Consider the following 144,179-nt stretch of genomic DNA (forward strand, 5'->3'; position numbering starts at 1 on the left):
GCCATCCTGCCGGGCTGTCCTCAGCAGGAGGTTACCTTCTCTGTGTCATCTGTGTCGTTTTGTGGGTTCTGTCCCATGGGATTTTCTTAGCAAAGATATTGGAGTGTTTTGCCATTTCTATCTCTAATATATTAAGGCAAATTGAGGTTAAGTGACTTGTCCAGGGTCACATAGTTAGAAAGTATTTGAGGCTGGATTTGAACTCAGGTCTTCCTGACTCCAGGCCAGTACTCTCTCCACTGAGTCATCTAGCTGCCTCCTCTTTGATGCTGATGCAGTCATTATACTTCCCTTACAACCCATTTTACAGCATTACATTTTCCAGGATATCTTTCCTTGTTACTGCTTCAAACCATCTTCCCCAACTCTGTTCTATCCTTACAATACAATGTTAGCCTTATATTTTCCAGGACATTTTCTCTTGTTACTACTCCCCATACCTTCCTCATCCATGTTCTATCCTTGTAGTAGAAACTGGTAAACTCCTTGAAGGCATGGACTGTTTGGTTTTTGTTCTAGTGTGTTCAGGATCTAGTATACTGTCTTATATGTGTAAGTCCTTAGTAGGTGTTTGTTGAACTGAATTGATCACTCCCTTCTTTGAATGCCAACAACACACTTACTTTTAAATATACAAAGTTATAATGTTTGTACTATGCAATTCAATTCAATTCAACTTTTCTTCTTTCATTATAGCCAAATTGCTAGAAAACCTGGTTTAAACTCATTGGCTCCATTTCTTCATCTCCTGCTACTCACTTCTCAATGTCTTACAATCTGTTTCTGTCCCCAATACTCAAATGAAAATTCTTATCCCAAAGTTGTCAGCTGTCAGTTAATTGCTAAATCAATTAATCAATCAATAGACAAGCATTAATTAAGCAGCTAGTATAGGCCAGGCACTGTACTAAGAAACTCAAAGAAATAGTCTTTTCTTGGGTCTCATTTATGTTTTTATAGTTTTAAACCACTGTAGACTTCTCTCCTGGACACTCTTTTTCTTTCCTGACTTCCACGACAATGCTCTTTTTTGGTTCTCTTCTTAACTTCTTTGATCATTCTCCTTTGCCTCTATACTCTTTCTCTTAGCAATCAGATCAGCTATTATAAGGTGACTTCCAAATCTATTTAATTTAGCCTTAATCTCTTTACTGAATTGCTTGGTGATAAACAGCTTCACTTGGATATTCTGTACACATCCCAAACTAAATATGTATAAAAGGGAACTCCTATTTTTCCTAAACCTTCTTTTCTAAACTACCATTTTTCTATTGATGGCATCATTATATTTCTTATCACCTATATTCACCACCTTGTGAGTCATCTTCTATTCTTCCCTCTCCCTCAACAACTTATGGTTCTGCCTGCCCATTCTCAATATATGTCTCCACTTGCATGGCTTTCCCTTTACTTATAATTCTCATTTTCTCAACTGGACTACTGCAATAGCATCCTAATTTGTCTTTGTCTTTAATTTCTCTCCTCTACAATCCATTATCCACACGGTGGTCAAATTTATATTCTTTCAAACTGTCTTCCCTATGTGTCTGTGCCTGATACATTGTAAGTGCTTTGATACATAAGTTGCCTTGTCTCAACTAAAAATGTTTAATAGTTCCCCTTTTCCTCTAGCATAAAATACTCCTTTGTCATTTAAAGCCCTCCACATGCTGCCTCCAACATAGCTGTCTAGTTTTATTTCATATTGCTCTTTCATGCATTCTCCACTCCAGTCAAACTAGCCTGTTAGATACTTTCCTGTACAAAACATTCTATTTACCATGTTTATGCCTTGGTAAACAAGGTCCTTTATGCCTCAAATGTAGCCCCTTTTCAACTGTGCCTTAGAATTTCTAGCTTACTTCAAAGCACAGCTCGGGTACCATCTCCCCCAAGAGGTCTTTCTTGATCCCTTCAAGTTGTTAACATTCTTTTCCTCTTGAAATTATTTTGCATTTACTTACATGGGTACATGTTGAATTCTCAAAAAGAATTTAAGCTTTTTGAGGTCAAGGACTGTTCCACCCTGCCCCCCAAGTTTTCTCAGAACATAACTTAGTGTAGATACTTAAAAAATATTGGATGAATTGAATCTTCTCACTAGCCTTTGATGTGAACTTAAGTCCCTTTGAAGAGGGTACCCATAAAGAGGGTTAGGGTTGCTCTGGAGACCCCAAAATACCAGTCCTGTCGAATGAATTCCACTCAAGTCTTCTTTCTAAGCCAAAGAAAAGTAAAGTTTATTAAAAGTTCGCTTGTGTTAGAATAAGTCTGTGCTAGGTCATTCTATGGTGCTCTCACAAACTTGAAGACAGAATGGGGTCTTATATACAGAAGGTTGTGGGAGGAATCTAGGGGTGGGTCTACGGGGAGGAGTTTGGGAAGCATCTTCAGGAGGAGTTAATGAGGTCAATGAGTGATTAAGGGCGGGAAGTCGCTGGAGGCCACTTGGAGACCACAAACAATGGTGGGCTAGGCCAGTTCAAGGGTGGATCAACACTTTGATAGGTTCCAGGGTGGGAAGTCTAGTAACAGAGGGTGGAAAGTCTAGTAACAGAGCTTGGGCTCTGCTGCCATGTAAGGCTTATGGTCTCATGCAAATACCTCATCAAATGAGATGATTTAATCAGAGTTCAAGAGGGGTTCCCAGAGCCTGTACCTCAAAGACTCAAGGAGAGCTCGAAGGGGCTCCCAGAGCCCATACCCCATCACCTTGACACCTGCCTTTCAGTTTTTCCAGGGTAGAGTGGTTGCAACGACTCCTGTTTCCTTTTAACCTCTGTGGAGTACTGTGAGAAACTAATATGTCTTCTAAGGTCCATGGAGCATCTTTAAAGTCATGAAAATACAGACTCTTACCTCACCCCTTTGCAGAGGGGAAAGATCCTCTAGTGTACATTGCACAAATTCTCACACTTTTGCGATGTACTGATCAGAAATGCTAATTTATTTCTCTTCTTTTTCTCTCTGGGTGGGTGAAGGATACTAAGAGAAGCTATAGTGATGTAAAAAAAAACTAACAACTTCGAAATACATAAAAACTTACTTTTCAACAAAAAGAAATATTTATATCAATACAGTACAAGGTATTTATGTCTTATGCCAAAGTTAACAAGAATTAGGAAAAGAAAACAAGTGTTTGGGACATTCATGTGTGTTAATGAAATCTCTGTGATTTTCTTTTCTCTGCACAACTATTTTGACAGATTACTCTTGGAATTCTGTTTTGTTTTGTGTTTTGGAATATTGTTAACAGTAGATTCAACTTCTGGTCTTCGTGGAAACTTTTGGTAAAGCCTCCCAGATAGAAGGGAGTAAAGAGAAGAGGAATTTAATAAGGAAGAAAGGATGACTTGCGTACACATTTCTCTAAGCCAGAGGGAGAAGCAATAACTTATCCGGAACCAAGAAACATTAAAACAAGCCCCAAATCATTCATTCCGGGGAATCGGTTCTCTGCTGTTGCTTGCTAATTTATAGTCAAGCCCACAGTGACAGCCGAACTACATATCCCAGCATGTACTGCGGGGAGCCGGCGTTCTCAAGAAGACCTCAGGTGTCAATGGAGTGGCCCCCTCCTTATTGGAAAAAAAACATTAACGACGAATTTACACCAGAGGTCGATATCTGGGCTGTGCCCCAGGCCTCCGTGGTAGCTGCGGGAGTTTCGTAGGGAGGCGGGCTGCAGAAATTCTGTGCAGGCACCGCCATAGCCTTCCCCTCTCTCTCCTGGGCCCTCCGTGCGCCGGGAGAACCCGGGTAGTTGGCCTCCAAGATGGCTTCGTTGTTGGCGGTAAATTCGGGTAAGAGTCGCCGGGGGCCCCTCATTGATTCCTCGACCACGGGGAAGCGTGCCTGGGGCGCCGGCTCCCTAGGCCCCTGGGTGCGGGGAGGGTGGGGGCGAGGCTCGGGAAGCACTCCCCGGGCCCCCGGCCCGGTTTGGGTTCCCCGGCCTTGGGGCCGGCCTCGCGTCACGCCCCTCGGCGGGATTTGAAAGCTGCGGCCGCTGCCCGGGCTTCCCCGCGAACTTCCGAGCCGGTGTGGCGGGGCGGGGCGGCCGGAGCTGCTCCCCGTCTGCTCCGTCGCCTTTGGTCCTCCTTGGTGCCCCTCGCTGGGCCGCTGGGCCGCAGGCCCCGGGCTAGGCTCGGGGCGCGGGGAGGTGGCCTCGCAGATGTTATCTCTTGTGGATCCTCAGTCACCCGGGGAGGAACGGGATAGGGTTGCTTCCATCCTACAGATGGGGAAACTGAGGCAGGCAGATGTTCAGTGAATTTACCCTGGGTCACACAATCGTGGGAGGTGGGGCTACTATTACCACCCCCATTTTACAGATGAGAGAACAGAACCCAGTAGAGGTAAATGACCAGCCCAGGGTCACACAGCTAGTAATCCTAGGAATTAGGTGCTGTTAGTATTCCTATACTACGGATGTGGAAACTGAGGCAGAGGTTAAATGACTTGCCCAGGATCACACAACCTTGGGAGGTAGAGGTTAGATTATAATCTCCATTTTACATATTCGGTTGCTGAGGCCAAACAGAGGTTGAATGACCTGCCCAGGGTCACTCAGCCAGGGAAATGTCTGAGGCTAGATTTGAACTGAGGGTTTCCCGTTCAGCATTCCCTCCACTGGGCCACCACCCAATCTGCTTCTGGACCCCATTTGTTTAGTGTCTGAGGTGCAGGGTGCTGAAGGCTGGGATCCGAGAAGTGTGAACATGGCTCAAAAACAAATTGTGATTTCTGCTCTGGAAGAATTTACATTTCATGGTAGACACAGTGTATGGGGGAGAGGAATGAGTCGGTTGTATCCTTGTTTGAGATCTGATTGTTTCATGGACCTAATAAGTCTTGTCCCTACAGCAAACAAGCTTGTTACCTGTAGGTGTGCAGGATGGTGTGGTGGGGAAAGAGCACCGCTCTTGGAGGTTTTAGAATGATTGATCCCAGAGGCCACCTAGGCCACCTCCCTCATTTTGCAGGCAAGGTACCTGCCCAAATTCACATAGGTAGCAGATTAAGTTAACAAGCTTTTATTAAGCACTCATTATATGCCCACCCTGTGCTAAGGGTTGATGATATAAAGAAAGCTAAAAATATCCCTGCCTTCGAGGAGCTCCCATTGTAATGGGTAGACAATATCTGAACAGTTTTACTTGAATGATACTTGCATTCAAGTAGTTCCCATTCTAATGCGGAGACAATATCCCAACAGTTTTACATGCATAGCACATGCAGTGTAGATGAAAGGTTATCTCAGAGGGAAGGTATGGGAGGGACAAGCTTTTGCAGAAGGTGGGATTTGAGCTGACACTCATTGAAGGAAGCTGGGAGACTGAGAAGAGGAGAGATAGTTTTTCTTCTGTGGAGGACAGATAAGTGAAAATACCCAGATTCAGGAGACTCTAGAAGAAGTAAACAGCCTATTGGAACCACATTTCACTTTAAGTAAAGTTATGTAAATACTGATTTTTGGGCCCCTGTGGAGAAACTCCCTTTCTGTGACTAAGAAAAATCCTAGACTGGGCGTGAGGCACATAGAAGATAATGGACTCATCCAGAATCACAGCCAGTAAGTATCAGAAGAGGGATTTGAACCCCCAGTTTTATGATTCTTAATTCAGTCCTCCATGAATTAATTTAATTTCTTAGGCATATGCTCTGTACTTGGTGCTGAGGCTTCAAGGAAAAAATGTTATTTGAAACAGCCCCTATCTTTGAGGAGCTTGTAGCCTCTAAGTAAGCTAAATTCATGAATATTCAGATTTAGAGAAAAAACAAATTAGTACAAAAAAGTAATTTTGGTTACTGCAAGTTTCATATAAAAGCTTTCATTGACCCACAGCATTTCAGGAACAAATTCCATCTCCTGGAAAAAGTGATGTAGATCTGTGCTGTCCACTCAGCCATTGAGCACTCCTGAAAAGTCCCTTGGAAGAAGACTCAGAGCTGGGGCACCTTGTGAAATACAAAGCAAGGAGCTCTCATTCCACAGAACTGTCTTCCTTTGCCACCATGGATTAGTCAGTCAGAAGCATTTATTAAATATCTGTTGTTTGCTAGACACTGGAAGTAACATTTGAGTGGGCCTTTGAAGGAAACTAGGGATTCTAAGAGAAGAGATAGGAGGACCATTCCAGGCATGGGGGAAGGCTTGTGAGAAGGCATGAGAAAAAGAGAATCTCATTGTGAGAGATAAAGCAGGAAGGTCAGTTTGGATGTACTATTACAGTTCATTCATAGATGGTAATCAGATTGGGAAGGATTTCAGTGCCAGAGGAGTTTGTGTTTGTTCCTAGAGGTAATAGGAATCACTGGAGTTGGTTGAGCAGGAGAGTAATGTGATCATAGGCATGCTTTAGGAATATCACTTTAGCAGCTCTTCTTCCTCTGATTTCCTTCCCTTCTCTTATTTCTTCCTTTGCCCTGCTTCCTTCTCTTCAGGTCAGAGATTAGGGATTAGGTTTGGCTTTTTCTTGCAGATGTCAGCCCTGGCCCGCCTCGCTTGATGGAAACTTTTTGAAAGCTTCTGCTCCTACATTGAAGGGATACAGTGAGGACACCCCTAAAACCCAAATTGGGTGCATCTAAGCAGAGAGTTGAACCTCTGGAGGTTCCATTGGCCTTGGGCTCTGGAAGATAGGGAATCATGTCAGTAGTATGAGTTTTCTAAGGTAAAAAAAAATTTCAAGGGGTGGCTAAGTGGGGCAGTGAGTAGAGCACTACCCCTGGAGTCAGGAGGACCTGAGTTTAAATCTGGCCTCAGACACTTAACACTTACTAGCTATGTGACCTTGGGCAACACCAATTGCCCTGCCTCCACCTCCCCTCCAAAAAAAAAAAGCAAAAAAAAAATTCAAGTATTATTTTTCAAGAGGAAAAAAGTAGGCAATTGTATTGTCATTTTGACAGGCTAGAGCATTGTATTCGGTCTGATAAGATGAAGTTTAATAAGAATTAAGAATGAAGTTTGCTTTATACTTGTTCAGAAATCAGCTTCACAAATATAAAATGGTAACTAGTTAGGAAGCAGGTTTTCAGAAAAAATATGAGGATTTTGTTGGACTATAAACTCAGTATGTGGCAGTCAGAAAAGCTAATGTGCTCTTAGGTTGAATTAAGAGAGCCATCTCTTCCAGGAATAAGGAAATGATAGTCCTACCACTGTGCTCTGTCCTGGTCAGACCTCATCTGGAATATTACTGTGTTTGGTTCTGGATGCCACAGTTTAAGAAAGACATTGAGAAGCTAAGCTGCTATAGAGAATCCAGAGAAAGCCATCCACAGTGGTGAAGGGCTTGGAATCCCTACCATTTGAGGTTAAGTTGAAGGAACTGGGGATTTTTACCTTGGAAAAGAGAAGACGTAGGGGCCATAAGAGCTACCTTCAAGTATTTAGATGACCTGTCTAGTAGATAATGGACTACACTTTTTTTTTTGGCCTTTAGGGGGCAGAACCAGAAGCAGTAAGTAGAAATTGTAGAGGCAGATTTAAACTTGAATTTAAAAAATTTCCTGTTTAAATGTACAGTGGACTCTATGTAGTGGTGGTAGATTCTCCCCTGCTCTCAGGTCTTCCAGCAGAGATCGGATGTCTACTTGTTGGATATGATGTAGGGGAGAAGGAGGCTTATAACCAGATGACTCTGGAGGTCTGTGATTCTGAGTTAAATTTTGTGATTCTTGACTTTCTCAGATTCTTGAGTGAACCAGACTGAATAGACTTTTTCCTTCATATTTGCTGTTGAGTATGGTGTTTAGTGGGCTTTTTTTTACTATCTCAAAACTTAGGATCAGAATCTTAGATCTTGAAGGGATTTTAAGGGTCACCTAGTTCAACCTCCTGCCCAGTGTAGAAATCTCTGTAAAATGTCATTCCCTCTTTCCATTTAAATGGATTAAAAAGTACCTTTATCGTTAGTACTAATATTAGGGCTGTGTTACCAATATTAGTTTCTTCAGAAGTTCTTTACCTTTCATTATTCTACTTGCTACCCCCACTCTTCCCTTTGCAAAGTTATTTTGTTTTTATGTCCTTTACTTTTGTGCCCAGAAAATGCCTTAGTCAAGCCACATCTGTAATACAGTAGGAATACTATTTGCATTAGTTTTTTTAATGGGCACATCATATTTTTTCATCTTTTGAGTTTGAAGGCAAGTATAACCTAGATTTTTTTAAAATATGAAGCCATAAGCTAGGCCTCCCTGAATCTGTATTTGTGAAGTTGATTAAAAAAAATCAAATTATAGAGAGCATTATGAAATTCAAAATGGATAATTTTGATTATATTAAATTTTTTTTTGCAAGAGCAAAGCCAATGCAACCAAGGTTAGAAGGGGAAAAGATAGCAGGGAAACAATTTTCACAGGCAATGTCTATGATAAAGGCCTGATTTCTAAAATATTTAGAGAACTGAGTCAAATTTATAAGACTACAAGTCATTCCCCAATTGATAGATCAAAAGATATGAACTGATAGTTTTCAGATAAAGTAATTAAAGCTATCTATTGTCATATGAAAAAATGCTCTAAATCACTATTGACTAGAAAAATGCAAACCAAAACAACTCCAAGGTACCATATCATACTTACCAGATTGGCTAACATGACAAAACAGGAAAATGATAAATGTTGGAGAAGATGTGGGAAAGTTGGAACTCTAATGCATTGTTGGCGGAGTTGTGAACTGATCCAACCATTCTGGAGAGTGGTTTGGAACTATACCCAAAGGGCTATAAAACTCTTTGACCCAGCAATACCACTTCTAGGTCTGTATCTCGAAGATATCATAAATATGGGAAAAGGACCCACGTATACAAAAATGCTTACAAGAACTTTTTGTGGTGGCCAAGAATTGGAAATTGAGGGGATGCCCATCAGTTGGGGAATGGCTGAGCAAGTTGTGGTATATCAAATGTATTGGAATACTATTATTCTGTAAGAAATGATTGAGCAGGCAAACTTCAGAATAACCTGGGAATACTTCCATGAACTGATACTGAGTAAAGTAAGCAGAACCAGGAGAACTTTGTACATAATAGCAGCAACATTATGCAGTGATCAGCTTTGACGGACTTGGCTCTTCTCAGAAATGCAAGTTTCTAAGACAATTCCAAAAGATTCATTATGGAAAATGCTATCCACATCTAGAGAATGAACTGATAGAGTCTGAATGAAGATCAAAGCATTCTGTTTTCTTTTTCTTTTTTTTTTTGGTTCTTTCTCATCTTTTCTTCTCTTTGGTTCTAATTCTTCTTTATAACTCGACTTATGTGGAAATATGTTTAATATTAATGAATACATATAGGCTATATCAGATTACTTGCTGTTTTGGGGAGGGGGGAAGGGAGAGAAGGGAGAAAATTTAGAACTCAAAATCCTATAGGAGTGAATGTTGAGAACTAAAATAAATGACATTTTAAAAAAGAAAAAATCGAATTGTAAGCTTTTACATGTATCTGTTATATTTAATTTTGGCACATTGTGTGTTAATCTTTTTTTAATTTGTTACGGAAAATCTTCGTTACCTCTCTCAGCTTTGTATCATTTCTGTTTCAGTAAGAATGCTTTCTGTTCCTTTATCAGTTCTGCTAGCACAAATTTTGGACAAGACAGGGCCATGAAAAGAGACTCTTACAGTCCTTCTGTTAATCCTCCAGTCCATTGGTGTTTTGACTTTGCTTCTTAAAGACCAGCCTTAACTCCAAATCACTCTGGCTCTCATTGATTGGCCAGCATTAGTTTCCAGCCTAGGTTTAAAAAAATTTTTTTTTTTTTTGGGGGGAAGGTAGGGCAGTTGGGGTTAAGTGACTTGCCCAAGGTCACACGGCTAGTTTTTTTGTGTTAAGTGTCTGAGGCCTCATTTGAACTCAGATCCTCCTGACTCCAGGGTGGGTGCTCAATTCACTGCACCACCTAGCCTCCCCTATGCCACCTAGCCGCCCCTCCAGCCCAGTTCTTATTTGGTTGGTGTTGGGGTTCTGATGGCTCAGAGTGAGTATAAATAGCAGTTGTTTCTGTTTGGCCAGAATCCCTGAGGGTCTTCCTCTCCCAGATGAATTTTTTTTGGCTAGGTAAAAGAGGCCATTCTTTGCCTCATTTCTTGCCAAGCCTTAATTACTGAATAGGCATTGCCTCAGACAAACTGAGACCTGGAAAAGAATTTAGCTTAAAAAGACCAAGGCCTCCTACTGTCATCCTGATCTATATCTGGACCTGTATGGCTCCTGAGGAGACAGTGAGACTGTGACTTTGTACAACCCTGCCTCACTTAAATCCAGTTTATTTGCAAGTCATGACATCACCTTCCTAATGTCATGGTCCTTTTCAAAAACAAAAGGCAAACAACAATTAAAGTCAAATAGAAATGTATCTCTGTGGCAGCATATTAACTTAGAAAACCACAAATGAACATTTATCTATTTTGTAGTATATTTTTATTTATTTTCTTAAACATTTCCCAATAACATTTTAATCTGGTTAAATGATTTGCTTAGGCTTCCATAGGTAGTAAATAGTGGAGTCAGGGTTTCAGTCCAAGTCTCTGACTCCAAACCAGTGCCCTACACCTATACCACATTACCCAAGGTGTAGAGTACCTGTTTAAGAACAACTGAGTTTCTTCTGGTTGACTAAAACAGAAATTTTCAGAGGATTACCTGTAGTACTTAGAAATTGACTGGTTTTTAAATTTTTCGCTAGTGTCTGGAATCCAACTCTTTGTGGGGTAGGACTTACATAACCTGTGTTCCTTCTCTTATGTTATTATTTCTGTGATATTTTGCTTGCAAATTTTTCCTGACTTAGCTTTAAGTTATTTTGACTCTTCTTCGTTTTGTTTCTAGTCAGTCACCAAGTCCTGCTGATTCTTTGCAATCTTTCTGGTGTCTGTCCCTTTCTGTTTTCAGGGTCAATTTTAGTCTGTGTGCTCAAACCTAGATTATTATAACCTCCTACCTGGCCTTTGTGCCTTTAGTGTCTCTCTGGTCCATTTTATATAGTGCTGCTAGATTAAACTTTCAAAAACACTAATTTCAGCAAATATTCCCTGGCCCCCAAATCCAGCAGGGGTTCTCCATTGCTTCAAGCATAAAATCTAGACTCCTTAGCTTGGCCATTCAAGGCAATACAGTTGCTTCCTCTGTCTGTCCTTCCACTTTCTCTGCCATATCAGTTTTTGTACTGTCTTCATTATATGGATCTGTGATCTATTTGATGAGATGTTCTAGTCAATAGGGCAGATTGCATCGCATCTGCACAGTTCCAGTCTTTGTGACTTGTATATCCCTCTATAAATCATTTAAGAAAGTCCACCTAACCTCTAATGTCTACATGAAATTAAATAAAAATCTGTACCACTCTCAAATATCTTTCCAGAAAATGTCATCTTTTCTTTCTTCCAGACTCCTAAACTGACTTGTTCTCTGAAACTTTATAAAACCATCCCTGCTTTTCATAAGCTGTGTATATTGTATTTCATTGTTGTTCTTTGCAATTTATAAGATATTGGACTAGTATAGTGAATAGAAAACATGAAGCCAGGAATACCTGGATTCAAGTTCTGCATGGGGTGGGGGTGAGGGGGCAGGATAATCCATACCTAAAGATTCCTATGGGTGGCATATTGATTTAATTTTAGACTATAATGTAATCTATGTTTTATTTTTTATGTATTTTGTTAAGTAGTTTCCCAATTGCATTTTAATCTGGTTTGGCCTTCATTTGAAGTGTGAGACTCTTTAAATTGCAGGGAAAGTGCATTGATGGGGGGGAGTTTCCTATAAAAATGAAATCAAAGGTCTAGTTTCTGTCCCAACTATGTAGAGATAAAGTATCATGTATATTTGTTCCTAAGAACATCACAATTTCTAAATTTATACTTCTAAGTTTATATGTAATTTGTATAGATAGCTTCCTGTATTTAGAAGTAGAATCATTTATCTTTTGCAAAATAATTGTCTTCATCTAATTGTGAAACTGAAAAATTGTAGATTTATAAGATTGCATTCCAAATGTAGGTTTTAATTTGTTAATTTTTCTTTAAGCTGCTAGCCTTTGGGGTCCATACAAAGACATCTGGCAAACAGTGGGAAACGCCATTTGGAGAAGACAACCTGAAGCTGTCCACCTTGTTGACCTTATTTTAAAGAAACACAAACCTGATTTCATCTCACTATTCAAGAATCCAGTAAGGCATTTTCTTTTGGGAATTATATAAGGAGAAAGGGAGTATTAAGTAGAAGGGGGATAAGGAACTAAATTGTGGCCATGTGAGTTGATAAAAAAGAGTGCATAGAAGAGATATAATAGAGGTACAATTGATAAGGCAAGATAATTGTTTTGGATGTATGGGGTGAGGGTTAGGGAGGAGCCGAGGATGACCCAGAGGTTATGAGTGGGAGAGACTGGGAGTATAGTTGTGACTTCAGTGGCAATCAGAAAGTTTGGAGGGGGAGTAGGTTTAGGGAGAGGACCATAAGTTCTTTTTTAGATATGTTGAATGTGAGTTGCTTATAGGATGTCCAGGTGGAGATATCAAGTGTTTGGTGATGTTGGACTAGAGCTTAGAATACAGGTTAGAGCTGGGTAAAAGATAATTTTGGGAATTTTCTCTATAAATATTGTATTTGAACCCATGGAAGCTGAGGAAGTGGTTAGACTGAAAGGAGGGGAACTAGAGTAATATTATTTAAAATTGTTACCTTAGGGCTATCCATTTCTTTTCAGATTATTTAAGAAAAAATGTTTCTGCTTGTATTTATGTCAAGTCTAGGTTATTGATATGGTCCTTTTAGAGGTGACATGAAGCCACTTGTTGACCATACATTCAATTTATCTTCATTTTTGCTTTTCAGGCCAAAAATGTTCAGCAGCATGAGAAGGTTCAGAAGGCAAGTACAGAAGGAGTTGCTATCCAGGGTCAGCAAGGAACCCGACTTCTTCCTGAGCAGCTCATTAGAGAAGCCTTCATCCTGAGTGACCTCTTTGACATTGGTGAACTAGCTGCTGTTGAACTTCTTTTGGCTGGTAGGTTGAAATTAAACCAAAGCTCTGACAAATGCATGGGGTGGTGGAAAAGAAAGCACCTTGAAGATGTTAGACAATTTTATATAAACGTGGATATTGTGATCTGGTAGTGCTGATGATTGTAATTATCAGTGCATATTTAGAAAATGGTAAATGATCTAGAATCCACAGCTATCCATTTTTAAAATAAAGAAGCAAATTCACTTGAAATGTATTGCTCAGGGTATGTCTTTTTTCTTTGTTGAAATTTTAATTTAACCAGTTTTAATATAATTTTGAAATGGTAAATTAAGAGATTCCCAAGTTATGTTATGACGTAGAAAATTGTGTGTGTGTGTGTGTGTGTGTATACACAGACGTTTGTGTATTTCGTTGTATGTTTATTATTTTCTAAGGCATCTTCTCTAGAGATTGAATATCTTTTTATTTTACACATGGGGAAATTGAGGTTTTAAGAAGTCTATAAGTTACCTAGTGCTACATGAGAGACTAAAGATGGGACTAGCAATGGAATTAAACTTTCCCCTTCATCAACTTCAAAAAATGTCATAAAGCCAAGCACAAGCAGCTTGAGAGGACCGCTGCTGTGAGCAACTTTAAGGTTCTGATTATGTAGTATATCTATATCTATATCTATATCTATATCTATATCTATATCTATATATCTATATATATACATCTATTTATTCAGCAGTAAATTAAAGCAAAACATTCACAGAAACCAAAGTACAGCATTCACATTATCACACAGCAACTTATCACTAAAGTGGCCACATAGTTTTAAGCAAAAGATATCATTCAGTAAGTCCTTAACTCAGTCATCCTTAAGGAGCAAGCCTCTTTAAGGGACACAAAGTACAGTCATTCAGTAAGTCCTTAATTCAGTCATCCTTAAGGAACAAGCCTCCTTAAGGGACACAAAGTACAAAGGTCAAAGTTCTCCACCCCTAGGTCACACTGTCTTAATCTCTCAGTCAAAAAGTCTTCCTTCTTGATTGGAGATTAGTTTCCAATCATCCTTAACTCATTCATCCTTAAGAGGTACAAGGTACAAGAGTACAAAGTTCTCCTACCTCTAGGCCACAGTAAATCATGATCTTCTCAGTCAGCATTAAGTACCCAAGGAAAGGTCTTTTCATCTTGACTGGAGGCTGGCTCTCAGATTCCATGGTTCCAACTTTTGCCTGAATTTACCCAACTGTCACCTGGATTCAAAGGTAGGCAGCTCTCAGCTCCTCATCCAGCTCCTTGTCCAGTTCCACATTGAAGCTCACAGTGTCCAGTCCACTTCAAGTCCTTTGAAGTTTCTGTTTCTGGGAAGACAAAGCTTAACAGAGCCACAATAACATTCATGCACCATCATCAATTCACTATCTGCCTGTGAAATCACCACAGACCCACCAACAAGGTCTGAGAACTCAACACACATCATCAGTACAGTCCCAGGATCTCTGAAACCCTCCTCCAGGACTTCTGTAAACAGACAACAAGAAAATCCTTTTTCAGGGCTTCCAGTAAGGTCCCAGGGCTTCTGTGCAAAGTATCACAAACAAAAATCAACACAGACAGAACAGAGAGCTGGCCTCCACAACCATTTCCCTTCTCAGTTCTGCTCTCTCCCAGCTTGGGCTTCTCTTTATATATGGTCATTAACTCCTCCCTGTTCCACCCTTTCCTTTTGCACCAGCAAGTTCCTCCTACTGTGGGTTTCAGAAGTTCTGTTATTTAAAGCCTTGATATAATCATGGGCGAGGCTTAAAAGAAATTTGAACTGAAACAAGGTGCTAAATACTTAAGTAGCTGAAAACAAAGTGCTAAGTACTTCTTTGCTTGCCATTACAAATGTTTATCAGAATCTGACATGTGCAGAACACTTGGCAGGATGTTAGAATAGATCCACAGAATAAATGGGAACTAGTTCACTGTCCTCACAGAAAACATCCTCTAGAAGGGAATTATAATACCTACATAAATAGCAAGAGTACAAGATGGTATGAAATGAAAACGTAGGAGAGATAAAAAGTTTACAAGGTCTTGGAAGGCCAGGATTGCTGTTGTCTGTGAAGAATCAGGAAAGGCTTAATGGTGGAGGTAGCATTGGAATTGGGTCTTAATTGTCAGGTAGGATAAATATAGGCAGAGATTGAGGGAAGTGGGGTTGAGTGGGGCATGTGGGTATAGGAAATAGCATGAGCAAAGACTCAGAGACTTGACAGAGTGGGAAATAGGGAAGGTGGAAAGGGAAGCAGATTTTTTGGGGAGGATAATGAACCTGATTTTGAACATGCTGGGTTTGAGGTGCTGAAGGGACAGCTAGGAGCATATGTCCAGGAAGTATTTTTGAATTTTGAGGTTTGAAATTGAAAGATATATGAGGGTTAGGGTCCTAGTATACTATATGGTACATTATTTAGTCTGTTGTATCATTTTGCCTTCCTTTTATGGAGACATGTTCTTTGGAAAACCGTGAAAATTATAAAACAACTTGTTTTATATAAAACATGACTACAAGCTATTATTATCATTACACTGTTTTTTTAAGCTATTTACTATGTGTGCACACAGACACACACACACACACACACACACACAAGAAATCCATGCTGGAGATGATACCATTTCAAAATTACTAAAGTACTGATTTTCAGAATATCTGAAAGAGGAAGAAATACTGAAAGATTGGGAAAAAATCACAATAACTAAAAGGAGATTGATAGGACATCAGTACTACAAATCCATGTCTATTTTCTTGTCTTTATAAAATTTTTGTAAAGGAGTCCAAAAGGTGTCTGTCACACACATTAAGATCACACCAGATAACCTGAACCAGAGAGATAACTTTGTCCAGCAATCCTCTTATTATCAATATGAACAGAGCCATCAGACAAGGAGATGTACAGTTACTAAAAGTGGTCATGTCGTGGAGGGTGTTCTGCCTAGAGACCAAATGCAAGAAAGTTTCCTTTTACATGCTTAGTTTTTCTAGACACTCATGTTTGTAAATGTCTTTGTACTGAATACAAGTATCCCCAAAATACTGAAGTGCCTTCTTGAGAACCATGACCGCTGAAAAAGACTCAGACTGAGAAACCATAGAAGTGTGCCAAATGGATGAAGAATGTTTATTTCTTCCAACATGAAGTTAAATGGGCCGTCCGTTCACTTAGTCCATCAACACCATAGGTTTCAGATAGACTCTGCAGATGCTAGATGTACTGGTACTTGTGGAATGTTAAAGTCCTGAAGGGAGACCTCTGGATGATTTATGGGAAGATATGGGTAGGAATCACTCAGGAAAAAATATGGTTAGGATATGCTCTACTTAATGGAATTACCTACACAGGTGAGATCAGGAATTCATAGAAATTTGGAAGTACCAGAGACAGTGTCAGGCTCTTCTCCTTTAGTATGTTTTCTCTCTGCATTTTTTTTCATATTGATGCTTTGAACTTGTTAAAAGTCAGTGAAGATTATTCATCCAGTGCTTTTAGCTTATATAGAAGTTATTTCAACTAAAAGAGTCTTTTAGTGGAAGATTAAAAAAAAACTTAAATAGCTATCCTTTTTTCTTAAATGTAGTTTCGTGGTGGGGAAAGAGGTTAAGTGGAAGCAAACAAATCAGTTGCTTTAAATTTTCCACCCACTGTTTTGTTATTGCCATGGATTTTGACTTGCCATATTGATGCTGAGAATTGTTGCAAACATATGCACTGAAACCTTAGGAGATATTTTGCTATTGAATTAATATTCATCTACAATACATTGTGTTGTTGTACAACATAAATTTGATATAAGAAAGGATATTTTAAAACAAATGTTTAACTGAACTCTATAAGGGCAGAGTTCATATCTTATGTTTTTGTATTCTTTCAGGTAGTAGAAGCTTAATAAAAACATGACTTTATGATTACATATCTGTATAATAACTTGACTTTTAAAGCAAAAGTAAAGCTAGTGATTGTTTTAAACAAATGTATTATAAAATAAGCAGATATGACCTAAATACATTGTTATATTATGTTAATCTTTGTTATGTTGATCTTTCCTTTATTTTTCGTATGTGTTAATGTTTTCTTTTTTATTCTTTTCCTTTACTGCCTTCTCACTTATAGGAGAACACCAGCAGCCTCATTTTCCTGGCCTTACAAGAGGATTAGTAGCGGTTCTTTTGTACTGGGATGGAAAGCGATGCATTGCAAATTCCCTCAAAGCCTTAGTACAGTCACGGCGAGGCAAGACATGGACACTAGAACTTAGGTCTGCTATTTCTTTGGATTTCACTTGGTTTTACATATTTTAAAAAATTTAACTTGGGAGTTAAATGGAAAATCCTAACTTTAGAAGTGATATGCAGACTTAAACGAAATATTTACAATAATCTGAAGTGACTTTTATGTACTGCCTGAGAACTATGTGCATTTTAAATGTGCATTATATTGATTCTACATGAAAAATAATGCGAATGTACATGGTTAGAAGCCTGTTGAGATTTCAAAACTTAAGAATCATTTAAGGGATAATTTTTAGTACATCTTAGTTGTTTTAAAATACAGTTTTAAATTAAAAAAAAAAACCCAAATCCACAAAAACCTTAGATTATAAATGAACTGTTTTGGCTGTACTATATGTGCACCTGATACTGGCAGAATGAGGATTTATGGTATCTCCTGTGCTGAATTAGGTATAAGCATAATGTTTCATTCTAACTATTTATTTCTTATCATTATAGTCCTGAGCTGGTGTCCATGACAACACGGTTTACAGATGAACTAATGGAACAGGGATTGACTCATAAAATCCTAACTCTGGTGTCACAAATTGATGTGAACAATGAGTTTGAGAAACTACAGCGAGAGAGAGGCTTGGGCAGTGAAAAACATCGCAAAGAGGCAAGGGTTCATTTGAGTGACTTCTTTAGATGTCTCTGAAAAATGTAAAATGTAGTCATATCAGGTTATTTAAAATATACATCTAATCCAGCCCAAGGAAATGAGTGCTATGACCCCTTATGATAACTAGGGCAGCTAGTTGTAGGTTATTGCCTGGCAGTTGTATTTTCTGTATCTTGTTACTTTACCTGTAAGTCTGAGGTGAATTCTTTGTGAAGGTCACTGTTGTTCCATATGGTGATTTGGCACTTAACATGGTTGAACAGCAGGGGTTGGCTAGAGTTTTAAAAGTAGTTTAAAAATGACTTGGGGATTCAAATATATTTCAATTAATTAGGCCATATTAGCTTCTTGCTTCACTGTAGTTGATTCATAATGAGTGCTTTATATTTGACTTCTAGGTTTCAGATCTCATCAAGGAATGCCGTCAGTCTTTGGCAGAAAGCCTGTTTTCCTGGACCTGCCAGTCACCTTTAAGCAAAGATGATACTCTGCTCCTTATTGGCCATCTAGAAAGAGTCACAGTTGAAGCTTCTGGCTCGTTGGATAGTGTGAACTTGGCTCTTGTCATGGCTCTCCTTTACTGCTTTGATATCAGTTTTATAGAGCAGGGTGCAGAGGACCGAGAAGGTACTGGAGAGTGCAGGGGTAAAGGGAGGGAAAGAAGGAGGGGAAGAGAGAGAGTATGTTTGTGCATGAGTATATATATATATATATATATATATATGCATGTGTGTTACTGTATATGTGTGTGCATGCATGTGGGTGTATGCACATACATAAATGTTTTTCGTCTACATCTATGACTTCATTGCAGTGGGGAGCTCCTGATATGGAAATACCCTTTACCAATGACCATGGACAATCAGTTGCTCTATAGCTTCATTGTCTTAAAGAGTTGTTTAGGGCACCAAGAAGTTCATTGACTTGCCCAAAGTCACATAGCATGTATGTACCTGACAGAAATGTAACTTGAGTCCAATTCTGAAACTGTATTATGTGTAAAGATAGGCATTTTAAAAAAGTTTTTGAAATTTTGGGATTAATGCTTAAATTTGGCTGTTTACAAAATTCAACTAAAATGAGAAATGTTATAAGCTTGTTTCCAAGTAAGAGTCATTTCATTACCAATATTTTACTATTCACATGTAAAATAACATTTTAAAGTATGTACATTTTTGTATTGAGTGGCTCATATATGTAATACATTTTCATTTATGCTTTTGACCTTGGAGTCAAAAAAGAATTGTTATAAACAAATTCTGTATGCCCAGTACTTAATTTTAATTGCTTATTTTTTATTTAAAGTTCCTAAGCTTTTCAAAAATATTTATTTTAAAGGAGGATCTTGAGACCAAAGTTTTAGAAAGAAGTCATTTTTTGAGTTGCATATTCCTGTAAAATGGTTAAAATTTTATGTTGTTTTTCAGTCATATCCAATTCTTTGTGCCTCCATTTGGAGTTTCTTTGGCAAAGATACTGGGGTGGTTTGCGATTTCCTTATCCAGCTTATTTAACAAATGAGGAAACGGAGGCAAACAGGGATAAGTGACATTACCAGGATCTCACAACTAGGGATTATCTGAGACCAGATTTGAACTCAGGAAGATGAGTCTTCCTGACTCTAGGCATGGCACTCTATCCACTCTGCCACCTCACTGCCCCAAATTTCACTTTAGTAATTTTAAAACAGTTTTTCCTTAGAACTGAGAAAATGTAAAAGAAATAGTAATCTCAATTTTTATTCCCTACAAAATTGTAATCATAATTATTTGCATATATAATGCTCCTAGTTTTGTTTTTTGAACCACACCTGATTTCGTTGTATAAGGAACTAACTCCTTATGACAAAACTTTCTCTCTTTTTTTTTTTGCTTTTTGGAGGGCAGTTGCAGTTAAGTGACTTGCCCAAGGACACATGGCTAGTTTTTTGCGTTAAGTGTCTGAGGCCGGATTTGAAATCAGGTCCTCCTGACTCCAGGGCTGGTGCTCTATTCACTGTGCCACCTAGCCGCCCCTGACAAAACTCTTGACCAGTGCCAATTGGCATTTGTTCTCCAACTTACGATTTCCTTGGGGCATTGTGAGATTAAACGACTTAATACGTTCATATAACCAATTTGTGTCAGATATGGGACTTGAATTTCCTCTCTGCCAAACTGCCTTTTAGTTATCCTATAGTTAAATTCTTCTTTATCTCACTAATCACCTGTGGATTTTTTCTCCTTGTCTCTCCTCTTTTACTCCCTCTGTGGCAAGTAGGATAAATAAGCTAGACAAGTTTTCTAGCTCTTTTCTAGATCCCATGATGTGTCAGGTCTGTACAGTTTGTTTTCAGACAAATGAAGTTTCATTAAATAAAATAAATTCAGATGTTTTTAATTCCCTGAATGTCAAAGATGATTGTCTTTAAATGTTTACTTTTGGTGGTTCATGTTTTTGAATGCTAATTTACCCTATAGTTTTGGTATCTGTCTGGTGTACTTTAATGCTTTTGGCTAGTAAATTTAAAGTCCCTGTATAGGCTAAGTGACTTCTTGACTAATTCAGTAAATGTAATTAGAATAAACACGATTTGTTCCTCCATTTCAAATGTTTTAGTAGAGTTTTAACTTATGCAGAGACTTCTGAGTTCTTGCTGCTTGTAATTTATTTACTAAAATTGTGTCTTTTATGATACATAGGTAATACTAAGTTGTTTTCAAATTCCTTTGGTGAGGGAGTGATGTTCTTGATTAGTTTAGGTGTACTATCTTTCAGTAGTAGTATACTATCTTACTATATACTATATATATAATACTATACTACTAATAGTAGGTAGTGCTCGTTTATACATTTTTTTCATTTTGTGTACATTGTCTATTTATAAATTTCCTATATAAATTTGACTCAGTAATTAACTGATGAAGAAAAATTGAATATCTTTTAGCCATTCTTTTCTTTATTCAAGAAGTGATGTTATTATTTTGCAGTTTTTGGTATAATCACCTACTTTACAATTACAGATATAATTCAGCAACTACCACTGTTAACGGAGAGACAATATATTTCATCAATTCACTCACGTCTTCAAGACTCGCAGCCTTGGAAACTACCTGGCCTGCAAGCCACTGTTAGACTTGCCTGGGCATTGGCATTGCGGGGGATATCTCAACTCTCTGATGTGCCAGGTAAATTGATTAGAGAAAGTATTGTCGTTTCTGAAGTCTTTAAAAAAACCTGTGATTTATTTTACTCTGTGCAATTTCAATAGAGATGGAATCTGCTTGTTGAGATAGAAAAAACTCATAAGATAGGAAGCTATTTAGAATTATATCAGGTGTAAATTTTTATAGTATGTCAAGTTAACTTTCTTGTATTAAAAAAAATTCTAAGATAAATTGTTATACTTTAATTTCTGATGACAATAATATTTTAAAAAGAACAAATAGAATCCAATTGAAATATATATTAAATGTTTTCTTTGAGTAAATTCCTAAACAGAATTAATTGGAAAAAGATGCGCAAGATACTATGCATGTTATGGAGAGATTATATATGTAATTGTAGTAGAAAAATATTTGATGAGTTGAATCTGTTTGAGGGACTAATGTTTTTTGACCCTTTACTCTATTAGGTTATAGATGACCTATTCTTTTTTTTTTCATTTTTCAAATGTTTTATTAACTTCCGATTTACATCATTCATTTCCGCCAGATTTTGAGTTCAAATTTTCTCCCCGTTTTTCCCCTACCCATTGCCCCAAAATAGCAATCCCATAGGATATCCCCTCCTCCAACCTTCTCTCTCCCATGTTTTCTCCCATACCACTTTCGATTTTTCCAGTGGATCTCTATGCCCCAGTGCCTGTATATCTTATTTCCCAATTACATGTAAAACAGTATTAATAGTAGTGTGTGTGTATATATATATATTTGAGTATTTGATTTTAAAACTTTGAATTCCAGATTAATTTCCTTCCTCCCTTGTCACCCACCCTCACTGGGAAGATAAGCAGTTCAGTATAGGTTGTACATGTGTGGCTAATGCAAAACAATAACATAGTAGATATATTGTAAAAGACTGACTATGTTTCCCTCCCTCCTATCCCACCTCCCACTTGTTCTATTCTCTACTTTGATCTCATACTTTTCAAAAGTGGGTGCTCCCAACTTCCCTCCCCCCCAGCCTGCCCTACCTTCCATCATCCCCCCTCTCATACCCTTCCCCCCCTACTCTCCTGGAAGGTGAGATACCCTTTTTAGTGTGTATTTCATTCCCTCCTCAAGCCAAATTCAATGGGAATAAGGTTGACCCATTCCCTTTTGCCTTCCTATTCTTCCCCTCCATTTTAACCATTTTCCCTTGCCTCTTCTAATTGAGATAGTTTACCCCATTCTGTCTTTCCCCATCTCCTCTCATTATATTCCTCTCTCATCTCTTAATTTCACCGTTAAAGTATCATCCCTTCCTGTTACATTGGTCCTGTGCCCTCTATCTATGTATACCTGTAAACATATATATACACACATTCACATATGTCTTCATATGCCCATATACCCTCATATATTAGACATATATATATTTCTATTCCCTTCAACTATTTTCATACTGAGAAAAGTTTCATCAGTTACAATTATTGTTTTTCCATGTAGGAATGTTAATAGTTCAACTTTGATAAGTTCCTTATGATTTCTTTTCCCTGTTTACTTTCTCATGCTTCTCTTGTTTCTTGTATCTGAATGTCAGATTTTCTATTCAACTCTGGTTTTTTCATCAAGAATGCTTGAAAGTCCTGAATTTCACTGAATGTGGTCATTTCACTGAATGACCATATTTTCCCCTGAAACATGATACTCAGTTTTGCTGGGTAGGTAATTCTTGGTTTTAATCCCAGCTCCTTTGACTTCCAGAATATCACATTCCAAGCCCTGGGCTTTTTGCCACAGTAGGACTCTGCTGTCAGACAGGGGAGCTTCGTCCCAAATGCTGGGGTTTTCTCAGCTCCCGTATTAGTTGGGTGCCCTCTCTGAGGTCTCCACATGCTCTGGCAAGCTGGACACACCCCAGGACCTCTACCCTAGATTGCAATCCAGATCCAAGCAGGTTAAAGCAGGTTAAAGGAAGTCAGGAGCACCCACTTTTGAAAAGTACGAGATCAAAGTAGAGAATAGAACAAGTGGGAGGTGAGATAGGAGGGATGGAAATATAGTCAGTCTTTTACAATATATCTACTATGTTATTGTTTTGCATTAGCTACCTCAGACTGGTGGCTTGGTCTCCCTACACTCTGCAGGCCAGGAGCTGAAGCTGCCACGTGGGGGCGGCTGCACAGCCACAGCTCCTCAGCGGCTTCTCTCCCCGGGAGTAAAAGCCGAGGCACTCCCAACTCCTGGGTCCCATAGTCTGCACTGCACTGACCTCTCACTTTGTTCTCCGCATGTATGTGTTCATAATTCTTTAGATGGCCACAGCTGCTGGTGATCTGGAGTCCCTCCGGCCTGGGCTTGGTCAGGCCCGCTCTGGGGCTAAAACTTCAAGGGCCTGGGCTTGGCTCCCAGAGCACTGCGCTGGCCAATTCCTGCTGGCCTGCCTGGCTGTCCTCAGTGGGAGGTTAGCTGCTCTGTGTCATTTTGTGGGTTCTGTAGCTCCAAAGTTTGTTCAGAGTCTCCTTTTACATGAATTGGGGAGGTGGAAGCTGGAGTCGTGTGGAGGTCCTGCTTCTACTACACCATCTTGACTCTGCCCCACTAGATGACCTATTCTTATTCTTGAACTTTGATGCTGTAGGGAGTGCTTTTTTCCCCACATGTCTGCTAATGTACTTATGCAAATGTTAATAAAGACTTGACTCTTCTCTGGTTTGAGACCCTTCTGTCCTGCCTATGCAATTTCTTGAACTTAAAAGTCTGTGAAAATATCTGTGTAGGAACTAGTGGGAATAGGGGAAGAGAGCTTGCGTGCCATCTGGTCCTCATCACTGTGAAACTGATGGCCCAGCAGTCCTTTGCAAAGGCAAAATTAAAAAAAACACACCCCAATAACTTTGAATTTTTTGAGGAAAGGTGGTCTAAATTTATGGATTTGAAACTCAAGTCAATTTATTTATGTGTTTTAATATCTATTATTTTTTATTAGACTGTGCCAGATTTTGTGAGGTCATTACTTATATGCTTCTTTAGGCAAATTTAAGGCTGTTCCTGCAGAATCCTTAGTACCATATTAATGTGGTAAAACTAGAATAATGGTAGCACAGAAGTTATATTTGGTTATATCAGATACACCTCCTGGAGTAGTTATTTGCCCTTAATCCTTCTGTCATCCTATGGAGATAGCTTTTTTCCCCTTATGTTTTGAATGCCACTCTATCTACACACATACACACACATATATGTATGTATATGCACACACACATCCGTGTAGTCCAGTGTTTGCATGTTAGCAAACACCATTTTGACAACTTTTCTAGCGTCCAGCAAAGTATGCATTAGCAGGGGAAACTGAGTTTTATACAAGTAAGGTATATTGATTTGTTATCTCCTCAATGAATAAATTTACCATTATTTTGTTATTTTTTCCTAATTTAAGCTCTTGCTGAATTTACGGAAGCAGATGAAGCAATGGCAGAGCTTGCAATTGCAGACAATATCTTCCTTTTCCTAACTGAGTCTGTTGTGGGGTCAGAAAACTTCTACCAGGAAGAATTTTATATTCGCAGAATTCATAACCTCATCACGGACTTCCTTGCACTTATGCCAATGAAGGTGAGTTACAGAAACACAGAATTGGGACATAATTACAACAAATCTAAGATTTGCTTTGGTAAATTAGCTTTGTTTTGGAAACAAACCAAACTTCAAGATGGGCAGATCTTTGAATGCGTTCACTAAACTTTGACTTACTGTGAAAATATGGAGGTTCATGTATATGTTGTGTTGTAATTTGGTTTCTGAATCATGAAAATTGATGGTATATATATTGTGCTAATTGAGTTGAACTAATAAGAAAGAATTTTTATCATGGATAGAGAATTGGCTTCGAGAAAGGAAGTAGCATATAAATGGATGATTCTGTGGACAGAAACAGAACAGTGTAGTCCCTAGGGAACAGTACTGGAATTGATTTTATTTCATATTTTTACAAATGAAAGGGAAAAAGAGAATACCTAATGAAAAATCTAGGCTTATAGGTGACACCAAATCCTCCTTGGTACCAGGTAATCCAGATGACCTTCTGTCAGCACCTATAAATTAGCAAATTTAGGGGAAAATACAAACTTTGCTTACATTGTGATTTGACTTTAAACTTCCAAGATGCAGATCTCAGAGTCCTTGTAGGCTGTTCTTTGAAGATTTCAACTTATCATGGTGTGGTGGCCCAAGAAACCAACAAAGTGCTTGAGGTCATCAAGGAGCACATTAAAAAGAAAACATCACATCACTTAACCTCTCCGAATCTTAGTTTTCTCATCTGTAAAATGAGGGCATTGGACTAGATGACCTCGAAGGTTCCTCAAATATGTGATCCTATTAATCTTTGAATAAACTTACCACTGTAAAGGGTATGGTATCCATGCCTGATATATATTTGTGCAGATTTGATAGCTGTACTTCCAAAAAGAAAAAGCTGTTGAATCAGAAATGAAAAAAAGAGTATTTCCAAATGTTGTTTCATTTGGGAATGAGATATATTTTATTGCTTTAAGGAAAACAATCGTTACATAGTGTCCAAAGGTCGAGTTTTGCTGACTGGTTTGCTTCCTTTTGGGTTTTCATTAAGCTGCAAGCATATTTGATTAACAGCTACAAATTAATAAAGATACCTCCCATTCTTAAGTATTGAGCAAGTAGGAGCACTCAAAAATTTGATTTTATGTATATATTTCTTTGAAGATTTTGGCTTTCAGCTTTCCTTCTAAGACAAATTGGGCATGGAAAGACCCAGGAAGGGTAGAACTCAGTGACACCATTCTATTGTTTGTAGTGTTTTTAATGTGGAAATGGTATTCTATTTTTATCCTTTTGGAATATGTTGTAGACTTGGTAAAAGTAACTAACATGTACCATTAAAATATTGTTATACATCATAGTTGATAAAATCCAGCTGTAAATTTCTTTACTTCTTGAAAATAGTGCAACTAGGTTACAAGAAAGATATTCCTTTATACCTAATTTCTTTGGTTTGGCTGCCTGTTTTTAAAATTTCATTGCCTTTAATAAATGTCTTTAAAATATGTGTAATGAATGTAATAGGTGAAACAGTTGAGAAACAGAGCAGATGAAGATGCTCGAATGATTCACATGAGTTTGCATATGGGTAATGACCTTCCTATTTCGCTTCGGAGAGATCTGGAACACCTTATGCTTTTGGTAAGCCATGTTGTTATATACAATTTAACTTTTTTTTTGTCCCTATGAACTCTTGAGCTGTTTTACCTTAACTCATTCATGGAGAGAGAATGTCTGTATGGATATGAACTATCATTGTTTCTTTTGTTATCATGAATATTTTAGGTATTCTTTACATTGATTTTTTTTTCCAACTTATTTATTTATTTTTAGTTTTCAACATTCATTTCCACAAGATTTTGAGTTAAAATGTTTCTCTCAGTCTTTCCCCTACCCCCCACCCCCAAATAGTGGGGGGTAGGGGAATGATTGAATTCCTACTGAATACCCCTTCCCCCAATCTGTTCTCTTTTATATCCTCCACCATCCTGCCCCTAATTTTCTAGTAGGCTCAGATGGATTTCTACACCCCAGTGCCTGTATATCTTATTTCCCTGCTGCTTTTACATTGATTTTATTGTCACTAAATCTCATAGGGAAGAGTTAGGGTGCAATGTGGATTATTGAAAGAAGAACAAAATGCATCCTTTTATGTCTAGAATCAACTTCCTGGCAATAATACTTAGCTTTCCTCTAGTACCTAAAGTTTTTAGTGTTTCTTCTTAACTTCTTTTTTTCTGAATCTGATATTCATTAGTTCAAGGAACTCCCAGTGAAGAAATTCCCTTTACTAAATCACAGAGCCATCTTTGTAGCATCTTATAGTGTCTTATAGAGTGGCCTGGGGGTATCTACAAATTAAATAACTTACCTGGAGCCACACAGCTGGCATTTATCAGAGGTGGATCTTGAATACAGATTTTGGCTAACTTGCTGATAGATGGCACAGTTTCTCTATCATTTAGAAAAGCTAACTGTAGGATGGATTGGATAGGAGAGAAAGGGAGAATTCAAGTCATTAATTCTTCATCAGACATCTGATTATTTCATAATTTGTAATTATAGCTAGTAATTTAATAAATATTTAACCTCTTTAATACTAGGGTTGTAACTTTAAATTTTTAAGTGTTTTGTTAAGGAAAAAATTGCCATTTTCCCTCAAAAATCTTTGTTCATGACTTGCAGATTGCTGAGCTGTATAAAAAAAACCCTTTTAATTTGGAACTTGCTTTGGAATATTGGTGTCCTTCGGAACCTCTTCAGACTTCCACTATCATGGGATCTTACCTAGGGGTAGCTCATCAGAGACCCCCTCAACGCCAGGTTAGTTGTAGCTTTCATTCTTTTGCTTAGTTAGATTTAATTTAACTATATTTCAGTGTTTCTAGTTATTTCCTTGCAAGAGATCTGCATGTGGGTCATTAACAATCTATTTCCTTTTTTCTTTCTGCTTCTAAATCTTTCAAGGTCAGTGTTTTAAAATAATTGTAGCCTTTAATTTTATGTCACTTTAATTTTATGTCAAAATAGTGGAGCTGGACTTAAGGTCTATCTATGGGCTTTCCAAAAAACCCCTCTTTCATTTTTTTCAGGTTATATGAATGTCTAACTTAACCCAGCTCAGAGAGTTTTTGTTGTTTTTCTTAACATTCTCCAGGAGTTAAAACTTTCCTTGGTAGCCCAATTGAAGTATAGTATTATAATGATTAAAGAGTGCCCAGAATTCAAGAATTTTGGAGTTCAGTGGAAACTTAGCAATCATTTATTTTAACTGCTGCACATTGTAGATGCTTTGTTCTTTATGGCTTTCCAGAATCTCTTCTAATTGAATTCATGCTCTTCCTACTGTTTTCTTTGGACAAAAAGACCAAGTGGTCAGCATCCCCCTTATAAAATTGGAAAGGTTAGGCAAGAATACAGAAGAAAAAAAACTAGAGGTCATGGTTACTATAAATATATTCCAGATCAGCAGTGCTGTGGTGTCAAGAGCCAGCATGATGCTGGCATGTATTTTAATTTTATTTTTTATTTTTAAATTTTTTTGCTTTTTGGAGGGCAGTTGGGTTTAAGTAACTGTAATGGGAATGTAAATTTTTAAGATCTTCCCTGCCCCTAGGCTAAAGTGCACCTGGAGCCTGGTGTGGGAGGCTTGTTTTTCAGTAGATACTTCTTGATTGGCCAGTGAGTCAATAAGGTTGTTACATTCTCTGAGCCAGGAGAAGGCTATATAAGTCCTGATGTGAGGCTTTGTTTTGGGGCTCACTTTGACAAGTGTTCTGTGATTTGATCAGATGAAACTCTGGGAAGCCATTGTTGAGAGCCCCCGGCTTTGAAAAACCCAGATGTTGATTTGGTATGGATGTAATGGTTGGACAGTTTGGGAATCTGTCTACTTGATCTGTTTCTCTGTCTTGATAATTCTGCCTGTATACTCTGAAGTTTGGGGTGCTGACCTTTTCCCCCTGAACGAGGTAAATGATATATGTTTGACTGATTAAAGTAAGCTTGTTAACCCATTTTGAGTTGCTTTCCTTTAACAAAGCAGATCTAAGAAACTGTGTTGGCAGCGACCCTGGGGAAGCTTGGGGTATTTGCTGCTACAATAACTTGCCCAAGGTCACATGGCCAGGTTTTTTGTTTGTGTGTATTAAGTATCTGAGGCTGGGTTGGAACTTAGGTCCTCCTGATTCCAGGGCCAGCACTCTACTTACTGCGCCACCTAGCCACCCCTGGCATGTATTTTTAAAAAGCCTGACATATAAAGATCAAGAAATTGTTAAACTGGGATTTGTATGACATGAAAAAAACCTGGCATTGTCATCTCACCTTTGTGTAATTTGAAATTCTTTTTCTTTTTTTAAAGCAATTGGGTTTAAGTAACTTGCTCAAGGTTACACAGCCAGTTATTTCTGGGTGTGGTGCTAAGTATCTGAGCCCAGGATTCGATCCCCAGGTCATCCCGACACTGGGGCTGATGCTCTTACTTGCCGAGCCACCTGGTCGTCCCTAAGCAATTGGGGTTAAGTAACTTGCTCAGGGTTACATGGCCAGGTGTTTCTGGGTGGGTGTTAAGTGTCTGAGCCCGGGATTCGATCCCCCAGGTCATCCCGACACTGGGGCCAGTGCTCTTACATGCTGTGCTACCTGGCTGCCCCGTGTAATTTGAAATTCTAAAAGTTATTGCATAGTCATAAATATTTTATTTGTCTTATACTCTGACTTGTAATTAATAATCTTTAGAGAGATAGCATGCTATATGAGGCAGTTAAGTGACACAGTAGATAGAGTGCTAGAACTGAAGTCAGAAAAATCTGAGTTCAAATAGGACCTCTGACGTTTCTTAGCTGTGTGATTCTGGGCAATTCACTTAATTTTTGTCTGCCTCAGTTTCATCATCTATAAAATGGGTGTGATAATAGTACCTACTTCAGAGGGTGGTTATGAGGATAAAATGAGATAATATTTGTAAAGCACTTTGCAAACTTTAAAGGTCTTTATAAATGCTATAGCTACAGCTATAGGGGAAGTTACACTATATTTGGAGTCAGAGGATTTGGGTTTGAATTCTGAATCCTGCTGCTTACTGTGTGACCTTGAGAAGTTGCTCTCTGGCTAGCTTCCTCATCTGTCAAATTAGGAAGTTGGACTGGTTCACTTCTAGCCCTAAATCTGTGAATCTGTGAATGTTTCTAAACTTGACATCTGCCTAAATTAGTGTGGGAATATATGTGGGATTCCACTACACGTAGGCCAAGGCAAAGATGAAGAAGAAAAGAGAAGCAAAATAGCAAGGGCCCAAATGTGAGAAAAAGAATAGGGAAAAATAATGGTGTTGGGAGGTTAGATGTGCCCTGCAGGTAAAATACTAGCTCCTTTGTGTTAAATTTCCTGTTCCATATAATACCTGTTCCTAGTTTAGCTGATGAATTTTACTTGGAGTGAACATTTTTGTGTTTTAATCCCAAAATATACCTATGGATTTTCTGTATGTGTCTTAGTTAAGTCAGTCTCTAGAGTTTTCTTTTATATATTTAAGATGTAAGTTGCCTAGAAACATTCTTAGAGCCTTCTTCATGGGGTTATTATCATTGTTTTAAATAAATGGCATTTCAGGTCCATAAAACAATTCCTCCCAGTTTAAGCTAATTTTATTTACATTTGGAACGGAATTTGGGACCAATAAGCATTTGAAAATTAGCCTTATTAGTCAGTAAACATTTATCAGGTGCCAGGTACTGTGCTAAGTACTGAGGAGACCAAGAATGACAAAAGACAGAGTGTAATCTCAAGGAGCTCATACCTTAATAGGGGATATGGCCTGCAAATGACAAGAGTACAAACTCTATGTATGTGTGTGTGTATCCATAGCTCTATATTTACATCTATATATATAATATGCACACAAGATAAATTATAGATAATCGGCAGAGTGAAGGTACTAAGGTTAGAGAAGACTGGGAAAAGCTTCTTATAGAAGGTGCTTTGGCTGGGACTTGAAGGAAGCCAGGAAAGACAGGAGGCATAGATGAGAAGAGAAAATTCAAGCAGTAGGGGACAGCCAGTGAAAATAGCTGGAATCTGAAGATAGAATATCTTATGAAAGGAATTGCAAGGAGGCTATTGTCACTAGAATGAAATGAACATGGAAATGAATAAGGTTTAAGCATTCTAGATAGTTTGGGGCAAGGGATGCAGGTTATAAAGGGCTTTGAATGCCAGACAGAGGATTTTATATTTGATCATGGAGATGGTAGGAAGCTACTGAAGTTTAGTGAATAGAGAGGTAATATGGTCAGCCCTGTACTTTAGGAAGATTACTTAGACAGCTGAGGAGAGAATGGACTGGAGTGAAGAGAGACTTGTGGCAGGGAGAGACCAATCACACTAGTCTAGGTTGGAGGTAATGCACCAGAGTGGTGGCAGTGTAAGAGGAGAGAAGAGAACTTATATGAGAGAGGTCATCAAGGTAGAAATTATAAGATTTGGCAGCTGATGGGACATTGGGCATGAGAAAGAATGAGTTAAAAATGTTACCTAGGTTGGGAACCTCCTGTTAAACTGGAACTGTTATTGATTTTAAACTCACCTAGCTCTAATGCTATCTTAATATTGAGGAAAGATGTATTTGATATAAACTACAGACTCTTTTTTATCTTTCAGGTTGTCTTGTCAAAGTTTGTTAGGCAAATGGGAGACCTACTTCCTCCTACTATTTATATTCCGTATCTGAAAATGCTCCAGGGATTGGCCAGCGGGCCACAGTGTGCTCATTACTGTTTCAGTTTGTTAAAAGTCAATGGCAGTAGTCATGGTAAGAACAATTTAGAAATTTTCCAAACCAACCTTAGGCAGAGTATCTCTGTATCTCTATAACTGCTGATGAAATTTTACAAGGCAATGTATATTCTTTTCCATGTACATTAAATTCTTTTTCAATGTATATTGTCAATATTAAACAAAACAAGAAGTGACAAGATTAGACTGCTCTATAATGATGAAAACAGGAAAGAAGCATATGACCAGTAGACACGGTAGGAGCTTGGGCTATTGGGAAAATCTGACTTGTGTATTGGTTTTTTTTTTTTTTTGCTTTTTGGAGGGCAATTGGGGTTAAGTGACTTGCTCAAGATCACATGGCTAGTTTTTGTGTTATGTGTCTGAGGCCGGATTTGAACTCAGGTCTTCCTCCGGTGCTCTATTCACTGTGCCACCTAGCCGCCCCTAACATATATTGTTAACACTGGTATTTGGGAAGCTTTGTTTTGTTCCATTTTAAAATATGATTTAGTATGCCATATTTTAGTTTTTACTCACCTTTTGACGATCACATCTATTGTCTAAAACAAAGTATATCTGCTGTACAATTCTTATACCTAGTCTTCTTTCAGAGGCATGATTTTACAATATTTTACTGTTTGATTGTTTTTCTTTAGACCTTCTCAAACTTTTACACTTAATTTGGGGTATAAACTGGACATAAACAGATCAGTACTGATCATAGCAAAGCAAACATTTCCTGGTCTTAATGTTATCCTGATACTTCAAAAACTTGGGAAACTCTAGATCTGTGTTCATCTTTCTGGGTACTCCCTCTAGTGGTACAGGTTGCATCCATTTATGCCTTTTTATTCTGTGGCACTTTTTTGTCTATATACTCCCATAAATTCTCCATGGGGGCTACACTCATTGTGTTAAGGACTGTCCTCTTAAGATCTCTTGACATCAGATGATTTCCAAAGGAGCACACAATATGTCTGTCAGTTATCCTTCATGGTATGCATAATAACATTTGATTTGAAAATATCACTTCACAATGTTATACATTGCATTACGGAATTTTGTGCTCATTGTGGGAGGAAGCAGTCCTTTTTGTAACTACATGATGACATGGTAGGCTTTTCTTGTTGTCAAAGGGGAAACTTTGGGTGACTGGCCCATAAATGGTTAATCATCAGCTGATTTAAGTAATACATTGGCATGATCTCATGTTAGACAATGTATGAAAATTAATCTGAAGGTCCTGAAAGGGTGGCATATAGCTTGCAATTTTAGATTTTACAATATAGTAGCCAACAAACTTACAAAAAGGCATTTTATTCACAAATAAAGGAGAAAGAAATTCAGCATTTTAAAGTTGTTTTTCCACCTTCATTTCAAAGCAGTTAAGAAATTGTGTATTGTGTTTTAACAGCTGAAAACATTCAAGGAGCAGGTGGCAGCCCTGTTTCCTGGGAACATTTCTTTCACTCTTTGATGTTGTATCATGAACATTTGAGGAAAGATCTGCCAAGTGCAGATAGCGTCCAGTACCGTCACCTGCCTTTACGAGGCATCACCCAGAAGGAGCAGGATGGATTGATTGCTTTTTTGCAGCTCACAACTACAATCATTACATGGGTAGGTAATCAGTCCCCCTACAGTATTAGGGTTCTATCTATGTGCTTTCAAAAGAAGACCTCTTTAATAGGTGTAGTAGATTTCTCTAATCAAAACTTTAGGATGATAAATATGACATGCACCTAACATGCTACATTGATCTCTCTATCTTTATAACCATCAGAGGGAAGGATACTCAGGCTTATTAGGATCAGATGAACACTAGAAACATTGTCAGAAAAAAGAAAACAATTTAGTATAAATAAGGACTTTATTACAAACTCAAAATACAATCCGTGATTTTGGAACTGTACTCTTGCTGATGAATGAAACTCATGAGAAACTTATGTTACTTCAGCAGTGGCATTTACACTGATGAAAATTTTTCTATGTTAATAGTAAGAATTCTCCAAGAGAGCTCAACTCCCAAACCTCATAATATTGTTGAAGTGGCCCCATGTTCTTCATAAGGGCTATGCCAGCAGAGCATAAGGCTTGACAGGTCAGGTCCTGCCAAGTGCATTTCCAAGATTAGGCTAGTGTAAAGGATTGGAGGGTAATTTTCCGAGGACCAGCCTAGCTAAGTTTGGAAAAACTCATTGCCAGCTGGCCAAAGGGCTTATGACTTTTTTGGCCAAAGCACCTCTCAAAGATCATCTGCTAAGGGTAGGGAAGTTGCAGTCTGTATTACAGTAAAATCCCAGATGCCTGATTCAGAGTTAATGACTTGGTTTCTTTATTTTCCTTTCCAGTCAGTTCTGCAAGCTGGTATTAGAGGTATTTTTCTTTCCTTTCTTTTTTTTGGCAAGGCAATTGAGGTTAAGTGATTTGCCAAAAGTCACACAGCCAGTAAATGTCTGAAGTTGAGTTTGAACTCAAGTTCTCCAGAATCTAGGGCTTCTGCTCTATCCACTGTGCCACCTAGCTGTCCCTAGATGTGTTTTTCTAAAACTACTGTTTTAAAGAGATAAGAATAAGTTTAGTTTCCTTAGCCTAGCATTTTAGGTTCCTTATCCAGTGGACCCAGCTTACCCACCTATTTGGTCCTATTTCTTTCTAATATGGTGCTATAAATTAAGTCAAGCTACTGTCCCACATACTCTCTAAGCACATTTTTGCTTTTGCCCCTTTGTTCATGTATTTGTTTTTTGGTATGCAATAGAGATTATATATTTTCTTCAAAGCCCCATGTCACCTTTTCCTTTCTTCATGTTACCTTTCTTAATTAAGCCCTCTCAGTAGTGATTTTCCTTTACTTTTAATGTCCTCAGCACTTAGCTTTAAACCTTCATTATTATATTATTTCCTACTTGTTTAGAATTGTTCTTTGGTCTTATATCACTAGTAATAATGACTGATACTTGTATACTGCTTTAAGTTTTACCAAGTACTGCTGTGTGTTAGTTGATGGTTTCATGAGTCTCTGTGGACAAAAATATGTCTTATGTGGTGATAAAACTTTAGGTGATGATCATTAACCTAGTTTTCAGACAGTAGAAATAGTCTCTTGCAAGGCTCATACTCAAAACCTTCCCATCTTGGTATAGGGCCTAATAGACCATGTGCTCTTCCTTAGACCTTTAGACCCAGAGTAGCCTGCTTACCACAATGAAGAGGGCTTTAGTGTCAGAAGAGCTGGGTGGGGTCATAAGAAAGATAGCCTTCAGCTATCCCCATACTTGTCCACATAGGGCAGTACGTGGCAGTCTGGCAGCAGTTCTGTTTTGTGTTGTAATAACCAAGTGGAAAATAATTTATACAAATCTCACTCTCACCAGCTGTTCTTCCTGCTAATAGAGTTCTGAATACTACTTTCATAACACAAATAAAGTAATTGAGTTTTAGGTTAAAGTATTTGTTTGTGGCCTCCCAGTTAGCTGGTGTCAATGGTGGGATTTGAATCCAGGTCTTTTTTTTACTCCTAGTCATAGAGTACTGGACCAAGAAGACCTGAATTAAAATCCTTAGATGCTTACTAGCTGTGTGATCTTTGGCAAGTCACTTAATCTGTGTTTGCCTCATTTTCCTAAATTGTAAAATGGGGATAAAAATAGCACTTAACTCCAATCACTGATCAGATTATGTCCAGTTTATACACCAAATTAAGTGTGGATCAAATGAAATAATATTTATAAAGCACAGTGTCCAGCATGTTATAGATGATTAATTAATACTTGTCCCCTTCCTCTTTCTAGCACTTTCTAGCATTCTTCATTGCACCATCAGACTTTTTAAGGGCAGAGACCTTTTTTTAAAAATCTTTTTTTTTTTTTTTTACTACTTTTGTGTTCCTTGTAGTGTATAGCATAGTCCTAAGTGCATAGTAGTAAACACTTAAGTTCTGTTTTGAATTGTATTAACTTTGTTTTTGCACCGGAAAGGGTAAAGGCAGTTAAGCAAAGGTCCTCCTAGCGATTTTGGCATTTTCTACTTCTTTCACTGATGTGTGTAACCATGAGAAGATTAGGTCATTTTGAATTTTTGTTTATTTAATAATTATTTGGATTCAGCAATATACTAGAAGTGATGCTATTGCTTTATTCTTTGAAATGTGAAATTGACTGAAGTATAGTGGTCTGAAATGAAGTATAGCTGTCCTTAGTAATACTATGACATGTTGCCCTTTATGCTAGATTAATGAATAATCATTTGGGTTAGCAAACTACCCATTGTCTCTTACTGATACTTTCTTTAACTAGCCAGCGATAGTTGAACTAAGGACCTAGAAATTGAATTTTTGCCTTTTTTAAAAAATATGTTTAATTCTGTTTAATTCTTCAGAGTGAGAATGCTCGTTTGGCTCTCTGTGAGCATCCTCAGTGGACCCCTGTGGTTGTCATCCTGGGACTCCTTCAGTGTAGTATCCCTCCTATTTTAAAAGCTGAGCTATTGAAGACACTTACAGCTTTTGGAAAATCTCCTGAAATTGCTGCTTCCCTCTGGCAATCTTTGGAATATACACAGGTAAAATAAATCTCAGCTCTTATATATTTTTCTAACTGTACTTTGCAAAGTAATGCTTGGTAACAATTTTAACAAAGACAGGAACCAGAAGCATTGTAGTATATCAGTTGTATGGCCCATTTGAAGCACTCTTTATCAGTCATAGTACAGGACTGGAAATGTGTAGGCTTTGGTTCTGTTGCTGATTCTTACTGAAAGCTTCCCTAGATTACTAAGGGCAGATAAAGATTTTTTTCCCCATTACCTATTAAATGTTAATAAATAATGAGCACGAAACTCTTTTATCTCTGGTTTATAGGCTATTCTTGTACCTCTGGAAGCACCTAGATTTACCACAGAAGAATATTTGGGTTGGAAGTGTCTTTTCCTTTTCCTTCCTTACACTCTCACCAAGCGAGTACACTTCATTGAGTGTAATGCCTCTGTGGGACCTCTCATTGCCTTCTGCTGTTGTTCCATTTTGGGACGCTATCACTGTCCGTTAAACTTTGTATTCACTTCATTTTAAGAACAGTATAGAACGTTTTTGTTCATTTATGCCAAGCGTAGAGTTAGCTTAAGATTATGTTTTCGGGTCATTTTTATTCTATATGTATTTTTCTGTATAAGAGGAAGAATACAGTTTAATATTTGCAAGAAATTTTGAGAACACTTTAAATAAAAGTAGAGTATTAAAGTTTGCATTATTTTTTTTGTAAATGCAGATATTGTTGGCATATTGGTATTCAGGGCTTACATTCAGATAGAGGGTAGTTGTAGGCTGAAAAAAAATTACAAATGATTTATAGAAACAGTTCTAGGCTGGGAAACTATTTTTGTAGAATAAATGAAATTTTAGAAATAATAAAAGCTTAACACTCAATATTTCATTGTTCATTGACTTTTTCAGAGCGGATTTTTTTCTTTGCTTTTTGGAAGGGAAGGGCAGGGCAATTGGGATTAAGTGACTTCCCCAAGGTCACACAGCTAGTAAGTGTTAAAGTGTCTGAGGTCAGAATTGAACTCAGGTCCTCCTGACTTCAGGGCCAGTGCTCTATTCACTGTACCACCTAACTGCCCCCAGAGCCGATTTTAAGGGAAGTGAAATATTATAGATAACACAAGCATATGTGCCCAGAGGATTTTAGATAGATCTGAATTTAAAAAAATATTATGGAATTGACTTGTTAAGTTACAGTATTTTAAAAAATTTATTATTGTTTTGTTGTGGTTTGAGTTGGATAAATGTAATGACATACTCATTTCATGTGTTTCATGGGAAACGGAATTTAGATTATAACTTTTTTGTTTGTAATATAATATTGAAACATAGCTCTCTTTAGTAGTTGTATTGAAAGATTCTATATGATAGCATTTTCTTGGCTAAGAAGAATATTTTAATTCATGGACTTTTTGGTCAACTAGTAGCAAAGTCAGGGCGAAACATCAATGTTTATAAATTTGTCTTAGGAGCATGTCCTTAGAATCTACATTCTATTTTTTAGGTCCACCTATAGAGCTATGTAAGGCACAGTAGGATGGTGCAGTGGATAGAATGCCAGGCCTGGAGTCAGGAAGACCTGAGTTTAAACTCAGATACTTACTAGTTGTGTGACCCTGGGCAAGTCACTTAACCCTGTTTGCCTCAGTTTCCTCATCTGTAAAATGAGCTGGAGAAGGAAATAACAAATCAATCCAGTATCTTTGCCAAGAAAAGCCTAGAGGTGTGCATGAAGAGTTGGACATGACAAATTGACTGAATAACAACATAGGTCTGCTTGTAAACTCACATTTGAAAATCAGCAGTTCAATACGAGTAAGATTTCATCCCAGAATACCTTTTTAATTTTCTGTTATTGAAGTAATGAAGAAGGGATTTATTTGTTGTTAATATTTGAGAATTGCTAAAAACCTATGTAATTGACATTTTACCTTTAACTGAAATACACACTAATGAAAGCCCATGGAGAGACTTCAGAAGTACTATTTTAAAGTCAGTAGACTACTTGTAAAATATAATCAAGGATAACGGTACCTGTGATAATTAATGACAATGGAAAACCATAGCTTCATGGACAGAATAGAAACGTCCCTAATTTCTTTTTCTTCTTATTTTTAAAAGATATTACAGACTGTAAGGATCCCAAGCCAGAGACAAGCAATTGGCATTGAGGTAAATAGTTCCTATTAGTCAAAGTGTTAATTTTGTAAATTTCATTTAATGTTGGGGGAAGCTGTAAGAAATGCGTTTTTTTGTTACATTTCCATATTTTCAGATTTTATGTATTTTCCTTTCAAGAGTTAGGAGTTTTCTGTCAGTGCTGAATTGAAACATTCTACATATATCTGAATTAAAATGAACAGTGCTTGATGTAGAAAGGCTCTTTTAATGGAATTTCAGAATGCAAAATGGATTGTTGTAGACCAGTCATGTGAACTGCTGCAGTTTCTAGATTCACCTCATTTAAGTTAGGTTATTCAAGTCAATCCAAAGTCAGAATTTACTTCTTTTGGTTTTATTTTCAATGTTGGAGATAAATTATGCAGTTCATCAAAATTAGGAATTTTTGGTTCTGTAACTGTTTTGGTGTATGTTTATGTATGTGTACATATACACATATTTTCCCCTCCTTTGCATTTCTTTGAAACATGAAAATATTTGTTCATTCACATCTTGCAAGAATGTTAAAATGTTAATGAATTAATGACTTGAGAGCCTCAGCTTCTGTTCTTTTTATGTCAAACTTTCTTATTTTTTTAACTTTTGTCTCCAATGTTTGTTTCCATTGGTAAGGTTGAACTAAATGAAATAGAATCCAGGTGTGAAGAATATCCACTGACAAGGGCCTTTTGTCAGCTTATTAGCACACTAGTAGAAAGTTCATTTCCATCTAACCTGGGGGCTGGACTGCGTCCACCTGGCTTTGACCCATACTTGCAGTTCCTCAGAGATTCTGTGTTTCTCCGATTTCGCACTAGAGCTTATCGCAGAGCAGCTGAAAAGGTAACTTCTCAGAGGGATATTGGCTTTATAATTTTTCAAATCTGTTACTTTGCTGAATTGCTTTTCTGTTAAAAATAGTAGGTGCTATAAATGCACTTTACATTTGGAAGATACAGTGATGTATGTCCATTGGAGCAATACTGCTTTTTATTTCATTTTATATTTTGAACTCTGTAATATCAGGAGTTGATAGCTTTTGTTCATTTCTATAAATCAGATGAAAAGAATCTTGGTTTTTGAAGTTAAAACTAGGGAATTTCTATTATTTACTTATATCAGTAAGTAATTGCTGTTTGCTTTGACATTTTCTTCTTGACTTTGTGAATCCTTTACATGTCAGACATCTAGAGTCTATCAGGTCTTTGACATTTTATAGATTATTAATTTCAAATACCTTAGAATGAATAGTTATTCAGAAGTTTGTCAGGAAAACAAGAGATATTCTGTAGTGTTGAAACCTTGACTATTGAGAACTCACCTTCCCCAATTGGTTTAGTTCAAAAGACTTTACCTTGTAAGGATCCTATATTTCCTGGACAGATCACACCTTCTAGGCCTTATAGAACTCATCTAATTTGTAGTGCCAACTCCACTCACCCTTAAGTGAGGACTTTGAACTGAATCTTGACAAAGTTTGGCTTAGATTTTGTCATCTGGAGCAGTTTCCCAGAATTTCATGGTTTATAAAGAATATTGCATTATTTTTCCAGGGAACTTTTCAGATGGGCTGTTTTTTACTGACTTCTTTGTAGTAGGAGTGAGCTGTCAAAGAGGTACCTCCTGAACTCTTAAAAACACATTGCTAATGTCTTAGGATTTACATATAATTATATTACTATTAATATAAAAATAATATTCATGTTTTATTGTCAAACATTTAAGTATCAATTAGATGCTATATAACTATAGTACTTCATGATTACAAATATTTCCTGATTTTTAAAAAATATTTTCACTTCCAAAGAGATCAGTATGACTTTAGCATCTATTACCCAAGTAAGCATTGTTCTATCTTGTTCTTATTTTGTAATCACATAATCTAGAATCAGTCAGGATTTCTTCTTTCATTAGCCAGTCAGAAAACTTTTATTAAAGGCTTACTATACGTGCATGATACTGTACCGAGCTCTGAGGATCCAACAAAAGGTAAAAACAGTTCATGCCCTCAGGGTGCTCACAGTCTTATAGTGGAGGCAATAAGCAAATAACTAAATGTGAATAAGATTTATGTGGAGTAAATTGGACATAATCTTAGGGATAAGGCATCAGTGGGAATGAATGAGGAGAAACCTGCAAAGAACATGGCATTTGAATTAAATCTTGAAAGGTGCCAGGGAATCCAGGAAGTGGATGTGAGAAAGAGAACAATTAAAGAGATCGTTAATAACTTTGGAGAGAGTAGTTTCAATAGAAGGATGATACCAGAAGCCAGACTAAAGAGGGTGCAAAAGAGAAAAGGAAGCGGAGGCATTGATTATAGACAGCTTTCTTAAGGACTTTAGCCACGAAAGGGAGTAGTGATGAAAGATTATAACTAGTGGGAATGCTAGGGTCCCTGAGAGTTTTAAAGGATGGTGGAGACTTAGACATTACTGTAGGCATCAAGAAAGTGACCAGTAGAGAGGGAGAGAAAAGGAGAGATTAAAGATTAGTGAGAGTAGAGACAATAGAGGGGGACAAGTCTGCTGGAAAAGACAGGATGGAATGGGATCAAGGGTGCACATGAAGGGGGTTTGTCTAGGCAAAGAGGATACTGCTTCATGTAAGAGTGGTGTGAATCAGGACATAGTGGGAAAGCTATCAGAGTGATGTTAGATAGGAACAGTTGCCATGTAATGTTTGAAAAATAATGAAAAGATTTGGAATCTTCCCTCTTACTAGGAGAATATTAAATTGGTTAGAGAGATGTCAAAGGGATTGTCTTGCTGTGGTGAGGACCTATTTGACATTATGTAACACAAATTTGTAATCGACCCAGTCAGCATATGATTTTCCTGGTTTTCTCTAGCTCTACTTGGAAGCATGTGAACAGTGGTGGCAGCCAGTGGTGGGAATAATCCAAAGTTGGGATTTGGAAAAGCATTATCTGCAATAGAATAAGGAGTTAAGGGACTTAAGTAGAGATAAAATGGTTTACCAACAGGTCTAGATAGGGATGGGGAAGGGGGATGGGGGGGTAGCCAGTGTGGGACTGATGACCTGGGAAAGAACTGAGAGACAGATGAAGGAATTGAAGGGCATGATCAGGAGCAAGAACAGGATTAGGAATTGTATGATTGAGGGAAAGATCGAGTGATAAAAGATCATGGTCTGATAAAGGAATTTCAGCAATCATGACCATGAAAGTGGAACACTTGTGGGTGATGACAAGGTCAAGTGGATCAAGATCAAGTCCATCTATGTGTCTGCCTGAGGTAGAGAAGAGTAAGTCGTGGGAAATGAGTTGACTGAGGAATTGGGAGGTTAGAGTATTTGAGGGAGTGCCATTATGTAAGATGAAGGAGTTAGGGAGGAGAGAAAGACTGTCAGTCAGACATGGAACTCAATGAAGAAGCCAGGAGAGAGTCCTGGGAGGGGCTTGATAACAGATAATCAGGATCTTGATCTTGACCTTTTCTGTGCCTTTTATAGTTAATATTTGCTCTATACCATTTTCCTTTTGACATTGTGAATCTTTCATTCAAGTATTAGAAGATGTCCTTATCCAAAGATTCTTGCTTCTCATAGAGCATAGTTAGTGGTTTAGGTAATGTGTGCGCACAAGTATCACCTGAGAGTTTGCAAGCTCTGGTTAACCAAAGCAAGTCCTAGGTGCTAGGTCCATTGTCAGCCATCTTAAATCTATGGCTGGTGGGGGCTAGTTTGTGGGGAGAAGCAGGACAAAGGATGTAGTTTCAAAGTATGAAATACTAAAACTTTTTTGGTTGAAACTCTATGAAAGGTTAAAACTTTATGAGGAGCCAGAGTCCAAATCAGGTTTTAGTTAGCAAATGTAATAAATACAGTTCTTTAAGATAACAGTGATTTAAAGGCACAGATGTTTGCTTTAAAAAATTCCTCATATGATGAAAAAAAATTTTTGCATGAATTGTAATAGACATAATGGTTACTTGCCTTTATAAATATTAATACAAATAAATAAGCCCTCAATTTTTTATTTAACCAGCACATGAACAAAGACAGTAAAACAAAAAAGTATTCTATTTCTTTATTTGCTTCTAATGGAGGAAGAAAAAGAATGTAAAATGAGTCAAAAGTGCTGCTGAGAAAAGTTACTTTCTTTTTCTATAGGGTCCATAAGAGTACATGGTTATGAGTTGGTGTTTCTTGTATCTGTCTTGTCTATCCCCACCCCATTAATGTGTACCTGGATGAAAAGTATTTTATTTTCTTTAGTGGGAAGTTGCTGAGGTGGTGCTAGAAGTGTTTTATAAACTGCTCAGAGATTATGAACCTCAGCTGGAAGATTTTGTGGACCAGTTTGTAGAATTGCGAGGTAATTTGATTATTTTTTGCTTTCTATTTTTCAAACATATTGGAAACTTTTGTAGCTTGGAAGTAAAAAATTAGGCATTTAAAAACATTTTTCACTTTTAATATGTCTGTCACATCAATTGTCACAAAATTAGCGTCAAATCCTTTCACCAAGTGTAGATACTTCCTTATGGAATTCAGTTAATTGACAGACATTTACTGAGCTGTTGTTGTGCAGAGGCAACCTTATTGAAATTTCTACCTCCTGAAGTTTCTAAGTGATTAATAAACTGCACAACTCTCTACAGACAGAAGTAATCACTTAAGTTAGATTTTAGTTTGTAGTGTTATAAGGGTTGTTCATGGGTATGCTCTTTGGGGGCTAGTTATTTTAAAACAATAAATAGGTTACTTTTTAAATACTTGAATGAAGAAAAATATGAAAATTATTGATTCTTCAAATCCTGGTCCATGTTTTGGTATTTCCTTTTTAGGAGAAGAAATCATAGCCTATAAGCCTCCAGGATTTAGTTTGATGTATCATCTTCTGAATGAGTCACCAATGCTGGAACTTTCTCTTAGTTTGTTGGAAGAAGGTGTTAAGCAGCTTGATACCTATGCACCTTTCCCTGGTATGTATTTGGATGCTATTACTTACATATACATTCTAACACACAGACACACACTGTTTACATTATCTTAGGGATTCCTGCCTTCAACATTATGCATACTTTTATTGGTTCATACTTTCAGATGTTCTATGATATACTATATAATTTCACTTCTCTAAAGTTGTAATCTAGAGATCTGTCAAAATTACTGTATTTCAGCAAAATTTATTGTAAAGTGAATATCTGTTGGATATGCATTTTATTAGAACAGTTGGTCCCAGGATGTAATGAAATCACATTTTAGACTGTAGTATTTATTAAGCCTTTTAAGATTATGTATTTAAAAGAAATGTGAAAAATATGACTGCTTTCAGAGATGGCAGTGTTAGGGGAAAAATGGTGGACTCCTTATGTTAGCATGAGAACTTGATGTAAATTTTGAGTGATGCTGGTCCTCAGAATGTGTAATGCAGCTTGTTAATTCTGTATACTTCAGATTCAGTTCAGTGATAAATGAATTTCTGTTAAGTTAATGAATTGTTTGATTTCATGGTTTAATATTTGCTCTGTAGGATAAGATGTTTGTATTGTGTCAAGATAAAGCATTTGCAAAATTATTTTATGTGGCATAGATGTATGGATATGAGTTTATGCTAACCACCTTTGAATTTGTATCAGATGGTAATGAATTTTTAAGACCATTCATTTACATGGTTAAAACCCTCTCTGTGATGCTGAGCCATTTGTCATTGTGGAAGGACTTTTAGTAGTGAGAACTTTCTTTTCCTGGTGTTCAGGAGCTGTGGCTGCTTGTGGGTTGTGACTGGAGTGCCTTGAGAATTTGCCAGGTCATTGTCATATTTTAGGTATGTGTCACATTGTAGACACTCTCTAAGTTCATTTTGTTGATTATAGGGAAGAAACACTTGGAGAAAGCAGTGCAGCACTGTCTTGCTCTTCTTAATTTGACTCTGCAGAAGGAGAATCTCTTTATGGATCTTCTAAGAGAAAGTCAGCTAGCTCTAATAGTCACTCCATTGGAACAGCTATTACAAGGCATTAATCCCCGAACTAAGAAGGCAGATAATGTGGTTAACATTGCCAGGTAAGTGACCACTGGACATAGAAAAAAAACATAAAAAGATGAAACTTTGATTTCTAAATTTGATAGGACTGTTGCTAATATAGTTTATTTTTTTTTACTGTTGCCTTTTAAAATGTGATGATTCTGTTATTTCTGATGGAATATATTATTATTTTGCCATTTCTGATATGCTCGTGGGTTAATATTTTCCAGGATTTGTTGCTTTTAAAACAAGTTAAATTGGGGCGGCCAGGTAGCATGGCAAGTAAGAGCACTGGCCCCAGAGTTGGGATGACCTGGGATCGAATCCAGGCTCAGATACTTACCACCACATCCAGAAATAACTGGCTGTGTAACCTTGAGCAAGTTACTTAACCCCAATTGCTTAATTAAAACAAACAAACAAAAAACCAATTGTTTAAAAAGAAAAAGTTAAATTAACCTCGAGTGCTTAGTTTAAAATATCAAATCATTACTTCTCCATATCAGCAGTATTGTAGATTGTAAGAGTACGTCCACATTTTTAATATTAAAAGATTAAAAAAAGATTTCTCATGTTTGCTGGGTAACATACTTAGTTAAAAATTTGACCCACCCCTTTTGAGCTCTTGTTCATCTGTTCTGAGTCTTCATTCTTAGAGAACTGTAGGAGGCCAAAATTTTCACTGTAATGTACTTTTAACATTAATGTTTTAAAGGTACCTCTATCATGGCAATAGCAATCCTGAACTGGCTTTTGAAAGTGCCAAGATCCTCTGCTGTATTTCTTGCAATTCTAACATTCAGATAAAATTAGTAGGAGATTTCACACATGATCAGGTAAACTCTGTGTGTGTGTGTGTGTGTGTGTGTGTGTGTGTGTGTGTGTTTGAGATGTATATATTGTTAAACTATGTTAGAAGAATTTGCTCTTATTGATGAAAGATTATCTCAAAGGGAAAAAATATGTATACATATGGTTCTTTATATTTAAGGATGATGCTACAAAAAATTATTGTATAGGCCAATGTAACCAATTGTCTACACAGTGAACACATTTAAAGACATAAATCATATGATTTTGTACTCCAGATACCATTTCTGTTGCCTGTCATTATATTTGACTGCTTCTTTGTCTTACCATCATTCTGCTGCCTTGGTTGCAATTGAGTCATTCTGTCTGTGATTGCTGCTCATTGGCATGGCCTGTTTGTTTTTGTGGTTTCCCAGCAGTCCCCATCTATGCCATATCATTTCATATTGTGCTTTATCATCTCTTACATTTTGGTTCTCACTTTCCTTTGTACAGCTTTCACATTTCTGACAATTGTCACACTTCTGCTTACCAAACAGCAGCTGTTTAAATGAGCCTCCTGTTATTGAGGCTGTCGTTTAGCAGATTAGAAATTCTTCTAAAGGAAAAGAAGAGTATATATATAAACCATGGGCTCCAGATGTGCAAAATTGGTTATGGTGTGTCTCTGTAGAAAGCACAAGTGAATTCATTTAGTCTTGAAAAATAGAGTAATATAATATGACTTTTAAAAGTGTGATTTCATTTTTCAAAGGGAAGAGTAATAGCTACCTTTTTTGGACATATTAAAGCTTTTTTGTAGAAGGCTGTCTAGGTAGTTTTTAGAGAAACTAACAATTTCATAAAATCTCTTTGAAAATTAGAGAAATCAGTTAGCCATTCGGTAAACATTTATTAAATGCCTGTTATGTGCCTGGCATTATGCTGAGTGCTGGGGATGCAAAAGGAGGCAAAAGAGAGTCCCTGGTCCTCAAGGAGCTTACAATCTAATGGGGGAGACAACATGCAAACAAATATATATATAAAACAAGCCATATATGGGATAAATGGGAAATAATTAAAAGAAGAAAAGCACTAGAATTAAAAAGATGTAGGAAAGTCTTCCTGTAGGAGGTGTGATTTTAGCTGGGACTTAATGGAAGCCACAGAGGTCAGTAGTCAGAGTGGAGGGAAGGAGAACGTTCTAGGCATGGGGAACAGTCAAGAGAGAATGCCCAGAGCTGAGAGACGAGTGTCTTGTTCATGGAACAGCCAGGAGGCCAGTGTCACTTAATTGAAAAGTATGTGTTGGAGTGTAAGGTGTAAGTCTGGAAAGGTAGGAGTGGGCTACATTAAGAAGTGTTTAAATTTAATTTGTTGAAAAAGTTCATCTTTTAGTTCACCTGGATAATATTTATATTGATTTTATGTGTTTCCTAGCAAGTGATTCAGTTTTTGTAATTTTTCATTTTCTACCTTTTTGTAATGATTTCAGAGTGTAAGCCAGAAGCTGATGGCTGGATTTGTGGAGTGTTTGGATAGTGAAGATGCAGAGGAATTCATTAATGCAGAAGAGGGTATGCTTAATTATGGATTATATTAACATGATGTTTGTTATATGGATTATATTAACATGATGTTTGTTATATTAATATAGTTAGTGAATAAAAGAAAATGGATGAAACAAAAAAAACTCATTAGTGGAGTCAGAGAAAATGGGAAAAAAATTTTTTGAGAAACTTTTTGGGGAAAAAAGTAGTACAAAGTAATGGAAGATTGGGTAAATTTTAACTAATCAGGACAAAAAATTGTACTAATATCTTTGTGTAGAATAATTGTCACTTTACTGACATTAACTTTTTTATGATGCTGTCACTTTTCTTTTTTATTTCTTACTGAAGAATTAGAACCTGATAGGAAGTTAGCACGAATCCGCCATGAAACAAGAATACACATCTTGAATCTTCTTATTACTTCTCTGGAGCGCAATCCACCCAACCTTGCCTTGTATCTCCTGGGCTTTGAATTGAAGAAACCTGTTAGTACCACAAACCTCCAGGATCCAGGTATGAGAGATCAGATACATAGATTTAATATTTATTTCCCAATTAGAGTGACCTAATTATATTTGATGGTGGATATTTCTGGAAATCTGATGTCTATCTGGGAAAATTGGTTGAGGAGTTACATCTTGGTCTCTGTTAATAACTAATAATAATATATCAGTCCTCAGCCAATCTGTTGAGATTAGCCAGACTCTTTCTTCGGTTTGCATTTGACCTACAAATACAGTAATTATATAGCATGTTTATTTTATATATATATATATATATATATCACTGGTTTTATTTTAAAGGGGTGGGAGGAGGGCAGGATTGGGTCTCAGTCAGGCTGTAGGTAGAGTGACCACTCAGTTCTACTACTCATTGGCACAGAAGCTTTGACTTGCTGTGTTTCTGACCTAGATTGGTTTGCCATTCCTTAGGCAGCTCGGTAGCCCCCCACCTACTCTTGGGGGCTCAAACTCCTGAGCTCAAGTGATTCACTGGCATCTGTCTCTTCAGTAGGCAGGGATTACAGGTGTGTGCAGCCATGCCTGGATATTACTGACTTTTAAAAGAAATATTATTTGAGAAATCTGTTTCTGTTAACTGGTTTTTAATGTTAATTGAAGTTTATTAAAGATACTAAGAGGAATTTTTTTGCTTTTGCCTTGTATTCAGGAGTCTTAGGTTGTCCTCGGACATGTCTTCATGCCATATTAAATATTTTGGAGAAGGGAACAGAAGGGAGAACGGGCCCTATGGCAGTAAGGGAATCACCTCAACTTGCAGAGCTGTGCTACCAGGTATAGATTTTTTTTTAAGATCAGGAGCTAAAAGTGATTTTATGAATACAGAATGAACTTAGAGTGGTATGACTAAATTAGAGTGAGAACTTTTGCATTCTCTTACTAGGGTAGCCAGTTACTCAGGGAAAGGTCAAATCTTGAAGAAAATAATTAGAAAACACCAACAGGTGGCTCGTGTTCTTTTGCTGTGTTGGGATTTTTGGTAATAATGTTTAAAGTAAGGTGGCCTGCAAGCCTTTTTTGTTATACTGAGAATTTTCATTCAGTTTTGTTGATAATTATTGGAATCCAACTTGTATAAATCTTTGTCCTTTATACTTTAGTGTCTTCATCCTTAAATTGGGAAAATTTCAGAAAGTCAAATTAATGCAAAGCATAGTAGAATTGTTCTACCTTCCACCTACTTGGGAACAATTAATGATTTAGATAATTAAGGGATTACTTAATCATTAATGTTCTTGCTATATATACCTTCTTTAGTCGTGGAAGTGTGTTTGTCCATCCTGTTTGTTTAAGTTTATAATGTTGTGGAGCCTAAACCTTTGTAGAGCTAAGACTATAAAATTCTTTATCTTTGAAATTTTGTAGCTGATTTAATAGTGCTGACTTAACCATCTGCTTATTTTAATTACATAGGTTATTTATCAGCTATGTGCATGCTCAGACACATCTGGTCCAACTATGAGATATTTGAGAACCAGCCAAGATTTTTTATTTTCTCAGTTGCAGCATCTGCCTTTTTCTAACAGAGGTATGACTTTTTTTTTCCCTCATTCAATCAGTAAGCTTTATTAAGAATTTATTATGGGGCGGCCAGGTGGCTCAGCGAGTAAGAGCACTGGCTCCAATGTCGGGATGACCTGGGGATCAAATCCGGGCTCAGATACTTAGCACCACACCCAGAAATAACTGGCCGTGTAACCTTGAGCAAGTTACTTAACCCCAATTGCTTTAAAAAAAAAAAGAATTTATTATGTTCCAGATACTGTGCCGGGTACTGAAGATATAAAGGAAACAATAAAATCATCACTTAGCTCAAGGAGCTTATATTCTATCAGGTAGACCGCATATACATATATAATATGTACAGAATAAATTAGGTATGTGCAGAATAGATACAAAAGTTAAACACAAGGTAATTAGGGAGCAAATCTACTAATTTCATTTTAATTTGTCCACTCTCTTTTGGGCTACAACCATAACATTGGTGGAATTTTTTCCCATCTATATAGTTTAATTCTTTTTTGCATAATCTGTCATGTTTTGTTTCATGGGGTTAAGAATTTGAGCTATTTGAGCTTGTAGTATAAAGTTTTAAAAATCTATCCTTTCAAGGGTACGGCTTGATTCCTGGATTAGCTGTTGAAATTATGAAATTACATTTAAAGGGTAGGAAAATAGAAGAAAGTGCTGGGAATATTTCAGGGGGAGATTGTGAAAAACAACTCAATTTTGCTTTGTGCTGGTTGCAGTGAAATCACTTCAGATGATCAGACACTTTGTGCAAAAACTAGTTGAGTGTAATACACTCCATTTATGAGCCTGGTATTAGGACATAGGAATAATACTGGTGATAGAGGCTAACCATTCATTTCAGATTTTTCCTTTCCATACATACATGCACCACATAAAGTGTCCCTAACAGATATCACTTTGTCATAATGTTAATACATTATCTACCCAAGTCTTCCCGCTAATCTCCAAAAACTTGTCCAGCTGAGCCTGTGCCCGGTTTGAGTGTTTGCTCTTAACCCTGGCTGCCACATATCATGGAGGTATGTTCAGAACTTCCCAAGTAGTTAGACCTATTTACCACCAACTGATATCAAGCCAGTTCATTCTTCTACTTAGTTGCTTTGTGGAATAGGAAAGGAGAAAAGAAAAAGTGAAGCTTAAAAATACAAACAACTTGTATCTCAACTAATGCACATTCAGAATCATTGTCCCTTCTTTACTTTCTTTAAAAACAGGGCCCACACGTAGGGGCGGCCAGGTGGCTCAGTGAGTAAGAGCACCGGCCCCGGTGTCGGGATGACCTGGGGATCAAATCTGGGCTCAGATACTTAGCACCACACCCAGAAATAACTGGTCATGTAACCTTGAGCAAGTTACTTAACCCCAATTGCTTAAAAAAAAAAATAGGGCCCACATCTCTAATACCAGGCTCCAACTCTAGTCAATTGCCCTTTTGATATCCTTCTTATGGGAAGATTGGATTGATTATACCTTTTCCAGCTATGGACATTTTACCAACATAATTCCCTCTAATTTTTGTAAAGATAGATCTTATACTTTTATAATAGGAATGTGACCTCCAAGGAGCATATCTGGTATTTGTTGCTATGAATTATTTGTCCTCTGCAACATTGTTTCACCAACAGTTGTCTAAATTTAACTCATCTGATTGCATTGGGTGTTTGGTTTTTCTTTTTTTAGATTTTTATGGTTGTTCTGTTTGAACCAATTAGAGATATTAGTTGGGATATGCCTCTAGTTTAGGGATAAATTTTGAAGGGTACTGTATCCCAATCCATATGAAAACTGGCCATTAGTATTCTACTTAATGTGTTTTTAAAACTTAGAGTCCTGTCTTATTCAAGACTTAGTATATGTAATCATTATCTTCACAAATCTCACCACATTAATTTACTACTTTGCCATTTTAATGAGTTAAGGATCACAGGTTAACACAACAGAAATAGGCATTCTTATAGCTGGTAGAGGAGACTTTCCTGATGTCCCCAAATGTGAGTGCTTTCTGCCTCCTCAAAAATACTTTGTATTTCTTTTCTGTGTAATTTTTTTTAGTAGATACTTTTTGAATGCTGGTTGAATTGAGCTGTGAAACATGTATTATTACTAAATAATACCCTAAATGTGTCACCTGTTAAGTGATTTTTGTCAAATTCTCAAAAATTAATTTTAAATTTAATTAGCATTTGTATTATAAAATCAAACTATGTATTATCAAATCCTTAAGTCTGATAGTCATTCAGTTGTCTAGAAGTATCATCTGAAATTACTTTGAAGTATGATTCATGGTTCTAGATTGATTTAAGTTAAACATTTCTACTATTCTTGGTGCTGGAGATACAAAGAAAAAGCAAAAACAGGACTTGCCCTCCAGAAGCTTACAGTCTAATGGGAAATGCTGAATGCGTGTTAATATATAAAGTATACTTATTCAGCTAGTATATATCAAACTGTGCCACTATAGAGGATTTACATTTTCCTATGTCTGCATTTGCTTTTTCTTATCTGTTAAACCTGCTACTTTAAAAAAAAATGTTTATGGTAGTTCCTCTAAGTGAAATATAGCTTTATTGAAATTAAATGAAAAAGCCTTGTTACTTAAGATTCTTCCTCCTCATTTCCACCTCTCTTTTCCTGACTTCTTTCAAGTTTCAGCTTAATTCCTACCTTCCTCTAGAGGCCTTCCCTGTTTCCCCCCCACTACTAATGCATTCCCATTCTATCATATTCCTTTTAGTTTGTATATATTAGTTATTTATACATTGTCTCCTCCATTAGAATATAAGCTTCTTGAGGGCAAGGTCTAATTTTCCTTTCTTTGTATTCCTGGGTGCTTAGCACAGTACTTGGCTCATAGTGCTTAGTAAGTGCTTGTTGACTGACTGCCAAATAGCAGAAGGTCTGGTCTTTTTGCTTAGATTGGTTTATCTGTTTTTATGTCTGTGTATTCATTTTTTTTTTTTGGAGGGGGGAAGGCAGGCCCAATTGGTATTAAGTGACTTGCCCAAGTTCACACAGCTAATACATGTAATGTGTCTGAGGCCAAATTTGAACTCAGGTTCTCCTGACTCCAGGTCTGGTGCTCTATTCACTGCACCACCTAGCTAGTGTATTTATTTTTGTCATTATTATTATCATCTTCATTACTAATAGAAAGTGTTGTATAATGGATGGAGACCTAGCCCAGAGTCACGTTACATGCTGAATGTGTGACCTTGAGCAAGCCACAACTTCTCAATGTACTCAGCTTACTCTTTTTTTTTTAAGCAATTGGGGTTAAGTAACTTGCTCAAGGTTACACGGCCAGTTATTTCTGGGTGTGGTGCTGAGTGTCTGAGCCCGGGATTCGATCTCCAGGTCGTCCCAACACTGGAGCCAGTGCTCTTACTCGCTGTGCTACCTGGCCGCCCCTCAGCTTACTCTTAAGACTGTGCGTTGCAGAGCAGTTCTTGGTCTGCATTGGAATTCCTTATGCCAGTAAAATCACAGGTCAGGAGAAAAATAAATAAATAAAAACAGTCATAACAATAGCTTATATTTACACAGTGCTTTCAAGTTTGCAAAACACTTTTGCATGCATTTTCTCATTAGAGATGTAGCAAGGCATAGACTGGATTTAGAGTCCAACTCAGACTCATACTAGCTATTGCTCTAGGCAAATAAATTCCTTACAAACCTCTCTTGAATTTCCATTCCTTCAGCTGTAAGATAGTGATAATAATAGTGCCTGCCTCACAGTGTTGTGAGGATCAAAGGAGATAATGTCTGTAAAGCACTTTGCGGATCTTAAAAGTGTGAGTTATTATTAAATCCTCACGATAACCTGTGAGGCAGGTACTATAAATACCCTATTTTAAAGATGAGGACACAGGATCAGAGGTTCTTGCTTGTCACACACAACTAGCAATATCTGAAGTATGATTCAGACTTGTCTCTCCTGACTCAAAATCCAGTGCTTTTTCTACTATTCCATGTTGATTTATTAAATTATCATTATGCTGAGAAAACATTTCCCTATCTATATTTCATTATTTTATTTTTTTCCTGTGTGAGTTCCCTTTTACCCACTCATGTTTTTCAATTACAGAATATGAAATATCCATGCTGAACCAAATGTCATGGCTTATGAAGACTGCCTCCATAGAGCTAAGAGTAACTTCTCTTAATCGCCAGCGTTCTCACACTCAAAGACTACTGCACCTGTTGCTAGATGATATGCCAGTCAAACCCTACTCAGGTGAATTATGAATATGGCAGTTTGTTTTATTGTGTTACTTAAGTGTATATTGCAGGGTGTACTGTTCCTGCTTTTTACATACGGACACTTTAAGGTAGTTTTTAATGGTTTTTAAGTATTTATTAACTTTGTAACCTACATGTGTATGCCATTTGTACATCATGAGGGCCCCTTTGTTGAAAACCTAGGTAATGAACTGTTGTGGCACACTTTGCATTTGTGATGCTTATATTGATATCATATTTAAAAACATAGACCAGGTATAATAACTACTTCTTTGACTAGAATTAGTCTTAAACAGTTATCCCTTCCACATTGTGACTTTCCTCATTGTAGTTTCAATATAGCACAATTTGGCATAAAAAATTAAATGGGAATTTTTTGGGAGTTTTGCAGAAGCCACAGATGATACTCAAAGGTCACCAGATGACACAGTGCCATGACCAAGTACTTAATCCAAATTTTACAATAAGATAGTGTAAACATTCCATAATAGAAAAAGTTTAGACTTCTTCTCTGGTATGAAGACCAGACCAGAAAATTTTATGCGGATTTTCTAGATCGTGGGGGCACCACATTCCTGCTTCTACTTCACCATCTAGACTCCTCCTCCCTCCCCCCCTTGGGGTACCACATTCCTAATCCCCTCGATGTGGAAGGGATAACTGTACTTTTTTTAGTTTCATTTTTCTTTTGAATTTTAAAATAACCCCCTTGGACAAGAGTAATGACTAGAGAGTGAAATATGGAAGGTAACTGTTCTTAATCACTAAAACAAATAGTTTGTGGTCTTGTTGCCTCCTTATAAAGGGCTTATAATATCTTATGTGATTGAAATTTATATATGTATATATGTATTTAGATCTATCTTTCTAAGCTGAATAACCCTAAGTTAGTAGTAGTTTTTTTTTAAAACTATCTCTTAGAGTTTAATTAGTTACCTTGAAATAAGAGTGTCTTTGATGATTAGTCCATTTAGCATAGTTACTGAAGAAAGTGAATTTTTGAAATTTTTATTTTTTTTCTTCCTTTTCTAATTCTATAGCAGATGGTGAAGGAGGAATAGAAGATGAAAATAGGTCTGTCAGTGGGTTCCTTCACTTTGATACTGCCACAAAAGGTAAAGCCCTTTGGAATTTTTAAACATAATTTATTTTTTAATCATGATCTTTTCTAAAGCCATTTCAGTAAGCTAATGGGAAAATTTTCTTAGTTGGAATAGATAAATTATACAAAAGGGCTATTTTTCATCTAAACTTATCAGTAATTTGGAACTTTCAACTAGAAGGAAATGAGATGGTAAAAGTATGTTGAAAATGTGAAAGATTGAAATAGAAATTTAAGGGGGTGGCTAGGTGGCACAGTGAGTAGAACACTGGCCCTGGAGTCAGGAGGACTTGAGTTCAAATCTGGCCTCAGACACTTAACACTTACTAGCTTTGCGACCTTGGGCAAGTCATTTAACCCAATTCCCCTGCCCTCCCCCCCTCCAAAGAGCAAAAAGAAAAAAGAAATAGAAATTTAAGACCTCAGGTAGAGCTATCTTCAGCCTTTGGTATAATATGTCTTCTTAATCCTAGCACCATCACTGCATGGGATATTTAAAAATCTAGCCATTGTCTATAAACTAAAAGGAAACTTTTTGTTGAACTGGGGTACTATAGGCTTGCTATACTATTGGTGTCAACATAGCTTCCTTTTGGGCAGTTGATGCATGGTTGAAACTGGCATTGGTGGCAAGAAAGTAGAAAGTCTAAATGTGTTGATTCCAGCAGAAGTGATAACAAATCCTGCTTGGGTCTGAGGATCTACTGAGTTGGAATAGGTATTGAGAATGGAAGATAAGAGGAAAGATTTGGGAACTATATTTTAGCTGGGCAGTGGGAAAAAGTGAGAAGTATTATAGTGGGCATTATATAGTTAGAGAAATTTATAGTAATACATGCAAGTAGCTGTGATAATATAATAGCAATTAATAAGGCTTAAGAACAATAGAAGTGGCTGGTGACCTTGGATATTGTAAATTCATGCCCATTTTTAGTGTGTAATACATATGATAGCTTAGAAAATGGGGACTAGCTTCTGTGGACCTACTGCCTATCCATGGGGAGATAAAAATTCCAGGAAAGGTAGAAATTTTTATCATGCATCTTATCATATTAAATAAAAATATTCTGAAGATGGGGAGAGGTGGCCACTATCTGCTTGTTCACACTAGGAGGAGTGGTTGAGGGCCATGTAGCCTGCCCCTTTGACCTTCAGATGTTTAATACTTTATGGCAGTTGCCTCCTTAAACATATGCATGCTGACCTTTGGTAAATTGTTTAGATATGTTTTTAGGGTTAGATATTCTTGTTGCTTTAGCTCTTATTAAAAATGACCTTTTCAAATAAAGATTTTATGTAGTTCGATTTCTTCTTGAACAAAATTGACTTTTTATTTATTTTTCCTAGTACGTCGGAAAATACTAAGTATTTTGGATTCAATTGACTTCAGCCAAGAGATTCCTGAGCCTTTGCAGTTGGATTTCTTTGATCGTTCTCAGATTGAACAAGTCATTGCCAACTGTGAACACAAGAATTTGAGGGGACAGACAGTTTGTAATGTCAAGGTAAGTAGTGGTTTGACTGAGCTACCATGTCAAAGTGTTTGGACACATGGCTTTTTCCAGTGATTATACTAATCATGCAGAAGTTTCTCTGACTCCACTTCCCATGTATAAAATGGCTATGTAGAATGTAGAGGTACATTTGTATGCCTTCTTCCTCCCCCTAAATACTCCCCATCTCTAGTTATCTTCATGGTAGTTGATCCACCTGACAAGAATTGTGAAGTGTTTGGAAGCATTTTATCATCTGTAGACAGAAGTAATGGATCTCACCATTTTACTGTAAATATTAAGAAGATTCACAGAACTTTGTCACCAACAACATGCCAGAAAGAAAGCTTGTAGCCATTCTTTTCACTTTATAAGTTTCTATCAGTATTTACTGTCTTGAAATTGTATATGCTTGTGCTGCCACTTTTTCAGATAATGGGGGTATGTGTGTTTGTGTGTGTGTGTGTGTGTGTGTGTCTCTCTCTCTCTCTCTTTACACTAGCAATCTACAGATATATGTAGCTGAGCTTTTCACTGCCTTCCTGCCTAGTAGAAAGTAAACTCCTTGTTTACTTTCCTAGGACTGCCTTGTTTTCATCTCCCAGCACACTAGGAATAGTTGGCTCTTAGTAAGTGATTGTTGAACTGAAAGGTCCTGGTCATTGATTGACTTTTAACTCATTTATCCATGTGTCAAAACTATAACTTTGTTTCTCTCTCCTACATCTCTAGCTTCTTCACAGGGTTCTTGTGGCAGAAGTAAATGCTCTTCAGGGTATGGCAGCTATTGGCCAGAGACCTTTGCTTATGGAGGTAAGACCCGTAACTTAAATTTTAAGTTACTTATTCTCAAACAATTTGAAGTTTGGATGAAGAAAAGAAAAAAGGAGTTAAAGAGGGCATTTGCATAAAAAAGATTAGTTTAAATTTTTTTTTTTTTGCTTTTTTGGAGGGCAATTGGGGTTAAGTGACTTGCCCAAAATCACATGGCTAGTAAGTGTGCCAAGTGTTTGAGAACGGATTTGAACTCAGGACCTCCTGACTCCAGGGCCGGTGCTCTATTCACTGTGCTACCTAGCCTCCCCTAGTTTAATTATTAATAGGTAATTTTTCACATGATAAACTTAGTGAGGTGTTCATCTTCCTAGTGTTTGACAAGTAGTAAAGATATTCTATTGAATAGTATGATATACACATGGATATTAACTAGATAGTTAAATAACTTAAAAAGTGAGACACAGAAATGTTTAATGGGAGCTAGAGATATGTTCCTGATGAGTCTAGTTGGTGGTGATGATACTGTTAGGGTGTTTGTTGTCAGTTAAATAAAGGTCCCATTTTCATAGCCCAAGAGATGTGATTATTGAGTCAAACGTGGAAATTTTATTCACTTGACTTTAGCAAAAGTTTAAATTAAATGATAAACCTCTTTCTAGTTAAGTAACCTCTTAACTAGCCAAAAGGTTAAATGTCAAAGGTATTTCTTTGATTTTTAACTTTTGAACCAGTTAGCTGAATTTTATACCTGTGTCTGATATATCAAAGTAAATAATGTGTGTCTGGTTTCTGACAGGACATAGATCAAGGGTTGAGCTCTCTGAAGTGGCATGCTAAGTCTTCATTCATTCATTCCTTAATAAAAAGGGTGAGGGAGAAGATGGTGATGGTGATGGTGGTGGCGGTGGTGTGACTCTTCTTCACAAGCAGTCACCAGCAGATGGTAGTTCAGTAGTAGTTACACACATAGAGAGCCCACTCAAAGGGGACAAATTTGTCTCAGAAAAGGGATAAATGTGAAAAACTTTCTCCTGATCCTTGGACTTCTTGGAAGTCTAGTTACCTAGGAGAAAGGGGGAGGATGGAGCTATGTCCATTTTTATGCACTTCCTTAAAATTCCTTTATCCATAACCCTGGCTTACTATGCCATGAGAAATCACCTCACAAGCCACTTTTGCTATATGTGATATATTTTTCTGGCCTATGTATGGTTACAGGTAGTGTTTTTCCTAGGAAACAAGTATTTCTTACAGTATTACAGTCTGACTTAGTCTCCTTTTTAAAAAATAATCATTGGAGCTAGACAGGTGGCAGTAGAAGGGAGACCACTGAGATAGTAATGGCCTTACTTTCTTCTGTATAACTAGCTTAATCAATCTTGACACTCCAGTGGATCCTAGGGCCTACTTGGTTTGACCATGTTTGCTTATGTACCACAATTCCTTGAGTTTCAAATTTTCTCTCCCTCCCCTCCCACATGGCGGCATACAATCAAGTATATGACTTCTTTTCAATTTCTGGATCTTTAGGAAATCAGCACTATTCTACAATATGTTGTGAGCAGAAATAAATTGTTACAGTGTCTTCATGCAAAACGGCATGCTCTGGAGTCATGGAGGCAGCTGGTGGAAATTATTTTGACTGCTTGTCCTCAGGACCTCATACAGGCAGAGGATAGGCAACTGATTATTCGTGACCTCCTACAAGATGTACATGATAAGGTAATGCATCTCCTAAATCACTAAAGCCCTTAATGTTTTTTCAGGTATTAATAAAGCTTGGTAATAAATAGATGCTTTTAAATTTATTTTATCATAGGGTATCAATATTTTATCACATTAATTATTAAAGCACTTTTCTTTGTGAGATCAAATAGAACAGATTGTGCTGGTCTGGACTCTTAGTTCGTTATATTAAAATCTATCTCCAGGTTACTTCCCCCCTACTCTCCTCCCCCCTTTAAATTATATGGTTTTATCTTTTTACTTTTGTAATAGCTGAAAAGATCATAGGACCAGGTCACGGCTAATGCATAAAGATACTCTGATTACAGCTAAAAGTATGAGCCTCATCTTTTGTTTTTTCTTCTTTTCCTCTTTAAGATACTGGATGATGATGCAGCCCAGGAGTTAATGCCAGTTGTGGCAGGGGCTGTATTTACCCTGACCGCTCATTTGAGCCAGTCTGTGCGGACAGAGCAAAAGCAGCCGCAGCCACCCCCTCTCACTGCTACAGGGCCTGGAGAATCCCAGTTTGTTTTGATGCTTGATAGTTCTTTTACCTCGCCACCTGCACTAGACTGCATGACTATGGGGTTTGCTTCTATTGGAGATTCCTCACTTCACATCATATTGAAGAAACTCTTAGACTTCATTTTGAAAACAGGTTCTTATGAATTTTTACATACAATTTTTGTATGTCAGCTTGCATCTCTGGTATATTTAATAGGCTTAAACTTTGCTTTTTCTCACCAGGTGGTGGGTTCCAACGAGTGAGGACACACCTGTATGGCTCTTTGCTTTATTATTTACAGATGGCCCAGAGGCCAGATGAACCAGACACTTTAGAAGCAGGTAAAATAATTTGGATTCCTGATTTTGTTTTTCTTTTTAAGAACAATAATTTCTTAACTGTATCTTTAATTATATTAGTGGAGCATTTAGTACAAATTTCATGTGATGTCATTATTATTTGTAGAAAGGTACTGTAATAAAGTGGAAAGGGTACTCACTTAGATTGGGACTTGTGTTCTAATTCTGATCCTGCCACTTGTGCTCTATGTGACTTTAGGCAAGGAATTTAATATCTCTGGCCCTCTCTTTCTTCATCTGTAAAATAAAGGGGTTAGACTAGATAGCCTTTCTAGCCCTGATTCATAAGAATCCTAACTGGGAATCTCTGATCTCTAAAAATATATTAAAACTTAACAAAGCAAATTTGGCTGTTTATAGTAACATCATAATGAATAGTAATTAACTAAGGGCCAGAAGCACCATGCTATTTTTTTCTTTTTTTTTGTCTTTATTAATTTGTTTACTTTTAGTTTACAAGATTCATTACCACAATTCCTTGAGTTTCAAATTTTCTCTCCCTCCCCCTACCCCCTCCCACATGGCGGCATACAATCAAGTATAGTATCTGCAAATACTTTCACATTAGGCATTAGTCCAGTTATAAAGAAGGATTTTAACAGATGGGATGAAGAATGGGAAAGAGGAAACAAAACCAAACAAGAAAACAGAAAAGGACAGGTAGTTTGCTTCAGTATGGGTTCAATCTCAGTTCTTTCTCTGGATGTAAACATCTCTCTCCATCATGAGTCTTTTTGGGTTGACTTATGACTCTGGATTGCTGAGAAGAGCCCAGTTTATCAAAGTTGGTCGTCACACATATGTTGTGTCTGTAATTGTGTACAAATTCCTCCTGGCTCTACTCTTCTCACTCAGCATCAGTTCGTATTAGCCTCTCCCAGTAAATATGAAGTCCATCTACTCCTCGTTTCTTATTGCACAATAGTATTCTATAACATGCATATACCACAACTTGTTCAGCCATTCCCCAATTGATGGGCACCTCCTTAATTTCCGATTCTTTGCTACCACAAAAAGAGCTGCTGTAAATATTTTTTATAGCCCTTTGGGCATAATTCCAGATTGCTCTCCAGAATGGTTGGATCAGTTCACAACTCCACCAGCAATGCATTAGTGTTCCAATTTGCTCACATCCTCTCCAGCATTTGTCATTTTCCTGTTTTGTCATCTTAGCCAATCTGACTGGTGAGATTTGGTACCTCAGAGTTGTTTTGATTTGCATTTCTCTAATAAATAGTTATTTAGAGCATTTTTTCATATGCTTATAAATATCTTTAATTCTTCTATAAACTGCCTGTTCATATCCTTTGACCATTTATCAATTGGGGAATGACTTGTATTCTTATAGATTTGACTCAATTCTCTGTATATTTTAGAAATGAGTCCTTTATCAGTGACATAGGTTGTAAAAATTCTTTCCCAATTTTCTGCATCCCTCTTAATCCTGGTTACATTGGCTTTGTTTGTACAGAAGCTTTTCAATTTAATGTAATCAGAATTATCCATATTGCATTTTATAATGCCCTCTAATTCTTGTTTGGTTATAAAATCTTCCCCTCTCTACAAATCTGACAGGTAAACTATTCCTTGCTTTCCCAGATTGCTTAGAGTATCAGCCTTTATACCTAGATCATGCACCCATTTAGTCTTGATTTTGGTATAAGTTAGATAATGGTCTATGCCCAGTTTCTGCCACACTATATTCCAGTTTTCCCAGCAGTTTATGTGGGTTTATTTTATATCGTGCAACTTTGCCAAATTTATTTATTGTCTCAAGTAGTTTTTTACTTGATTCTCTAAGATCTCTAAGTATATCATCTTTCTCTGTTTTATCTCTTCCTGATTTAGGTATCAGTACCATATTTGTGTCATAAAAAGAATTTGGTAGGACTCCTTCTTCACTAATTTTCCCAAATACTTTGTAGAGTATTGGAATCAGTTGCTCTTTAAATGTTTGATAGAATTCACTAGTAAATCCATGTGGCCCTGGAGATTTTTTTCCTAGGGAGTTCACTGGTGACTTGTTCTATTTCTTTTTCTGAGTTGGGGTTATTTAAGTAATTTACTTCCTCTTCAATTAATTTAGGCAACCTATATTTTTGTAAATATTCATCCATTTCACTAAGATTGTCAAATTTATGTGCATACAACTGGGCAAAATAATTCCTAATTATTGTTTTAATTTCCTCTTCATTGGTGGTAGGTTCACCCTTTTCATTTTTTGATACTCATAATTTGGTTTTCTTCTTTTTTTTTTATCATATTGACTAAGGGTCTATCAATTTTATTGTTTTTTTCATAAAACCAGCTCTTCGTTTTATTTATTAGTTCAATAGTTTTCTTGATTTCAATTTTATTGATCTCTCCTTTGGTTTTCAGTATTTTTAATTTAGTATTTAATTGGGGATTTTCAATTTGTTTTTTTTTCCTAGCTTTTTCAATTGCATGCCAAATTCATTGAGCTCCCTTTTCTCTAATTTATTCACGTATGCACTCAGGGATATAAAACTTCCCCTAACAACTGCCTTTGCTCCATCCCACAAATTTTGGTATGCTGTCTCATTATTGTCATTCTCTTGAATGAAGTTACTGATCGTTTCTATGATTTCTTGTTTGACCCATTCATTCTTTAGGATTAAATTGTTTAGTTTCCAATTAGTTTTTAGTCTGTCTTTCCATGGCCCTTTATTGCATATGATTTTTATTGTATTGTGATCTGAGAATGGTGCATTTATTATTTCTGCCTTTCTGCACTGAATTGTAAGGTTTTTATGTCTTAGTACATGGTCATTTTTTGTGTATGTGCCATGTACCGCTGAGAAGAAGGTATATTCCTTTTTATCCCCATTTCTCCAGAGATCTATCATACCTACCCTCTCTAAAATTCTGTTCACCTCCTTAACTTCTTTCTTGTTTATTTTGATGTTGGATTTATCAAGCTCAGAGAGGGGGAGATTAAGGTCTCCCACTAGTATGGTTTTGCTATCTATTTCTTCCTCTAATTCCCTTACCTTCTCCTCTAGGAATTTGGATGTTATACCACTTGGTGCATATATGTTAAGTAATGATATTGCTTCATTCTCGATGGTGCCTTTCAGCAGGATATAGTTTTCTTCCTTGTCTCTTTTAATTAGATCAATTTTTGCTTTTGCTTTATCTGAGATAAGGATTGCTACCCCTGCTTTTTTTACTTTAGCTGAGGCATGATATATTTTACTCCAGCCTTTTACCTTTATCCTGTGTGTATCCCTCTGTTTCATATGTGTTTCTTGTAAAAAGCATATTGTAGGATTATGATTTTTAATCCATTCTGCTCTCCGCCTCCCTTTTATGGGAGAGTTAATTCCATTCATTCACGGTTATGATTATTATCTGTTTCTTTCCCTCCATCCTATTCCCTCCCCTGTTAATGCTTATATTTTTTCTCCCCTTCTCCCTCCCCTCCTTAATAGTTTTCCTTTTGACTACCACCTCCCTCAGTATTCCCTTATCAGTCCCCCTCCCTTTTCCTCCTCTTCTCCCTTACTTCTTCCCTCCCTATTAACCACCCCCCTGCTTTCATAGCCCTTTCCCCCTCCTACTGCCTGTAGGATATTTTTATACTTAATGGAGTATGTTATTTCTTCTTTGCACGGAGTGATAGGAACAAATCTTGCGCGAAGCTCCTCTCCCTCCCCTCTTTACCTCTAATATGATATGTTTTGCTTCTCTTCTCCATAGAATCTTATGTTTAACTGGTTGTTATTCCCTCCTTGCACCAGACCCAGTGGGGGAAAAGCTCATATAATACTCATCTCCCTCCCTTCTTTTCCTCTGCTATATTGTTTCTATGCCTCTTTGTGTGGCATAATTTACCTTTTTCCACTTCATTCATTCCTCTTCTTCCATTGCAGTCCCTTTTTGTAGCCCTTAATAAGATTTTTTTCATTCCTCATTTTGTGTAATTTATACTCATACCCTATACTTGTTTATAAACAGTTTGCTCTTATTAAATGACAGGGTGTGTGTGTGTGTGTGTGTGTGTGTGTGTGTTTTCCTTGTTTACTTTTCTATGTCACTCTTGCATCTCTTAATTGGAGGTTGAATTTTCCATTGAGCTCTGGCTTTTTTTATCAGGAAGGTCTGGAAATCTGTTATATCGTTGAATGACCATCTCTTTGCCTGGAAGAATATGCTCAGAATCGCTGGGTAGGTGATCCTTGGTTGTAACCCGAGCTCTTTTGCCTTGTTGAAAATTGAATTCACTGCCTCTGATCTTTCAGTGTAGAGGCTGCCAAATCCTGTGCGATCCTCACTGTGGTTTCTCGATATTTGAATTGTTTCTTTCTGGCCACTTGAAGTATTTTCTCTTTTACCTGGTAGTTCTTGAGTTTGGCCACAACATTTCGAGGACTTTTCAATTTGGGATCTCTTTCAGGAGGTGTCTGATGGATTCTTTCGATTTCTAATTTACCCTCAGGTTCTAGTATCTCATGGCAGTTTTCCTTAATGAGCTCTTGGAGAATGTTGTACAGGCTCATTTTTTCATCATAATTTTCTGGTAGGCCTATGATTCTCAGGTTATCTCTGCTGGATCTGTTTCCCAGGTCAGTTATTTTTCCATTGAGATATCTTACCTCTTTTTCTAATTTTTCATTCTTGTTGTTTTGTTTGACTAATTCTTGATTCCTCATAGAGTTGTTTGAATTTGTTTGATTCTGTTTTTTAGCAAATCATTTTCCTTGGTTAGTTTTTGGAGCTCCTTTTCCATATCATATACTTTTGTTTTTAAGGAGCTGTTTTCATCATTATAATGTTTTTCTAATTTTGCAATTTTGATTTTAAAAGAATTATTCATTTTGTCTTCTATCTCTCTCATTTGGTTTTCAAAGTTCCTTTTGAGCTCATCTAGGAGAGCTTTCTGTGCTTCGGACCTGTTCCCTGTTGATGTTTCAGCTGTGGGTGTAGAGTCCACATTGTCTCTGTCTGAGTTTGGTTCCTCCCTCTGAGGATAGTAGGACTCCAGAGTCTTTGTAGTCTGCTTTCTACCCATTTTGAGGCAGGGCCCTAGCCACACCATTCCTCTAGGGTTCCCAAGCCTTTACTGTTGAGGGTTTTGCCCTGGGGCAGTAGTTACTATATTTTCGGGGTGGGGGGGGCGGTGGAGCAGGCTGGGTTCACTCTGCCATCCTGGTCCTTGGAGGTCCTGATAGGGGCTTTTTTTTTTTTTTTAAAGCAATTGGGGTTAAGTAACTTGCTCAAGTTTACATGGCCAGTTATTTCTGGGTGTGGTGCTAAGTATCTGAGCCCGGATGTGATCCCCAGGTCATCCCGACACTGGAGCCAGTGCTCTTACTCGCTGAGCCACCTGGCTGCCCCTAAGCAATTGGGGTTAAGTAACTTGCTCAAGGTTACTCAGCCAGGTATTTCTGGGTGGGTGCTAAGTGTCTGAGCCCAGATTCGATCCCCAGGTCATCCTGATACTGGAGCTGGCGCCCTTTTTTTTTTTTTTTTATAAGCAATCGGGGTTAAGTAACTTGCTCAAGGTTACATGGCCAGTTATTATTTCTGGGTGTGGTGCTAAGTATCTGAGCCCGGATGTGATCCCCAGGTCATCCCGACACTGGAGCCGGTGTTCTTACTCGCTGAGCCACCTGGCCACCCCTAAGCAATTGGGGTTAAGTAACTTGCTCAAGGTTACACGGCCAGGTGTTTCTGGGTGGGTGCTAAGTGTCTGAGCCCGGGATTCGATCTCCAGGTCTTCTCAACACTGGAGCCGGTGCTCTTACTCGCTGTGCTACCTGGCTGCCCTGATAGGGGCTTTTTAAAAAAAATTTCTGGGCTATGGAGTGGTAGTCCCAGGAGTGCTGGACAGGGGCCCTGCATTTGGTTCTTAGCTTGCTCTTTCCAGTCCCAGCCCTTTGGTGAAAGGCCTGGTAGTGGCACTTGTGGTTGGTGGGACAACTTGCCCCCCTCGTTGGTCAGGCCTCCTCCCAGCCTGCCCTGTGCCGTCGCTTCTTGGCCTGCCCCTGCACACAACAGTGTCGCTTCCTGGCCACACCATGCTATTTATTAAATTGATCAGAAATGGCTTCTGGTCTTTGAATGCTTTTCTTTGCCCTTTTTTAAAAATTTTTATTTTTCTAATGTTTAGATGAGACAGGTTTTATGAAACTTATTTTTTATATAGTGCCTAAGTTATCTTGTGCTATATAAATGTAATATGCCAAACCTTGTGTTTTTTAGCCAAATAATAGATGGGTTCACAGGAAAAGGTTACATTTTAGTTCATTATATTTGTCCTCTTGATATTATAATACTTAAAGATATGTGATTTATTCATGTTTGTACTCTCTCCATCATCTCCATCAGTTGCCATGGCCCCAAACATTGCTTGATGACTATCCTTTGGATTAGTCTTTCTATTTAGCTCATGCTCCAGTGTATTTCTGGGCCTTTGCTCATAATGTTTCCAGCTTTCTAGGCCCAATCAGCTTGTGTTCTAGTAAATGTACACTTGAAAAACCTCAAAGTTAGCTCTGTGCTATGCTAAGGCAATGAAGGCCAGGTAGCAAGCCTGTGCTTGGCTCTGTGTCAAGTGTGGGTGACCCAGAAAAGGTACAGAACAGGATGGAAGTCCCTATCGTAGTCATCTAGTCCAAACACCTTTTACAGAAGAGGAAAGAAAGGGTCAGGGAAGTGGAGGAATTTGCCCCAAATCCTGCAGGTACTTGTAATAGAACTAACTCTAAATCCGTTATTCTTTCCAGTGTACCATACATACTCTAAAGTGACTCTTAAGGTAGTTAAAAAGGGTAGAAATGTTTTGTTTTTTTTGGAGGGGGGAAGGTATGGCAATCGGGGTTAAGTGATTTGCCCAAGGTCACACGGCTAGGTTGTGTGTGTGTGTGTGTGTGTGTGTGTGTGTGTGTGTGTGTCTGAGGCCAGATTTGAACTCATGTCCTCCTGACTTCAGTACCAGTGCTCTGTTCACTGCGCCATCTAGCCACTCCAAGGGTAGAAATGTTGCAGCAGATAGCTAATGCAGTCATCCCTTGACATTCATTGGGGGTTAGGGGTACAGGGCCCCCTTGAATGTGAAAAACCACTAATGACTGTGGGCCCTACCCCAACCTTTATTTTGAATTTGTTTAATACATGAAACAAGTAAAATAACACATTACATCTATAAAAAAGTTGCACTTTTTACATGAGAGAGATTAATATCTCACAAACTATGCAGAGTTTTTATAGCCTCCAGTGTAGCTGCAGCAACTGCTTTCAGATTTCCTTCTCCTAGGAAAAGTGAAGATAACAACTTCATTGTGGGAGAAAAATCACATGACTGGGTTTGACTGATAAAGAGGACTTAGCCCACCATTCTTTAGTACATTGAAACTTTTAACTAAATTTTAATATGTAAAATAAATTTGTGCATGTATACTTATGGTAGTAAATGATAGAATACGTGAATAATGTACACTATTTATGCATTTAAGATTTACTAAATTCTTTTTATTTTTCTTTATATATATGTGCATAATCTGTGATTTTCTGCAGTATGCCTCAAATCTCCAAAAATTCCCCTTTAAAAATCGATGGTTTTAATTATCCAAAACCATGAATGTGAAACTCATGAATGTCAAGGGATGACTGTACTTGCTGATTTCCCATAAGATGATTCAAAGAGCTTCTTGAATATCATTTGTATTTTTCATAGATATATTTCAGCACTTAAAGGATCTGTGATTTTCATTGGTGTGGATTCTTCTTCCATTGATACAGATCCAAACAATCTACACCTTGGTAGATAGTCTTTGAGAGGTGGCAGTCTCCAAAAGATTTATCTCTGAGGCCAGCATGGTCAGGAACCCCTCTGCACTTAATGAGACTAGTGCTTAGGCAGTAGACATAAAAGTCTCTTGCCAGACCTGTTGTTTTCCAGTATGGTAGGGCTTATCAGATCTTTTACTCTGCCTTGGAGAGTCTTTGGCCAGCTCTATCAGGCATCACGAGAAGTGCTTTTTTCCCAGAAGAAATAGTAAAGGCACTATTGCTACTGCCCCACATTTTCCTTTTTATCACTGCTTAACAGAACTAACTTTCTTTGAGGAGAAAAGGATTATCACAGTCATCCATAATGGCAATCTGTTTTTCCTTGACTTCCTGGATTGAGTTGAAATATATTCAGTCACTAGTTTACCACTTGGTATCACCCACCAGCTTGTTATTTAAAGTAAATTTTTAAAATGTCATTCAGTTAAGTTGTAATGACAATGGAAGAACTGTAAAAGAGAAAATTTCTTGTTTCTTGATTTTGAATATTGTATTATTTGGGTAATTCCATCCCTTTTCAGGGTGTTTTTACTTTTCTCTCACCTGAGACTTAATAATTATTTGTGGTTTATTTTTAAAATCTAGTGCCCTTATGATCCAAATATAAATATATATCATAGCCAAATATTTAATTAGTTCTACTTCTCAGAAACAAACATTTTTGTTGTGAAATTAAAGACAAAAACAGAAGTTAAACATAGTACATGGGACAATAATATTGGATTATCTCAGACATGACAGTTTTCATGATCATTCATAGATATTGATCTACAGATTACATATACACCAGTGATTTTTAAAGCTGCCAATTCTGAGACATTGTTTTAGGTCCTGTGCTTAAACTTGTTTTTGTTCTTGTTAATGTCATAGCAAAAAACTTTTCTTCTTAGCATTGAAACTAAAAAATTATTTAATTATATACTTATACCTTGTTCAAGAGACATCTGGTAGTACAGTGGATAGAGTGCTGGGCCTTGAGACAGAAAAGCCTGAGTTCAAATTCAGCCTCAGAGACTTACTAGCTGTAGGACTTTGGGCAAGTCACTTCACCTCTATTGGCCTCAGTTTCCTGAACTGTAAAATGGAGACAATAGCACTTCCCAGGGTTGTTGTGAGGATCAAATGAGAAAATATTTGTTTAAAAAAGCACTTAACACAGTGTCTTGTTCATGTTAGGTGCTATATAAATACTATTCCCTTCCCTTCCTCCTGGTTTGGCATCTTTTTACTTTGTTGTTTTAGTTTATTTTTATAGTGAGTTACATAGAGCAAATGTTAACTTTAATATATGGAAAAATAGAAAGTACTGAATGATAAAGAAGGATTCATAATTAATAAGGAGTTGGGAGTCAAGGTTAGCCCTTCTGACTCTTATCATCATGATCTACTTTGGATTATAGTGCCTAGTACTCTTGAATTCATGATGAGGTTGAGAATTCTGTAATATTTATCTGTTTAATGAACTAATTCCCTTTCTTTAAGTCTTGACACTATGTCACTGATAGTCATATCAATAGACCTTTTTTAATTTCAAAAAAAAAATATGTATGTGTATCTATATATAATTATATTTATATCTATCTCTCTGTCTGTCTATCTATCTATCTATACACATGGCATTGCCTCTACAAATATACATTTCCCTGGCATAGTTTTCATAGACTTCATATACAGAATTTCCTGTTCTCTTCATTTTTTTCTTTTATTCTTTCCTTTGAATCAGTTACCAGTGGAAAAAAATTAGGACAATGTGTGAATTATTAATTGCTACTATGTTTGCATTTCTTTTCATTATTTTATTTAATTTCTTGATAGTGTTCTATGTAAATGGATCTTTGAAACCATTATTCAAAAGTTGCAGTAAGATAAGTAGTTGAATAGAGCACTGGCCCGGGAGTCAGGAAGACCTGAGTTCAAATCCGGCCTTAGACAAATCCGGCCTTAACACAAAAACTAGCCATGTGACCTTGGTTGGGCAAGTCATTTAACCCCAACTGCCCTTCAAAAAGAAAAAATTTTTAAAAAGATAATTAGTTGAAAAAATAACTTTTGAATCAAATATAAATTTATTGTACATTAATTAGTAAAACCAACATAGAAAGTGATTAGAAGACTTTAGTTTTTTCTTCTTACAGCAGAGTAATTATTCTTTGTCCTTTATAGTTATGCTTGCTTCTTTATAATATTTAGTTTTGTTTCATTGTTCTTTTTTAATTCCATTAAAATTGAAGTTTGTCAAATAGAGTAAAACTATGCTGTTTTCAAACATGTTAGTTGAAGCTGTGTTTGTTCTTAATATTTTCCAAGAACTCATCACCCATTCTTTGGTTCATATGTGATTAAAAATGGTATGAAAGTTGTCAACCTTGATGCTTAAATTTTCTATTTATTAAAAGCATTTTTCACACATTAGTTTCTTTTAAAGTCTGTAGTAGTTTCCCAGAGGTATGGTGAAGTGGTGGAACCACTAGATTTACTCTTCTGAGAAAACATTAACCCTGTTTTTGAATGTCAAATGTTTCCATACATATGAATGGCTTTATTTTTTACTTACATTTGACATGAGGAAATCTGTTTTTAAAGGAAATTTAGCAACTAGGTGGTACAGTGGATAGAATGCTAGACCTGGAGTCAGGAAGAGTTATCTTCCTGCTTTCAAATGTGGCATTAGACACTTGCTAGCTGTGTGACCCTGGGCAAGTCACTTACCCCCGTTTGTCTCAGTTTCTTCACCTGTTGCAAAATGAGCTGGAGAAGGAGATGGCAAAATATTCGATTATCTTTGCCGAGAAAACCTCAAATGGGGTCACCAAGAGTTGGGCACAAGTGAAATGAATTAACAGCAGCAACAAGGTAGCAGTGATATGCAAAATAGATTGAAGGATGAAGAAAGATTTATGTAAAGGAAAACAGTTTGAGGCTGTTATAGTGATCTCCATGAATTTGCCTTTTTTTCTTTTCTTAATTTTCCTTTTTATGTTCTGAATTTAATGAACACTAAAAAAGAACATTTCCATATCCATTGTAGGAACAGAAAATAAGATCATATTTGAATTTGAATCTCAATTATGAACAGATTGTCTTTAAAAATATAGTAAATTTAACATGCTACTTTCAAAGCTGCCCATGTCAATTTACCTTTTAAAATCTTGCTGTTTTATAGAATGGGAAGGGTATGATTCATTGTACAAAAACTTTCAGAAAGAAAGTGGTGGTGTAGTAAAGAGATGCATTTGGAATCCGAGGATCTGGCTTTAAATCGTGGTTCTCCCACTCACCACCTTTGTGATCTTGGTTAAGTTACTTCCCCTTTTTGGGTCTCAGGATTTTCATTTGCTGTAAATTTAGGGGATTGGTCTCTTCTAGGTCTGAATCTGTGCTTCTGTTGCCTCTTCGTCTCCTTGTATTGCTCTTAATAGGCATGTTCCCTCAAAAAAATAAGTCTCTAATTTTAGGATGATCAACATTTATGCTTAATGTGATCTTTGAGGCTAACTCCCATTGGTTAGATATGCTTGTTTTCTAGATAACCTCATTAAAAACTTTTGAAAAATCTTTGAGTTTGGGTCTCCAACAGATGATGATTATATTGTAAATTGTGTAAGGTAGTTCCCAATTGACTGTAAAATTGTATTCCAAAGGTTGGTTTTCAGTTTGATTGCTTGGGCCTCAGAATTCATTTTCCTATAGACTCGGTGTTACAAGTAGTGATTAACTTTCTAGGTCAGCCCACACCACCCAATGAGTCTATAATGCATCTGAAATACACTACTAATAATTGTTATCCTTTGTATGTGTTATGCTTACTATATGGGTTTATTTGACTTAGTCCTAGAAGATACCTTAGATTTCATTCAGCCTTCTTCTCATTTTATAGATAAGAAAACTGAGGCCTAGAGAAGTTAAGTGACTTTCCCCAGAATCACATAATAAAAAAATGGAGCCAGGATGCTAAATCCAGTGCATTTTCTAGCACACATCACTGCCGTATAATATTATTTCTGTGGGAAAATGCATTCAGCAACACATCTGTCCCATTGTTTAGAATGGAACCTTCTTTATTGTGCATCAGCTGAAGAGAAGACAGTAGTTTATGCCAGTATAAGAGATATTACATATACAAGTCATTCTTCACATTTTCCAAATTGGGTCACAAAACATAATTTCTAATAACGGAAACTTGATATTCTGGATTCTGACTTTCCTGGTGCATCTTTTTATAATAGCGGGTTTTAATTGGAAATTGTAATCCCTAGGTTATGATACTATCTTTGAACTCTAATGAATCTTAATATTATCTTTGCAATTCTTTTAAACAAAGTTTTAACCAGAAATTAGAAAAATAGATTGTAGTAACTATTTTTACAAATTGCATGTAAGTCAATCTAGACAATTCTGGAGGGTCTCATGAAAAAGAGATTCCACAGGGCTAGACAAGAGAGAGCTGGATATATATGATTGGATGAGAGAGAAAGGATAGTCAGCAACATGACTAGTTATACTGGATTTTTCTAACACATCCTTTAAAAATAACGAATATGCTTTTATTGATTTTATTGTAATCTCAGTGGATGCTTATGGGATATATAGTGTTCTCTGAAGTTAGTTGCTCTAGAATCATTGATTAGGTCTTTAAAATGATGAAAATTTATTTTACATTGCTTTATAGAAAATATATTCATAAAATAACTTTGTCCTTTTAGCAAAAGTTTTTTCTGTTTCTTTGCTTTTTTAGCCAAGAAGACCATGTGGGAACGACTAACAGCACCTGAAGATGCTTTCAGTAAATTGCAGCGAGAAAACATAGCTATCATTGAGAGTTATGGAGCAGCCCTTATGGAAGTAGTCTGTCGAGATGCCTGTGATGGTCATGAGATTGGAAGAGTAAATTAAGCCCTAATTTTTTATCTTAAATAAGAAATTCACTAGCTTAGATATAAATGTAGATCAATTAAAAATTATTGCAGTATGATGAGACTTATTTTCTGGATTATTATAAAGTATATGATTATGTGGCATGATTGGGATGTTAAATTCTGGTTAATAGAGAGTTACTATGTATGTATGTGTGTGTATGCATACATGTGTATATACAATATGTGTGTGTGTATGTGTGTGTGTGTTGCCAGTTTTCAGTTAATTAAAGTATATTTAACCCCAAAACTGTACTGAACAAAATTTATTGTTATCTTTGGTGCAAAATATATTTTTGTCCAGGAGGTATCATTATGAATAGCAGTGATCATTACATTGTAGAAGCATAAAGTTAGTACTTTAATATAGTTTTCTGGTTTCCAGGATGCCTAATGAACTAGTAGAATTTATTTTTATATTCTAGGCTTATTTTTCCCTGAGAGAGAACTTTTTAAAAAATAATTTTAAAACAGAATGTCATATTCTACTGGGATTTGCTTAATACTACCATTTTTGTTGATGGATTGAACATGAATATATAAATTTTCCATAAAATTTCTCATTTTCACACAGCAAATAGTGCTTCTCAAATTTGAAACTTAGGAAGATCCTGAATAATACAAGGAAATAGTCATCAGGCTTTATATTTCTTTTGGAAAAAAAGGAGTACATTTTATTTTCAATAGTAATCTTCTATTATAAACTTCTGGTATGTAAATAGTATTCTTTTTAGTTATATTAAAAAGTTTGTGAATCATCTTTATGGTTTTTATTTATTTTTTCTTTAGATGTTGGCCCTGGCATTGCTTGACCGAATTGTTTCTGTAGATAAACAGCAGCAGTGGCTCTTGTATCTGTCCAACAGTGGTTACTTAAAGGTGCTTGTGGACAGCCTAGTGGAAGATGACCTCACTCTGCAGAGCTTGCTTACTCCCCAACCCCCTCTTTTGAAAGCTCTTTATACTTATGAATCGAAAATGGTGAGTAAGCTCCGACATAGCGCTTAGTTTAATTCAACCAGTAGGACTGATAACTCAGGTACTATATGTCTTAAATGTTATTTTCCATCATATGAGTTATAGATACCACTAAGGAATTTTAAAGTTTGGTGTTATAATATCTCGAGTTGGTAGGGACTTTAGAGATCATTTAGTCCAACTCATCATTTTTCGGGTAAGGAAGCGGAGACTCAAAGTATTTGAGTTGCTCAGGGTCACATGCGTTAAGAAATAGAGCTAAAATTTAAGTGGGATTCCTGGCTCTAAATCCAGTCTTCTTCTTTAATGTGTTTAGTGTGGTTATTTGGTGGAAATTTATTTTCTTGGTATTAAAGGGCAGGGTTGCCATGTTTCCATTATAATTAATTTTGTAATGCCATTGCTAGACTATTGTGAGAACTTTTCTTACATGACCTTGATTCACTGCTTTCATCCTATTGGCTTGGTTCAAATCCCAGATCAAATGCTCATTAACCATATTCTGATTACACACACACAAAAAAGCTCAAAGCATAGAGTGGCAGCATTCGCTATGAGCTAGGCACTCATGGAAAGGTACCAGCTCTTCTTGCTTCCTCTTAGCCACTTTACAATTTTCCATCATGCGGAGTTTTAATTTATGAGAGAATTTGATTTTACGTGAGAAAGTAATCTTGATATGACTTTGACCAGTTCTCGTGATTGAATATAAGCTCCTTTAGCAACTTTCACCACTTTTGTATTTGTTTTCCCTAGCGCCTGTCACCTACTAGGTGCTTAATAAATTTTTCTACCTTGTTAGGCATTCTTGACAAGAGTGGCCAAAATACAACAAGGAGCATTAGAGCTGCTGAAGTCTGGTGTGATTGTGAGACTGGCACAGTGCCAAGTCTATGATATGCGTCCAGAAATAGACCATCAGGGGTAAGTATCAGTACAGCGGGAGCCAGTGGGATTATTCTCTCAGTTTGGGGATATTGTGTCATTTTTCTCTCCCTACTTTTAGGGTAGGAGTTAATGTACCAGTCTAAACTAAATTTTCCTGGCTTGTTGCTAAGATTCTGCTTCAATTGTTGTATTATATAATGATACAATGCATTCTACGCTCAATTTTCAGAAAGATAAGCTCATATTTTAGGTAAATTTTGTTAGTTCTGAACTGTACCAACAGAAGTTCCCAGAGGTCAGATTTGGCCGTATAAAATCCCTTATTCTAGATATTTACAATTCTGTATGTGGCTAGTATTACATTTGTTTAAACCCATTTATTCTTGCATTTTCTCTTGTAATCCTTCATAATCACTAAATTGAATATATAGTGGAGAAGTGATTATGGTTTTGAATTGGTGTTATAACTGTGTTTCATTGTGTTATGGAGATGTCTTTAGGTCATAATTATGAGTAGTAAATGGTGATGTAATGTCTGTTATAATTTTCTATACTTACTAAACTTTGTATTTTAAGAAGAAAATCGAGGAAATGTTTGCTCAACACACTCTTAAAATTTTAATCTGATGGGGCGGCTAGGTGGCGCAGTGAATAGAGCACCAGCCCTGGAGTCAGGAGGACCTTAGTTCAAATCCGGCCTCAGACACTTAACACCGACTAGCTGTGTGACCTTGGGCAAGTCACTTAACTCCAATTGCCCAGCCTTCCCCTCTCCAAAAAAAAAGCAAAATAAAAAAAAAAGAAAGAAAATTTTAACTTGAAATAGTAACTGCATTCTGAGGAGAGGCATGATTGTTGTGCCACAACCTGAGCTGAAGAGAAGAAGAAAGCTTAGTAGTAGAAAGTTAGTAATATTCACTGCTTTTATCCCTGTTTAGTTGCCTTTTTATCATCTTTGTACCATACTCTGCTCAGGTGATCTGTCATTCTCATTAGGAAAAAAAATCCTCAGCATTGTCCTAGGCTATAACTACCGGTATTGAGCCTAACTTTTCTGCTCCAGACTTAAAACTAAAAAGAGAAAGAAAATCTTGCTTGTTCCATATCACCTTTTAAACCTTTTGATACTATTTCTGTCTCCCATTCTTATAATATGTTCTTCATCATAATTTTTTAAAGATAGATTTTTATTGATTTTTTTAATCACCAAAATTTCCTCCAGCATTCCTTCCCTTCATGAAGGGTTATTTTATATAACAATATTTTAAAGAAAAAAAAGAAAAAGAATAGGAAGAAATTGGCAAAATTGGTCAATACATCAAAAAACAAAATCTGTTATATGTGTAATGTACCACACTCATGGACTTCCCACCTCTGTAAAGGAGTGGACTAGAGGTGTCTTCTTATCTTTTCTTTGGGATGATGCTTATTTCTTTGTAATTTTGCAACTTTCACATTGTTTGCTTTCTGGTGGTTCTTTCTGTTAACATTATTGTGGTCATTGTGTATGAGACAGCTAGATGACTCAGTGGATAGAGCACTGAACTTGGAGTCAAGAAGACCTGAGTTCAGATTTGACCTCAGTCACTTACTAGCTGTGTGACCCTGGGCAAGTCACTTAACCTCTGTTTGCCTTCGTGCACTGGAGAAGGAAATGGCAGACTCCTCCAGTAATTGTCAAGAAAACCCCATGGACAGTATTGGCGTGAAGTGTTGGACATGACTGAACAATAGCAACAGTCATTGTATATTTTGTCTTCTTGGTTCTCTTACTTCACTTGCTTCATGTTAATGTTCCCCTGCTTGTCTGCATTCATTATATTAATCATATTTAAGCACTTTAGTACTATTTCTCTTGCCGATCCTTATAAACATGTACTTTGTGGTAGTTTTTTGAAAGCAGTCTTTGTTTCTTTTTTTGTTTGTTTTTTATTGTAAAAATTTATTTATTCATTTTTAACTTGAATACAAAATGAGAAAAGAAAAGGACATTTCATGTATGCAGTAGAATATAGGGGAGGATTCAGTATAAAGCAATAAATTTCCATTTCATAAAAACCTATATAATAAATCCTATGCATTGTTTTCAGAACAACCCAGCTTTTCTGTGCTTCCTCTTGGTAGTAACTTCCTTCTTAGGTTCAAGTCTTTCCATGGCTTTTTAAATCAATCAGCTCATCATTTCTCATGTCACAGCAGTATTTCATCACAATCACATCCTATCTGAGGTACTGTCTGTCTGTGGTTTTCCCAATTTTCTACTTTCTAATCACTTTAGAGAAGGCTACAATTAAACTTAACTACACACACATACAGACGCAGACACACACACACACACTTTTCTAACTTAGTAAAATAAAATAATTTTTTAGTAATTTAATTGGGATGGTATTGAGTAAATAGGTAAAATTGTCATTTTTATTATATTGGCTTTGTTTACCCTTGAACAATAAATATTTCTCTAGTTATTTAAATCTGACTTTATTTGTATAGTGTTTTATATTTATGTTCATGTTGTTCCTGTGTCTTGTTTTGGTAGGTATACTCTCAAGTATTTTATACTACCTAGTTATTTTAAATGGTCTAAACCAATATTGAATAATGGTGACACATAGCATAGTTTCCCAATTTTTCTCTTTTAATTAATTCTTTTGGCTTTAACTTTTTCTGAGGATACAAGTGCTACCCCTGCTTTTTTTTTTTTTTAACAATAAATTCTACTCCAGCCCTTTATTTTAACTTTGTGTTCATCTATTATTTTTATTGTGTTTACTGAAAGCATCATATTGTTGAATTGAGATTGTTAATCCATTTTGCTATCCATTTTATGGGTAATTTTGTCCCATTCACATTCAGAGTTATAATTACTTGTGTATTTTCTTCCATCCTGTTTTTCCTTACTATGCTTCCCATCCTATTTACCCTATGCCTTCTCACTCTCTAATTTACCAGCTTCCTTGCTCTCCTATTCCTTGATCTACCTACCCCTGTAAGAGTCCCTCCTTTATTCTCTCCCTATCTTCTACCTTAATCTATCTTTCTAAGAGTTCCTCCCTTATCCAACCTCCGTCCTCCCAGTTCTTAATCTATATACCTGTCTAAAAGTCACTCTGTTATCCTATCCCCTCAACCTCTTTTTTCTTCTAAATTTAGAAGCCTTTTATACCCTTGTAGATGTATATGTTGTTCCTGCTTTAATTCATTTCTGATGAGAATAAGGTTCCAGCACTACCAGCCCTCCATGATGACTTGCTTCTTCTGTATTCATTCTTCCTTTCATGCCTCATTTGTATGAGATAATCATTCCTTTTTTCTGCACCTACCCAGTTTTCTTTTTAAGAATCACCCCATTATGCATAACCTAGCCCAAGCCTTTCTTTCAAACTACCCAAATAATGACTGTCATAAGAGTAATGATAACATTTTTACTTATAAGAAGTAAACAATTTGACTTTTTTGAGTCCCTTATAATTGGTCTTTAATGTTTACCTTACATTTCTCCTGTTGAATTTTCTCTTCAGTTCTGTTCTTTTTGTCCCAAATACCTGAGAGTTTTTCAATTTGTTGTCTTCATTTTTTTCATTCAGGATACTTAACTTTGCTGGGTAAGTTACCCTTGGTTGTAAACCCAGCTCTTTTGTTCTGTGAAATACAGTATTCCAAAACCTACAGTCCTTTGATGTAGATGCTGCTAGGTCTTGTGTAATCTTTTTTTAATCCTGTATTTAAATTGTTTTTTTTCCTTATTACTTGCAATAGTTTCTCCTTAACCTAGGAGCTTTGAAACTTTATTGGTGGATTTTCTCTATTTCTGATTTTCCTATTTGTTTTAAAATTACAGGGCAATTTTCCTTAATAATTTCTTGTAATAATGTATCAAGATTCTTTTTTTTTTTTTAAATCATAACTTTCAGGTAGTCCAATAATTCTTATGTTGTCTCTCCTGGAACTCTTCTCCAGATCAGTTGGTTTTTTGATGAGATGTTTACATTCTCTTCTATTTTTTAATTCTTTTGATTTTGTTTTGTTATTTCTTGGTGTCTAATAACATCATTAGCCATTTTCAAGGAATTACTTTTCCTCCTTACGTTTTTGATTCTCTTTTTCTAGTTGGTTGACTTTCTTCCCATAATTTTCTTAGATTGCTCTTATTTTTTTCTTCTGATTTTTCCTTCATCTTTCTTATTTGACTTTTAAAGTTCTTCTAAGAACTCCTCTTGGGCTTATGAACATTTGACATTTCTCATTGAAAAAGGAATAGCTTTTTTAGCTGCACTGAATGGCTTCCTCTGAATATGAACCCAGATCTCTTTCTCCATAGTGGCTGTGGTTAGTTTTTTTCTCCTTTGCTTACTCATTTTTATTTTGTTTTGTTTTGGTTTTTTTAGCAGCTTATTATGTCAAGTTCTAGTCCAGAGGTGTGGGGAATGATGTCCTGGGGCCCAACTTGGGGCCACCTTCTGTACCCCTCAGCCACAGCCAGGGCCCCCCCAGGTGCCTTGAAAATGCTCTTGTTGCCTATGGTGCCTCTAGTGGCTGCAAACTTTAACTGTCCTCCCTGCTGTGGAGCTGAAACCGGGGGCTCTGCTCTCCTGCAAGTACCCACAGCCAGCAGGGTCTTTGCCTTTTTGCTCCCGCACTCCCCAGGCATGTACTAGCCTATTCTCCTCAGCTTCAGCTCAGTACTACATCTGCTCTGCACATCTGTGCTTGGCATCCCTTGACAGTGGTCAGCCATGAGACCCTGATACTATCCTTGAAGTGAAAGTTTCTGAGATTATGGCTGTGGCTGCCTCCCAATCTAGCTGCCCCCAGGGCTTTTTGTTTGTTGATTCCATTGGAGTGTTTGTGCTTCACTGTAGCCAGACCTCCATCCCTGGAATAGTCTAGTCTTTCCTGGGGTCCTTTCCACTTGTCTTAGGAGGACAAATGCTTCAAAAATAAACTTTTGTTTATTTCTGCTGCTCTGTGTTCACTTTGAGGTAATGTTCAGTCTTTTGTAGAGGAAATTTGGGGAAGCTTGAAGTTATCTGACCTACTCTGCCATCTTCCCAGAACCCCCAAAGCACACTTTGTTTTTAAATAGTAAGCAACTGGGAAAGAGACAATTTAGTAGAGAATGATAACTTTGTTGAATTATTTGAAAGTTTGTCAGAAGGGAACAGGATTATGCTGCTTCTGCTTGGCTGCAGAGGGCAGAAATAGAATCTGTTGATAAAACAATACAATAAGATTGACTTCAGCATAACTTAAGGAAGAATTTCTTAATAATTAGAGCTGTTCCAAAATAAAATCAGATCCTTTCTGTGGTAGTGAGTTCACTGTCTCTGAACATATACAAGTAGCAGCTGAATGACCACTTCTCTTCAATATTTGTCAAGATTCAGACTTCTAGGGGCTAGAATATTCAGTGAATAGAGCACCAGCCCTGGAGTCAGGAGGACCTGCGTTCAAATCTGGCCTCAGACACTTAACACTTACTAGCCGTGTGACCTTGGCCTGCCTTCTCCCTCCAAAAAAGCAAAAAAAAAAAAGATTCAGACTTCTGCTTGGAAGTTAGACTAAATGACCACCGTTTGTTCTTCCTAAAGCTGAGATTCTGTGACAGTGGAAATATTAGGAGATTTTTAGATTCCATTTCTATCTGAGATAGTATTTTTTCCTAAGCCCTAAGAGCTAATTACTCTTAGTAATTATTTAATGAAGATGGCTAGGTAAATACAACAACAAAATATACATAAATTATATTGGAGGAATGCTTTCTTTTATATCAAAAATATCAAGGTGAAAAGAGACATGTGAGTAAATATTGCAGTTTGTTGGTTTTTTAAATGTTTAAATACTGGGTTTTTTTCTTGGTAGTTCTTTTCCCTATTGCTTCTGTTTAATATATTTAATATATTGCTAATAATTAGAATCCTGTTATTATAGTGAGTCCTTTAAGGTATAGTGTTGGAGAAAACCAACACTTGCCTTAAAGCCTCATGTTATTTCAGGCTTTAACCTATAGTAGAGAAAAAAAAGGGTGGTTTTTTTTTTTATATAAAAACACTCATTATATATCCATATCTCTATTTAAATTGCCAGTTGAGCTGAATACATCCAAAAATATAGAATCAACACCTGTATGGTATTTGAAGTTTTCAGAATACGGTGGAAGATATCACAATTATTGGGCCATTGGAGCATGGCAATCAAAAAAGCCAAATGAAAAAGGGCCCAAGTAGCTCAGAAGTTTTAAACACTAGAAATAGATGAGTTACAGTTTCATTTTCTCTAGGATGTGATAGAAGGGCAAAGACAAAGGCAGGATTAACCCTCACTAAAAAAATGTTCATTTAAAAATCTAATGGGCTAGGAGATTCAAAGATATGTAAAACTGGTATGATTTATTCATTAAATATATTCAATGACTCATTATAAAACTGGCCCCCTGAGCTTGGAAGGTGGCAAAAAGAGACCTTGCTATAGGACTGTCTTACTGGCAAACAATGTTTTTGCTATTCTAGTAACTAAATCTCCTTAAATGATATTCACATCTCACTGAGTAGTAAACTGTTATAATCTGTTAGTGTATTTTTTGGGTCTCTCTTCCAATACAGAGTCCTTGTACAAAACAAAATCTCTTTGTAGTTTTGGTTTTTATTTGCAAGTTATTTGAATTTGTGTAATAATGAGTGAAGTTTGCCAGTTGATTTGGCCTTCCATTTACCACAATCTTCTTAATGGCCCAGAAGCATTCTTAATTAACATTTAATTGCCTCAATGTTTCTGAACTGTATTCTTTGCCGCCCTGTCATTGTGGATGAGGCAGCTCTGCCTGATGGTAAAGGGAAAGCTGCTCTCAGATAAGGGACTAGAGAAGGAAACAAAATTCAAGGTTGTTTGTTGGGGTAGCATAATTGAACAGAATCTTCCCTGAGTTTATTCAATAGCAGAGCAAATGGCCCATGTGCACACAGATATATTTATATCTAGGTTCAAAATTGGCTTCACAAAAACTCATTCAGGTATAAATTCTCAAGTGCATGATTAGGCAGATGGCAGTATATGGAATTTGATGAATATGAGAAACAAGTTTGTAAGGGGGAAATGTTTATGAAAAGTAATCACATAATTTTGGTAAAGTATAATTTCCTTTTCCAAGAAGAAAATTAAAACTGCTTAAAATATCTATTCCCTTGTTCTTTTCACTGTCAATGAAGTAATGAAAATAAACTGTTTTTGGAGTTTTCATTATCAGAAAGAAGTTTTGAGCTGCAAGAGATTGATTTTTATGTAGAGGATGTTGTTTGCATTCCAATGAGCCTTTGAGTTTTGGTATTATTGAAGAGTTCAGAGATGAAGCTAAATAACAATTAGTTGGTGGATCTTCTGTTGGTCAAAGACTTAAAATTAACATTTAAGAATTCATCTTTTTTTCATTTTATATTGTAAAAATGTACTGAATTACCCACCAATTCTTAATTTTTAATTTCTCCATCAAATTTCTTTGCATTACTCAATTTTCTTTTAGCTTAGTTTTAGCTTATTTCACTCCAATTTGAACTAAGGTACAAAAAAAGCATTTCCTTAAACTCATCAACAATTTAGATGATTAAGCTGCTATAGAATTGAACATTTCCTTCTGGTTTAACAGTTTAGTTGGGCTAACAAGGTGAATTTCCAGGTGCTAAATTGAAGAAGTTTGCAGTTTTTAATTTACCTACCCCTCTCTAACTCCAGTTTTTAGATGGGCAGGGATATTAAGATATTTTGGTAACTTGAGGCCTAATCGTGAAGGTTACAAGATTGTTTTCCAACTTTACACTAACTTTCTTTTCTTTTTTGGGGGGGAGGGAGAAGGCAAGGCAGTTGGAGTTAACTGACTTGCCCAAGGTCACACAGCTAGTAAGTGTCAAGTGTCTGAGGTCTGATTTGAACTCAGGCCTTCCTGACTCTAGGGCCTGTGCTCTATTCCACTGCACCACCTAGCTGCCCCATACACTCACTTTCTTGTCACCTTAATAGTTTTAGTAGAGTCTAAGTGGAAGTCTTGTTAGAACTCATTAATAAAGAATACAGAAATATTATGAAAGTCAAGAATGGGGGAGGGAAATTTGGAAGTGATTTGTTTTCTGTTTCTGAGGCAGTAAACCAGGGTTATAATTATAGTGGAAATTTCAAGTACTGTTTTATAATAGTTTTTGTTAATCAAACTATAGTTATATGTGCTAAATATATGCAGTATAGGTGAGACCTTTTTTCCTTTGAGCCAGAATATAAATCCTTCTCATTTTAGTGTACATGCTGTTGAAGCAAGCACTCGAAGTACAAATCATACCCTTTTGTCTCACCCTATGAATAGCAGTAATAGAAATTCATAGCTTAACATTTTAATCATCTTTCTGTTGTTTGTCTATTTGACAAATTTCATTAACCTGAATATAAATGATCTATTTTTAAAAAAATGTAACTTTGTCCTATGCTTTCTCTGTTTATAAAATGTATAAAGACTTTTTGGTATGAGAGATCCCCCTGTATTCATTCCTGCGCCTGTGGATCGATATCGCCAGATTCTTCTTCCCGCTCTCCAGTTGTGCCAGGTTATCCTCACATCCAGTATGGCGCAGCATATGCAGGCAGCAGGACAGGTAAGAAAGGCTGTAGAATTTTTGGGGTTGTAATCAGTCAACAAGTATCTATTATGTGCCTGTTACATGCCAGATACTGTGCTGAGCCCTTGGGTTATAGACCAAAAAATGACACAGTACTTCCAAGCAGCTAACAAGCTATTATTCTAGTTTGTAAGACTATAACATTCAGTTCAACCCTCTCATTTTATGGATGAGCAAACTAAGACAAATTAGTTGACTTGCCTAGGTTTCACATCTTGTTTGTAGTTAGAGCTAGAATCCAGGTTTGCTGACTCCCTTTATTAGTTTCCTATCACTGTTTTTTATCTGTTACGCTGGTTTTACTGCTAGTGCTGTCAGTTTGTTGGATGTGATATGGTTAATAGAGCAATTAAGTGGAATGCAGTAGGTCTAAGGATCTGTTTTGCGAGGGAATAAACTTTAAATTTTTTAAAAATTAAATTTTTTTCAATTAGCATCAATGACACTCCCAGTTGAAAAAGAAAGAAAAAAAAACCCTTGTAACAAATGCATATTGTTTAGCAAAACAAATTCTGATATTAGCCATGTTCAAAAAAATATGTCTCAGTCTACACTCTTTATTTCATTACCTCCCTGTCAGGAAGTGTGTGGCGAGTTTTATCAAGAGTTCTCTGGAACTGATTGTCATATTGATCAGAGTGCTCAAATCTTTCAAAATTGTTTGTCTGTATAGTATTGGTGTTAGAGTATAAATCGTTCTCTTGGTTCTGTTTAGTATAAAATTAAATTCAGCTTATGATTGAGTACAATTCTGTTAAGAGAGAATGTGACAGGGAATAGAGAACTGGCTGCCGGTCCAGGAAAGTGTGAGGTACAGGCTGAATTGCTAATACATACAATCCATATGACCCTGAGCATGTCACCTAACCTTTCAGCGACTCAGCTTCCTTTCAAAAATGGAGTTGCAAAATAATTTCTGACTTGTATTGGTTTATGATTTTTTTCTCAGTCCCCTTATGCTAATGAAATAACATCCAGATCAACTCTGAATTTAGTACTGTGTATATTTCACTTAATTCTGTTGTCTTGGTATAGGAGATGTTTAATAAAGTCTGATCTCCAGATAAGTGGGTTATTGCTTTATAGGATACGGTTCCTGCCTTTGAGAAACCTAGATTTTTACTGGGGAGTCAAGAGTTAAAATGCATGAAATAATTAAAGAGCAATGTGTCATAAAGTGTTGTTGTGGAGAGCAGGAGTCGGAGGTAATAATGGAATCCATTTTTGTGGACATAGCTAGTAGATGTCAAGAGGGTACTTGAACCCAAGTCTTTTTGACTCCAGTCTATCCACTAGGCTAAGCTGCCTCTCTGTATACAAGTTAAAAGGTAAATAGTAAAGGTAAAAAACTAAAAAAAAACAAACCCAAACCTCCTATCTTAATGGTTTGCCCACTCCTGCAGTGCTAACTCTTTTAGCTTAAATAAATTCTAGCCTAGTTTTTTTTATCTATGAGATTGGAGATGACAGTTACCTAAACTTTCTGTTATCCTTAGAATTGGCCATCAACTCCAGAAATACCATAAACTTTATTTAAAAAAAAAATCTGTTCCAAATAAAATTTGGAGAAAGAAGGACATGTTTGTGTTTTTCTTTCTGTTTGCAGCAGATATTGATCTGATTCATTAGAGGGACTTTGTTTACCAGGAGCTCCCTACATTGATGAAACCATACTTGGTGTCTGAAAAAGTTCTTGTGTTTAATAATTCTATTCAGTTTATTGAAGGTTATGGCTAATTGTCACTAAAAACCGTACTATAATAATTTATAAGAACACTCCACTAGTATTTTTCTCTTTTTCTTTCTTCCTTTCATTCTCTTCAATTTAGGTGTTGCAGTTTCTCATCTCTCACTCTGACACCATTCAAGCAATACTACGCTGTCAGGATGTCAGTGCAGGCTCCCTGCAAGAGCTAGCCCTTCTTACAGGAATCATCAGCAAAGCCGCATTGCCTGGTGAGTTAATTGTGTTAAATGGACCTTTAGTACTCTCTTATGGACTGTGGTTTGGTTTTTTTGAACATTGATGGTGTATGATTTATTTGTAATTGATGCCAATGATATTATTGTGCTCATTTAACTGAAATGGACTAAAATAGTAAATCTTTGGCAATATGATTGCATGGTTTTAATTTCTTTTGATTAAACTAAAGACTTATGGTTATTGTGAAAAGGTGGCATTTAGAACAAGAAGCCCTCTGAATGTGATTGTCCAGTGCTTACTGTGTGTAAATGCTATATAATAGGTGCTTTAGGGGATGGAAGACAGAGAAGACATGGCCTCTGCCTTGATATGATTTAGCCTAGTTAGGAAAAGATCATATACACATGTGAAACAACTGGGGAATGAAGGCAAAGCAAAATATATGACATCTTAAGACTTACATTGTGAATTAGTTCATTTTTCCTCTTTCCTCTGATTTCCATTTGCCTCATCTGAGTTGGCAGTGCTTTTGTTGCTTGTATACCTCCTGCTTGGAATTCTTTCTCTTCCATCAAAATCCTAGCTATCCTTCAAGATCTGTTACAAATTTCATTTCCTCTGTAGAGCTTTCCCTCACCTACTCTAGACCACATCAGTTTCTCCTTCTGAATTCCTATAATACTTGTGGTCCTCCATACAATTTAGCATTTGATTATTTTCTGTCATGTATGGTGGCCCCTTCCTAATTTTCTAGTTTTGTTATGCTTTACCTCTCCTCCATGTACTCTTTTTTTTTTTTAAGCAATCGGGGTTAAGTAACTTGCTCAAGGTTACACGGCCAGTTATTTCTGGGTGTGGTGCTAAGTATCTGAGCCTGGATTTGATCTCCAGGTCATCCCGACACTGGGGCCGGTGCTCTTACTTGCTGAGCCACCTGACCGCCCCTTCCATGTACTCTGGTGATTATTATGTGTTGGCCTACTTGCAGTTCCTCAAATGTGACATTCCTCATCTTTTCAGCTAGCTGTCCTTTCCAGGAATGCTCTTCCTCTTCCCCTCTACTTCTTAGTTTCTCTGGCTCATTTCAGATATCAGTTCATATCCTGCCTTTGATAGGAAACCTTTCCTGGTCTTCCAGCTGTTAATACCTTCCCATTTAAGATATGTCCCAATTACACTGTAAATCTTAATTTGTTTTTAGTTTTTTATTTTACATATTGTTCCCCCCCCCCCTTTGCCCCTTAGAATGCTTCCTTGGGGGCACAGGCTTTTACCTTTGTATCCCTAGTGCTTAGCTCAGTACCTGACACATAGTTAGTGCTTACTAAATGATGTTTGATCGATGGGTGGATTCTTCTATATGGGTGCGTTTTATCTCTCCAAGTTGATACATTTTTTTATGAGAACTTCAGGTGCTTATGCTTTGGACTATTGCAGTAGTTTCCTAATTGGTTTCCCTGACTCAAGTCTCTTCCTCTCTAATGCCAGCTGCACAGAATTATTCCTGAAGCACATTTCTACCCAAGTATGACCTTTGCTCATTAGATGGTCATATGAATAAATTCCACTGGGTCCCTGTTACTTATAGGATCAGCCAACTATACATTCCTCTGTTGTTTAAATTCCTTTACACTACCTCAGGCTCACTCTCTAGCTTTGTTCTATACCTCTGTTCCCTTCCTACGCTCTGCAGTCTAGCCAGACTGTTATGGGATGCTCAGTGTCCAGCACTTAGCATGATTCGGAAATGTGAATAAGAAATGACCAGGCCATGTGGGTAGTTCAGGGAAGAACAATGAACTCTATTGATTCTCAGGACAAGGTTTTTATAGAGCAAAAGAGACAAAGGAAGGGGACTCAAGTTTTTTTCTTATCATTACCTTATAGTCTGTTATGTCCTGGAAGTAGCACAGAATAGATAATTTGATAAGGATTTGTTATCTAGGAGACTAAAGTCTTAGGGTAAGACCTTTGATCTAGGCCTCAGGTACCTGCTAATGCAGCTGTAGTCATAAACAGATACAATTGAGAGCAAAATTCAAAGCCCAAGCTGCAATCCTCAAAAGACGTTTAGAGCTGATCACCCAAAGATACCTGAGTGCTGAATCAAATATTTTAGCTCTTAACTAAAATCTTGAGGTATTGCCTATTGATCTCAGAACTCAAGTAACATCCTTATAAGCGTAACCCATAACAAAGAACTCAGGAGCTAACTTGACAAAAAGTTGCATCTCAAAGAGCTCTTTGATATTAAAGTCCGCTCTCATTGGGTAATTATCTGAGTCCTGGATCAGGCCTCTTTGGCTCCCAACACCATACCAGCCAGCTTACTGTTCCTTCTCTGTGCCTCTCTGGGCTCTTCCCATTCCTTACCTCCACCATTTAGAATCACTGGTTCCCTTTAGACCTCATCTTAACTTAACTCATCTTAAATGCCAATACCTCCACGAGGCCTTTCCATCCTGTGACATACAGAACAGATGCCATGTGCTGAGATCTCAGAGAAATAGCATTACTTTGCAGTGACAAAATTTATGCTATGTACATGCTTGTGGTAGATGATTGGTATGGAGTTGAGGTCAAAGAAAACAGGGAACCTTAAATTCTTTTTTTTTTTTTTTTTTGCTTTTTGGAGGGCAGTTGGGGTTAAGTGATTTGCCCAAAGTCACATGGCTAGTTTTTGTGTTAAATGTCAGAGGTTGGATTTGAACTCAGGTCCTCCTGACTCCAGGGCCGGTGCTCTATTCACTGCACCACCTAGCTGCCCCAGAACCTTAAATTTCCAAAGATGAAGGGATGAAGAGGAAGAATGTGAACCTGGTGCTAAAATTATTTAGGAATCTGGAATTGAATACATACTGAAAAATTAAATGGAAATTTTTTAAAAAAAGTATTAGCAGTATTTTAATTAGAGAAGGAACATTTATATTGTAGAATTTATAGATGACAAGAAGTTGTTTAATTCTTATTTTCTTGGTATTTCAGACTATTCCTTAAATTTTCTGTTGAATTTTGTTGTCATTAATTTTTTGTGATGATGAGTATTTCTGAAAATTTCCTCAGAACACTTTTAAAATAGACCCTTACAATCAATTTCATCTCAGTTTACTTTTTGTATACCCTTAGTATTTTCATCTGATATAATTTCTTCTCATATCATGAGCACTTAATGTTCAAATTCCCTAAAACATCTATTTCAAAGGTCTATCAAGGGTATATAAATATTAGAAATCTGATAGTATTTTTCATTTGTTGATTATAAAATTATTATTTTGAAAAAATTTCCATGTGTATTTTGTAGGAGTGCTAAGTGAACTAGATGTTGATGTAACCGAAGGGTCTCTGATGGAGCTACAGGGTCATATAGGGCGATTTCAGGTAATTCACTTTGTTTCTTTAGCAATAATTGTGCCTTAGATAAACCTCTTTGGCTACAGTACTGCTATTGTTCAAAACTTTCACTTTGTTTCTTTTAAATGCCGTATTTCTTTTGGAGAAACGTGTGAAGTCTGTTCCACATCCCACTCCCATGTTCTAAGTTACCATGTCATTTTTATGTGATTATATCATCTTAAAAGTGACCTTGGATATGTATCACAACTCTAAAGTAAGAGCCAGAGAATGGACACTATGTTAATTTCATTATTCTAGTTGCTTTTATATTCAGATCCATTAGAAAGAAGACTGAAGTGTTAATATTGGCCACTTCACCTTGTCAGACCTCATAGTGTGGCCTATCTTCATTCATTTGAAGAAAAATGAATGTTCTTTTTAATACTCTTTTTAAAAGCATTGTTATCGCTTCCCAATGATTCTACTTCCTTCCAGACAGAACCTTTCCTTATGATGAAGAAATGTAGTTAAGCATATCTAACAACCATGAGACTGGCAAAATTGACAAAAAGGGAAAATGACAATCTAGAGGGGCTGTGGGCAAACAGGCAAATTCATATAATATTGATGGAGCTGTGAACTGGTCCATTCTTTTTTTTTTCTTTTTGGGGAAGGTAGGGCAGTTGGGGTTAAGTGAGTTGCTCAAGGTCACATGGCTAGTTTTTTGTGTCAAGTGTCTGAGGCCAGATTTGAACTCAGGTCCTCCTGACTCCAGGGCCTGTGCTCTATTCACTGTGCCACCTAGCCGCCCCAGAATTGGTGTATTCCTTTTTTTTTTTTTAAAAGCAATTGGGGTTAAGTAACTTGCTCAAGGTTACGCGGCCAGTTATTTCTGGGTGTGGTACTAAATAACAGAGCCTGGATTCGATCCTAGGTCATTCTGACTCTGGGGCCGGTGTTCTTACTCACTGCACCACCTGGCTGCCCCTAAGCAATTGGTGTTAAGTAACTTGCTCAAGGTTACACAGCCAGGTGTTTCTGGGTTATTGCTAAGTGTCTGAGCCAGGATTCGATCCCAGTTTGGGATGACTCTGGGGCCGGTGCTCTTACTCGCTGTGCTACCTGGCCGCCCTGAATTGGTGTATTCTTGAAAACAATTTGGAACTCTGTCCCAAAAGCCATTAAATTGTAACTTTTGACCTGGTGATACTACTCTTAGGAAGATACCTCAAAGATAGAGGAATGAGGAGAAAGGGACCCATATGTGCAAAATATTTCTACTATCCCTTGTTGTGATGGCCAAAATTGGAAACTGAGAGGATATCCCACAGTTGGGCATGGCTGAACTTATGAGTGTTTTGGAATACTATTGTGGTATAAAAAGTGATGGAGGAGATGAAAGTTTCAGAGAAAGTTGGGGGAAAAAAAGGTATGAATTCAGAGTATAGTGAACTAGGTTTTTTGTTTTTTTTTTAGATATGGCCAGTTTGAAAATTTGTTTTGTTTTACTGTACATGTTTGCTTTTTTCAGTGGTAAGGGGAAGTGGGTGAGAGAGAATTCAGATCTTAATTTGAAAATAAAATAAAATTTAAATAAAAACTAGGAAAAATATAAACAAAACAGATACATTGGTGATATCTGACAACAGCTGCTTTACTCCCCACTTAGGGTTTTATTGCCTTGTCAAGCTTCATTCCCTTTTAAAGAGATTGATGTCTCTGCCTTGTAAAATGTAGCTATGTCTTTTAAATCTAAACAAGCTATTGGTAAAACTAGTTTTCTATAAAATACTACTTTACAGCTATTCTTTACACTTCGGATTTGAGGATGTCCATCAGAAACATATTTTTATACGTCTGATGTGTGTGGCTGATGATTTTTCTCTTTCTCTTCAAAATATTTGTAAAGCAAATATATCTGTACGATTGATTATATGATAGTTTGACTTTTATGCCTATATATCTCAAAATTCAGTCATTGAACATCCCTTTTTTCACTCAGATATAGTTTTTACTTAGGTAGCAATTTATTCCTACCCCCAGCATCTCATATATTTGCTAAATTAAAATGCACTTGTTATCAAAATGAAGGGGGGTCATTTGCTTTTAATGGGTCATTAGGTAAGTAGTAAGAAAGTTATATAAATCTGTAAGAGTCACACATTAGGGCCTTAAATAAACATCTTAAAATTGAAACCCTCTCATTAATTTGGATAAAATAAGATGTGCATGTTACAATAGTAGTAATAATAATTATAGCTAGTACTTACATAGTACCTTTATGTATTATGCACTATTCAAAGCACTTTACAAACATTATCTCATTTCATCCTTACAATAACTCTGTGAGGTAGGTGCTATTATTTTCCTGATTTTACAGTTGAGGAATCTGAGGCAAGCAGAGGTTAGGTGACTTGTAGGCTAGCCACATTGATAACCTGTGGTTAGAACTGTCTGGTCTTCTCCTCATCCCTCTCTCATCTGAACTATTGCAGTTGCCTCCTCATTAGTCTCTGCTTTGAATCTCTGTAATCTATCCTCTACACAGCAGCCAAAATCTTTTTCCTTAAAGGGATCCCTGTCCTGCTCAATAAACCCAGTAGCTAGCTCTCATTGCCTCTGACATAAAATATAAATGTCTCTGGTTCTTAAAGCTATTCTCAATTGACCCTTCACTAGCTTTTCAGCCTCATTATGTATCATTCCCCTTCCCTCTCTAGCTAGTGCTCCAGTCAGTGCTATCTCTCACACATGTACACATTTCTCCCTCCATCTCCCATCCTTGCTTTTTGCATTGGCTGTTCCTCATGCCTGAATTGCACTCCCTTTTCAACCCCACCTCCTTCAATATTCAACTCTAGTGCCCCCTTCTACATGGATCTTTTCCTAAACTACTGTGTATTACTTAATGATAAGTCAACTACAATTTTGTTACTTTTTTTTTAAGCGCCAATGCTTAGGACTACTAAGTCGCTTTGGTGGTTCAGACAGACTGCGACAATTTAAGTTTCAAGATGGCGTGGAGGGAGATCGAATGAACAAGAGAGATGAGATTGAACTGGCTATGCAACAGGTAAGAGGAATAAGGATTTTGGAATTATTCTTTAAATTTGAGAATCATATAATTTGAAATTGTTTTAGAAATTAAGTGGTGGCATTATTGTCCTTTGAGATTGGATTTCAGTGATATGTGTCTCAGTTTTGCCTACCATTCTTCCACTGTAGATTTGTGCCAATGTCATGGAATATTGCCAGTCACTCATGTTACAGAGTTCTCCGACATTTCAGCATGCAGTGTGTCTCTTCACCCCTAGCCTTTCTGAAACCATTAACAGAGATGGACCACGACAAGGTGGGAATTATTACTCTATTTTCTAAGTCTGGAAACATGAGTTTGTCATTTAAGTGATTATAACAAAGTTTTGTTTTAATTTTAATGAGTGAGATAAATATTCTAAGTACATCCCTTACTGAGACAATACTGAAGTAATCATAAATATAATTGTTTTTTAATTATTAATTATTATTAAATTTAATTTGAGTGGATGAATTAGAATAAAAAGGGAAAAACAACAGTCCTGGGCCTGCAGATTCTAGGGTGGGATAAAGTTATCCTACCTAAGGGATACTGGCAAGATTTTTCTTTTTCTTTTTTTTCTTTTTGGAGAGAATTGGGGTTAAGTGATTTGCCCAAGGTCACACAGCTAGTTTTTGTGTTAAGCGTCTGAGGCCAAATTTGAACTCAGGTCCTCCTGAATCCAAGGCTGGTGCTCTATTTACTGCCCCACCTAGCCGCCCCATATTGGTAAGATTTTTAAAAGGTATTAGAATCAGGGGAAGGTTGAACAGGTTAGGCCAGGGGTAGTGGGGCAGGGGTGATGGGAGCATACATGGGAATAGATGAAATTCATGGATTTCTTGGGTGCAGGATAAGGGCTGGCCCTTGGTTCAAGTGTCTTTGGAAAACACAGTTTCAGTTAGGAGTCACAGGTTGTACTTTGAGCCAGAAATTAAAGATAAGACTTTCCCAAAGATCTGAGACAGATAGCTTGTGCTAGGGAGAAACATGTTCAAGCCATAAAAGCCATTCATGTGTTATACTAGATCCAGTTACTGAGTATTATTCTCAAAATTTTCTTAGCTTTTCATAATTTGTCCTCTCAGATTCTTTGTGGTGATTAAAATAAATGCTGTACTTGACTAAACATTTGACTGTCACTAAATATTTGACATGCTGGTGACCCAAACTAGGATGTTTGAGGTGAGATGCAGGTTTGTGGGTTGGGTTAGGATGCTCTCTCAGAGGCTTCTCCAGAGGTCTTCCATTCATTAAGTTGTAGAAGAAAGATTCAGTAGCAATTCATGGAACTTTGTGTATGCAATTTTACCATGATGGCTAAAACATTTGGGTTTTTTCATCTGCATCAGCAAATATTTATAATGCTAAGTCAGAATCTACTGAATGATATAATTCACACATTTGACAGGGAATTATTACACTGTTGAAATTCACTTTCCTATTCTTAAGCCATTTTTTTTTAAAGCAGTTGGGGTTAAGTAACTTGCTCAAGGTTACATGGCCAGTTATTTCTGGATGTGGTGCTAAGTATCAGAGCCTGGATTCAATCTCAGGTCATCCCGACTCTGGGGCCGGTGCTGTTACTCACTGAGCCACCTGGCCGCCCCTTAAATAAATCCGCATTTTTTTTGTTTTTGCCTTTTGGAGGGCAATTGGGGTAAAGTAACTTGCCCAAGGTTACACGGCTAGTTTTTTTGTGTGGGTGTTAAGTGTCTGAGGCTGGAACCGAATTTGGTCCTCCTGACTCCAGAGCTGGCACTTTACTCATTGTGCCACCTAGCCACCCCTCTTAAGCCATTTTCATCTTTCCCTATTATGTATAAATTGAGCTAAGTAGAATGAATAGGCAACTCACTGGTGACTGATAAGATCATTAACTATGCTATTATCCACTCATTCATTTGAAGCTCCTAGTTTTATTTGCATGTTTTAAAACTTGGATGAGATTTTAGCCGTGACTCTTCCATTAGTTAGCTGTGTGACCTTAGGCAAATCACATTCTCAGGGTCTCAGTTACCTTATTTATAACATGAAGGAATTGTAACGGATTATTTCTAAATTTCTGTGATTTGATTTAAAAAATCACATTAGAAGGTTGGAGAATTTTCCTATTTCCCTGTGGAAGATGCAGGTCACTCTACCTGAAATGAAAATACTGGTATTCTCTGACTGAGTTGGTGCCACAAGGTGAATTGCCTCATTCACCTCCTCCAGACACTTAACTTTAATGTTCTGTGGAACATTAAATTATTTGGAATTGATATGTAATTTACTCGACTTGGTTTGGTAATTCTACATGCTTCTAGTTCACCCTAAGATCTTGTTTTCATCATTCTCATAGTAATGAGAGCAATACTTGCTGTTGTTACCTTATATTGAGGTTGGAACTGTACCTGTGATTTCTTTGGTATGGGAAACTCCCAGGTGAGGAAACTCCCTCCACCCATGTAAGCCAGCATCTTCTCTGATAGAGCACTTAGAGGTTAAGTGACTTTGTCAGGATCTCAAACAGGGATCATTATGTGTTACAGGACTTGAACCTAGGTCTTCCTGCTTTGAGACCAGCTCTTTTCCCATTGAGATTTTCTAGGCAGGTGTGAGGCAGTTTATTCTCTTAAAGGCACTGGGCAATAAATTTGAACAAATGGCTACTAGATAAATGGGTTACATGGGCTGATCTAATAATCTGAGCAAGAAAGTTTCCATTGGTGCAGTTGATTACCAGGACAAAACTTCCATTCATTTGTGTTTTTTACATACACATAGAATTATGTATTAAAATAAACTAAGAACTACTTATTAATATTGGTGTGAAATGATAAAATATACATTTAGAGCCAGATTTGAATAAAACGGTTTACTTAAGAAACAAGAACTATGCTAAACACTAGGCATACAAATACAAAAGTGAAGACAGTCTCTGCTTCTCGAGGAGCTCACATTCTAATAGGGAGAGAGAAGACATTTTGAAGGATGATATTTTGGTTTGGAAAGGGAGTAGTGCCATAGGGAAGTAAATTGACAAACTATTTCCTGAAGTAGCAATAGAATTGATTTAATTCTGGTTCAGACCTGAAATGTTTCCTTACTGTTAACAATCTCTACTTAGTTTATCCTGTTTCTTTGCTCTAGGTCTAAGTAGAGTAAATGTCAATTGCCCTGAATCTTTTCTTGTGGACAACACATTTATCAACTCTGGCTTCTGTTCAAAACAGCTTGGTACCAAAATCCTTTAATGGAGGTTTTTTTCTCCACTCTTTCAGAAGAAACCTTTCAAAGTCTGCTTATAATTTATCATAGGGAGAGAAATCATATTCCAGTTAGCATTCTCACTATTTCCTTTCTCTTTAATAATCCAATAAATTCAATTCTTTCTCTCTTCATTGGCTAAAAACTGACTTTTTAATTATTAAAATGACAAGGACCCCATGAATAAATGTAGGCAGTAGTGAATCCCCTGTGATTGCCTTTTTCCAAGAGGAAAGTAGTTGTTCCTAAAAGCCAACCCAAAGAGCTCAAAATAAGAATTTTTTCCTTTGTTACTTCAGGAGTTTTACAACCTATCCTTTAATGGACTACTGTAACACAGATTACTTTTAGAGAGATTGTGCCTTTTTGTTCCTACACTTAACTCTCCAAATAACATTTAAATATATGGTAACACAGTTTTAAAAGATTTATAAAAAGTGATTTCCTGTTGATTTTCCCCCTGTAGAATAGAAGTTTAACTGAAGGAAAACAAATTTTAATTTCAAGCAGTTAGTCTTTGGATACATGGTTTGAGGATTAATTTTCATTCTTCTTATCATTTTTGTTATGAGATATTTGTTCCTCTTCTTTGAAACCAGAAAATGAAATAGGAATGATTTTGGATTAATATTAAATTTGGCAAGTGACAAAAATTGTCATCAGTTTCTCTATACTCAACCAGCAGAATTTTTCTTATATTGAAAACCAGTTAAATTTGTAGATTATTAGTTATGTGATCCTGGGCAAGTCACTTAACCTGTTTGCCTCAGTTTCCTCAGCTGCATAATGAGACTAATAACTTCACAAGGTTGTTGTGAGGATCAAATGTGATAATATATATGAAGTTGTTAGTACAGTGCCTGGCACATAGTAGGCACTATATAAATGCTTATTCCTTCTCTTAAGGAGAACCCCTATCTTGATGTAATTCAATTTAACAGATTTATTTTGTTTTGTTTTTTCCCTAACTCGCTCCATTAAATATTTACTTCCAAGTTGGATAAAATGAAACTTACATGTTTTATATCATTGGTAGCTTTTTACCTGTCCTTGTACAGGATTTATTGCTTATTGGGAACAAAAGGGCCTTTCTCTCCCTCTCCAAAATAAGTAATCCAAGCTGAAATTGAAGAATAACTTTAAGATCATAATATAATAAGCAGAATGATAAAAATAAAACTAGAAATGAACCCAGCACAAATAGATTCCTAGAACTCTAGATTCCTAGAGTTTTGAAAGATTTCTCAGACAACATCTAGTCTAATATGCAACATTCCAGACCAGTGGTAATCTAGTTATAACTTGAAGACCATTGATATAGAAAACTCAGTGCCTTTTATATTGATACTAAATTTTCCTCTATGTAACTTTTATCTATTGCTCCTATTTTTACCCTCCAGAGCCAATGGAAAGCAAATATAATTCCTCTTTTACAGGGCAGTATTTCAAATACTTGAAGATAACTTTTGTACTCCCAGTGTTATCTTCTCTCATATGTCATCTCTAGTTCCTTCATTTAGTCCTCATAAAGGAGAATATTATGGTAGAATGGAAAGACTTGGAGTCAGGAAGGATAAGATTTGATGCCTGCTCTAATTCTTATTAGCTGTGCGATCACAGACAAGTCATTTTACATTCCTGAACCTCAGTCTCCTCATCTTTAAAATGAGTACAGTAATGCCTATAGTACCTTTGCTTTAAGGATTGTTGTGAGGATCAAATGAGATATTGTAAGTTGTTCTGAAAAATTAAGTGCTATATAAATATCAGCTTTATTATGATATAACATGGTTGCCCCTCTTTAATTGTTTTTAGTGATACAAGGAAGCATATTTTCAGTGGGAATATAGTAGCTATGAAGTCTTTTTAATATGGCATCTCTACTTCAGGTTTGATGGGTATTCCATGTATTAAAATTGGTCATTATAGATGTTGATTAATGTGCTGATATAACTGTGGGTTAAATATTCTCCTATTTTGTCATTTCTTCTTAGACACTCAAGCTCCAGTGGTCCCATATTGGCGTCTGCCTGGCTTGGGCATTATTGTGTACTTGCTGAAACAAAGTGCTAATGATTTCTTCACTTATTATGACAGTCATCGACAGAATGTCAACAAACTACAGAATGTAGAACAGCTTCCCCCAGATGAGATAAAAGAGGTGTGTACTCTATAATAAACTTCCTAGCCTTATTGAGAAAAAATGTTTTCTTGATGAAGAAAAGGGGTATTGTTCTTTTTTTTTTTTTGCCTTTTGGAGGGCAGTTGGGGTTAAGTAACTTGCCCAAGGTTACACGGCTAGTTTTTTTGTGTTAAGTGTCTGAGGCTGGAACCAAACTCAGGTCCTCCTGACTCTGGGCTGGCACTTTACTCACTGTGCCACCTATCAGCCCCCAGGGGTATTGTTCTTAAAGATACCGGAACAAAGAGGAGACATAAAGAAAGAGTGATGATACTGGTTCTGGTGTGCAGCTTATGGAATCAGGCTCTGATAATTATGGTTATATCTTGTAAAACTAACAATTCTTTAGTCACCTGTGATGTGGGAAACACCTTATCATGGGACCCACCTGTCAGTCTATGGGAAAATTTACTTTTGAGTAAATACTTGATTATAGTCTAAAATCTGTGCTGAAAAAATTAGGATTTTTAGGTAGCTGCCTTTCCTTTAAAGATGATTTCTTTTTAGGTAAGCTTTCAATGTGCCTTTATCATTGTCATTAAAGTGCTTACAGTCTAAATAGAATAGCCTATGAAAATGTGCATTTTGCTCATGGGTTCTCTTTTTCCTTTCTGCAAAAGGTGTTAATCGTTAAACATCATCTTATAATGATTGTTAGAGAAAATAATTTACTCATCTAGCAAATATATACTGCATGCCTGTTTATATGTGGCATTAGGTCTAATGGACAATATAAAGAAGTCTGACAGGGCCCCGAGTCCCTGATGTGTATGCATAGAAAGTAAAATAGTACTATAAGGCATTATAATTTATTAATAATAATAATGATGACAATGATGATAGTTATATATGTATGTGTATATATTATATATAGATAAGGCAGTTAAGAATAGATACATGTATGTATAGGGAAAGAGATGGATAAGGCAATTAAGAACCTTAGAGTAGTCATCATGGTAGTTGTAGCAGTAGTGTTGCTGCTACTACTACTGTGATAATGAAGATGACTACTCCTACTCCTACTACTACTAAAGTTGAACTTTGAAATTGGTCTTCAGAAGACGCAGAACTTGTTATGGCCATCAAAGTAGGATTACTTACTATTGGTGCAAGGACTGAGACCAAAAGTAGTGTTGTGTAGGATTAGTCATTGTAGAAAATTTCTTAGGACCAAAACACAATTATATACATTCTACCTCAGCTTATATAGTTGAGGTAGATAATAACTTAGTTCTCACTATCACTTGAAATTGTTACACTTTTAAGGTTGTGAATAGTGAGATTTTCCTTCCTGACCGTCATTGCCCATCTTTATGCTTTCCGTATAGTCAAACTTTCTGAACTTTAGGTCCATTCAGTAAACATTTAAGTGTCTGCTTTGTGCAGTCTGCCGGTAGACACTAATGAAACTGGTTTACATTTGAAGAATTAACCTCATTATAAGGGCCATTATATAAACTTATTCTAAGTTTGAGTACTACTTTGTAGTCTATAGAAATGTCAATAGAAACTAGATTACTAGAGCTCTGAACTTTAAGAATTAGTTAAAACTAACAATTCAATTTCAGGAACAGTATTTCCTCTTTATACTTTTGAAGGTTTTGTGATGTTATCTTGCTTTGCTCATTCCTTTAGTTGAGCTACTTAGCCCTTTTTACTCAGGGTATTAGTCTGAATTAGTCTTCTAATCAGTCAGTGATCAGTAATTTATCAGGTTTATCAAACAGTTTTGATATACTAAAAGCTTTCAAATGAGTAGATTTGCTTATGTGCTTCAATGGATCTGTGATCTCATCAGTATGAATATTCTTTCATTATCAGTATAGGATAGATGCTTGTATCTGTTAAATTAACAAGCTGTGAACAGAACATTCAGTACCTTTGCAAAGTCCTAATTTGTTCATTGTTATTGGAAATGAGATGGTTTCCAGATATAGTTCCTGATCCACTAGACATTGAAGCAGCCCCTCTTGGTAACTAAGGTTTGAATATGTCAGTCCTTAGCTTTTGTGTACTGTCCATTTATAGGTAAAGAGAAAGGTGACTCAACAAGCTATATATTAATTACCAGGAAATGTCTGGGAAGAAATCAGTAAATTCAAGTGGTGGAAAAAGTGAAAACAAACAACAAAACCCAGTTAGAATTACTTTAGATATAAAGTTAAAGTGTTAGAATAGTTTGAAGTTGGTGAAAAGCAGAGACAGATTGTCAGCACTAAAGAAAGGGCTGCTGTCCCCACACCTGGTGATACTAGTGACCATATTGCTTAAGTCTTTGATACTGTCTTTTGATTGTAGCATTTTAGTGCCTTGCTATGAAAACTGAGTATGCTATGAAAATCTGCCAGATCTGTATTATATTCTTCATGATGCATCCCTTTCTTTGCAGTTGTGCCAATCAGTGATGCCAGCTGGAGTCGATAAAATCTCTACTTCCCAGAAGTACATTTTGGCAAGACGGCGTTTGGTGAAGTTGATCAACAATCGAGCCAAATTGCTTTCCCTTTGTTCTTGTATCCTTAAATAATAGCAGTACTTGGAAAGTGAAAACCTATTGCGATCTACTGAAAACTATAGCATGTTTATTTATTTCTCTTTATTTATTTATTTATTTATTCATTCATTCATTTATTCATTCATTCATCCATCCATCCATCCATCCATCCATCCATCCATCCATTCATTCATTTATTTATTTATTTATTTATTTATTCTCTTACCAGACAACACAAAAACTTATTGAATTGAAGGTGATTTGGGTTTTTTTTTTAATCCTGATCTGTTCTCTATGTGAGAGACATTATGGTATAGTGGATAGTACACTGAACTTGCAGACCGGAATATCAGAGTTCACATCTTGCCTCTGACTCTTAGTAGTTAAGTGACCTTGGACACATCACTTAATCTCCTTGTGCCTCAGACTTTTATTAAGTTATAATATGGGTTGTAGGGGCAGCTAGGTGGTGCGGTGAATAGAGCTCCGGCCCTGGAGTCAGAAGGACCTGGGTTCAGATCTGGCCTCAGACACTTAACACAAAAATTAGCCATGTGATCTTGGGCAAGTCACTTAACCCCAATTACCCTCCAAAAAAGCAAAAAAAAAAAATAATATGGGTTGTAGTATGCGTTGGTGGAGGAAGTCCCACCAACTACAGGTCCTTGAAGTATGATATTTGTGCACATTTAAATGTCAAACCAAAGTATTTCTTAAACCCTTCCAACTCAACGTACTGTGAGTTTCCCACTGAATTGTGTGTTCAATAATCCCACAGTGAGTGCCAAGAAGGCATCTAGACCCTGCCTATCTCAGAATAAAGTTTTGAGCATTGTGGAGAATGGTTTGTGGAAACTAGGAAGACTCATCTTCCCACTGCTGTGCTTTGTCAGTTGATCCCTGCTCGACTGTGAGGGCAGGGACAGTCCAACTGGGATCTTTACTGTCTTTGCCTATTAGCCTGGGGCTCTCATCATCATAACTCAGAATTATTTGTTGATGATTTTTGCACATAAGCCTACCCTTTCCTTTTCTCTCCTGGATTCCTAAGATTTTTATATTCTGACCTTTCTCTTGGCAGCCAGAATCATTCCTTTTTCTTTCATTTTGAAAAAAAGTTTTTCCTCTGTCAGGATAAGAGTGAGAATTCATACCTCTTTCCAACATCTTTTGCCTTGATCTGGGCCGGTTTTTCTGGAGGACATGCCCATTTAAAGAAGAAACTTCTTCAGGGAAAGTCAGATGTGGTGACTTTACACATTCAAAGTGTTTCTCCTCCAGGTCAGGTGTAGGAGGAGAGTTAAAAACTGGTGAAGAATTCTCACTGAAAAGGGTATTTTTTTTTCTGCAAAGAAAGTTGTAAGAGTTTTCTTGTGGTCTGTTTCATTTTTAAACCCATTGAGATGAAAGTGACTTACTTACAATTACCAGGTCAAGGTGATAATCTTCATATGATCTTACCTTTGGCTTTTTAGGAACTATCTTTTAATGCGATATTACAGTTAAGAAGATGAACAGATTCCTTTTCATCTATCTTCTGTTTCCCTCTTCTCAAAATAGCCGTAAAGGCCTGAAAAGGTGTCAGTTGGTCATGTATAATTGGAAATAAGTCGTATAGGGTTGGAACTGTAACCAGATCCTTCAGAGATACTCTGAAGAAGTGCTACACTACTTCATCATTCATTCAGTCTGTCAGCAGGTTACTGTACTTTCGTCTTGTGGGAATAGCTCTGAGGGAATGCAGCAGTTGACTGTTTGTTAAGGCCGTATATTCTGAATAAATGTATAAGGTCTGTGTAATTGTATGGTTAGGTATTTTCTGGCTGTTTAGATAGCCTGTTGAGTGACTGAATTAAAAAGTATTCTTATAGATTAGAACAGTGTGTTAAAAGAAGAGACTTGAGCACTTTGCTGAAAATAAGAAGAAATCTAATAGAGATGACTAAAATTCTACATTAAGTTAAAAACAAATTATTCCCTTTCATTGAACTTTCATTAAACCTTTCTCTTTAAGAAAAACTCTGGGAATGGAAGGAGAATATAGAAGAGTTTTGGAGAAACTGAATCAAACAAATCCTTTCTTTTGACTTATCCTTTTGAGGGGAATAGGGAATGGAATTTTTTAAGCCCCTACTATGTGTCAGATGCAGTTCTAAGCACTTTACAAATATTATCTTATTTAATCTTCACAACAATCCTATGAGGTAAGTGCTGTTATTATTCCTATTTTAAAGTTGAGGGAACTGAGGCAAACAGAGGTTAAATGACTTGCCTAGGATCACAGCTAGTAAGTGTTTGAATCTGGATTGGAACTCAGGTCTTCCTGACTCCAGGTCTAGTGCTATATCCACCATGCTACCTAACTGCCTTTTTTTTGGAAGGGGGAAGGTAGGGCAGTTGGGGTTAAGTGACTTGCCCAAAGTCACATGGCTGGTTTTTGTGTTGTGTCTGAGGCCAGATTTGAACTCAGGTCCTCCTGACTCCAGGGCCGGTGCTCTATTCACCGAGCCACCTAGCTGCTCCCTAACTGCCTTTTACAAATTGAATTTTTAGAAATGTCACCTTCACTTCAAGTTCACTCATCATTCATCTCAGTAGCTGGCCTCTGACCATACTATAGCTTGCAAATATCCTTCCTAAGAAATGGTTCCCGGGACTTAACATATATATGCCATATGTGAACAAATGTTGCTTGAACAGGGTTGAGAATAATGGGAATTCTGAATGGGCTCAGTGAGTGATTGGAGTTTATATAAGTAATGTCTTATAATTTCCATTGTTTCTCCAAGCTACTCAACACAAGAAAGACTTTCTTTTCACTTCCTCTTAAATATAGTATATTGAAACTAACAATGTTGATTAATTGGTTAAAAATTATTTGGGCTCATGGCACAGCAGCAGGAGGTTATGAACGACTGAGGGACAAAGAGCCCTGACCTTGCTTGAGTCCCCTGAGACTGCTTTGCATCCATGTCTAACTCCTTGGTTCTTATTCTCTAATATTACTTCTTGTATGGCCTTGGAAAAGCCTGCAGTAATGCTCTGTCCTCCCAATCTTCAAATTTCCAAGTAAGATACCTCCCTTACTTATATTCCTATAGCCCTACAAACTGCTCATCACTGACAAAAATAGCTAAATGAGTCATTTTCACATTTTCAACATATGTATCCTTATGTTAAAAACTAATATGACTTTTAAGTCTTTTCTACTCTTCAATTAAAACTATGTTAATAGCTACTCCCATCTTGTATGTATGTGTGTATGTGTTTATGTACATTTAATATTTAAATGTTGTGTATGACTATTTTTCCCCTCCAAAACTATAATGATAACAGTGCTATTATCATTAGTATATCATATAGTACATCATATCCACAGCGGCAGTAATATTTATAAAACTTGTTTATATTCTAGCATATACTAGACTCAGAAGTTCCCTTTTAAGAAAAATCACCCTCATAAAACTGTTTTCCTTGATCTGAGGTCATACTTGTAGATATCATAGAGACTTGCTTATTTATCTTTTGGCGCCACTTAGAATACTATTTGTTACGATGCACTCCCACTGATTCCCACGATTCTCTACTGGCTTCTAGGGCTGCATTTAAAAGTAGGCGGTTACAAGGTAAGACTTATTCTGCATGCACATTATTGTGTTATGATATAGTAGAACTTAAATGCCTACAGAAAATGATATTTATGCTTTGATATTCTTTTGATTTTTTTTTTTTTTTGTGGAATTACCACATCACAAGCTAATCGTGGCTATTGATCAAGAACTAGTTGTTACTAACTAGTTATCTGGAGGCACCATTTTAATTTTAAAAATTTTGTCCTTTTATATGGCTATTCATAGCTTGATTTCTTTTTTTGAAAATAGCCTGCTCATATGTTTTGACCACTTATCAGTTGAGGGATGGCTTTTTTATACATTTGGCTCAGTTCCTTATATATTTGAGAAATGAGACCTTTATCAGAGAAACTTAATGGGAAATTTTCCCCTTAGTTTCTTGCATTCCTTGTGATTTTGGATGTATTGGTTTTGTCTGTGCAAAAGTCTTTTTAATTTCATATAATCAAAATTATCCATTATATTCCTGTGATTTTATCTATCTCTTGTTTAGTCATAAATTCTTCCCTTATTCATAAATCTGAGAGGTAAAATATTTGCTTATGATATCACTCTTTATATTTAAATCATATACCCATTTTCATTTTATCTTGGTATACAATGTGAGATCTTGGCCAATACCTAAGTTTTTGTCAATCTACTTAATAGTTTTGACAGCAATTTTTCTCACATAGTGAGTCCTTGCCCCAAAAGCTTCAATCTTGGGATTTATGAAAGCTGAGATTATTATGGTCATTTACAACTATGTTATTGTATATCTAATCTATTCTACTGATTCACCCATTTATTTATTTATTAACCGGTCCAAATTGTTTTGATGCTTACTGTTTTGTTGAGATCTGGGACTACTAGGCCACCTTCTTTCACTTTTTTTCATTGATTCCCTTGATATTCTTGACCTTTTATTCTTCTATATGAATTTTATTTTTTTCTAGCTTTTATAAAATTTTCTTTTTTTGTTTAAAAAGAAATTGATTTTTGCTTTAGGTAGTTGAGTCAGGATTTAGGCAAATAACAATTGTAATTGTACTTTGGAATACTTTAGTCTAGAATCATAGGGAAGCCAGGAGTAAGGGTCAAGATTTTGCCTCTGTTTTAGGCAGGCAGATAATAGAGAGCACAGATTCCCTGAGTTAAAAAGTTATGTGGCATATAGGTAAATGAGTAGCCTAAGTCTAGTCATGTGCCTCACTTGACTTGGAGGTGGCCAGCTTGTAGATAAGGTAAAGATCCCACTTTTTGTTACATCTGGAGCATTCCATCCTCAGATCCTTGGGCTAACATATACCTGGTTTACTTGGTCTCTGACCTTCCTCTTTACTCCAGTATTGGGCTTAAAACCATTCATGAACCCTATCTCTTTGTGTCCTTCAGTTGTGGACTGACTTAGCTCTGGAATATCTCTGGATATATATTCAAACAGGGACTTAAGATCTGACTGGCTAACAAAATGCTTTACAGATGCTGCTTTCTATAAATAATTGAAAATATAGTCAACATACAATCATTTGCATTTTTGCTTTCACAGAGATAGGTTTGGAATTGCAAAGCAGGTTTTATCTCTTGGACTCAAATCATAGTATCTAAAATCTTTATTCAGGTATATGTGGCTGAATTGATATTTATATATGTTCTAGTTATAATAAAAGTAAAAACCTTTATTTTATTTCTAGATGCTTTCACTTCAGATACAAACTTGGATTTCAGAAGTGGGCTGACTCGAGTGAGCCAGCATGATATAGAGCAGGTAAGGTAGATCCCATAAGTTTGGTTTCTTGATTTGTTTGTTTTTTGCTTTTTAGAGGGGGAAGGCAGAGCAATTGGGATTAAGTGACTTGCCCAAGGTCACAAGGCTAGTAAGTGTGTCAAGTGTCTGATTTGAACCTGGATTTGAACTCAGGTACTCCTTACTCCAGGGCTGGTGCTTTATTCACTACGCTACCTAGCCCCAGCTTTAAAAAAAAAAAGTTAAAATAACCTTAGAATATAATTTAAATCAGATACTCAAATTTGGAAGATACTGAATCAGTCATTTTAAGTGGGCTGATAGTTTTGCTTCTTCTGATTAACCCTGTAGTTATTAGTTTTTAATGACCTTGGAAACTTGTCCTTGTTGATAAAATAGTAGTAAAACACCTTGCAAGGGTTGTTTTGTAAGAGCAAAATATTATCTTCATTTTAGATATGCCTTATAAATACACAAGAAGCACTCTGGCATAGTGAGTAGAAGGCTAATAGTGGAATCTGGAAGAGTAGGTTTAATGTCTCGCCTTAGACACATACTGGTTGTATCCTAGGGCAAGCCACACAGGATACATCATACACACTCAAATATTTGTCAAATGGAGATAGTATTGTTGAAATTGGGGTCCAGTTCAGGATCAAGAGGTGGCCCAGCTTTGCACTCATGCCTCAATTGCTATGCTGTCAGTCTAGACCTGACTACAGTTATGTAACCTCTTGACTACAGTTACGTAACCCCTATTTTATAGAGGTAACTTATTTGCATGTTTTTGGCAAAACTAGATTTGTGATATCACATCAATTTTAAGTTTGGCTATATTTAGGTTTATAGATTTATGTTAGTATCATAGGGTTAAAGGAAGGGGAGAAACAGGACAAGAATTCATTAAGCATCTGCTGTGTTAGGCACATAGCTGGGCGCTGTGCTATGTGCTTTTACAAATATTATTTCATTTGATCCTCAGAACAACTGTCTGAGGCAGAGAAAACTGAGGCAGACAGAGATTAAGTGACTTGCCCAGGGTCACACAACTAGTCTGTATCTAAAGCTGAATTTGAATTCAGGTCTTTCCCTTTCCAGGCCCACCTCTCTATCTACTGTTTCTTTCTTTTCTTTTTTTTTTTTTTAAGCAATCGGGGTTAAGTAACTTGCTCAAGGTTACACAGCCAGTTATTTTTGGGTGTGGTGCTGAGTATCTGAGCCCAGATTTGATCCAGGTCATCCTGACACTGGAGCCGGTGCTCTTACTCACTGAGCCACCTGGCTGCCTCTAAGCAATTGGGGTTAAGTAACTTGCTCAAGGTTACATGGCCAGGTGTTTCTGGGTGGGTGCTAAGTGTCTGAGCCCAGGATGCGATCTCCAGGTCATCACAACAATGGAGCTGGTGCTCTTACTCGCTGTACTACCTGGCTGCCCCTCTGTCTACTGTTTCATGCAGCTGCCTAAATAAGGAAAGCAGATTTATAGTTCTAAGACATACACATATATATCTTCCATTTGCTATGCCTTATGTGTATATATACACACAGGGAATGTGTCTTTTATATATATGTATAATATTAGAACCACAAGTAGCCCCAAAAGTTAAAATGCAAAGATTAGATAAAATGGATGACAATGACTTTGTTAGAGTCACCTAGCATTGTAAATAATGATCTGGGTGGAGTTAGGAAGATATGGGTTAAATCTTACCTCTGACACATATTTCTTCTGTGACCGTGGACAACATGGCAACCTCTCATTTCTTCAGGCAATTTTCTGAGAATGTAAGAGATGAGTAAACTGATCTGCATCAGTCAGGGTAATGAGTCTCCGTACTAGGTGTTTCCAGAACTGATGAAATCACAGATCTGGACAGTAGTATACATTATATGTAAGTGATAGATCTGTTAAAAAGAACTGTCGTCATTTTTCCAATCCCTAAAACCCCCTATCACATTAGTAATTATTGGGGTAGACAATGTGGATATGACCAGTTGGTCATAAGGACCAAATTTGTCTAGAAATTTTTGAGCTGTGTGAAATTGTGGAATGACCCTGACATTGCCATTTTGAGAAATTTCCTTTTCATTTCCTCTAGCTTCAGATTGAAGCCATCAATGCCTTTGGTGAATCACTGCAAAAGAAGCTTCTGGACATTGAAGGATTATACTCCAAAGTTCGATCACGCTATTGTTTCATACAAGCACTTGTCAGACGCATTCGTGGCTTATTAAGGCTGTCAAGAGGCTGAAAGACTCTTTATTCTCCTTTCTTCCTGAACAGATGAAATAGGGGACATTCTTAATTTCAATTTTGTAGACCAGTTTATTTCTAAATTATGGCCAAAAAAATATTTTCATACTTTTTTTCTTATACAAATAGGTTTTCTGCACAGTTCCCATCTCAATACCCCATAATTAAAGATAAAAACAAAAAAATAAAGTTTTTTTTAAACAAATGTATATTCCATCTTTTGAAAAATGACCTAGTGAATGATCCCGGGGGGTGGGGGTTGGAGAGCAAAAGAAAAATTCTTGGATCTTATTCTATATGTAAAACAAAAAATGTATTGTTGAAACTTTGGATTTTCCTTCATCACAGTAAAAATATAGTGCTGCTGATTTTCATTTTTATCCTTGAGGGTAGGAATATGGAGAAGTTGATATAGCCATACTGTTTTATAAATTAGGCCTTGTTTTGAATAGTATGCTACAGAAATACAAAACCACTCTTTTGTAGTAAATGTTTTGTGGGCTGAAAGTATATAAATTCTGTTATATATATAACTGGAGGAATAACTATTTGACATTTTTTTTTCAGATCTTGTCTTGAAATTTCCCAAATTAACTCTGTATTTTTATTTCATATATAATTAACTTGATGGAAATGACCAAAATTTCACATGTCACGCTCAGTCTACTCCATATCTGGTCACACTTTCTGTCTAGTAAAAGTGCTTCCTTTTTCATTTCAATCTCACCGTTCTGGTCTAATACTTCAGAAATATTGCTGAGAAGAAAAAATAGCTCCTCTAAATTCAGGTAAGCAAAGAAAATGAAAACTTTGCTTCTGATGTTATGGGTTTTCATGGCAATTAAGAAAACTTAAAATAACTACAGAAGATATTTATCAAAATGCCTTTGTTTCTCTCAAATAATATTTTGGATTTGATAGGAAAGAGGGAGAGCTTCTAGGTAACAGCACCAGAAAAGCAGAGGTGGTGAGGATGAGGCGTGTTTAGTGACTAGTTTGGCCAGAGTGGTTTTGTGTAGGAGAGCAGTGGAGGATAGACTTGGCCATGTAGTGACTTGGCCCTAGGCCCACCCACTGCAGGACAGAGCTGTGCAAAAGTACCAAGAGGAGAGAGAGGCACCCTGGGGTGGGGAGTCAGGAAATCCTGGTTTCAAATCTTGCCTCTGACAAATAACTCGTTGTGTAACCTTAGGCAAGTTGTCTCACTGTCTTCTTACTGAGCCTGCTAACTCTCTAAGACTAAATTGCAGAACTATTGCTGATCTACATTGGTAAAGGGCATTGAAATAAAAAAATTTTGAGCAAAACCAAAATTAGGATAGATAGAATAAATGAGCTGTGCGGTGACCAAAAATCCCTAACTTAAGTCAGAAGAACCCTGCTAACAAATAGAAGTAATTAAAGGCAATTTATTTGATTAAGAAATATGATTAAAAATAATACATTTACAATACATATTTACAATAATGTATACTTAACCATCAGTCTTTGGGCAAAGACACAATGCTGAAATAACCAGAAAAAAGACAGGTTTGTTAGGAAGCCTAGTTTCATAAGAAAGGTGCCCTCCCAAGCCTTTTGAAAAGACTTTGAATTGTGTTTTAATTAAGATTGTGGATTTTAAAGTCACTGGACTGTCTTCTGCTTTTCTATTCATTTCCCTGAGTACAACAGATCTGAGGCAAGGGTTAGGAACATTATTCCAAGCTAAAGGCTTGGAGAAGTAAATGACAGGTAAAAATGAGAGAGAAGGGAACAGTGTAACCTCAGTAGCCTGTGGCAATTTTGGCATCTAGGTATACTACAACATGGTTCTATGTATCCCTTAGACATCAGAAGTGGGTTAATTTCTGTTCTTGTTTCTCATACATTATTTTATCAAATAATGAGGCAAGGAAGAGTAGAACACTTTTTGTATATAAAATTTCAGGAAAAAATGGACCAAAAATTTTTTTCTTAGAAGGAAAATTCAATTATTTGGCAATTTCATTTATGTGATGATAATTTATTTCCTACTGATGCTGGATAAGTGAAGTATTTATTAGTATATTACCAATGAATTGCTTATTGTAAATGTTTGTTTCTATTTTGTTAGGCAAAAATCATACAGAGGCCAGTTACCTGGGTTTGTAATTTTGGACTAAGTATTGGAAGATCACTAATTAAGAGAAGTTTCTTGGCTTCCCCTCTGGAATCTTTAAACCTGACCAGCCTATCTATCTTCCAACCAATTTAATTGGGAGCCCAGCTCCTAATAATGACAGCCTGAGTAGCTTGACATGCTCACCACATTGGAGAGGAGGAAGCTAACAATGTAAAGTGAGTTTGGGTTTGGATGAGAAGGTCTCAACTCATTCTGCATTTAACTTCCATTATTTTACACAGTAGATGTTCTAAAATTCTTTTAAGTTGTTGAATATCAGTAAATAAGATTTCATCTTCTCTAATGCTCATGGCAGTGTGGATGGGGCCTGGATTCTTGAAGGGCATGTTAGCCAGGATTTGGTAGGTCCTACTAAGCTGGAAAGGCATCATATAGAAAGGGGGACCCTTTTTATGGTCAATATGTCATTGGAAGGCTAAATTTTGAGAAACTGTTCTCCAAAGTAGTTACATGGTACAGTCATTAGAGTAGAGGACTTGGAGTCAGGAAGACCTGAGTTTATTTCCTGCCTTGAACATCCTAGCTGTGTGACCCTATGCCAGTCCCTTTACCTCTCTGTTCCTCAGTTTCCTCTTCTGTAAAATGAAGATAATATCACTTCACAGAGTTGTAAAGATCAAATGAATTAACATATGTAAAATGTTTTGAAAACCTTAAAGTGCCATATTAGCTATTATCATTACCAAAGGGTAGATACCAGATGATGAATTTTTTTTTTTGTCTATAGCAATTCAGTTAGATATCTACTGTGTAGAAAGCACTATGCTAGGCTTTAGGGATATAAGGATAATTATTGTAGTAACTTCCTGATTAGGCTTCCTTTCAGTTTCTCCATTTCATCCTTAGCGCAACTCTCAAATATTCCTAAAGCACAAATTCTCTACCTTGCCATTCCCCTTCTAGATGTTAACCGTTTTTTGTTTGTTAGGGAGACCTTCGGCAATCTGATGAATGTAGGGATCCTTTCTCAGAATAATATTTTTAAATGCACAAAACAGAATCATAGGATTACAAAGGAAACCACTTATATTGAAATACAGTTAACTTCATGAACCCCAATTAAAGAACAGAAGCCTAGGATAAGATCAAGACTTTAGAACAAAAGGGGACTAGTCCAGCCCCTTCGTTTAGGGGAGACCAGGGAGAGGGGAGATTAAGTGATTTGTCCGAAGTCCCACAGTGGCAGGGGCAGGTTTGAATTCTGGTCCTTAGACTCAAATGGTCTTTCTCCCAACCCAGTCACTTCTGCCTGCCTCTCTTAGCTTGCCCTATAAAGCTCTTCACCACACAATTCCAGCTGACCTTTCTAGGCTTAGTGCACATGATTTTGGTTTCATGAATTCTGCCCTCCGGGCAGACTGACTGCTTTGCTGTTCCTTGAGCATAACATATTATCTCTTGCTTCTTTGACCTGGTACCAAATCATATTGCACTGTGCCTATCTGCCTTCAGTCTTCCTGATTCTCCTTCAGAGCTTAGTTCATGTCCTGCTCCTACAGGAATACTTTCTAGATTCAGTTAGTGTTAACCCCTCTCTCCAAAAGAAATTATGTTGTATCACTACATACATACATATACATATATACACACACATATGTATGTGTGTGTGGGCATACATGCACATATGTATGTGTATACATATGTATATTTTCATATTTATCTGTGCCCAAGATTACCCCTATTAGAATATAAATTCCTGGAAGGTGTAGACTTTTTTTTTTGGTTTTTGTTTCCCCAGCACCTAGTACAGTGCCTGACAACAAGCTTATTTAGTAAATGCTTATCAAATGAATGAATAAGAAGCAGGCTGTTCTTTCAAGAAGCTTAAAGCTAAATGGGGTGAAAGGCATATAAAAATAACTAACATATGTAGGAAAATGTAATAAATACAAAGAGGAAAACTGGTTATACCAGTGGGGGTCAAACTCAAGTGGAAATGAGGAGTGATCCATACAGAAGGATTCCTGGGGGGGGCCACATATTGGCTTAGTTTTAAAGGGTAATGTTATATATATTGTATTTTTTATTTCATTAAATATTTCCCAGTTACATTTTAATCTGGATCTGCTGGGGTCGTGTGTGTGTGTGTGTGTGTGTGTGTGTGTGTGTGTTTTTGATACCTCTGCCCTTAAAAGTACAGAAGGTTAGAGTCACATTCAGGAGTTCATACCAGTGGATGATCTCCCATGTTTTGAAGTGTAATTGACTTCTTATAATATTAGATAGACTTTATCCCAATTTCTGGTTTGACAGTTGGCAGTGGTTTCTAGAGACTGTAATGAATCAGAATGACATTTTAGTCCACAAGAAATAGCTCTAGGTTATCATCTATCTGGCTAAGTTATTTATCTCATGTGTAAAATGAGAGTTAGATTAGATGACCTCCAAAATCCTCTAGGTCTAAAAGTGTCTAATCGTAATAACGTCCTCTAAGAATTTGAATGTCAGGAATGTGTAGTTTGAGTAGGTTACCACTAGATGGTGGTGTTGCTCATTTGGGTAGCCTTAGTTCAGCACTTCTGTTTTTTGGAATCAGGATTTGAGAATCTATCCCCAGATTACATCACATGCAAGCAAAGAGAAAGCCATAGAATTTTAGACCTTGGTAGAATCTGAGGGGTGATCAGATTTGTAATGCTGGTGTGCTAGCTTAGTTTACACTACTTCTTGATGACAGTTCTCTGCTTGCAGGACCGTATCTACTTAGAGTAGGTAGTGACTAGTTCCCATCGTTGACCTTGTTTTCTCTTCAGTGATGATACTTAAGATATCTAGGACTCATTTACTACTGGTGCTTGGCTACAAAAGTCTGCCACTGATCAGTCAATACTTCAAAATGAGAAAGTGACCGTTGTCTCATCTTGCTCTCATAATTATTTTCTGTTCCAGTCAAGACATATGGACTATAAATATAAAGTAAAAGAACAATTTTGTTTCTTCTGGTTCCTGTTTCCTAGATTTTCCTCTCTGATGACCACTTTCATAAAGCCTTTCTTGCCCCAACTCCCCCTCACTTCCCAGCAACTTGTGCATACCCTCCCCAAACTACTTTATATTGATTTTGTATATACAGGCATACCTCATTTTATTGTACTTTGCTTTATTGCATTTTGCAAATGTACTTTTTACAAATTGGAGGTTTGTGGCCACCTTGCATTGGAAAAGTCAATCAGTGCCATTATTTGCAATAGCATGTGCTCACATTGTCTCTGACACATATTGGTCACTCTCACAATATTTCTTAACTTTTTCATTGTTATATTTATTATAGTGATCTGTGATCAGTGATCTTTGATGTTACTATTGTAATTGTTTGGGGGGCACCACTAACTGTGCCCATGTAAGACAATGAACTTAATAGATAAATGTTGTGTGTGTTCTGACTGCTTCTCTGACCAGCCCTCCCCCATCTCTCTCCCTCTCCTTGGGCCTCCCAGTTTCTTGAGATACAACATTGAAATTAGACCAGTTAATAACCCTAGAGTGGCCTGTAAGTGTTCAAGTGAACTGATGTGGCAGACTTCATTGTTGTATTATTTTAAGAAATTGCCACAGCTACCCAACCTTCAGCAACCACCACCCTGATAAGTCAGCAGCCCTCTACATGGAGGAAGACCTTCCACCAGCAAAAAGATTATGACTTGCTGAAGCCTCAGATGATGGAGATGATGGTTAGCATCTTTTAGTAGTAAAGCATTTTTAATTAAGGTATGTGTATGTTTTTTTAAACATAATATTATTGCACATTTAATAAACTACAGCATAGTTGTAAATAAAACTTTTATATGCACCAGGAAACCAAAAAATTCATGTGACTCCTTTTATTGTGATACTCACTTTATTGCAGTGGTCTGGAACTGAATCTTCAATGTCTCTGAGGTAAGACTGCATGCATACTTTTGAAAGACAGTATGGTCTTGGTGTTGGGTCAACTGGCCTGAAAATCAAAAAGACCTGGATTTGAGTTCCACCTCTGGCATCTACTGGCTGTGTGACCCTGGGCAGGTGATTTAACCTCTCAGTGCTCTAGGAAATTAAGATTATAAATTACAGAGAAGGTGCTGACTTTCATTGGCAGAGAGAATTTCCTCCCTAGGACTTTGTCTCCCACTGAAATCACAGGTGCAGTTAGTTGGATGCTGGTAAATGTTTAAACAGCTGACTCTATCCTCACCTCCCTCCCAAAAGAAGTACCCATGACACACTTTTAAGTAGTTTGTTACGTTATTAACATTTCCTTCTTTACTTTTTTTTTTTTAAAGCAATTGGAGTTAAGTAACTTGCTCAAGGTTACATGGCCAGTTTTTTTGTGTGGGTGTTAAGTATCTGAGGCTGGAACCAATCCCGGCTCTCCCGACTCCAGGGCTCTCCCGACTCTTATTCACTGCACCACCTGACTGCCCCATTTCTTCATTACTTTTTAAAGTCTACAAATCAAGAAAACAATAAATCAAGCCATGATTTATAGAATTTACTGATTTCTGAGGTGTAAACTCTTGAAGTTTTCACGTCACAATTTAATAATTTCATGAAAATTTAATGATCGGTTCAAAAGCAGGGTAAGTGACAACTCCAGCACACCCTGGGTCCAGTTCCTAGGTTTTGTTTTTATGTAAGTGGGTAAGATTTAGATACTTTGGGGGCAGCCAGGTAGCACAGCGAGTAAGAGCCCTGGCTCCAGTGTTGAGAAGACCTCGGAGATCGAATCCCGGGCTCAGACACTTAGCACCCACCCAGTAACACCTGGCCGTGTAACCTTGAGCAAGTTACTTAACCCCAATTGCTTAGGGGCGGCCAGGTGGCTCAGCGAGTAAGAGCACCGGCTCCAGTGTTGGGATGACCTGGATCAAATCCGGGCTTGGATACTCAGCACCACACCCAGAAATAATAACTGGCCGTGTAACCTTGAGCAAGTTACTTAACCCCGATTGCTTTAAAAAAAAAAAAAGACTTAGACACTTTGGTCTTTGCATACGTGTCTGGTACAGTCAGTACTTAATATATGCTTGTTGGTTGACTGTCTAATTGAGCTGGGCCAGGTGTCTTCAATTTATCAGGGGGAACTAGGTGATCTCTTCTTTATGTTGGGTATCAAGTCTTTTTTAGCCAGTTTTCCCTGTCTATTCCAGTTCACATATCAGTCTCATGGGCAAAGAAAACAGAAACAAAAAAAAGGCTGACTAGCCATCTTTCTGTAGTTGGTTATCATCATCTTAGCCACTCTGAGGAGCAGTCTTATCCCTTCTTTGATCTTCATCCCTTCCCCAACAAACCTTTTTATTTTGTTCTTCTGCACCATTCTCAGCTTTAACACTACTGATACTATTATAGTACTGTGCCATACTTTTTTTGTATCTATTCTATTACCTTCCCTTGTTTCATCTTTTGCTCTTTTTGAGAGGGTCTGGACCTGTGGTTTCATTGTTATAAGGGAACTCCTAAGTAAGTTCTTTCTACTGCTTTCCCTTAAGGAGTGAGGAAAGAAGAGAATAAGCATTCATTAAAATGGTACTATGTGCCAGGCTCTGTGCTAAGTGTTATACACCTATTATCTCATTTGATTTACCAATGCTGATAACTATTTTACCACTTATAGTCTTAGTTACTTGAGGCCATGAAGAGGATCATGTAAAAGGTGTAATTTAAACCCAGATCTTTTTGACTCTGAAGCCCAACTCTCAATCCCATGTGTAAACACTGCTTCATTAAAACAATGTAAATTAATTGGTAAGTTCTCTGTACATTCATATCAGTCCCTTTCCCCATTTTTTTCTCTTCATGGGAATTATTTCACTTTGGGTGTTTGTAATTTTATTCTTTAGAGTCCATGGGATCCTACCCATCCTTCCTCTGGACCCTTTGAAATATGCTTTTTACAAATCTAGGATAGATGTAGGGGAAGTGAATGTTGTGGAGGGAGATTCAACCAGACTCGACAATTGATTGGTGTGTTCCTGGAGGGCAGAGGTCAAGTTGCTGATTTACCTTGAAAAGAGCTCTGGATTTTAGTCAGAAGACTGAGTTTCCAATCTCAACTATTACCCTTTCATGGTGTAAACTGATGCTTGGCAAATCACCACTTCTCTGGGTCTCAGTTTCTTCATCTAAAAATGAGGGTTTGAGATGAGAACCCAGAGGTCAATAAACTACTATGGATTTATCATCCTCTCCTGCACATCGGAGGAGCTAAGAATGATTTTTACGTTTTAACATAAAATTTTATTGTATTTAATTTTTTTTTTAACGTTCTTAGCATCAAGGCTGTACAAAAAACCCAAGCCCGGTGGCCCTTGGACGGTAGCACGCCAGACCCTGGTCTGGACGATAGTCACAGATCTTCAGTGTCCAGAGCCCTTCGTCACACAGACGGGGCGTTGTGCCCCAAGTGCCGGGCGCCTAATCATGTGGCAGTGTGCCTGCCCTCCCACAAAGCGTCCAGCATGGGGCGCTGCTTCTTTTTGGTCCTCTTCGCCAGCCCTTTCACTTTTAATTCACGATTTTATGAGATGATTTGCTATTGTACAGGCTAAGAGCTTACAACTGCACTAATACTTGCGGGCCAAACTGACCCTAAGAGCCTGGCGGTGGGAACAAATCACAGCCTCAGTTGTGTACTGAATCCAATTGGGGTGGCCACCTCGACCCTTCCGCCACCAGGGGGCGGAGACTTCCCTGTTCAAAACTCTAGGCGGGAAGAGGATGGGGGCTTAAAAAAAAAACCCGAAACAACGTGCATGTCCTCCTGACCCGGAAGGAAACTCCTTTCCTCTTTTCCCCGCCTCCTCGCTTCCGCCACCCCTCTCTCACCGGAGAGATTAGAGCTTATTGGTTCGGCCTCTTGCTTCAGTTGTTGCTGCTGCTGCCACCGCCATCACCATGATTCAGTTTTTGGTAAGTGCGGGCCTCGAGCGGTCTTTTCTGCTTCCATCCTAGCGTTGGTACCTGGGCGGGAAGGGGTGAGGGTGGGGAGGAATAATTGGGGGCGGCTCCTGTGGCTGAGGCTTCACGCGCCCCCACCCTCGGCCGGGAGGAGCCCGGGTCCCCCGCGGGGCGGGGCAGAGGGGCGGGGTTTGCGGTGAGTCTCCCGAACCCCCTAGGTGGCCTTGGACACGTTTTCCTGGCCTGGGAACCCCTTCAGGCCACGTGTTGGGCCCCCCAGTCCTTTATTTTGACCGGAGCCTTCCTGAGGGTCCCTAGCTTCGTCTGACAAGATCCCCAGTTCTCGGACGACTTTTGTTTCCCAGCTCTTTGCCAGGGGGGTCTGGTCTGGTTGAGTTTGGTTATCTCCGTAGCTGCCTTGACCTTCCCTCCCGTTCTGTAAGCAGCTCAAGGCTGCCACCCCATCTAATCGCGCCCTGCAGCGCATGGAGCTTCCTAAAGGACTGTTGAAGTAAATCTAAATTTGTTTTCTTACCCCTTGCCCTACTTCTCCCCATACCTGGATACCTCCGCCCCACCCTCGTTTTTCTGCTTCATGCAAAGCTCCCGTAGCCTAAGGATTTTAAAGCCCGTTACTGTATGCCTGCTGCTTACGAGTAGGGGGAATGTCAGCAACATGTCATGCAGTTATCCCGACTTGGAGCCTGCTAGTTGTCTTTTCACAGAAGATGAAAACCAGAAGTGAACAATGGCCTTAAATATAGGCACTGATGAGGGGAATAAACCAAGCCTTGTCAGGAATTATAGTTGACTTACTGTAACCAGCTCAGAATTTTGTGGCTCCCAGATTGTGCAGCCCACTGATTGGGCTGTGCACAGCTGGAACAGTTCTCACTGTTGTGCACAACTTTTTCCAAAGGGCTCCTTGGGAGAAAATGTACTGCCATGAACGAGTGGAATATTTGTCATAAACCTTTTTAAAAAAACTACAGTTCTTCAAATGAACTTCGTTGGTTTCTCCCCTTTTCAAAGAAGTAATATGTTTAATTTGAAGACGATGCAAGTTTCATGAGTTAACTTGCCAGTAAGTTTCCAAATCAAATAATTGATTAAAATAAATGTTTATTTTATGATTTGTGATCCCACATTATTTTTTTATTTTAAGAATAGGTTTATACCATTTGATTTTTATCACATTTCATTTTCTGACATATTATCCTGCACTAAACCTTTTCTTTGTAACAAAAAACTCACATGATTTGATAGCACCCATAGTTTGCCTCCTTTGATCCCATATTCTTTAGGCTTTAGTATTTTGTAAGTGGCATATATTTTGAGTTGACCAATTTAACTTAAGGAAAAGAGAATATAGTTTCTTCCCCATGATGTTAATCAACAGGTTTTAAGCATTTACTAGAATGAAGCACTATCTACTGGCAAAGAGCTTGCGTTCTAATAGGGAAGAGAGGTATTTACATAAATATATACAACAAATAAGTAAGTAAAAAATACATGAAAACCAGTTGAAGACAAGGTAATTTGAAAGAGAGAGCATTAGCATTTGGGGAGGGATCAGATTATTTTTTAACAAGAGAGTAAAGCACTGCCTTATTCTTTAAACATCGATAGTAGCTACTTCGTTATCTTGGACAGCTTGGTGACAAAGTGGTGACAAAGATTCATCTTCCCGAGTTCAAATCCAGCCTCAGACACTAACTGTGTGACCCGGGGCCAGTTACTTAACCCCGTTTGCCTGTTTCCTCATCTGTAAAATGATTTGGAGAAGGAAATGGCAAACCACTCCAGTATCTTTGCTAAGAAAATTCCATATGGGATCACAAAGAATTGAACACAGTGAACAGTAACACCACTTAGTTATCCAGTCCATTGTAAAGGATCATTGGCATGACCTGCCCAACGGGACTGTTTTTACTCTGCTCTCCACAAGTTTTCTGTAACCTGACAGGTATCCAAGGTGGGTTGGTGGTCTGGAAGCTCCTTATAATATTTCTATATCATTTACTTGTAGGAAATAATTTAAATGCATTGTTAATTTGCTTCTGTTGTAAAAGGGAGAAATTTGACCTAATTACAGTCAACTTTATTATCAGAGTGAGGCATGACATTGTTATTGTCAACATGAGCAGTATATTTAACTTTGAAATAGATTTTTGTGCTTTAGATATGGGATTCTCTGATTTGGACTTTTATGGCATTAAAAAAAATAATTAAGTACTCAGAAATAGCTAAAATTCTGGCTGACTTCTCTTTTCTTTCAGTCCCAAGGTGTAAGAAGACTGGAAAAATAGGGAGGCACCAGGTTATAAAGAACTTTAAAAGCCAAACTGAGGATTTTATGTTTGATTCTGGCAGTGATAGGATGTCACTGGATTGAATAATGAAGTTGACATGGTCATACTTGTACTTAAGGAAGATCAAATGACACCTGAGCAGAGAATGGACTAGAGTGATGAGAGTCTTGAAGCAGGGATGCATCAATTTTAGACAGCCTTCTCTTCAAGGAGTTGAGCCAGAAAAAGAAGACATAGGATGATAGAGATGGATGGATCGAGCAAGTGAGGTTTTTTGAGGATTGAGGAGACATGGGTGAATTTGTGGCAGTGGGAAAACAGCTGGTAGACAAGGAGAGATGGAAGATAAATGAGAGTGGGAATGATAGATGGGATGAGCAGGTAAATGACAGGTCCCATGTTTAGGAATATTATTAATTTTCAGCTGTGTAGAAGATGGAAAAGAAACAAAGAGAGTCTGTTGTAATATTGAAGTGAGAAATGAGAACTTGAACTAGGGGAGTGAGCTTCTGATTATACAGAAGGGACTGGATGTGAAAGATAAAGGTAGAATTGACAAGACTTGGTAACTGGGTGAGAGGGATAGGAAGGATAAAAGAGTCAGAGATGACTGACTTCAAGGTTGCAAACCTGAGTGATTGGGGAAATGAGTATAATTTTGGACATTTTGAGTTTAAGATGTTTATAGGACATCCTGGTGAAGATGCCAGCAGGAAGTAGGAGAGAGAGAGAGAGGAGTGAGTGAGTGAGTGTGTGTGTGTGTGTGTGTGTGTGTGTGTGTGATTGAAGTTAGGGCTAGCATATGTGGATTTGGTGTTTATCTACATAGACATAATAAACTCATGGGAGCTGATGAAATTTGGAGAGAATATAAGAAAACAGGGCCAAAGATAGAACCTGGAAGACATTTGTACTTAATGCATGGATGACTCACAGGCCAGGAACTGTCCCAAGTTTCAGGTTTTTTGTGCAGCTGTTTTCAGAGCTAGTTCTGATAAGTTTTCAGTTCTTCCAAGTGGTATGATGTAAGAAGAGGTGTATTTACTACTCTCCTGGCCTGTGCTCTGGTCTATGAGTGACACAAGCTCTCTTTTCTGTCCTGGAACTGTGTCCAGGGTCCCTGCTCCTACTAATGCTCCTCTTCTCTGTGTGACTTGTGACCCCAAACTACATATGGGCAGTGCAACAAAGTCTTGCACAGGGTACCAGCAAAGGGTCCCCTGTAATCTTCTGACAGGTTGTCCACACCCTTACCATCTGTCTGTGGACTGAGTGCTCCAGAAGTCAACTCTGCGAGTCAGATGTTCCCACTGACTTGCTGGGACTAGTTTGTTGCTAGCTTGCCTTGATGTCTGCACTCCACTCAGACTCTCTGAGACAGATCTTTTCTGCCAGCCTTCTAAATATCTTAGGCTGGAAAATTGTTTCACCCTCTTCCTTTTGTGAGTTCTACCACGCCAGAATTTCATTTTGAGGCGTTATTTAAAGTTGTTCGGAGAGGAATTTGGGAGAGCTTTTCTCTGCCATCTTGGCTGCATCCCCTGGGAATAGTAGTCTCAAACTTACTTTTGCCTTTTAAATTGTTTATAGTTTTGTATAAACTCTACCCAAATTAGAAAGAAGTAGTTTTGATGATCTCTTGAATTTAGGTAACTCTACAAATTATCACAGAAATTTTTGTGGAGGTCATTTTTAGATTTCCATACTTTTGAAGCACAAAATAAAGTAATTTTGATTATTATATACATGTATATATACACACATATATATTAATTAGTGATATGTACTTTTAAAAATGGATTTGTTGAGTCATTTTAAACTTCTTTTGGTTTGACATATATTTAGAAGGAACCATTAGAATAAATTTATAACCTTTCATGTAACTTTCTGCTTAATGGGAAGTGGTACAAGAGTAAGTCAAGTTAACTTTGCTGGAACTTTAAAAAAAAATACAGTATTTTCCTACATGTTAACAATAAGGATTATGAATAACTTGTGTATGGAAAAAGAATACAGATTAGTTATACTGAGTCATACATTCTTTCACCCTGTGCATGAGAATGTCTCTTGGATTTGCCCCTTACCAGCCCCACTGAGCAGATGGAAGAGGGGATAGAGTGCTAGACCTGGAGTCAGGATGTCTCATCTTCCTGAGTTCAAATGTGCCCTTAAACACTTACTAGTTGTGTAATCCTGGGCAAGTCACTTCACCCTGTTTGCCTCAGTTTTCTCATCTGTAAAATGAGCTAGAGAAGGGAATGGCAAACCATTCCAGTAACTCTGCCAAGAAAACTCCAAATGGGGTCACAAAGAGTCAGACATGACTGAAATGACTCAACAACAACAACAAAAGCTACACTACCACTACTCACTTTAGGTCAGGCTTTTTGTTTTTTTCCCTGTGTCAAAATCCACGGGCATATAGGCTCCAGATTAATGTCATTCCCTGCCCTCAATTTATGTAGTGACTTCCTTTTGTTTACTTTATCAATTTTGACCTCCTCTTACCCCTCCCACTTTCCTGTATTTTTGGGGTATTTGATCCTACCTGATATTATTGTCTACTGTTTTTCAATAGGCCTAACTATAGTAGAGAGTTCCTATTCCTACTGTCCCTTAATAATGTCTCTTTGTTTCATTATCTGGAATTGTCTTACCACTTTTCACCACCTTTTTAGGTTCTGCCTAGTCTAAGTCCTACTTTCTCCATGAATTATGGAGAAAATTCATATGTATGACTGTATAACTATTAGGACCTGCACTGAGCTCTTTGTCTGACATCTTGTAATTATTGTTTCTATTATCACATCATTACCCTTACTTATATCAAACCAAATATTTTTGAGCATCTCCTATATTTATGATAATACGCTAGTACTCTCTTGCATTGTTGTTTAACTCTTTTATTTGTATATGTCTAGTCCTCCGAGCTAGATTATATGCTCCTTGAAGGCAGGGGCTGTATTTTGTACTGTTTCTGTAGCACAGTGTTGATGCATGGGTGTTCAGTACATGTTTGGAATCATAATTGTAGATCCGTGCTTTTTGTATGCATCACTTTTAATTTCCATCTTTGCCCCCCTTCTTCAGATCCTTATCTCACATTTGCACTGCTCATGTAGGCAGTAACCTAAGTCAGCTGATCTCTCATTTCTTTTAATTCAGGGATCAGCAACCTATGACCTTGAAGGCCAAACCCTACCACTTTATTTTAAAGTGTAAAAATCTTTCTTAGTTCCCTAGTTATACAAAAGGAAATGTCAGGTGGCAGGATTTGACCTTGGGCAGTATTGCCAACCCCTATTGATTTGTTTTGTCAGTTTAATTCAACAAACAAATTAAGTACCAAGTTACTGTATCTTAAGCTGGAAATACAAAAACAAAACCCTCATGTCCAGAAATTTACATTTTATCAGGGAATATAGCAGGTAGGTAAATAAATATAAGGTAATTTGAGGAGAGCAATGGGCATCCAGGAAGATTTCATTAGTAGGTAGAACTTGTGCTGAACCACGAAAAAAGTAAGGATTTTAGGAATGGTGTATCCGTGTAGGAGATGGCTTTTACAAATAAATATAGGAGTTGGAGAATAGATTGTTCAGTTTTGCTGGGTCAGAGAATATGAGGAGTTATATGAAATAAGACTGGAAAAGTAGGTCAAAATCTAAAGATTAAAGGCCTTGTGAAACAATGTGGTATAGTAAAAGAACATATTTGTATGTCTACATCACCAGCTGGTATTAGATGTTTTGAAATGGATGTGTTGTAATTATCTCAGACTGAAAAGTGCACAAAAGAGGTCATCTGCATCCCTCTTCTGAACTTGCTATTTCTTTTTTTTTCTTTTTAAGCAATTGGGGTTAAGTAACTTGCTCAAGGTTACACGGCCAGTTATTATCTCTGGGTGTGGTGCTGAGTATCTGAGCCCAGATTTGATCCAGGTCATCCCAACACTGGAGCCGGTGCTCTTACTCGCTGAGCCACCTGGCCGCCCCTAAGCAATTGGGGTTAAGTAACTTGCTCAAGGTTACACGGCCAGGTGTTACTGGGTGGGTGCTAAGTGTCTGAGCCCGGGATTCGATCTCCAGGTCTTCTCAACACTGGAGCCGGTGCTCTTACTCGCTGTGCTACCTGGCCGCCCCTTGAACTTGCTATTTCTGTTGAGGTTACCACCATCCTTCCCGTAACCCAAGTTTGCATACTCATCATTTCCCACCTGGCTCTTCTCCTGGACTTCATCATTGTTTCCAGAAACTCATCTCTCTGAAGGATTGAAATCAACTCTGAAACTCACACCTCCTCAGGACCCTCCTGACCCTCGGGCCCCTCTAGCCCTTTGATTTGGAGGATGGACATCAGAGACCTCTTCCCATATCCAGCTACCACCTGGCCTGCAAGACTTCAGTTGCCCTTTCCCATGGTTTCCCTTTTCCCCCACTCCTCCTTTTCAGCTTTTTATGTGTTGCATTCCTCCATTAGCTTGAGAGCACTTGGAGGACAGTGGCTGTCTTTTGCCTTTCTTTGTACACCAATGTTTAGCACATAATAGGTACCTAATAAATGTTTATTGAATGACTAGTCAGTGTCATTCCCAGTTACATGGTTTTACCTACTCTCATAGATCTGATCAGTTGCTGAGCCTTGCCATTTTGATCTCTGCAGTATATCTTGCATCTATATCCCCTTTCTGTTCATAATCTTAACTCTACTTCAAGTGTGCATCACTTATTTCAATAGACTCTTAATTGGCGTCCCTGCTTTATCCTTTCCCTCTCCAGTAGATCCTATACACCGTTTTAAAGTGTTTTTTCCTAAAGTGGAGGTCTGACTATGCACCTGCTCCCCTTCTGTAACTACAGTGGTTCCCTGTTGCCTTCAGTATAATGTAACTCCTCTGTTTGACTTTCCAAGTCTTTTCCAACCTGGGCCCAACCTTCCCTTTCCAACTTTATACATTACTTCTCTTGCCATGTTTTGTGGTCTGGGTACATTGTACTGCTTGCCCTTCCTCCATCTCCTGTCTTCATGTATTTGCACTTGACTCTCCCCTATGCTTGGAATGCACTGTCTCCTCATCTCTGCTTTTCAGAATTCCTAGTTTCCTTTAAGGCTTATCTCAGACAGCATTTACTATATGATAACCTTTTTCTGATGCAATTAGGTGTATAGAGTGCACAGTGGATTGAGCACTGGGTCTGGAAGACCTGAGTTCAGATTCGGTCTCAGACATTTACTAGCTCTGTGACTCTGGGCAAATCACTTAACCTATATTTGCCTCAGTTTCCTCATCTGTAGAACAGGGATAATAATAGCTCCTACCCCCTAGGATTGTTTTGAAGATTAAATGAGATAATATTTGTAAAGTGCTTAGCACAGTGCCTGGCACATGATAAGTACTATTAAAAAAAGGTAGATGATAATTTAACAGTTTTTGCAAATAAAGAAACTCAGTCTGAGAGAGGTTAAGTGATTTTTAAGTCTTTGAGTCCAGAGCTGACTTGACCCCAAACTCTGAATCTAGCATTCTCTCCACCTAGCTGCCAACATTCTCTAATCAGTGTTATTTTGGCTACTTTGTGGAGGATTGTCTGGATTGGGGGGAGATTAGAAGCATAGAGGTCAGTTAGGCTATTATAATAGTCCAATAGGACTAATGTGGTGGCTGTGGGCGTGGAGGTAAGGGAGCGTGTGAGTAGAAATGTGGTGGGAGGATAGGGGGCCGTTAAGTGTTGCATCAAGTAAAGCGCTGGCCCCAGGTTCCGGCCTCAGACCACACACACACCCACACCCACACACACACACACCCACCCACACCCACACACACACACACCCACACCCACACACACACCCACACACACACACACACACACACACACACACACACACACACTAGCCAATTGTCCTCCAAAAAAAGAAGAATTGACAGGATTTGGTGGGGTAAAGGAGAGCCAAGAGTTGATTATTGAGATTGGGAAATAAGGGAGCTCATGAATAACTTCAGTTTTCTCAGGAAAATAGGAAGCAAGATTATTTGACTGCATGCAAACCACCAGATTAAACATCATATTCCATGTAGCATTTCTTGCTTAAAAACTTAGTGCCTGCCTATTTTTATGACTTTTTTGTTGAGGATTTACTTCTCAAAAATTTTTGCATGAAGTTTTAATTAGCAGGAGAAGGTGCTGGTAGTCTGAGCGAATAAGGGAAGGGCCTAGTTTACATCCAGATTTTCTTTTCCTCAGGGAATCTTGAGAAATTTTAGAGTGGGGAAGTGTATGGCATGGTAGCTGGCTTGGAGATAGACTATATGCAAAGCTTCAGAAGCTACTGGTAGATCCTGACCTACTGGTTGGGAGAGTTGGAAATAGGCTGAGTAGGACACTGAGTGCCTAATAGAGAGACAGCTGTATGTACACTGAAAGTTTTTGTGTTAGAAAGCAGAGATATCTGTCTAAATAGCTGTAAGAATTCTGGAAATACTTATTCCCAAATAAATGGACACTTGGTGTTTCAAAAGTCCTTTCTAACTTTTCTCAAATCAGAATCTGGTTTTGGGAAAGTTCTTGGGTATATTAGAAAACTGAAGTTGTGTGAATTATTTTTAAACATTTGATCCTGAATTATTTATTTAGTCTTGGCAGCCCAGGAAATAAAGAAAAATGCAGAATGACTAATTCTTGTATGGCTCCTGCTTATTAAGTGATGATAGCAGAATGGCAAGAAACAAAAAACTAAGGACAAAGGGTACTAAGAACTGTACAGCCCCTGGACAGTCTGTAATATGGATTCAGTTGCAATTTGTCTAAAGTGAGATTCATGTCCAGTAACCACTGAGTGGACACACTACTGGAGTAACTGAATCATATCAATTTTGGCATTCTTGCTATAAATAAAACAAGGAGACAAAAGGGAGTTGTAGCTAAATGGAAAGATGGCTCACAGGTTATTTTTGGAGAGGCAAATAAAGAAGTTGGCAGAGCTGATTTTAGAGTTGGTATGTCCAAATGGGACAATAATTTCTATTTCATGGTACATTTGGTATTTTATTTGAATACTCACTATGAAAGTTTGTAAAAAAAAAAAAAAAGAAAAAAGACCACCTTGAAAAATAATTGTAGTTTGGGCAATTGATGCAGAGGATGATAGGAAAATTTTGTGAAGGACTTAGTAAAACCATTTAATTTGATTTGGAGGGTCTTAATACCTAGTGACTTAATTGCAAAGGTAGTTATAGAAGAAGTAGGCAGAAATGTTGGAACATGTGGCTCAAGATGAAGAAAAAGAAAAGGACAAAGACTTTGACTTCACAGAAAAGTTACCTAACTATTATGAATACTTCCTTCAGAAAAAAAGTGGGAAGGTCCTGGAAACAACAAGCACCAATTAAGTAATGAAAATGATCCTGACTGTGTCTTAAGAGATCGGGAACCACAGACTACACACATCTAATCTGAACTGGCTGATATGTATATATCGTGACCACTGACTTGTTAAAGCAAAGGGTGCGGTTTTTTGACTCAATAAATCTAAAAAAGGGGAGGATTCCAAATGCTTGGGAAACAAAATAATATTAACTACAGACAAAAAGTGATTAAGTACATCAGTTGCCATGGACCCTTGTGCCTGCTTTTGTATCTCTACAGGGAGCTTTATGAGAATGATCTGCCCATATGTTGAGGGGGTTTTGAGGGGTATGGGAGAAGAGGCAGGTTTTTGCAGGTAGTGTTCTGTAGTATGCTACATCTTTGCAGTGGAGCTGTTGATCAGGAGGTACAGAATCCTATATTTATTAACTATTAAGGGGGCATTTGAATGGGTAGAAAAGGTCTGCTGCTTTGAAGACTGTTCTCCATTTAGCATGTTGTGTTTCATGCATATGTTGAGACCTTAGAAGAGTCCTTGAAAGGTGCACCAGAGTTAAGTAGGGTTGTTTGACCTTCTGGTTGTTACCAAATGTAACAGAGCATGTAAACATGTACTTACCAAGGATTTTTGACACTGTCTTGGAAGATGTGAAGTGCAGGGCTTAAGCCAAAGAGAGGGAGTGGAAGTGGTATAGGGATTTTCCATGTGTTTCCTCAGGTTTTCTAGATTCTCCTGTTTGTAAATAGCATTGTGTTGATTGCTTTCAAGTCCCAGAATATTGCAGAGACTTCTAATTGAAATCCAGAATCAGTCAAGAGTTTGGTCTGTCTCTGCTGAGGGAGGCCTTGAGGAAAGTGGTAGAAGAATGTTTCTTGTCCAGACTGATGTGTAGTTGGGTGAATAATTTATTAGTCTGTCAGTACATACATCTTAGATCGACACTGCAGATGAATAATAAAATGGGACCAGAGGTGAAAAGAAGAATCAATTATATAGGAAAGTAGCAAATTGTATAGTGCTTTTAATGGTTGCAGGCATCTCTCAGAAACAAAAACCTGTATTTTATTTTTGCTTATTTTCTTGATGCCTTTTCTTTTTATATGAGACACTTCTGCATATCTCCCTCTTCACCCTGTAAGCCTTGCTTTTTAGCAAAGAAGAAAAACCAGTTAAATAAATATAACTGCATATGACTGTGCATGCAGCATTCTTCACCTTTCTAAAAGGAGAGATACATTTCTGCATCTTTTCTCTGAGACCAAATTTTTTAAAACTAAATTTTACTGACGTTTTGTTCTTACATTTTCCACATATTCCAGTGTTGTTTTGTTGATTGTCGTTTGTTTTGAAGACCAGTGACATCATGGGTTGATGTCTTGACTCCTGAGTGAATTGTTTTTAAGGAGGTAGAGTTGTACAGAGTAAGTAGTCTAACACTCTTTCTGAGTTATCGAAATCCAGGGGCAAGACAAAAGTCAGAATGACTGGGGATGGCCCAGGATGCAATTACCTTGGTGTTTTCAGTGTTCTGAGCGCTCTACAGTGCCTGCTTTAGCTAATACCTTCATGGTTGTTGGATCAAATTGTTCTCATCTGCCCATTCAGCTGGGGGAAGTCTTCACATGTTTGAGGTAGACATCCCCCTAGCTTGTTGGTTACCTTCAGTCTGGTTTATCGTGTTTGATAGTTATACCAGGGCGTGGCCACTGCACATGCTGCTGCTTCTTGGAGCCACAGATGAAAGTTGGGTGAAGGTGGATGCCAAAGGTGGATGAGCAGCCCTTAAAAGAACTTGGCAGCCCTCACATCAGAGGTGCTAGTCCTCTCTGAACACCCCATACACGCCATATCCCAATGTATGTCTCCTGCAAACCCATTTTTTAAATAGCAATATTTTTCTGACGATCCCATATGGCTACAAATCATAAAACCTCAAAATTATAGGTCACCTAAAGGGCAATGGAGAGATGCATAGTAGACAAAGGTTAGAGCCTATTCCATGCAATAAAGAATTATGCGTTAAATATATCATCAAAGATATAGGCTTGGAAAAGGAGGTGGAACCATTAGAAGGAATTGCAGTTTATGCAGTTGTAGGGAGTACCAGCATTGATGAAATGACATCCTTAAAGAATTTGGTTCTTTGAAAGCCTGTGAAAAAAAAATGGTCAAATTCCATCTTTATTCATAGCAATTAGAAATGAGGAGTTAGACTAGAAAGTCTTTTAGGTACCTTCTAGTTTTGAAATTCTGTATTCTAATGGTCATAATCTGTCTTTTTAGACTGGCAGACCAGCATAAAAAGTAATGTTTATATTAGTACCTGTGAAACTGAAGTGAATTAACTTTAATTTCAGTTAGTGACACATTTCTGAGAAATAACTTCTGTCAAAACGCTAAGATGTATCAAAAAACTGGGGTTTGGAATGACTTCTATTTGGATAGTTTTATATATTTACTAAAGTAAATCCTGCTTGCTCTAATTCCCAGGAAGATTGTGAAATTAAAACTCTTTTAGAAATAATGTGAGATATAGGAAGATCATGTAGAATCTTAAATCTAGAAAGGGGCTGCAAAGATTTGGTCAAGACTTCTAATTTTTCAGAAGATAAATGAGACTCAGAGAAGGTGATGTGCTACATAATAAGTTGTATAAATTATTTTAACTTTTGATACTTAAAAATAGCAAAACTTGTTTTTTTTAGCTAGCTCTGTTTTACCCCCACATTTGAGTGTCTACAAAAAGGATCTGAGGGGCGGCCAGGTAGCACAGCAAGTAAGAGCACCGGCTCCAGTGTTGAGAAGACCTGGAGATCGAATCCCGGGCTCAGACACTTAGCACCCACCCAGAAACACCTGGCCGTGTAACCTTGAGCAAGTTACTTAACCCCAATTGCTTAGGGGCGGCCAGGTGGCTCAGCGAGTAAGAGCACCGGCTCCAGTGTTGGGATGACCTGGATCAAATCCGGGCTCGGATACTCAGCACCACACCCAGAAATAATAACTGGCCGTGTAACCTTGAGCAAGTTAGTTAACCCTGATTGCTTTAAAAAAAAAAAAAAAGGCTCTGAACAGTTTGGGAGGTGGCATGGCATGATGGTGCGGAAAGACTACAATTTTTTTTTTTTTAGCAGTGGGGTTAAGTAACTTGCTCAAGGTTACAGGGCCAGTTATTTCTGGGTGTGGTGCTGAGTATCTGAGCCCGGATTCGATCCAGGTCATCCTGACACTGGAGCCGGTGCTCTTACTCGCTGAGCCACCTGGCCGCCCCTAAGCAATTGGGGTTAAGTAACTTGTTCAAGGTTACACGGCCAGGTGTTTCTGGGTGGGTGCTAAGTGTCTGAGCCCGGAATTCGATCTCCAGGTCTTCTCAACACTGGAGCCGGTGCTCTTACTCGCTGTGCTACCTGGCCGCCCCAAGACTACAATTTTCTAAAGAAAATTACTGGAAAGTGGTATTTTGTGACAGACCTTTCTTTGTGTCCAGTCTTTTTTTTTTCGTTTTTTTTTCCTCTCTCTCAATTTACTGATCTAACCAAGCTTGAATTATATATAAATACAAGTATTTGTTGTTTGGTCAATTTTCAGTTGTATCTGACTCTTTGTGACCCCTTTGGGGTTTTCTTGGCAGATATTGTAGTGGTTTGCCATTTCCTTCTCTTCAACTTCTTTTACAGATGAGGAAACTGAGGCAAACAGGGTTAAGTGACTTGTTATACAGCTAGTAAGTATCTGAGGCCAGAACTGAACTCGGGAAGATGAGACTTCCTGACTCCAAGCCTGGCACTTTTTCCACTGTACCATCTAACTGCCCCACAAATATAAGAAAAAGCCTTATTTTGTTCTGACTTATGCAACTCTAATTTTGGCCTTAAAGTTTGACCGCCATTTACTGTGTTTCCCCGATAATAAGACACTGTCTTATTATTTTTTTGGACACCAGAGGGCTTATTTTAATGAACATTGACAGCAACTTTAATAAACAGGTAAATGTGAACAAAAAAATGTACCTTTATTCAATAAGCAAATCACTGGGGAAGAACAGGATGACGCGCTCACTGCTGCAGCTCTGATTGGATGCAGCTCGGAGTGCGGCGTGCGTTTCACGGGGGGGGGAGGGACGGTGCATACAGAGGGTACCGTAATGTAGCGTGTAGCACAGGGGATCACCTTCACTACAGTAGCAATCTCAATAGGGCTTATTTTTGGGGGAGGGCTTATTTTAGAGGAATCTTACACAGTAAGGGGAGGGCTTATTTTCGGGATAGGTCTTATTATCGGGGAAACACAGTATTATTATTATATCAAAGAAATTGTACAATATTTAATGAACCTCTGGTTTATCTAACCTGTATTCTATCCCCTCCCCCCCAATAATTTCAAAAGTATGGCATTGAGAAAAAGTAATTGACAGTGATGCCACTGATAGAGAATGAACAGATTAGAATTAAAATAAAGAAGGCACAAGTTTCATATAGAGGGTGTTAAAATGATTGCAAAGGAGAAAGAGTTTAAAAAAGACCAGTTTGAGCAATTAAGAGCTTTTTGGAGACCTTGGATGTGGAGAGAGCAATTTCTGTAGAGTGAGGACAGAAGCCAGATTGTGGGGTAAGTGGGTGGGGAAGTACGTCAGTGAATATACACTTCTCTTTCTCAAAGTTTAGCAGCAAGAAGGAAAAAAAAGATGTTAGTCTAAAGGGACAAAAGAAGATTTTTCTGGCTGGAGAGATCTGAGCGTGTTTGTGGTTAGATGGTAAGGAGTTGATTGGTAGAACAAAGATTGAAGGTATGAGAGTAGCAGGGTCTGCAGAGGGGATGCCATGTGGAGAGGTTAGCCTTGGCAAGGAAAAATGAGTTCCCACTTTAATACTAGATGAGAAGACAGAGTAGAATTTCACTGTATCTGTTTATGGAATAATATCTGTCCTTTACTCCTAGGAAGATGTTATAGTACTTGATTTGGTGTTAAGTTTTTTTAGCCACCTTTTCTCATAAGTGTAGAGAAGAGGTCAGCACTCTTATAATTTTTAATTTTAAAAAGTTTTGTCATAAATTTGTGTAAACAAATGTAAATAAAGAACAAACTCCTAAGAATGTTATATAAGCTTAATAGTTTAAAGAAAAGAATTTAAATGTTAAAATAATTTACTGCTCCCTCTTGACCTATTTACTCAAAAAACTTGTTTTTAAATAGTTGCATTCAGTTTGTATGTTCTAATTCTGCTTTTGCTTTTTGGTTTTTCACATTTCTTTATATTACTTATTTGTAATAACACAATACTGTTCAGTTACATTATTATGCCATATTTTATTCAGTAGTCCCCCAAATCTTTGGATACATAAATTGTTTCCAGTTTGCTTTTGCAAATAAAGTAACACAGATGATTTTGTGTAGATATGGTTCCTTCTCTTTTTATTAAAAAAAAAAATCTGGGCTATGTGCCTACTACTGGGATCATTGGGGTCAAGGGGTGGATGGTCAGTTTTGCAACCCCATCATGTATTGCCAGATTTTTTCTTTAAAAAAGAACATCAATTTATATCACTTTGGGATCAAATGAAATAATATTTATAAAGTGTTTGATGTGGGGCCTGTCACTTACTAGGTGCTGTGTAAATACTTATTCCCTTCTGCCTTTATATCCATAACTCCTATTCCATTTTTTCCTTCAGCTAGGATTTACACTCGGCAATGTGGTCGGGATGTATCTGGCTCAGAACTATGACGTAAGTGACTGTCATCCAAGACCTTTTTGTCTCTGTTGAAGTGTTTTACCTTAATTGTGGGCGTTTTCCTTGCCAGAACTGAATCTCAGCAAAAATAAGGAACAGTTTCCCCTTAAATATTTAAGGGATGATGGCTGAGTGTTAAATCTTGGAGCAAGTCCATCATTTAGTAGATATTTTTCCATTACACTTTTGATACAGCCATAGTGATATCTCTGCCCTAAGTCACCACAAGAGGGCAACTTGTCAGCAATTGAGAGCAATTTCCCAATGATCTTATGCTATAATTTGTTAGCCCTGAGCTACTGCTGTTTCATTTAATTGGGGCTTTTCTTCAAGTCCTGTGGAAAATCAAGTAGAAAGGGCATAAAAGACCTTTGGCAGGATAATTTTTTGTTTCTTATCACTTCCATTTGTAGAAAGAAATTGTAACAGATTATATCAGTAATTTTAAGGACTAATTTTTTTTTTTTTAAAGCAATCGGGGTTAAGTAACTTGCTCAAGGTTACACGGCCAGTTATTTCTGGGTGTGGTGCTGAGTATCTGAGCCCGGATTTGATCCAGGTCATTCCAACACTGGAGCCGGTGCTCTTACTCGCTGAGCCACCTGGCCGCCCCTAAGCAATGGGCGTTAAGTAACTTGCTCAAGGTTACATGGCCAGGTGTTTCTGGGTGGGTGCTAAGTGTCTGAGCCCGGGATTCGATCTCCAGGTCTTCTCAACACTGGAGCTGGTGCTCTTACTCGCTGTGCTACCTGGCCGCCCCGGGACTAATTTTTATGGTAGAGTTTCTACAAGTTGTTTAGATTTCTTCAGAACTGTCTAAGGAAGCAAGATGGTTTCACAGACAGCACTAAACTTAGGAGTTCAAATTTGGCCTTAGATGTTTACTGGCTGTGTGAACCCTGAGAAAGTAACAATCCCTCTTAGCTTCCTCATTTGTTGAATGGAAATTATAACATCACGTGCCTCATAGGGTTGTTGGTGGAGATTGAGTTTTTTTTATGTATACACACACATACACAGTTTGCAACCTACCATAAAAATGTTAGCTGTTATCATCATTGTCCGGCTATGCTATTAAGCCTTCACTGCTGGGGAAGGAAGTTTATTTTCCCAGAATCTCATAATGAATCATTGATAAAAACAATTAGAAACTCAGGATGCTTGACTACCTCTGAATGGGGTGGATAAGGTGGAAATGAAGCTCAGAAAAGATTTTCAGAGGAGAGAAGGATGCTTTAAAGAATGGTAGTTAAAATTATGTTAATCTTCAGGACTCAGATTTTCAGTGTACCAAAGAACTTTTGCAGTAGCAACCTCATTGGAATGATGAAATTTCCTAGTCACGGGTCTCATTCATTCTATAGCATTTGATTGTGTAGTGATATAGTTGAAAATAGGGAAAGAATCTACATTTTCCAGGAAGCCTCCTTTTTTTAACTTAATAAATTTTTGCATTATTTAGCACTCAGGTAGCAGTATTTATAGTACTTCTTAGTGCTGTGATTCAAGAACTCTTTTGGAAAGAAATAGACTTATGAAATTTATCTCGTGTATATATATATATATATATTTGTGAAACTTAGCTGTCTTTAGTGGACAGATGGAAAGGGGAGAGGTAGAGGGTATTAGTAAGATGCAAAGTTAACATCTTTTCTTTCTTTTCAAAGATTCCGAACTTGGCCAAAAAGCTCGAAGAGATTAAAAAAGATGTGGATGCTAAGAAGAAACCTCCTAACTCTTAATAACAACATCTACTAATGTCGTCTGGATGCTTTCCCCTTCGAAACAAAAGCTCCTATTCTCTCCTCCAGGACTGGATGACTTTCTTTACCCTGAGATACACTGAGATGCCTTTGAGCTAAAATACCCATAACACCAAAACTACCCTTTATTGCTCCTCCTGGACTCCTCTGACCCCTAGACCTGCGTGGGAGATTTTGTTACTTGAATCATGGTGCTTGACTAGGAAATGCTAGTTTTGATTAGTGGTCTTTCCCCTTATCTTTTAAATTGTGGATTTCTAGTAATTTTTTTAAGTTGCTTTTTATATGGCTGAACAGATGGCAGTAATACTAATTCTCTAATTATGTCTACCACACTGGATGCTTTATAAGCATTTAGTGTCAAACAATGTTGTTCCAAATCAATTAAAACCATTATATAGCAACTGATTTCTGGTGACTTCCATTTATTTCATGTTACAGCACAGCAGTTTTATAATTGTTTGTGTAACCAGTTAAATAATGAACAAGTATTTTTTTTTTCAGATCTCTTAGTTGTCCAACAGTATGTGCGTGGCGGGGGGGAGAGGAAATTGGACATTAAACTTGCTCTTGAGATTGGTTTCCTTGGAATGCATTTTCCTATGATTAATGTACTCATTTTGTTCTATATTGCCTTCTAAATGTGATCATTCTCATTTTAAGGAGATTTAACTTTTTGTAATGTGTATACTTGAAAGGTTGTATATAAAGAAAAATTTGTTGTACCTTACTTTTATATTTTAATTATTTCAAAGATATCTTCTCTGAAAAATTTGGCTCAACCCATACAATATTTGTTTTACAAATTCAGTCATTTACCTCAAAGGAGCATTCTACCATTGTATGCATTTAGTTTTCTTCTGTGACCCCTCCTGCGGGGCAGATGAATCACCAATCCATATACTAATTCAAAAATATATATTTAAAATATGCCAGAATTAAATATTATCTTCTTAGGAGTTCTACTCTGGTGAGATTTGCATGTCTTGTTTTTTTTTTTTAGTTTTGGTTTGTTTTTAAGCAACCACACTGGTGGTGTGTCATTACCCAGGTTATTTAACAGAACCTACAAACATAAAATTAATTTTTCATGCTTTTATACCCATTTAGCACAGCACTATATTTTCTAACTATAAAGTAAGAGATTAAAAAAAAATCCCCATCAGTACTTAGATATCCAAAGCAGTAGACTTCAAATTATCATCTCCTTGTGAAGCCAAAAACTTGTCCAAATGATGTCCCCATTGCAAATACTGAGTAAGGAGCCTGGTGTGATGGAAACAGTGTTGGTTTTGATATCCAGAGAACAGGGTTACAAATGTGTGCCTTTAATGCCTGTATAACCTTGGTCAAGTAATGTCATCTTTCTAGGCCTCAGTTTCTCTCTCTTTAAAATGGAGTATTGAAGGGGAACATCTCTAAGGGCCCTTCCAGTTCTAAAAGTTGTATTATTGTGTTCTATCAGTATGCCTTTACAACTGATTTTTAAACCTCACAATAAAATTAGTCTTACTATTTTTTAGTAGGAAGGAAACAAGGGAAGGGAAGAGACAAATGACTGACCCACTGGGGTTATTTTGGATTTGGTCCCAGACCTATTGATTTCATTTGTTTGTTGTTTAGTCATTTTAGTCATTCTGACTCTATAAACACATTTGGAGTTTTCTTGGCAAAGACACTGGAAGGATTTGCCATTTCCTTCTCCAGCTCATTTTACAGATGAGGACATGAGGCAAACGGTTAAAAGACTTGCCCAGGGTCACATAGCTAGTAAGTGAGGCTGGATTTGAACTCAGAAAGAGGAATCCTCTTGACTCCAGGCCTGGCACGCCGTCCACTATATTGCTGATCTATAAGTGTAGATCACCTGCTGTTGCTGGGGCAGTGAGAAGTTAGGCAGCTTACTCAAGGTCTCACAGCCATTATATATCAGAGGTGGGACTGGAAGCAAGGTCTTTCAGACTTCAGGGCTTCCTGTCTCTAATAAGCTTTACTGTCATTGACCAACTAGTCTAAACCATCTGATTAGAACCACTTGGTTTTGAAAGACTTTGAGCCGTTTTCAAAAATCAAATCTCTCCCCATGGGACCACTTATTAACCTGTCTGCCTTAACTTCCTTATTTGTAAAATGGGGTATAATAGCATCTACTTCCCAGGGTTTTGGAGATAAAAATGAAAATATGTATAAAGTCCTTTGCAAATCTTAAAGTGTCACAAATGCTAGCTACTACAAACTTGTTATATAGGGCTTTGAAGCTTGTATGTAACTTTCATAGGTTATCTAATGAGCCTTAGGTTAACTCTCGGAGGTAGGTACTCCAGGTATTATTCCCATTTTACAGATGAGGAAATAGGCTCAGAGAGGTTCTAATTTGCCTATGGCTGCATAATTGCTAATCATGGGAGGTGGACTTAAATGCCTTTCTCCTCATCTCGATGTCTAGAATGCTGTCTGTCCCCTCTGTCGTACTATCTGAAAACAAAGTACCACAGTCTCTTCCGTCATTTCTCAATTGATGGCATCAACTTTGCCTCCTGGTTGCTACCAGTAGAAGTGCTGCTATGAATATTTTTGTATAGTTAAGATCTTTTCTCCTGTCTTTGACCTCCTTGGAATTCTGTTCCCAGGAGTAATGTTGGGTTAAAGGATTTTTTAGTCACATGATTCCAAATAATTTCAGAAAGAATGGCTCAATTCATAGCTCCTCCAACAGTTTATGTGCCTGAGTTCTCAAGGACCTCCAACAGTGACTTATTTTTATCATCTTTATCATCTTTACCACAATTTCCTAGGAGGTTCTGGGGAAACTGGTGTATTCAAAGTTGTTGTCTCCTTACTTCAGCTACAAGACCATCTAGAGAAGGTCTTCAGAGGTTTTTTCTTTACTCAAAAGTAGAGTTTTACTAAATAGCCAAGTTTTGGGTTACCTGTACAGGGACTTAGTCTTAGATCCTCACCATTGGATGTGGATTCTGAAGATGAGGATTTGAATTCTGCTTTTACCTCTTTAGCTATGTGCTTTGACAAGACTTTGAATCCTGGTTCCCTCATCTGTAAAATGGGGCTAATACTTCTACCACCTATAGAGGGCTCTTGTGAGGATCAAATGAGGTAATATGTACATGATGCTCTTTTGTAAACTATGTAGAATGTGCATTTTGTGGAGTAATTTGGGAAACATTGCTGTACTCACTGTACTTTTACATTATGAAGAAATAGAAAAACTTAAAATGTTCTGCCAAAAAAAGGGAAGGGTCATCATTTCATTGGCTGAAATTACTAATGCTTTTAGCCACTTCTGGTTTGGTGTTTTATGTTGCTGTAAACTTTGGCTCCCTGCTGCTTTAGCTAAAAGAACAGTTTTACAACACCATTTCATTTTTTCCACCTAATTTACTCCCCTTCAATTTCCATTTGTGTGAATGTAGGTAAAATAGAAGACATCCATATATGCGCATTTTAAAACATGTTCACAGAGCATGTACACATATATTTATAGCACATAATGTTTTCATTTCCACTAGGCTAGACCTCACCCTTTGGATAGTATTTCAATGTTTGTATTTCCCCTGCGGTCTACTCCTTTTTCCCCTGTGCTCTGATTAGCCTCTGCTGAAGGAACATTGCATATTATAATGGAGGAAATGAGCTTTCTCTTATATTTCCTGTCCTGTAATTTGCACATAGCATATTTTCTTTTCATTTTTGTTTCCACTAGTATATTAGTAGTTCTAAGATTTATAATTACATGAACAAAAACTGAGGCATGATTCACGTGTAATAGATTTTAGTGAAAGATTCTGATCCATTTTCTATCAAGAGAAAAAGCAGTTATCAATGAGTAAATAATACAATTTAAAATCATGGCATGTTTTTTTGTTAATTGTCAAAAGATTATTTAGCATTTCCTAGTTATTTTTTTAAAAATTATTTTTATCAAGCATTTCTTGTCACTCTTCCACATTGAATAATAATTAGAAAAATAAAACCATCATAGCAAATACACAGTCTGTCAAAACAAATTTGTTCTTTGACCATGTCTAAAAATGTGTCTTATTTTGCATTTTTGGGTTCATCATCTTTATAGTAGGAGGCAATGACTCACTAAGTGACTGGAGCCAGATTAAATGTAATTAGGAAGTGTTTTAAAAAATGCAATACGACATAGATAATGTTAATTTATGGTTTCCTAAATATCCATTTCTATTTGAGTTTAATACTGCTGCTATAGACTACAATGTAGCATTTTGATCCTTGATTGAGATGAACTAGTTTTCCCCCTTACTGCTCGGCCTCTGGGCTTGTGGAAGGAAATCATTGAGCCTTAAAAGAGAATTTACATAGACATTCAAGTGCTCGAGTTACATCTTCTGAGAAAGACAGTTGTGTAGTCAGTTGTCAAATATTGGGTACCTTCAGCACTATAAGGAATATCTAAGAACTGAAGAAATGTCGTAGTAGAAAGAGCCCTGGAACTGGGAGTCAGGAGACCTTGGTACTGATGGTCTCAGCTGTGCTACTAATTCATTGTGTGACCTTGGGCTGATTGTCTCACCACTCTGAATCTCCGTTTCTTTAGTCTTAAAATGAAGTTGAGAGATAGGATGGTATGGTGTAAATGCACTGGATTTGGAATCTGGAAGACCTGCCTCAGACACTAGGTGTATCACCATGTGCAAATAACTTAAACTCCCAGGGCTTCAGCCTTTTCTATTTGTGAAATGAGGGGGTTGGACTAAACCCCTAAAGTCCCTTCTAACTCAATCTTACGTCCTTCCCAGGTCTAAAATTCTTTTGAGTCTAGAATAGCTTATCTTGGGAGGTTGGCAAGAGAGACATACCTACAGAAGGGGTCAGGGTGAGTAATGATATTACAAAGTATTGGAGTGTTAATGTTTAGAAGTTACTGTTTATATGTTGTAATGGAGTAATCATGTTAGTTCTCAACAATAGGATAGTAGAATAGATGATTTTTGTATGGCAGGACTAGGAGCCACGGTAAGGAAAGAGTAGTTCTATTCCCACAGTCCTGGTTTCTATTTTTCACATACATTTTCTTCCCCTCCCACTACCCCCAATTTAAATGATCTCTTCTAAAATCTTTAAAACGTGGAAATAAGAGTAATATGGGGTGCTGTTAGCTAATAAAAGACTTTACAACCCAAAGAAGCTAAATAATGATTTTATTTGTGTTATTCATGTGGGAGGAGTCAAACATACTAACAAGGAACTTAAAGCCACTTAAAATAGGTGCAGATGTCTATACGGGGTTCTTTAAAAGACATTTAGCAAAAAACTGACATCAGTGATTAGAAATACATGATTCTGGTGAGCTACTGGAATAATGAGCGTTCATTTAGTCGTGTAGAAATACCTGTGATAGAAGAAGGAGGCTAGTTCTCACTGAGCTGAAGAAAAGCTTGTATTCTGAAATAGTCTTTTTGGAATATTCATTAGTTAACAAACATTGACGGAACATAGGGCATGGTGCTAAACACTAGGGAAAACAAAAAGATATGAGATCATTTGTGCCCTACAGGGCCTTCTAGTCTGTGAGGGATGACAGTGATTCCTCATCAGTCTCTATATCTTCTAGCACCCACTTTGTCTTAGCTACTACTAAGGGTCTTTGGAAATTATAAAAGCTTCCATTTCTTCAGTTTCCTATGGTCCCTTCTAGCTCTGTGTGGGGTTAAATAGAGTAAAATAATGCATTTAGCAGCTTTACTGGCTTATATATAGTTTTTAGCCCTCTGATAAAATGGTCATGAAAAAAGGGTTTTTTTCTTCCCTAGTCATTGAGAAGGTATTTGTGGTAACTGGAAGCTAGAGGCTACTGAGAGAGGAGCACCAAACTCTTTGCCCTTCCTTCTTTTCTTCCTCTCCCAGGTTGGCATAGTGGAAATGCTGGGGTTGGAATCAGAGGCCCTGGTTTAAAATTCCAATTGTGCCACTGTTGCTTGTGTGATGTTAGGAGAACCTATGTCTATAGGCCCCTTCGCTTTCAGTTTCCTTATCTGTAAAATGAGAAGACTGGACTAGACTTCTATGATCCCTCCCAGCTCTAAATCTTATTAATTCTGAGCACTTCTTTTTATGTTGAGATAGAAAACTGAAAGCATTCTTTGTGTTTTTCTTTGTGCTACTCCTCTGGAGAGAAATGCTGCAGATAACAAAGATGGGGAAGAAATTGTAATAGAGGTTCTGCCTGGCAGGAGTTAGGACAATCAAACTTTTAGAAGAAAGAAGCTAAAGTTGCCTTTTAGTATCTGGGAGAGGCACCTGAAATGGTGAGAAAGTCTATCAATTTTTTCCAATCAGCGTTGTTTTACATTCTGTGTTTAGCTACCTGATGACTGGACTCCCCCATTCCCCAAGGCAACATTTAATGCTGTAACATGCTACAGGTGGATCCAAGTTAGCCCTTGTATGACAAGAACTCTGCTTCTGGGCTGCAATGAGATGTTGCTTTTAAAATACAGGGCCGGGTTTTTACAGGCAAGATTGTTATGTAGCCTTTTCCTTCAGATTTGCTGGCTTTGGAAAGTGAGAAATTCCTTTTTTCTAGAAGGGCCCTTCATAAAACCACATCTCTGTTTTAAGAAGAATATCTAAAGCCAATGGGTAGAAAGGAATGAGAAAAATTCAAAATTATTTTCTTAGTGACCACTGTAAGAAAGGCAGGAAAGTCAATGGAAAATCAGACTGTCTTTCCAGTTGCTGTGTTTTTCTTCCATCTCACATGTGACTGGCCTTCGAAGAGAGGAATACCTCAAGTTGCTTGGCTCCAGGATTGGGTATACATGTCAGTTTCCTTAGCTTGTCGTTTGGCCTCTCCCTGCACTCACTGTCTTTAGTTTGGTGAGTTTTTCCATGTGTGCTAGGCCTGATGAGTGATGTTACTGACCTTAGCCCAGACTGGAAAGGTATCCAAATGAAAGAGGTTAATTCCCCAAGTGTTGATAGCCACCATCACTACCACCAGTCCAATTACATTGACACCTAAACCGGCTTTCACCTATAGGAAACAAACCAATATATTCCAGTCACTTCTCTAAACCAGAAGGCACAAACTCACTGGGAGGAAGGGGGGGGGGAGTGTCTCAATTATGGGAGCTACATTATTCTGCCCTTGTAATATTCGACTCTACCTTACTTCTACATTACTACTCCTAAATGTTCTTGTTCCTCTGCTGTGTGTCGTGTTTTTGCCAGGTCATTATGGAAGGATGAGAAAGGAAGGGAGATTTCTCAGGAGTTAGGAATAGGAGAGGGTGAACAATGCCAGCTTCATCTACACTATAGGTCTTCTATTGGTTAGTGGAGGTTGCCTATATCTGCTATCTGATCACCCCTTCATACTGGAGATGAGCATAGGAGGGAGGGCCAAAATGACACCTCTCTAGAGTATATCTTCTCAGTAGCCTTTACCCAATACCATTTGTTTCATGGCGCTGAGCAGAACTATGTGTAGAGTGTAGAATGTGGGAGATGTGATGGGTGCAGTATGAGCAGATGGAAAGATTAGTACAGTAAGTATGACTCTTACCCCACCCAGGGGAGTTGCCAGGCATATAAAGTGTACAGAAAAAAAATCTTCTAGTCTTGTATTTCTGTGAAAAAAACTGCAAGGGAAAAGTGTATGCTAGGAAATTTTTTCCAACAAATGACTAGACAGAGGGCAAACCTCTCCCTACTGTACCCTAGCCTGAACTGGGGAGTTATTAATCATTCCGGTCCTCTGTGCTTAGCATGAAGATCTGCTGTCCAAATTCTAGGGCAGTAAGGGCCATTGCTTTTATGCCAGAGTAGATTTCTGAGAAAGCAGGTGGTCTGTTTGAGCATACATGTGCTAGACTGTGTGTTGAGAAAGGAATAGTTATCGCTAGGCATTGCTATCATTGAGTATGCATAGGTAATAGTACCTATAGGAATAGAGACTGGTCCTATGCTTTTACTGCCATAGGGAACTCCCTAGTAAGGAAATTCCCTCTACTAATGTAGAATGACAGCCTTAGAGATTTACCTAAAGCACCCAGAATGACTTGCTGAGGATCATAACAGTATGTATCAGAGATGGGGCTTAAACTAAACTATGTCTTCTTGGTTTCCAGGATAGCTCACTATAGCATGCTGCCTTTTGTTTACACATCTGCATGGTACTTTTTTAATTTATGAAGCTTTCATATTCTTTGTCTTGTTTCATCTTCCTAAGAACAGGTGGTAGATTCAATTTAATTCAATATTTATTAATCTCTAGTTTGTTGTTGAGTCATTTCCATTGTGTCTGACTCTTCATGGCCCCATCAGTGATTTCTTGGCAAAGACACTGGAGTGATTTGCCATTTTCCTCTCCAGTTCATTTTGCAGATGAGGAAACTGAGGCAAACAGGGTTAAGTGGCTTGCCCAAGGTCACACAGTTAGTAAGTGTCTGAGGCCATTTGAACTCTGGAACATGAGTCTTCCTGACTCCAGGCCTGGCGTTTTATCCACCGCAGCACCTAGCTGCCCAACTCTAGAGAGCAGCATGGTATAATGGCCAGTGCACCAGAGTGGGAGTCAAGAAGACCAGAATTCCAGTCTGACCTTGGAGACTTTCAGTGTGTCTCTGGGCAAATCACTTAGCCTCTGTGTATCTCAGACAAGCAGCTAGGTGGGGCTTGGTAGATAGAGTGCTAGAATTGAAGTTAGGAAGAAGTGCATTTGAATCTTCCCTCAGACATTAGATGTGTGATGCTGGGAAAGGCACTTAACCTCTTTCAGGCTCAGAGTCCTAATCTGCAAAATGGGAATAATGAGATAACAGCAAAGTACTCTGCAAACCTTAACTTACTATTCAAATATTAGCTATTGTTATCTATTAAGTCATTTGGTAGAGGGGATTCCTACACCGGGTCATCTCTATGCTGATAAAAACCCAGATATTTCATATAGGGGCATCATTCGGTACTACTACACGCACAGTACTATACTACAAACTTAGGATAGAGACAAAATTAAACTAGTCTACCCTCAAATGGGTACGTTTACAGTCCTCTGGAGAGAGGGGTTTGCATGGGAACCATAAGACAAAGTAGAGATTGAAGGAAAGATCAGGTAAGAAGTGCTTTGGGCATGTTTCCTGAGGGAGGGAGGGAAGACTCACTAATGGCTGGGACATCAGGAAAGGCTGCATGGAGGAGATGGTCTTCAAGAAAGGAAAGAATTCACCAAGGTAGAGATGAGGACGAGAATGTATTCTGGGGAATGACCTAGGGGAATGCAACGGAGGTGGGAGCTGGCCTGTTGAGCTTGTGTTAAGTTGAGTCTGTGTTAGAGATGAGGAAATGAAGTTATTAGAAAGATGAAATGACCATAGCTTGTAAAGGGCTGAACTGGGAACTTACCCAAGGTCTTCTGGTTCTAAGCAGTGTTTCTTTATCCCCCTTGCCTCTCACAAGTGGTTGGGTTTGAACAAACTACGATAAACTATAAACCTCAAGATTGTTTCTGTTCTTTTTGTTGTTGGGGAGAAGGGGAAATGTGTAGGTGTGGACAGGTAAATGAAAAATGATGATGTATTATCCCTTCCACATTACAACTTTCCCCATTGCAGTTTTGATATATCGTGGGTCGGCATAAGAAATTAAATGGGAATTTGGGGGGAGTTTTGCAGAAGCTGCAGTTGACATATGAAGGCCAGAAGACAACAAGAAAAATACTTTACCCAAATATTACAATAAAGTACTGTAAACACCCCATAAAAGAAGAAGAAAAAAATCAGATTTTCTCTCTAGGATAAAGAGAGGGCCAAAAATTTTTACATGGATTTTCCAAATCATGAGATGCCATGCCTCTGACCCCCATGATGTGGAAGGGATAACTGTATTCAGGACTTGGAAACAGTGACCCAAGGTTTCATCAGACTTCTTAGCCTCTCTTTCTGAAAGGCCTCCCTGTGGGCAAAGAATGAAATGAACTCTGCATGTTTCATTTTCATTTTTCTAAAGTCAGAATAGTATATTTGTAGCCTCTTCTTTGATGGTGCTTTTAATGAAAGATATTTTAAGGGAAAGAATAAAAAGGGCACTATTTATTTGGGATTTTTTTTTTTGGTGAGAGGAAGGTAGGGCAATTGGGGTTAGATGACTTGCCCAAGGTCACACGGCTAGTTTGTGTTAAGTGTCTGAGGCCAGATTTGAACTCAGGTCCTCCTGAATCCAGGGCTGGTGCTCTACTCACTGTGCCACCTAGCCACCCCAAGAGGACTCCCTGGAGGAGGTGCTATATATATATGTAATTAAATTTTTTTTGGTATTTGGGAAAACTTTAGAAGAAAGAGTTGGGGGCAAATGTTCCTTTCTCATGGACTTAGAAGGGAGAGAGAATACTGGTGCCTTAGGTACCCATAACTCACCATATCTTTGATCTGGCAGTGGCCATAGCTGAAGACAATAGCATTCGGGGGATTACCCACTGGCAGCATAACGGCAAAGGAGATGCACATGGTCACGGGGATCAGAGTGTAGAGTGGGTTAATATGGAGGGTTTCAGACTAGGGAGGAGAGAATTAATAGGAGCATTAAGTTCAGAATGAAACCTCTTCTTCCCCCCCATTCACATATTTTGTTTTGTTTGTTGTTTTTAGTAAGTTCTAAATGACCATGTACATTAACTGCTGCTCCTTGGAGAATAGTATTATAATGTGAGGTTACCACCTGCAAAGACCATCTTTTCTAAGTAGATGCCATGTGCTGATGCTAATGAGCCATCCCTGATAGGACATATATTCTGAGATTTTTTCACCACTAGGAGTGGCTTGCATCAGACCATCTACTCTTTCTCAGAGTCTTTGTGACCGCTGTGTATGGCATATGTCTGTCATGTGATTCTGAGTATGCTCAGTATGCAGCTCTAAGTGAAGATAATGGGCAAATATGGAATTTTGACTCCACTGGCTTGACTTTACCAATACACCCCATCTCTGGCCCAAGGGAAAGGGAGAAAAAGGAGATTCAGGAGAAAATGGATAAGGAATGGCTGGAGAGGTCAGAGCAAAGGGAAGGGGTGTGGAAAAGGAAGAAAAGTAAAGGAAGAGGAGGGATCTTTTTTGGCTTCCTTTTCACCAGCTCTTACATGGCGTGAGTTCGACCGCTACCGTTTTTCTATCATGTGGTATCATTTTCTTAGCTTTAGGCCTTTCCAAACTTCTAGGCAACTGTTTCCTCTTCTTTCTTGAGCTGAACCTGGTAGAGGGCTCTCTGACTGAGGTTGGGGTAACTCAGTTTTCACCTCCTTCCTGTGGTGGGCTGTGTGGGGAAATGGCTCTAAAGAGGATGGATGCTTATCCCTGAGAACTTCCTGGTCTTTCACCTGATTTGCACCTGAGCCCTCTCACAGACGCTGTCCCTTCAGCTGGGATATGAGATCCTGGTCTGTTTTGCTTTTCTGTCTCTCTCCTTAGCATAGAGCTTAGTGCTTTGCACATAATAAATACTTAATCCGTGTTTTTTCTATCAGTCACTCTGGAAAGGAGATCCTAGCATTGCATGCAAGCCACCCCTCTCCTATCATTTAAGTTTATCTCTCTGCTTTATAGAAAGAGACTCAGAGGTGTGAAACTCTAAAGGTTGTAGGAAATAATCAGAGATGGAAGAGAATAGACTCTTACCGTTTTGTCCCCTTCCCTTGATCCTGGCCGCCAAACTGGGGCTATGTTGGGCAGTTTGTCTGGGGAACCGAGGTTGTGCCTCGTTTCTACTCACCAAGCTGCAAAGGATCGGCAGGAAGATGGTGATAGTCGCAGGGTTGCTAACAAACTCAGTGACCACGGACACCAAGATGCATGCCAGTAGGGTGACTGCCCATGGTGGGAAGCTGCTCAAGGATAACATCTGGTGCCCAATCCATGTGGAGAGACCGGAGGACTGAGAGAAAGGAAGGCAACGGGGTAAGACGGAGATGAAAATGCTGGAGATGGCCAGGAATCTTCAAGCTGGACTCTTGTAAGGGATTACCAGAGGCTGTCCGTATAGGCTACTTTTGCCCCTATATTGATCAGGATCTGACTCCATTACCCTCATTTCATCACCTTCCATAGCAATAGAATTCCATTCTAGAGGCACTAAGTGGTACAGTGGGTAAGAGCTCTAGACCTGGA

General features: G+C 37.5%; 2 protein-coding genes and 1 long non-coding RNA gene across 4 annotated transcripts in view; 1 reads left to right on the forward strand and 2 right to left on the reverse strand.

The window, feature by feature from the left end:
• Positions 1-3,558: 3,558 nt before the first annotated feature.
• Positions 3,559-106,025, forward strand: NUP205 (nucleoporin 205). Of its 2 annotated transcripts, none has more exons than XM_069087293.1 (43): positions 3,559-3,803; positions 12,045-12,187; positions 12,855-13,026; positions 17,139-17,283; positions 17,756-17,915; positions 18,317-18,545; positions 20,921-21,085; positions 24,483-24,658; positions 26,147-26,263; positions 27,308-27,445; positions 31,283-31,433; positions 32,814-33,019; positions 35,780-35,962; positions 38,064-38,114; positions 38,736-38,945; positions 42,342-42,441; positions 42,914-43,051; positions 43,946-44,135; positions 44,813-44,933; positions 46,382-46,463; positions 46,788-46,952; positions 47,610-47,734; positions 48,374-48,488; positions 52,578-52,727; positions 53,773-53,847; positions 55,182-55,339; positions 56,060-56,140; positions 57,635-57,826; positions 58,208-58,490; positions 58,580-58,678; positions 71,247-71,395; positions 72,214-72,405; positions 73,205-73,326; positions 81,785-81,923; positions 83,777-83,903; positions 87,173-87,249; positions 90,152-90,277; positions 90,430-90,556; positions 95,527-95,693; positions 98,104-98,227; positions 101,706-101,834; positions 103,514-103,587; positions 105,666-106,025. In XM_069087293.1, exons 1-43 carry the CDS (start codon positions 3,776-3,778, stop codon positions 105,816-105,818), a joined length of 6,054 nt encoding a protein of 2,017 aa, XP_068943394.1. In that variant the 5' UTR covers positions 3,559-3,775; the 3' UTR covers positions 105,819-106,025. The 2 variants fall into 2 exon arrangements, with proteins under 2 accessions (XP_068943394.1, XP_068943396.1); XM_069087295.1 differs by having other exon boundaries at positions 53,776-53,847.
• Positions 76,913-111,870, reverse strand: LOC138160634 (uncharacterized). The gene is made up of 3 exons (XR_011168178.1): positions 111,822-111,870; positions 105,278-105,343; positions 76,913-78,498 (listed from the first exon to the last, which is right to left on the reverse strand). It is a non-coding gene; the product is annotated as an uncharacterized lncRNA (long non-coding RNA).
• Positions 111,871-135,836: 23,966 nt separating this feature from the next.
• Positions 135,837-144,179, reverse strand: part of SLC13A4 (solute carrier family 13 member 4) — a 56,579-nt gene continuing 48,236 nt past the window's right edge. The window contains exons 14-16 of the mRNA XM_069087296.1: positions 143,785-143,946; positions 142,437-142,574; positions 135,837-139,057 (exon numbers count right to left, since the gene is read on the reverse strand). Of these exons, the coding sequence (XP_068943397.1) occupies positions 138,920-139,057; positions 142,437-142,574; positions 143,785-143,946 (438 nt within the window). The 3' untranslated portion in view covers positions 135,837-138,919. The remainder of the gene's footprint in view (positions 139,058-142,436; positions 142,575-143,784; positions 143,947-144,179) is intronic.

Source organism: Petaurus breviceps, unplaced genomic scaffold (assembly GCF_028583685.1).
Source record: "Petaurus breviceps papuanus isolate PSGF00001 unplaced genomic scaffold, PetGlider_PUasm1.0 181, whole genome shotgun sequence".
NCBI lineage: Eukaryota > Metazoa > Chordata > Mammalia > Diprotodontia > Petauridae > Petaurus > Petaurus breviceps.

Bases quoted from the DNA above. Each gene is read 5' to 3' on its own strand.
- NUP205 (XM_069087293.1), top strand. From the start codon at position 3,776: ATGGCTTCGTTGTTGGCGGTAAATTCGG. The intron at 44,934-46,381 runs GTAAACTCTGTG...TAATGATTTCAG, and splicing joins GAGATTTCACACATGATCAG to AGTGTAAGCCAGAAGCTGAT. The intron at 83,904-87,172 runs GTGAGTTAATTG...TGTATTTTGTAG, and splicing joins CAGCAAAGCCGCATTGCCTG to GAGTGCTAAGTGAACTAGAT.